At 40.1% G+C, this 144,179-nt stretch overlaps 3 protein-coding genes and 2 pseudogenes across 7 annotated transcripts in view; 3 read left to right on the forward strand and 2 right to left on the reverse strand.

The window, feature by feature from the left end:
- The first annotated feature begins 14,442 nt into the window (after positions 1 to 14,442).
- LOC110289078 (solute carrier family 22 member 19-like) lies at positions 14,443 to 38,110 on the forward strand. Of its 4 annotated transcripts, none has more exons than XM_085834139.1 (10): positions 14,443 to 15,085; positions 20,935 to 21,038; positions 25,931 to 26,085; positions 26,272 to 26,353; positions 26,908 to 27,031; positions 28,833 to 28,948; positions 30,546 to 30,760; positions 32,724 to 32,832; positions 34,985 to 35,188; positions 35,785 to 38,110. In XM_085834139.1, exons 1-10 carry the CDS (start codon positions 14,684 to 14,686, stop codon positions 35,843 to 35,845), a joined length of 1,572 nt encoding a protein of 523 aa, XP_085690265.1. In that variant the 5' UTR covers positions 14,443 to 14,683; the 3' UTR covers positions 35,846 to 38,110. The 4 variants fall into 4 exon arrangements, with proteins under 4 accessions (XP_085690265.1, XP_085690264.1, XP_085690267.1 ...); XM_085834138.1 differs by lacking the exon at positions 32,724 to 32,832 and adding an exon at positions 33,685 to 33,753 and having other exon boundaries at positions 14,444 to 15,085; positions 26,185 to 26,353; positions 34,993 to 35,188; XM_085834137.1 differs by having other exon boundaries at positions 14,445 to 15,085; positions 26,185 to 26,353.
- An 18,666-nt stretch (positions 38,111 to 56,776) lies between these two features.
- LOC147000185 (solute carrier family 22 member 19-like) lies at positions 56,777 to 94,522 on the forward strand. 2 transcript variants are annotated; one of them, XM_085833937.1, is made up of 7 exons: positions 56,777 to 57,181; positions 58,231 to 58,334; positions 86,085 to 86,219; positions 91,197 to 91,411; positions 92,202 to 92,310; positions 93,265 to 93,468; positions 94,366 to 94,522. In XM_085833937.1, exons 1-7 carry the CDS (start codon positions 56,780 to 56,782, stop codon positions 94,421 to 94,423), a joined length of 1,227 nt encoding a protein of 408 aa, XP_085690063.1. In that variant the 5' UTR covers positions 56,777 to 56,779; the 3' UTR covers positions 94,424 to 94,522. The 2 variants fall into 2 exon arrangements, with proteins under 2 accessions (XP_085690063.1, XP_085690064.1); XM_085833938.1 differs by lacking the exon at positions 86,085 to 86,219.
- LOC147000186 (zinc finger protein 280B-like) lies at positions 69,350 to 70,733 on the forward strand (annotated as a pseudogene).
- Positions 94,523 to 110,861: 16,339 nt separating the features above from the next.
- LOC147000187 (cytochrome c oxidase assembly factor 5 pseudogene) lies at positions 110,862 to 111,096 on the reverse strand (annotated as a pseudogene).
- A 28,798-nt stretch (positions 111,097 to 139,894) lies between these two features.
- LOC147000188 (phospholipase A and acyltransferase 5-like) overlaps positions 139,895 to 144,179 on the reverse strand; it is a 7,219-nt gene continuing 2,934 nt past the window's right edge. Inside the window, exons 2-3 of the mRNA XM_085833979.1 lie at positions 141,937 to 142,196; positions 139,895 to 140,208 (exon numbers count right to left, since the gene is read on the reverse strand). Coding sequence (XP_085690105.1) covers positions 139,930 to 140,208; positions 141,937 to 142,196 — 539 coding nt within the window. The 3' untranslated portion in view covers positions 139,895 to 139,929. The remainder of the gene's footprint in view (positions 140,209 to 141,936; positions 142,197 to 144,179) is intronic.

Consider the following 144,179-nt stretch of genomic DNA (forward strand, 5'->3'; position numbering starts at 1 on the left):
TAATAAGTTTATCATTAAGTAATGTCTCAAGAACGTTTCTTTGTTTCTCTGGATAATATAATTAGTGAACGAGTTTTATTCATGGATTATTAATTTAGGGAAAGATACAATATAAGTGAAATTTCCCTACAGTCTAATAAGTAACTTGGCAGTTATCTGTAGAAATGTCCAAGAAATTCTAGTTCTATAGCCACCATTAAAATACATATCGGTGTGAGGTGGAAAAACCAATATGGTTCCCAGTCTGCATTCCAGAGATTCATATACATTGTGTTGCTGAATCATTTTCATTTTTCATAGGCAGTGTATCTCATGATATATGATTACAAATTGTTGTTATAACTGAATTACTAATAGGGATTAGATTAAAAATAAAACTATGAAAGAATAAATTTAGTGTAGAAAATTACCCCTTGAGAATTTATGTCCACATCTTCTTGAGCAGGTGGCTGACAGAGTCAGTTCAGTGGTTGATTGTAACCAACAAACCCCAGAAGGCCTTACAGGAACCTAGAAAAGTTGCAATGCAAGAATGGGATAAAGAATTGTGAAGATGTCCTAAACATGGAGGTGAGCATAATGACAGCTCTTTGTGACACAAAAGAAAGATACACACTCTTGGCATGCTTATGGGTTAGTGCCCAAGATACAATATCCTATCATTAACTCACTGCATACAATTCTTTTATTCAAAGAGGACTTTGTAAAAACCCTTCTTTGATGATATTTTTCACATTAAAATATTTTATAATGACACATGTGGTATACATAATGGATTGATTCTAAAATTTGACACATGCATAAAATATGTTCCTTCACTTGTATGCCTTTATTACATTACTACTCCTATTGATTTTCATAGTCTTCCTATTTCTACCATCTACTCTGCCAATCTCTAATTTTGTATCTTCCTTTTCATGAGTTAATAGGTCTGATTAAAGTCACATACAGAAATACGGAAAGGACTTATTTAAAACAACAAGGACAGCTTACACATAGATATACTACTGAAGAAACTGTCCATCTCTCCCTCAGCACACATTATCTGCCTATATGTTGACAGGTGTGTGTATAGCTTTGTAGGACTTGACAATTCACAATTGCCACCTGAGTAGTTTGTCAAACACAAATTAAGGATGATGAATTCTTCTCTCAATATACCATATTCTTTCAAAATTGTATATTGAGTGTCATATCCTTAGGCAGGTCTTCAACAGATGCTGAGAGCTCAAGAGTACACTGTTCATGGCATATCTATAAGATACACTCATGCTATTTTGTCATGTCTTCATTAGGATCTTACACTCTGCATTTCTTTTTACCATCATGTTTTTCTGTTCCCTTGAAAAGGTTGATGAAGTTTTATTAGTTAGAGATGATCACTGGATAGTCACTGTTTTCATTACTATGACCAGCTGTGTCTTCAGTGACTGTTACCCACTAAATTCAAAATCTTTTTTTTAATTGAGGCTGGCATGAGCACTAACTTATGGCCATGAGCAAAAGTATTGGAAGGCTACTTAGTTCTTTTGGTGTTCAGATGATTCCGAATGAGACTTAGATGCCAAACATTGACCAACAGTATTTAATGTTTTCCTTGCTGTGTTTTACTATTACATAGATCCAGTAACTTATTGGATATCAAATGCTTCACTTTCAAAATGGGAACATTTTTCTATACCATTGAGTACTAGAAGTACAACATCTAGTTTATTATATAAAAGCTTGAGTTATGGGAAGAGAGGCATAGTGGGCATATGTTATTGATTTTCAAAGTAACAAAATATTTGACAGGGCACTGAAAACAAAGAGGCATTCTGTTGAATTTCTGATAAGACTTGGTCTTTGGATTTTCAAGTAATATTACATTTGTATTTCCCCATACACTCATTATCAATGAAACCATGGAGATAAGTGGTATAAGGTTATGTCTCAAAGGTCATGTATTTGGGTGTCAAGTTGACAAGAAGTAGATCTATGATGATTAACATTGTCAATTCAATGGGATCAACAATCACCTAGGAGACAACTTGACAGCACATCTGTGAGGAGTTGTTAGTTTATTTTAGCCTCTGGGCATCCCTCTCTGGGATTATGATTAAATTAACTGAGAATGAAACATCCACCCTAAGAGTAGACCTGTCAGACCTGGGCTTGGGTCTTACAATACAAAACAGAAACATAGCTCAGCATAGGCACTCATTACCCCATGTTCTTTACCATGTTCCTTGATGTCTCTGTTTTTCACTAGAGAGAACTAATAAATAGTGATCTGGTATTCTGTTCTCTTTCAGTATGCAACAAAATGCTCATCATTTTGTGAGAACTAAGTAATTTCTTGATGTTATTTATAAAGGTTGTAAGAACCATCATGAAGGAAGAGCTTGCAATACCACAAGCAAAACCTTCTCTACGTGACTTGTTCCACATGCCCAACTTGGGAAAGTGCCTTTTTCTCCTGTGCCTTTTGAGGTAGGCTTCACAGGGAATTCCCTACTTCTCTGTATGCACCTGAAAGGACATAAATTTCAAATAAAAATTTCACAAATATATACTTCTCAATGAACATATACACATGTAAAGTTATAATATACCCTTCACATGGTGAAAGTTCAGTTGTGGCCATAGAGGGAATCAGCTCAGTTGCAAAAGAAAAAAAATGTTTTCTCCAAAGGAGACTCACTACAAAAACAACCTATGTCTACATGTAGGCCCCATTGCTAACAACAGATGGACAATTCAAACCTAACTCAATGACATCTTTGGCTATTTTTTTTTTTTATATTGTGTCAGAGCAAATTTTTTTACTCATTTTTTATTTTCTTTATTTACATTTCAAATGTTATCCCCTTTCCTGATTTCCCCTCTGAAAACCACCTATCCCCTCCACTTTACCCCTGCTCACCAACACACCCACTCCTTCATCCTGACCCTGGCATTCCCCTACACTGGGACCCCTCACAGAACCAAGGGACTCTTCTCCTATTGATGACAGACTAGGCCATCCTCTGCTACATATGCAGCTGGAGCCATGAGTCTCACCATGTGTATTCTTTGGTTCGTGGTTTAGTCCCTGGGAGCTCTGGGGGTTTATAATGTTGTTCCTCCTATGGGGCTACAAACCCTTTCAGCTCCTTGGATCCTTCCTCTAGCTCCTTAATGGTGGACCCTGTGCTCAGTCCAATGGTAGGCTTTGAGCATCCATCTCAATACCTGAGGGGTTGGAAGATGGCTCAGTGATTAAGCACACTGGCTGCTCCCCCACAGCATCTAGGTTCAATTCCCAGCACCCTCAGAGCAGCTCACAGTCATCTGTAAGTCTAGTTCTAGGGGATCTGCAACTTTTTTTACTTTTACAAATAGGTTGTTCACATATACATTTTAGCTTCCAGTGGTGTGTTTCGAAGGAATGCACATGTCTATCGACATGTGAGTCTCTGCATGCATGTGTGGTTCTTGTACTTTCCTAATTGCTTTTTATTTCTTATGTTTGTTCATTTTGTCAAATACTGACTACCTTTTATTTCATCTTACCTCATTTTATTATTATTCCTTAGAATTCTGTTTGTTTTCTAATGAAAGAGAGAAATGTTGGGGATCCATACAAAAGGGAATGTGGGAAAGAACTGGGAGAGGTTCGAGAGGGTATATTTTAATCAGTATATATTAAATGAAAAAAAAAGCCTATTTTAAATTAAAATGAGCCTTTGGGTGGTCAGAATATAAAAGTAAACTTATTAGAAAGAATTTAGGAGGAAATGTCATCCAAACACATTGAATAGGAGTCTGAATAATTACTAAAATATTTTTTTAATTTAAAAAAATGTTAAAACATTCACTACAATCAAGTTACAGAAAAAACTCTAAAACTTGATTGAATCAATCATGCATCGCATAAATTCTCTACCTGTTCTTAAAAATCTATAAGAAATCATATATTCAGGATGCAATGATATTATTAATTTCACTCAAGTATATACTCCAAAATATGGAGAGGCTTTTATCGTTTCACAACTAAAATAGTCTTCTGGGAATAATCCTACTCTTGACTTTAAACATGAATTTAAGCAACATGTGTGACTCACCTCTATTTCTTACAGATTTGTACAAATGGTACCTATTATGGGCTTTCGCATGCACCTCCAACACCTGAAAAGCAATGTCTTCCTAATCCAAACTCTTACTTCTGCAGTCTCAATCGCAGCCATTGCTCTTGGAGGGTTTTTACTGAATTACATCGGCTGTAGAATAAGTCAACTATTGCCCTGTTTGCTGTGTGGAATCTTCATTCTGAGCATTTTGTCTGTGCCTCAAAGTAAGAAAAGAGCTTAACATAAAAGAAAAGTAATACCCAGTCCATTTCCTCAGTATTTGTCAGATTTTAATTTTGAGAAAAGAAATACATCCAGAGAATTATCTGTTACCAGACAATTAGGGAACATTCTTCAACTACATGTTGAAAGAAGAACCAAAAGCCAGTAAGTCTGGTTTAATTTTATGAAAGTCCAGTGTATGTATAAATGTATTTGTGACTCTCTGGTCACCACAAAAACAATCAAAGCCTGGAGAGTTTAAGAAAGACAATGAAGACCACTTGTATTGAAGTACAAACCAAGTCAAAGGAAGAAAAGGTGGACTAAGCAGTAGCATATTTCACATTGTGGAGTTAAGTGGATGTGTACAAGTTTTAAGGTTCCCAGGATTCCTCCAAGCTTTTTGAAACCCACGGGGATGTCAGCAAAAAACCTATTTTTCTGCCTTCTTGCTAATCATCTTCCAGTGCTTGAAGCATTCATCATCTGTTGGGGCCGGCCTGCAGCTCTCATGTCAGTGTTCGAGCCACTTTCATCAACAGAGAGATCTTGGAAAGAGAAACTAAACAGGGACTCAGTGAAACTAAGAGAAGTTATGAAACAAATAGATCTAACAGATATCTACTGAACATTTTATCCTAAAAAAAAATATACTTTCTTCTCAGGACTTCATGGTACCTTCTCCAAAAATGACCATATATTTGGTCACAAAACAGGCCTCAACAGATACAAAAGTATTGACATTGTCCCATGCATCCTATCAGATCACCATGGACTAAGGCTGATCTTCAATAACAACATAAATAATAGGAGGCCAACATTCACATGGAAACTGAACAACATGCTTCTCAATGATATCTTGGTCAAGGAAGGAATAAAGAAAGAAATTAAAGACTTTTTAGAGTTTAATGAAAATGAAGCCACAACATACCCAAACTTATGGGACACAATGAAAGCATTTCTAAGAGGGAAACTCATAGCTCTGAGTGCCTCCAAAAAGAAACTAGAGAGAGCACACACTAGCAGCTTGACAACACACCTAAAAGCTCTAGAACAAAAGGAAGCAAAATCACCCAAGAGGAGTAGATGGCAGGAAATAATCAAACTCAGGGTGGAAATCAACCAAGTGGAAACAAGAAGAACTACTCAAAGAAAAAACCAAACGAGGAGCTGGTTCTTTGAGAAAATCAACAAGATAGATAAACGCTTAGCCAGACTCACTAGAGGGCACAGGGACAGCATCCTAATTAACAAAATAAGAAATGAAAAGGGAGACATAACAAGGCATGCTGAAGAAATGCATAACACCATCAGAGCCTTCTACAAAAGGCTATACTCAACAAAACTGGAGAACCTGGATTAAATGGACAAGTTTCGAGACAGATACCAGGTACTAAAGTTGAATCAAGATCAGGTTAATGATCTAAACAGTCCCATATCCCCTAAAGAAATAGAAATAGATATTATTAGTCTCCCAACCAAAAAAAGCCCAGGACCAGATGGGTTTAGTGCAGAGTTCTATCAGACCTTCAAAGAAGCTCTGATCCCAGTACTTCACAAACTATTCAACAAAATAGAAACAGAAGGTACCCTACCCAACTCCTTCTATGAAGGCACAATTACTCTGATACCTAAACCACAAAAAGACCCAACAAAGATAGAGAACTTCAGACCAATTTCCCTTATGAATATCAATGCAAAAATCCTCAATCAAGTTCTTGCTAACTGAATCCAAGAACACATCAAAACAATTATCGATCCTGACCAAGATGGTTTCATTCCAGGGATGCAGGGATGGTTTAATGTACGGAAATCCATCATCATAATCCACTATATAAACAAACTCAAAGACAAAAGTCACGTGATCATCTCATTAGATGCAGAGAAAGTGTTTGACAAGATCCAACACCCATTCATGATAAAGTCTTGGAAAGATCAGGAATTCAAGGCCCATACCTAAACAGGATAAAAGCAATCTACACCAAACAAGTAGCCAACATCAAAGTAAATGGTGAGAAGATAGAAGCAATACAACTAAAATCAGGGACTAGTCAAGGCTGCTCACTTTCTCCCTACCTATTCAACGTTGTCTTGAAGTCCTATCCAGAGCAATTCAACAACAAAAGGAGATCAAGGGGATACAAATTAAAAAGGAAGAAGTCAAAATAACAGTTTTTGCAGATGATATGATAGTATATATAAGTGACCCTAGAAATTCCACCAGAAAACTCCTAAACCTGATAAACAGCTTCAATGAAGTAGCTGGATATAAAATTAACTCAAACAAGTCGATGGCCTTTCTCTACACAAAGGATAAACAGGCTGAGACAGAAATTACGGACACCTTTCTCAATAGTCACAAGTAATATAAAATACCTTGGCATGACTCTAACTAAGGAAGTAAAAGATCTGTATGATAAGAACTTCAAGTCTCTAAAGAAAGAAATTAAAGAAGATCTCAGAAGATGAAAAGATCTCCCAAGGTCATGGATTGGCGCTTCTCTGCCATTCAGTATTCTTCAGGTGAGAATTCTTTGTCAATTTTGAGCCCCATTTTTTAATGGGGTTATATGATTTTCTGGAGTCCACCTTCTTGAGTTCTTTATATATATTGGATATTAGTCCCTTATCTGATTTAGGATAGGTAAAGATCCTTTCCCAATCTGTTGGTGGTCTTTTTGTCTTATTGATGGTGTCTGTTGCCTTGCAGAAGCTTTGCAGTTTCATGAGGTCCCACTTGTCAATTCTCGATCTTACAAAACAAGCCATTGTTGTTCTATTCAAGAATTTTTCCCCTGTGCCCATATCTTCAAGGCTTTTCCCCACTTTCTCCTCTATAAGTTTCAGTGTCTCTGGTTTTATGTGAAGTTCCTTGATCCACTTAGATTTGACCTTAGTACAAGGAGATAGGAATGGATCAATTCGCATTCTTCTACATGATAACAACCAGTTGTGCCAGCACCATTTGTTGAAAATGCTGTCTTTTTCCACTGGATGGTTTTAGCTCCCTTGTTGAAGATCAAGTGACCATAGGTGTGTGGCTTCATTTCTGGGTCTTCAATTCTATTCCATTTGTCTACTTGTCTGTTGCTATACCAGTACTATGCAGTTTTTAATCACAATTGCTCTGTAGTACAGCTTTAGGTTAGGCATGGTGTTTCAACCAGAGGTCCTTTTATACTTGAGAAGAGTTTTTGCTATCCTAGGTTTTTTGTTATTCCAGATAAATCTGCCGATTGCCCATTCTAATTCGTTGCTGAATTGATTTGGAATTTTGATGGGGATTGCATTGAATCTGTAGATTGCTTTCGGCAAGGTAGCCATTTTTACAATGTTGATCCTGCCAATCCATGAGCATGGGAGATCTTTCCATCTTCTGAGATCTTCTATAATTTCTTTCTTCAGAGACTTGAAGTTTTTATTATACAGATCTTTCACTTCCTTAGTTAGAGTCACGCCAAGATATTTTATATTATTTGTGACTATTGAGAAGGGTGTTGTTTCCCTAATTTCTTTCTCAGCCTGTTTATTCTTTGTGTAGAGAAAGGCCATTGACTTGTTTGAGTTAATTTTATATTCAGCTACTTCACCGAAGCTTTTTATCAGGTTTAGGAGTTCTCTGGTGGAATTTTTAGGGTCACTTATATATACTATCATATCATCTGCAAAAAGTGATATTTTGACTTCATCTTTTCCGATTTGTTTCCCTTTGATCTCCTTTTGTTGTCGAATTGCTCTGGCTAGGACTTCAAGTACAATGTTGAATAGGTATGGAGAGAGTGGACAGCCTTGTCTAGTCCCTGATTTTAGTGGGATTGTTTCAAGCTTTTCACCATTTACTTTGATGTTTGCTACTGGTTTGCTGTAGATTGCTTTTATCATGTTTAGGTATGGGCCTTGAATTCCTGACCTTTCCAAGACTTTTATCATGAATGGGTGTTGGATCTTGTCAAATGCTTTTTCCGCATCTTACGAGATGATCATGTGGTTTTTGTCTTTGAGTTTGTTTATATACTGGATTATGTTGATGGATTTCCGTATATTGAACCATCCCTGCATCCCTGGGATGAAACCATCTTGGTCAGGATGGATGATTGTTTTGATGTGTTCTTGGACTCGGTTAGCAAGAACTTTATTGAGGATTTTTGCATCAATATTCATAAGGGAAATTGGTCTGAAGTTTTCTATCTTTGTTGGGTCTTTTTGTGGTTTAGGTATCAGAGTAATTTTGACTTCATAGAATGAGTAGGGTAGAGTACCTTCTGTTTCTATTTTGTTGAATAGTTTGTGAAGTACTGGGATCAGAGCTTCTTTGAAGGTCTGATAGAACTCTGCACTAAACCCATCTGCTCCTGTTCTTTTTTTGGTTGGGAAACTATTAATGACAGCTTCTATTTCTTTGGGGGATATAGGGCTGTTTAGATCATTAACCTGATCTTGATTCAACTTTAGTACCTGGTATCTGTCTCGAAACTTGTCCATTTCATCCAGGTTCTCCAGTTTTGTTGAGTATAGCCTTTTGTAGAAGGCTCTGATGGTGTTTTGGATTTCTTCAGGATCTGTTGTTATGTCTCCTTTTTCATTTCTGATTTTGTTAATTAGAATGCTGTCCCTGTGCCCTCTAGTGAGTCTGGCTAAGGGTTTATCTATCTTGTTGATTTTCTCAAAGAACCAGCTCCTTGATTGGTTGATTCTTTGAATAGTTCTTCTTGTTTCCACTTGGTTGATTTCGCCCCTGAGTTTGATTATTTCCTGCCATCTACTCTTCTTGGGTGAATTTGCTTCCTTTTGTTCTAGAGCTTTTAGGTGTGTTGTCAAGCTGCTAATGTGTGCTCTCTCTAGTTTCTTTTTGGAGGCACTCAGAGCTATGAGTTTCCTCTTAGAAATGCTTTCATTGCGTCCCATAAGTTTGGGTATGTTATGGCTTCATTTTCATTGAACTCTAAAAAGTCCTTAATTTCTTTCTTCATTCCTTCCTTGACCAAGGTATCATTGAGAAGCGTGTTGTTCAGTTTCCACGTGAATGTTGGCTTTCTATTATTATTTTATTATTGAAGATCAGCCTTAGTCCATGGTGATCTTATAGGATGCATGGGACAATTTCAATATTTTTGTATCTGTTGAGGCCTGTTTTGTGACCAATTATGTGGTCAATTTTGGAGAAGGTACCATGAGGTGCTGAGAAGAAGGTATATCCTTTTGTTTTAGGATAGAATGTTCTGTAGATATCTGCCAGATCCATTTGATTCATAACTTCTGTTAGTTTCACTGTGTCCCTGTTTAGTTTCTGTTTCCATGATCTTTCCATTGGTGAAAGTGTTGTGTTGAAGTATTCCACTATTATTGTGTGAGTTGCAATGTGTGATTTGAGCTTTACTAAAGTTTCTTTAATGAATGCGGCTGCCTTTGTATTTGGAGCATAGATATTCAGAATTGATAGTTCCTCTTGGAGGATTTTAACTTTGATGAGTATGAAGTGCCCTTCCCTGTCTTTTTTGATGACTTTGGGTTGGAAGTCAATCTTATCAGATATTAGAATGGCCACTCCAGTCTGTTTCTTCATACCATTTGCTTGGAAAACTGTCTTCCAGCCCTTCACTCTGAGGTAGTGTCTATCTTTTTCTCTGAGATGAGTTTCCTGCAAGCAGCAAAATGCTAGGTCTTCTTTGTGTAGCCAGTTTGTTAGTCTATGTCTTTTTATTGGGGAGTAGAGTCCATTGATATTAAGAGATATTAAGAAAAAATAATTGTTCCTTCCTGCTATTTTTGTTGTTAAAGTTGGCATTCTGTTCTTGTGGCTGTCTTCTTTTAGGTTTGTTGAGGGATTACCTTCTTGTTTTTTCTAGGGCGTGGTTCCCATCCTTGTATTGGTTTTTTTCTGTTATTATCCTTTGAAGAGTTGGATTCATGGAAAGATAATGTGTGAATTTGGTTTTTTCGTGAAATACTTTGGTTTCTCCATCTATGTTAATTGAGAGTTTGGCTGGGTATAGTAGCCTGGGCTGGAATTTGTGTTCTTTTCGTGTCTGTATAACATCTGTCCAGGATCTTCTGGCTTTCATAATCTTTGATGAAAAATCTGGTGTAATTCTGATAGGCTTGCCTTTATATGTTACTTGGCCTTTTTCTCTTACTGCTTTTAGTATTCTATCTTTATTTAGTGCATTTGTTGTTCTGATTATTATGTGTCGGGAGGTATTTCTTTTCTGGTCCAGTCTATTTAAAGTTCTGTAGGCTTCTTGTATGTTCATGGGCATCTCTTTCTTTAGATTTGGGAAGTTTTCTCCAATAATTTTGTTGAAGATGTTTGCTGGTCCTTTGAGTTGAAAATCTTCATTCTCATCCACTCCTATTATCCGTAGGTTTGGTCTTCTCATTGTGTCCTGTATTTCCTGGATGTTTTGAGTTAGGATCTTTTTGCATTTTCCATTTTCTTTGCTTGTTGTGCCGATTTTCTCTATGGAATCCTCTGCACCTGAGATTCTCTCTTCCATCTCTTGTATTCTGTTGCTGATACTCGCATCTATGGTTCCAGATTTCTTTCCTAGGGTTTTTATCTCCAGTGTGGCCTAATTTTTGGTTTTCTTTATTGTGTCTACTTCCCTTTTTAGGTCTAGTGTGGTTTTGTTCATTTCCATCACCTGTTTGGATGTGTTTTCCTGTTTTTCTTTAAGGACTTCTACCTGTTTGGTTGTCTTTTCCTGTTTTTCTTTAAGGACTTCTACCTGTTTGATTGTGTTATCCTGTTTTTCTTTAAGGACTTGTAACTCTTTAGCAATGTTCTCCTGTAATTCTTTAAGTGAGTTATTAAAGTCCTTCTTGATGTCCTCTACCATCATCGTGAGATATGCTATTAAATCCAGGTCTAGCTGTTCAGGTGTGTTGGGGTGCCCTGGACTGGGCGAAGTGGGAGTGCTGGGTTCTGATGATGGTGAGTGGTCTTGGTTTCTGTTAGTAAGATTCTTGGGTTTACCTTTCGCCATCTGGTAATCTCTGGAGTTGTTATAGTTGTCTCTGCTTAGAGATTGTTCTTCTGGTGATTCTGATTATCGTCTATCAGCAGACCTTGGAGACAGGCTCTCTCCTCTGTGTTTCAGTAGTTAGAGCACTCTCTGCTGGCAAGCTCTTCTCTTACAGGGAAGGTGCACAGATATCTGGTGTTTGGACCTCCTCCTGGCCGAAGAAGAAGGCCCAAAACAGGACCTTTCCCAGGTACTGTGTTGCTTTGGCAGGTCACAGAAGCTGTCAGGTTCTGTGGTGCACACTCTCACCTGTGCAGACTAAGTTCCTAAGTTCAGCGGAGTCCCAGAACCAAGATGGCGCACCCTGCTCCTGAGGCAGAGGGCTCCCATGCAGGGCGGACTCGTGTCCTCCCCGGCTTGGAGGGTAGCCGGATGTCTGGGGCCCAAAAAGGGCGCTGCCTCAGCAGCTCTGTGGCTCCCGCCTGTCCCAGAAGCTGTCCGCTTCTGTGGTGCACACTCTCACCTGTGCAGACTAAGTTCCTAAGTTCGGCGGAGTCCCAGTACCAAGATGGCACTCCCTGCTCCTCGAATTGATCCATTCCTATCTCCTTGTACTAAGGTCAAATCTAAGTCGATTAAGGAACCCCACATTCAACCAGACACACTGAAACTTATAGAGGAGAAAGTGGGGAAAAGCCTTGAAGATATGGGCACATGGGGGGAAATTCCTGAATAGAACATCAATGGCTTGTGCTGTAAGATGGAGAATCAACAAACTGGACCTCATAAATTTTCAAAAACTTCTGTAATGCAAAAGACACCGTCAATAAGACAAAAAGACCACCAACAGATTGGGAAAGGATCTTTACCTATCCTAAATCAGATAGAGGACTAATATCCAATATATATATATATATATATATATATATATATATATATATATATATATATAAAGAACTCAAGCAGGTGGACTCCAGAAAATCAATTAACTCCATTAGAAAGTGGGGCTCAGAGCTAAACAAAGAATTCTCAACTGAGGAATACTGAATGGCTGAGAAGCACCTGAAAAAATGTTCAGCATCCTTAAGCATCAGGAAATGCAAATCAAAACAACCTTGAGATTCCACCTCACACCAGTCAGAATGGCTAAGATCAAATATTGAGGTGACAATTGATGCTGCCGAGGATGTGGAGAAAGAGGAACACTCCTCCATTGTTGGTGGGATTGCAAGCTTGTACAACCACTCTGGAAATCAGTCTGGCGGTTCCTCAGAAAATTGGACATAGTACTACCGGAGGATCCCGCAATACCTCTTCTGGGCATATACCCAGAAAATGTTCCAACCAGTAAGAAGGACACATGCTCTACTATGTTCATAGCAGCCTTATTTATAATAGCCAGAAGCTGGAAAGAACCCAGATGCCCCTCAATAGAGGAATGGATACAGAAAATGTGGTACATTTACAGAATGGAGTACTACTCAGCTATTAAAAAGAATGAATTTATGAAATTCTTTGGCAAATGGATGGACCTGGAGGGCATCATCCTGAGTGAGGTAACCCAATCACAAAGGAACTCACTCAATATGTACTCACTGATATCTGGATATTAGCCCAGAAACTTAGAACACCCAAGATATAAGGTACAATTTGCGAAACACATGAAACTCAAGAAGAATGAAGAACAAAGTGTGGATACTTTGCCCCTTCTTAGAATTGGGAGCAGGACACCCATGGAAGGAGTTACAGAGACAAAGTTTGGAGCTGAGACAAAAGGATCGACCAACTAGAGACTGCCATACCCGGGGATCCATTCCATAATCAGCCTCCAAACGCTAGCAACATTGCATACACTAGCAAGTTTTTGGTGAAAGGACACTGATTATATTAATTCAGATTATAGAAAGAGATAAAGTATATCCAACAGATATCATTAAGACAAAATAATGTTACATCCTTATATACATGTGTTATAAGTCTCATAACTGTCTCAAAGCAAAAACATATCTCCCTTATGGAAGGTATTAGAGAGAGACACATTGGACCCAAATATGAGTCAAAAGAGGCCAGGAAGATAGATATGTCTTAAGCCAAATACAATGTTCCTACCTGGTAACAGTTTCCTGGAGTTTGAAAGTAATAGAAAAAAGAAATCATGAATCAGAACATTTTACATCAGATAGGCAGGTCACAGAAAAGTGGGGAAATGTCAGCTATGGGCCTCAGGTGCTAGCTGATGGCACTCTTGGGCTTTTAGTTGTTAAAAATAGGAGTCCGTTTATACATTCCAAAGGCTTTGCTAATAGTGGTAAAGCTGTTTGGTCACATATAGTGTGGGCAGTAAATGGTTATTGCAGGTGCTAGAGATGGCCCAGAGTGAATTAGCTCTGCATCTTCAACTTTTCATCCTCTCTACATCATTGAGATTCTAAATTTTATATTAACAGGTTCTCACCAGGAAATTTCATTCTCGTGTATGTATGTATGTATGTATGTATGTATGTATGTATGTATTATGTATATATGTATGTATGTATGTATCTTTGTATATAGATATATCTGTATGCCACACACATACAGATGAAATTAAAATAGCAGAATATAACTATTTACATGCCTCTGTATTACTCACTGAACTGTAAAATCTCAAACACTTACCTTCTCATAATGCATTTTTGCACTGAGACCATATTTTACACTAGACCACAAAAAAAACTTCTCACTTGGTATCTGAATCATCAAGCTTCTGTGTGAAATTAGCATTGGTATGCCTTTAAGGCCATGTCTTTATCTAGCCTCCTATAACTTTAAAAAGCTTGGTTACAGTAGATATGAATTGATCAAAAGCAGGTAGGTGAGGTGGAGAATTGTACCATAGTTCATTTGCATTAATTTCCAGATTTTTTTTCAGTAAATGCTAAAAAAATTAAAAATTAAGCAAAACACTTTTAAGAAATAGGAAGGGAAAAATAATTCATTGTAGTTCCTGGTCCGTTGTACCTTCAACAAAAGACTGCATGCCATGGAACAGTTTCACTCTGGCTAAATTTTAGTGAATTTACAAACCATTTTCCAGAACTGACCCTGGGGGATGGTTCACAAAGTTTCTCAGCAAATGTTTAACAGACTGGATCAATTAAAAAAATCTGAGTTGGGATTTTGTTCATTTTAGGATTTTTTGTTGCTGCTGTTCTTGCTATTATGTAAGATAGTGGTCCCTCCCTAGTGCTAACAACACTACAGATTGCAGTTCTATGACTTTGTTGTGAAGTAAGGAAGGGAACATTTTTAAAACCTCAGGATCAATTCTACTTGATTGTTAATGTGAAACAGAACTTTGTTTAAAAGTTTATGCTTCCCTACGTATAAACATTTTTGCTTCCTATTAGAGACAGTCATTCAGTCTCAATGGCCTTTCAGGATCTTCTGAATCTAGTTGGAAGCAATGGGAGATTCCAGATCCTTCAGATGGCTTTTCTTCTTATCTGCAATGTCATCATGATACCTCATATAATGTTGGAAAACTTCACTGCAGCTAATCTTGGTCATCGCTGCTGGGTTCATATTATTGACAATGACACCAACTCTAACAATAACAGTGGTATCCTGAGCCAAGATGACCTCCTGAGGATCTCCATCCCACTAGATTCCAACCTGAGGCCTGAGAAGTGCCGTCGCTTTGTTCAACCACAGTGGCATCTTCTACATTTTAATGGATCCTTTTCCAATATGACAGAACCAGATACAGAGCCCTGTATGGATGGCTGGGTGTATGACCGAAGGACTTTTCTCTCCACCACTGTTACTGAGGTAAGTGGCTTGAATCATAATAACCCCTCAGTGAATTCATTACAATAGTTAAGCAATAGCACAAATAGTGTATATGCTTTGAAATTACTCATTGCTTTATTAAATACAAGAGTCATATTCAATTATTCAAATAACTTCATATATTAATAAAGATTTACTTTTCCAATTATTTCATTCAAGAGATGAACTTAGATTAAATCACAGTTCAGAAATTTGACAACAGGACCATTCATCAAAATAGCAAAAGTATATCCCACCCAAAGGACCTACCTTCTTCTAAGCTAAGGCCATAGAAGTTGCTTTACAATATTAGGCATGACTTTCTTCTCTGAAACAGGTTTCAAATCCAATCAGAAATTATTGTATCCCTTTAACAGTTATATCATTAATGCATCAATGGCCAACTTGTCATGCAGGTTGATAATGTAGTAATAAGAGGTAAGTATTGAGTAAGAAAACTGATATCTTTTCTTGACCCACAATCTATAGAGTAATAACATCTGCCACTATTAAAAAAGAAGCCAATGAGGAGAACACTTCTAGGTTGGTTTAGCAGTGTTCTCTAAGTCCTGCAAAAAAAAAGTGTGTAGTATCTTTTGCAGTAGGGTCTTAAGATTAAGTTCCAGTAGGTAACTCAGCTCAATGGTAATAACCTGTGTTTTGAAGATCTATGGGCATTCCCTGAACAAATACTTCTTACCAAGAAAGTTATTGCATATGCCGGCCAATAGGATTTCTGCTTAACATCCCAGGTCCTTCCAGGTCATCCAGGTCCCCAAGGAGCAGCATTGGTCTCCTAGGTATTATACCTTCCTTCAAATTCCTTTATAAAATTATAGTTCCAAGTTAGCTTACTCAATGCTGAGTTTCCATATGGCTTTATGTAAATCTTTCAGAGAGGTGCTGGAGTAAGAGATTGAAAGGATAAAAGGTAAGAACTTATGTTTATTAGGGTTTTATTGCTTTGCAGAGACACCATGACCATGGTAAGTCTTATAAAGGAAAATATTTAGTTAGGGCTGGCTTACAATTCAAAGATTTAGTCCATTATCATTACTTTAGAAAACATGGAGGCATTCAGAAGAGAATGGAGGTAGAAAAGGAGCTGAGCATTCTACATATTCATCCACTGGCAGCAGAAGGGTACTGTGTAAAACAGTGGGCATAACTTAAACATAGAAAACCTCAAAGTTTGCCCCCAGAATGAAACCATTTCTCCAACAAGGCCACACCTTCTTCAACAATGTCACACTTTCTAATGATGACACTCGCTATGGGCATTGAAACACATGAAACTTTGGGACCATACTTATTAAAACAACCACATTCCACTCCTTGTCTTCATAGGCTTGGAGCTATAGCATAACAAAAAATGTATTTATTTCAACTTCAAAAATACCCACAGTCTTAACAACATTTAAAAATACAAAATTCAAAGTCTCTTCTGAGTCTCATCCAATCCCCTAGTTGTAATCCCCTATAAATTAAAATCAAAACTCAGATCACATATTTCCAACATATAATGGCACAGGATATAGATTACTTTTTCCAAAACAAAGGAGGGGATCATAGTGAAAAAATATTGGATCCAAGCAAGACCAAAAACCAGCTGGGCAAACTCCAAACCCTACATCTGATATAAAAAATGCTCTTCAGATCTCCAAGTTTTTTCATCTTTGCTGACTACAACACACCTCTTTCTCTTGGGCTGGTTCCACTCCCTATTAGCAGATTTCCTCAGCAAGTATCCCATGGCTCTGACTTCTCTAACCTCTTAGTGTTTTCAAGACCTTCCCGACTTTACCTACACAGTTTCACATAACATTCTTCCACAGCTCACACTGTGGCCTCTCTGGCCTCCATATTGAGACACCATGTCACATATTTGGCCTTAGCAGCTTTCTTTAGTTCAGGATGAAATTTTCCATAAACCCATTCTTCTACCCTTGACTCTAAAGCCAAAACTATGTAGCTGAACCTGTTAAGTTTTTCTGATTCCTGGGGCTATAATCTGGTTTGCTTATTCAATCACATCGTCACCAGCTTTTTATTTTCTATCATTTTCTTCACTGCTTAAATTTGGTTGTTTTGTAAATTGTTGACCAAATTTAAGAACTTTACATGCCTCTGACTCCTGAGTGCTGGGATTAAAGAGTGTACCACCATGTCTTGACCTAAACTGATGTTTAGTTCCATTTCGCAAGATGGAAGCTTAGCTGGGTGGAATCTTGCCCTGAGGTCATCATTCCCTTTATTTCACTTAATATCGTCAATTTGTTTATCTCCTTAAACATAGTATTTAGCTCCATTTCACTTCCTCCTTGAGCCATACATTTTGCACTTTTCCTATATCAGGTTGCTCCTTTGCAATGAAAAGCTCTTCAAATAATAATAATAATAAAGCTCTTCATAAAAGTCAACACTAGTAATTACACAACAAAGTCTATACTAGGCTGTTTGGAGCTTTTCTTTGCCAATGCAATTAATCAAAATCACTTCATATTATTCTTCAGCAGACTCTTTAGACAAGGGCAAAAACCAGCCACATTCTTCATCAAAATATCATGAACAGTCTCTAGACCACATAATAACGTTCTTCTCCTCTGAAGCCTCTTGAGGCACACCCCCACAGTTCAAATCACCCTCAGTACCATGTTCTTCCACCTTCCTACTAGTATGGCCAACTAAGCACTGTTTAAGTATTCCACTACTTTTCTAATCCTGCTGGGGACCAGCGCTGACAATGGCCAAGTACCATAAATGACATAAGTAGTTGACAAAGGAGTAGTGAGTGAGGATATGAGAAAATCTTGCATACAGACTGACTAACAGGTGGAATGCTTTCTTGTTTATAAAGAATTCGGTACACAGGAATAGACTCGTGTAGTTCCAAAATATAGATCATATCATTTTTGTCCCCAGACATTCATTTTAACATCCTCTTGCCCCTAAGCTTGATCATCATTGATCAACAGTGACAGAAAAAAAATATCTTTTAAAATCATTTATCTTCATTAATCCTATAACCCAATATTATAGAATCTTATGATTTCAAGGGCACTAGACAGAAAGAAAACCTCAGAGCCTGCCTAGGAAGATTGTTATGTCCTGATCATTATATTATTAATTCTTAATGGAGAGTATAAAAAGAAAAGGCTTTTAATCAGGTCAGCTGCCATCTTCTCTAGTTCAACAAATCTTGTTTATTTTGTTCTGATTACCTTGTTCCTGAGTAAGTATAGAGTATATATGTACCTATCTTGTTGTCAGAGCCTCATAAGATCTGTGGAATCTTTATTTAGAGTCAGAACTTCCAGGGTGTAAATAAGACTTTCAAGTAAGTAAGATACAGATTTCTCTCAAAATAGGGAAGGAAAATGTACTGGTTGGTTTTGTGTATCCACTTGACACAGTCTGGAATTATCACAAAGAAAGGAGCTTCAGTTGGGGAATTGCCTCCATGAGATCCAGCTGTGGGGAATTTTCTCAATTAGTGATCAAAGGGGAGAGGGACCCTTGTGGGTAGTACCATCTCTGAGCTGGTAGTCTTGGGTTCTATAAGAAAGCAAGCTGAGCAAGCCAGCGGAAGCAAGCCAGAAAGTAACATTCCTCCATGGCCTCTGTATCAGCTGCTGCTTCTTGATTTTCTTGAGTTTCAGTCCTGACTTCCTTTGGTGATGAACAGCAATATGGAAGTGTAAACTGAATAAACCCTTTCCTCCCAAACTTGATTCTTGGTCATGATGTTTGTGCAGGAATAGAAATCCTTACAAAGACAGGTAATATGCCCAGGACTTTTCTTGGGAAAGCTTAGAAGCACTTTTCCTGGGAGAAGGTTCAAGGGATTCATAAGAAATTTTCCATCAACTCAATATCCCAAATTGTACAACCCACCTTCTCAAAGGAAAAAGATAAGAAGGACACGGGAGATGATATGTGTGGGAGGTCCGGGAGGAGAGGGGGTGGTTATTGATGTGTAACATGAATGAATGAATGAATGAATGAATGAATGAATGAATGAATAAATAAATAAATAAATAAATAAATAAATAAGATATAAAACCTCTAAGCAACACGTGGAAATCATGACAAAAACTGGAAGACTGCACAATAGTGATTGCATCACTTGGTTCACCTTTGTTGGATCTTTCTCAAGCATCAGTGCTGGCTTTGGGCCTATAACTGTACTCCATAGATATGGTTGTGCCATAATCCAAAGTTCCAAAACACACATCCCTGCGAATAAAATCATAGTCAGGGCTCTCAAAAGTCACCCTAGTCTCTGGGACCAACTTCTGTCTTAGTTAGGCTTTTATTGTGGTGAAGACATCATGACCATAGCAATTCTAATAAAAGAAAGTTCTGTGTGGCTGACTTACAATTCAGAAGTTCAGTCCATTATCATCATGGTGGGAAACATGATGGCATGCAGGTGGGTATGGTGCTGGAGGAGGAACTGAGAGTTGTACATTTTGACCTGCATGCAGCAGATTACTGTGTTCCACATTGGGCATAGCTTGAGCTTAGAAGATGTCAAACCCTGGCCCCCACAGTGAAAGACCTCATCAACAAGGCCAAACCTACTCAAACACTGTCACACATCCCAATGGTGCTACTTCCTATGAGCAAGACTTTGGAACACATGAGTCAATAGAGACGTTACCTACTTAAATCACCACAGAGAGAAGTAGTATGACTATATTTTAGAGTATATTTTTTAATAATAATCAAAAGAATTTGAATGAGGGTGAATCATCCTTATAGGTTTCCTCACAGAAACAGGGATAATTTACCCCAAAGCAGCACAAGATCAAGCCAATCAAAATCCCAGCATGGATTGGAACAGAGCTTGGGAGGCCCCATCCCTAGCTGAGAATTTACTAGGGGTTGATGGTGGCTAGGGGAGGGACTATCATGTTACTTTAGAAGTATGACCAATACTAAGTTGCCTAGGCCCCAGTGCACACATAGGTAACATTCACCAAACAATAGAACATGAAAAAAAGAACAAGAGGTTTGGAGAGAGGTGTTCTCAAGCCTCTTAAGGGAAGTTGTGGAACACAAAAAGGATGGATATTATCATTGTGCAGTGTTGACATGCAAAAAATTTCAGAGAATAAATAGTAATAAGAAGAATATTTAAAAGAATGAGTTGTTGTGTGTCAAGTTAGTTTAGGTAAAGTGTTCATGTGTTGTGACAGGTCATCATTATTTTGATGGCAAACCGAAAATACCTAGATGGTTGTACATGCCATTGTGATAGCTAGAAATGTAGGTTCATGAGAGAATGTATCTGTAGCACTGTGAGGCACAAGATTCACAACTGAGCAACGCACAAAAATAAAAACAAACTCTCAGTAATTCATATACTTTTATAAACTGGAATGTGAGTAATTTCTAGTATTCTCCACCTGCATATAGGGTCTAAGTCCTAGTCTCAGGATTGCCAAAAGTATTTAAGTAAATAAATAAAATAAAAAAAGTAATCAGGCTGTATCTGAAATCTGCCCTAAGGAAAGACTTTGAGGAAACTGTGCAATGAGATATAAAATCCAATAATAGTAATAGTAATAATAACAACAACAATAATAATAATAACAATAATAATAATAAATCATGCAATGGTCAGAATATATGAGCATCTCTTGGCATAGGTTACAAATATAACCTACAATTTTATAGGAAGATTCCTCGAAAAAGGTTTGTTTAAGCTGTGACTGAATGGAAAAAGTTGGATAAGAATGAAAAGGAAGCTGGAGAGGAAGATGGGGCTGGCACAGTGAAACTGGAAGCTCATATTGAATAAATTGAACAGATTTCACTGCCACGCTGATTTTCTTTTCTTCCAGTGGAACCTGGTGTGTGGATCTCAGGAGCTGAATTCAGTGGCAAAATTTATATTCTTAATTGGCATGTTGGCAGGAACTTTTGTAGGTGGACATTTATCAGACAAGTGAGTATCTATTCTTTACAGTGTTCTCTACATATCAATGTTTTCAACAGCTACAAGTTATGTGTCATAGGTAGGGTATTTATTGCTGAGTAGAGACACCATAACCATGTCAACTCTTACAAAGGGAAGCATTTAATTGGGGCTGGCTTACAGCTCAGAGGTTTAGACCATTATCATCATAGCAGAAACTATGGTTCCATGAAGGCTGACATGGTGCTTATGAGGTAATTGAGATTTCTACATCTGACCCCAGAGGCAGGAAAAGAGACATCACCTATGGCTGTCTTTAGTTACTGAAACCTCAAAGCCAACCACACAGTGATAGACCCAGTTTACCCTGTGAACTTCCTCTAGTAACATGTATTCCAACAAAGACAAATATAAGAGTGCAACTTCCTATAGGTCAATGAGGGGCATTTCCATTCAAAAGAACATACTCCACTCACTGTCTCCCATAGCCTTGTAGTAATATCATAATACAAAAATGCATTTTGTCTAACTCAAAAGGTCCCCAAACTCAATCATAGTATCAGCAATATTTAAAGTTCCAAAGTTCAAAGTCTCTTCTGAGACTTACACAATACCTTATCTGCAATCTCCTATAAAATCAAAATGAAAAAGCAGATCACACAGTCTAAAATATAATATAATAATACATTATCATTCCAAACTTGACGCAAGGGAGCTTATGACGTTAAATAATACACTAAGATGACCACACTTCAAATTCTGCAACTCCTTGTATGATATCAACGATCTTCAGATCTCCAACACATTTGAGGTTTGTTGGCTGCAACACATTTCTTTTTTGTGGGTTATTTCACTCTACTAGCAGCCCTTTTGACAGGTAATCTACAATTCTGGCATCTCCAACATCTTGAGGTGTCTAAGGAAATCAAGGCTTCACCTTCACAACTTCACAAGATGGCTTCCCTAGGCCTCCATGCAGGGATTCCCCTAACATATGCCTGGAATCAGCAGCTTTACGTAGTTGTGGAGGGAGATTTCATAAACCCTTTGTTAAACTTTTTGACTCCAAAGCTAGAGCCACATGGCCAAAGGTACCAAGGTAGGCTGCTTCATAGGGCTGGAACATGCCCCTCTCATTTAAATATATTTTTACAAGGTTTACTTTTTCAGTTGCTTCCTTCAATGACTAAGCTTGGTTGTCTTGGAAACTGTTCTTTAGACCAGGCTGTTCTCAAACTCAAGATAGACCTGCCCCTCCCTCTCAGACATAAATGGAGTTTGCCAAATACCAGGCCCTAAGATTTAATTCTTTTTCACATGTTTGAAGCTTATCTGGGTAATATCTTTCCATAAAGTTGCCATACCCTTTACTCCATTTGAGACCAATCTTTCTTTAAACTATTTTCCTGGTGGTCCTTTCCTCCACACATTGCACATGTTTTTGATTTTCCTTACCAGATGGCCCCTTTTCATTGTAGATCTATATAAGACTGGCCTATAGAAACCAAGCAACACAGTCAATACTAGGCTGTTTGAAAATCCCCTCTGCCATAACTCTTCCATATTTCTTAATTTTAGTCTCAGGCCAATTGTTTAGACAAGGGCAGAAAGCAGCCACATTCTTCACCAAAATATCACTACGAAGGTCATTGGGTCACATACTAGTAGTCTTCTCCCCTGAAACCTCTTGAGATGGACTCCAGCCATTCAAATCACAATCAGCCCCTCTGTCTTCAATGCTGTAATTAATATGGGCCATTAAGCCTCCAAACCTAGAGCATTACAGTACTTTCCTAATCCAAAGTCCCAAAATGTACAATAAGAAACATAATTAATCCTGTCACAGCAAAGCCCAATTCCTGTTAACAATGTCTTAGGGGTTCTATTAATTGGAAAATATACAATGACCAAGACAACTCTTTTAAATAAAGCATTTAATTGGAGAAAGCTTACAGTTCAGAGGTTAAGTCCATTATCTTGGCAGGAAGCATGGAAGCATACAGACAGACATGCTGCAGGAGAAGTAGCTGAGAATTCTACATCTGGATCCACAGAGAGCCACAAGACAGAGCCATTGAGTCTGGCTTGAGCTTTTAAAATCTCAAAGCCCATCAAAGACACACTTCCCCAACAAAACGATGCCTACTCCAACCACAAAAGTAAAGGAAACATCACAAGATAAAAAGAGCTCTCATGATCATGGATAGGTGGAATTAACATAGTAAAAGCAGACATTTTCCCAAAATCCATCTACATATTCAATGCAATTCCCATCAACACCCCACCATAATTCTTTACAGACATTGAAAGAACAATATTCAACTCCATATACAAACAAAAATCCAGGATAGCTAAAAACAATCCTATATACTGAAGGAACTTCTGGAGGTATCACCATCCCCAATTTCAAACTGCACTAATAAAAACAGCATGGTATTGGAATAAAAAACAGAGAGTTTGATCCATAGAATCAAATTAAAAACACATACATAAATGCACACACCTATGGGTACCTGATTTGTTTTTACTATTGAAACCAGAAATATACAAAGGAAAAAGTAAAGCACCTTCAACATATGGTGCTGGTACAACTGGATATTAGCATGTAGAATTGTAAGAATAGATCGATATCTATCACACTGTACAAAACTCAAGCCTAAGTAGATCAAAGACCTTACCATAAACCAGATTCAATGAAAATGATGGAGGAGAAAGTGGGGAATAGTCAAGAAAGCACCTGAAGAGAACACTAATAATTCAGGCACTAAGATAAACAATTAACAAATGGGACAAAGGACGTCATCAAAAGCAAAACCACAGCTTACAGAATGGGAAAGGATTTTCAGCAATGCCACCTCTAACAGATAGCTGATATCCAAAATATATAAAGAACTCAAGAGTCTAGACATCAACAAAACAAATAACCCAACAAAAAAAAATGTAGTACAGACCTAAAAAGAAAATTCTCAACACAGGAATCTCTAATGGATGAGAAGCACTTAAAGGAATATTCAGCATCCTTAGTCATCATGGAAATGCAAGTCAAAATAACTCTGAGATTCCATCTTACACCCAGCAAAATGGCTAACATCAAAAAGTCAAGGGGAAGCACATGCAGGCACATGCAGGGGCACATTGCTGGTGAGTGCACATTTGGACTACCACTTTGAGAATCTATTTGGAAATTTCTCAGAAAGTTGGAAATATTTCTAGTACAAGAACCAGTTATAACACTCTTGGGCATATACTGAAAAGATGCTCCACTGTACCACGAGGACACTTGCTCAATTATATTCTCAGTACGTTTATTTATAACCCCCCAAAACTGGGAACAAACTAGATGCCCATCATCTAAAGAATGAATAAAGAAAAGGTGGTATATTTACACAATGGAATATTACTCAGTTATCAAAAAAAAAAGAAAAAAGAAATCCTGTAATTTACAGGAAAATGGATGGAATAATCCTGAGTGAGGTAATCCAGACACAAGAGACAAACATGATATATACTGACTTATAAGTGGATATTAACTGTAAAGTATAAGTAGCCATGCTGCAATCAACAGACCCAAAGAAGTCAAGTAACAAGGAAGCTCCAGGGTAGGAATGCTTGAATTTCACTGAGTCTGGGAAATAGAATAGTATCTTGGGTGGATTGAGGGAGGGAACTGGATAAGATGTGGGGGGAGTTGGAGGGAGCACGCAAGATCTAGTTGGGGGAGGATAGAGAAAATACTGGTACAGTGAACTGGAATTAGTGAGAGGGCATCTTTGGGATGAGCTAGAAACCTAGAGCAATGGGAACTCCCAACAACCTCTGAAGGTGACCTTAGCTAAATCTCCTAGCAATGATTGAAATGGAACCTGAATCGGCCATCTCCAGTAACCAGAAAAGTTTTCTGATGAAGAGATTGGGAACCAACCCAGACACAAAATCTTCTACCCACAATTGGTCATTCCTACAAGAGGTTCAGGGGTAAAGATGGGACAGAAATTGAGGAAAAGGATAACTAATGACTGAAAAAGCATGAGACCCATGAGAGAGAGCCCTTCACTTACACAATTAATGGTATTCTACTACACTTGTAAACAGGTAGGTGCCTAGCATAACTGTCATATGAGATGCTTACCCAGCAATTGATGGGAAGAGATGCAGGCACAGAACCAAACATTAGGTGGAGCTTGGGGAATCCTTAGGAAGAGACAAAGTATTGAAGGATCCAGAGAATTCAAGGACAACACAAGAAAATATACAGAATCAATGAACCTGTGCCCAGAGGGACCCACAGAAACTAAACCAACAAAGAGCACGTGGATAAGATGGATGGAGTCCCTCTGCACATGTTTACTAGTTGTGCAGTTTGGTCTTCATTTGGGACTCCTAACAGCAGGAGCAAGTCTGTCTCTGACACTGTTGCCTGCCTTTGGTCAATTATCCTAAACTGGGCTGCCATGCCTAGCCACAATGTGAAAAGATGCACCTAGACCTACAGCAACTTGGAGGACTCCTCTTTTCTAAGGAGAAAGGGAGGACAGAGGGTAAGGAGAGAGAATGGGAGAGTGAAGGATTGGGAGGAGAGGAGATAGGGGAATCTAAAAATCAGAATGTAAAATTAATTAATTAATAACTAATTTAAAATGTAGTCATTGAATATTGTGTTTCTCAAATCATGCATTTGATACTAGTAATCACTAACACAGACAGAACCTTTTATTAAGGTTCTAAAGTCTGTGTACAGTTTTTGACATAGAACTAACATCATACTAGATGTGGAGGAATCCAAAAAGGTGTTAAAGACAAGAGGGCAGAACATGGTTTAAAAATATGAGAAGAATTAAACATGGGGATGAGACAAAGTGCTGCCTGTTTGTTCTTTTTAAAAACTGCACTTTTTCACTGATGGAATCATTGTCTTTCCTCAGGTTTGGGAGGAAGTTAATTTTCAGATGTGCTTTGTTGCAAATGGCCATCACTGGGACCTGTACAGCCTTGGCTCCCACCTTCTTCTTCTACTGTTTACTTCGCTTCCTGACAGGGCTTTGTATCTCACCCATAGGCACAAATAGTGTTTTGCTCAGTAAGTCAAAGCTTTTGATAGACATTGCCCACAATTTCAATTGATGAAGATGCCCTTCCCTTCTTTGTTAGCACTCAAGAGTCTTTCTTTTTCTTTCAGTGTTAGAATGGACAAGCCCTAAAACCCAACCCTGGGTGACCACACTGTTAATGAATTCTCAATATTTTGGAGGCCTTGTCTTGGCAGGTCTGGCATTTGCATTTCGAAACTGGCACCACCTTCAGCTGGCAATGTCTGTGCCAATATTTGTCTTGCTTATACCCACAAGGTATGAACTTTTGTTCCTCCTCTGTGTTTTGAAATTGTGGGGTGACCATATCAATGGAATCATAGCAAAAGAATGCATTTGTCACAGTCTCTATAAGTTAATATGTTTATCATTTAGGTAATGTCTCAAGAACATTTCCATGGCATCTTTGTTTCTCTGGATAATATAATTAGTGAACAAAATTTATTCATGAATTATTAATTTAGGGAAGGATACATGATAAGTGAAATTTCCCTACAGTCTAATAAGGAACTTGGCAGTTGTCTACAGAAATGTCCAAGAAATTCTACTTCTATAGTCACCATTAAAATACATGTCTATGTGAGGGGGAAAGACCAATGTGGTTCCCAGTCTGCATTCCAGAGATTCATATACATTGTATTGCTGAAACATTTTCATTTTTCATAGGCAGTGTATCTCATGATACAAGATTGAAATTTTTTTCTTATAACTGAATTAATGATATGGATTAGATTAAAAATAAAACTATGAAAGAATGAATTTAGTGTAGAAAATTACCCCTTGAGAATTTATGTCCACATCTTCTTGAGCAGGTGGCTGGCAGAGTCAGCTCGGTGGCTGATTATAACCAACAAACCCCAGAAGGCCTTACAGGAACTTAGAAAAGTTGCATGCAAGAATGGAATAAAGAATTCTGAAGATGTCCTAACCATGGAGGTAAGCATGATGACAGCTGTTTGTGACACAAAAGAAAGATACACAGTCTTGACATGTTTATGGGTTAGTGCCCAAGATACAATATCCTATCATTAACTCACTGCATACAATTCTTTTATTCCAAGAGGAGTTTGTAAAAACCCTTCTTTGATGATATCTTTCACGTTAAAATATTTTATAATGACAGATGTGGTATACATAATGGATTGATTCTAAAATTTGATATATGTATAAAATATGTTCCTTCACTTGTATGCCTTTATTACATTACCTCTCCTATTGATTCTCATAGTCTACCTATTTCTACCGTCTAGTCCCCTAATCTCTCATTTTGTATCTTCCTTCTTGTACTTAATAGGTTTAATTAAAAGTCACTTACAGAAAAATGTAAAGGACTTATTTAAAACAACAAGGACAGCTTACACATAGGTATACTACTGAAGAAACTGTCCATCTCTCCCTCAGCACACATTATCTGCCTATATGTTGACAGGTGTGTGTATAGCTTTGTAGGCCTTGACAACTAACAATGGACACTGAAGTAGAGTGTCAAACACAGATTAAGGATGATGAATTCTTCTCTCAGTATACCATATACTTTCAAAATTGTGTGTTGACTTTCATATTCTTAGGCAGGTCTCCAACAGCTGCTGAAACCTCAAGAGTACACTGTCCATGGCACGTCTATAAGATAGACTCATGCTGTTTTGTCACCTTTTCATCAGGATCTTACACTCAGCAATTCTCCTTTACCATCATTTTTGTGTGTGTGTCTGTACCCTTGAAAAGGATGACGACGTTTTCTCAGTTAGAGATGATCACTGGATAGTCACTTGTTCTCATTACTATGACCAGTTGTTTCTTCAGTGACTGTTACCCACTAAATACAAAATATGTTGTTTATTGAGGATGACATGAGCACTAACTTATAGCCATCAGCAAAAATATTGGAAGCCTACTAACTTCTTTTGGTGTTCAGAAGATTCGGAATGAGAACTAGATGCCAAATATTAACCAACAGTATTTAAGTTTTCCTTGCTGTGTTTCACTATTTCATAGATCCAGTAACTTATTGGATATCAAATGCTTCCCTTTCAATATGGGAACATTTCTCTGTACCTTTGAGTACTAGAAGTACAACATCTAGTTTATTATATAAAAGCTTGAGTTATAGGAAGAGAGGCATAGTGGGCATATGTTATTGATTTTCAAAGTAACAAAATGTTTGACAGGGCTCTGAAAACAAAGAGGCACTCCATTGAATTTCTGATAAGTCTTGGTCTTTGGATTTTCAAGTGATATTACATTTGTATTTCTCCATACACTCATTATCAATGAGACCATGGAGATAAGTTGTATAAGGTTATGTCTCAAAGGTCATGTATTTGTGTGTCAAGTTGACAAGAAGTAGATCTATGATGATTAACATTGATTGTCAATTCAATGGGATCAACAATCACCTAGGAGACAACTTGACAGCACATCTGTGAGGAGTTGTTAGTTTATTTTAGTCTCTGGGCATCCCTCTCTGGGATTATTATGATTCTATTAACTGAGGATGGAACATCCACCCTAACAGTAGACCTGTCAGACCTGGGCTTGGGTCTTACAATACAAAACAGAAACATAGCTCAGCATAGGCACTCATTAGCCCATGTTCTTTACCATGTTCCTTGATGTCTCTGTTTTTCACTAGAGAGAACTAATAAATAGTGATCTGGTATTCTGTTCTCTTTCAGTATGCAACAAAATGCTCATCATTTTGTGAGAACTAAGTAATTTCTTGATGTTATTTATAAAGGTTTTAAGAACCATCATGAAGGAAGAGCTTGCAATACCACAAACAAAACCTTCTCTACGTGACTTGTTCCACATGCCCAACTTGCGAAAGCGCCTTTGTCTCCTGTGCCTTTTGAGGTAGGCTTCACAGGGAATTCCCTACTTGTCTGTATGCACTTGAAAGGACATAAATTTCAAATAAAAATTTCACAAATACATACTTCTCAATGAACATATACACATGTAAAGTTATAATATAACCCTCACATGGAGAAAGTCCAGTTATGGCCATGGTAGGAAACAGCTCAATTGCAAATGAAAAAATTTGTTTTCTCCAAGGGAGACTCACTACAGAAACAACCTATGTCTACCTATGTCTACGTGTAGGCACCATTGCTAACAACAGATGGCCAATTCAAAACTAATTCAATGGCATCTTTGGCTATATTTTTTCATATATTGTCAGAGCAACTTTTTTTTACTCATTTTTTATTTTCTTTATTTACATTTCAAATATTAGCCCCTCTCCTGATTTCCCCTCTAAAAACCACCTATCCTCTCCACTTTATCCCTGCTCACCAACACACCGACTCCCTCTTCCTGCTCCTGGCATTCCCCTACACTGGGACCCTTCACAGAACTAAGGGACTCTCCTCCTATTGATGACAGAATAGGCCATCCTCTACTACATATGCAGCTGGAGCCATGAGTCCCACCATGTGTACTCTTTGGTTGGTGGTGTAGTCCCTGGAAGCTCTGGGGTTCATATTGTTGTTCTTCCTATGGGGCTACAAACCCCTTCAGCTCCTTGGGTCCTTTCTCTAGCTCCTTCATTGTATGCTTTGAGCATCCACCTCAGTACCTGAGGGTTGGAAGATGGCTCAGTGGTTAAGCGCACTGGCTTCTTCCCCAGAGGACCTGGGTTCAATTCCCAGCACCCTCAGAGCAGCTCACAGTCATCTGTAATTTCTAGGGTGTCCGAAACTTTTTTTAATCTCATAAGTAGGTTGTTTACATATGCATTTTAACTTGCAGTAGTGTGTTTTGATGGAATGCCCATGTCTATGAACAAGTGAGTCTCGACAAGTATGTTTGTTTCTTGTTCTTTCGGAATTGGCTTTTTATTTCTCTGTTGTTTGTTTAGTCAAATTCTGACCAACTTTTATTTCATCTTACCTTAATTTATTATTGTTCTTTAGATGTCTGTTTTCTAATGAAAGAGAGAAATGTTGGAGATCCACGTAATAGAGAATGTGGGGAAGAACTGGGAGAGGTTCTAGGAGGGTACATTTTAATCAATATATATTAAATTAAAAATGTCTATTTTAAATGAAAATGAACCTTTGGTAGTAAGAATGTAAAAGTAACATTATGCAAAATAATTTAGGGGAAAATGTCATCCAAACACAATGTATGGAAGTCTGAATAATTACTAAAATATTTTTAATTAAAAAAATGTTAAAACGTTCACTACAATCAAGTTAGAGAAAAAACTCTAAAAAATGATTTAATCTATCATGAATTCCATAAATTTTCTACCTGTCCTTAAAAATCCATACGTAGTGATATGTTAAGGATGCAATGATGTTATTAATTTCACTGAAGTAAATACTCCAAAATATAGATAGGCTTTTATAGTTTCACAACTAATATTGTCTTCTGGGAATAATCATATTCTTGACTTTAAACATGAATTTTAAGCATATGATGTGAGTCACCTCTTTGCTTCTTACAGACTTCTACAAATATCACCTATTACAGGGATCACCATGAACCTCCAACACTTGAAAAGCAATGTCTTCCTAACCCAAAGTCTTATTGCTGCAGTCTCGGTCCCAACCACTGTTCTTGGAGGGTTTTTACTGAATTACATTGGCCGTAGAATAAGTCAACTATTGCCCTGTTTGCTGTTTGGAATCTTCCTTATGAGCATAGTGTCTGTGCCTGAAGGTAAGAAAAGACCTTAACACAAAAGAAAAGTAATACCGAGTCCCTTTCCTTGGTATTTGTCAGGTTCTAATATTTTTTATATTTTTTATTAGGTATTTTCCTCATTTACATTTCCAATGCCATCCCAAAAGTCCCCCATACCCTCCCCCCCCCAACTCCCCTACCCACCCACTCCCACTTTTTGACCCTGGTGTTCCCCTGTACTGGGGCATATAAAGTTTGTAAGTCCAATGGTCCTCTCTTTCCATTGATGGCCAACTAGGCCATCTTTTCATACATATGCAGCTAGAGTCAAGAGCTCAGAGGTACTGATTAGTTCATATTGTTGTTCCAATTAGAGGGTTGCACATCCCCCCCACCCCCCAGCTCCTTCATACTTTCTCTAGCGCCTCCATTGAGAGCCCTGTGATCCATCCAATAGCTGACTGTGAGCATCCACTTCAGTGTTTGCTAGGCCCCGGCATAGTCTCACAAGAGACAGCTATATCTGGGTCCTTCAGCAAAATCTTGTTAGTGTATGCAATGGTGTCAGCGTTTGGAAGCTGATTATGGGATGGATCCCCAGATATGGCAGACTCTAGATGGTCCATCCTTTCGTCACAGCTCCAAACTGTGTCTCTGTAACTCCTTCCATGGGTGTTTTGTTCCCAATTCTAAGAAGAGGCAAAGTGTCCACACTTTGGTCTTCATTCTTCTTGAGTTTCATGCATTTTGCAAATTGTTTCTTATATCTTGGATATCCTAAGTTTCTGGGCTAATATCCACTTATCAGTATCATGTGAGTTCTTTTGTGATTATGTTACCTCACTCAGGATGATGCCCTCCAAGTCCATCCATTTGCCTAGGAATTTCATAAATTCATTCTTTTTAATAGCTGAGTCGTACTCCATAGTGTAAATGTACCACATTTCTGTATCCATTCCTCTGTTTGGGGGCATCTGGGTTCTTTCCAGCTTCTGAATATAATAGTCGGGTTCTAATTTTGAGAAAAGAAATACATCCAGAGAATTTTCTATAACCAGATATTTAGAAAACAGTCTTCCACTCACATGTTGAGAGAAAAGCCAAAAGCTAGTAAGTTTGTGATTCTATAGTCATGACATAAACAATCATAGCCTAGAGAGTTGTATCGAGACAATGAGGACCATTTGTACTGAAGTACAAACCAAGTTCAAGGAAGGAAAGGAGGACTAGGCGGCAGCACTGTCATATTTAATGTTGTGGAGTTAAGTTGATGTGTACAAGTTATAAGGTCCCCAGGACATCCCCAAGGTTTGTTGAAACCCAGGAAGATGTCAGCAAAAAACTCTTTTTCTGTCTTTTCACTAAGCATTTTCCAGTGCTTGAATCATTCATTAGCCTTTTCTCACTGAGTAGAAAATACCTCTATAAAATGGCCAATGAGGTCCTCTAAGTCCTTTCTCTTAAGCCTTAAGACACTATTTCAAAACAAGCCACTCCGCCTACTTGCACACATCTGTCTTTTCAGGATACTATTGCATCAAATTGCACAAAGAACATGCATGACAATTTCATGCATGCAAACATAGAATATAATCTGGAGCTGATTACCCCTCTACATTCTTATCTATTTCACATTCCTGAAAAAATATTCCAATGAGTACACAGTCCTCAGTAATTTCTTCCATGATAGTCCTACATTCTGTGTAAAAGACAATGAGATGCTGTGTAGAAAAGGTGAAAGTCAGTGAGTGACTCTTAGACTCACGAAGCTCTCTACTTCTGAAGTGATGTCAGAGAATCTCAGTAAGTGAATGCAGTGGCTCACTAGTATTGATCCTCTATAAACCAGTACATGCAAATAGGTCACCTTTCTAAAATTATTAGCCACCAAGTAAGTTTACCTCTGTGCAGTTTTCATTTCTATATTCCCCACTTAGGAAATAGAAAATAATTTCCTTCACATCAGTGAAACCATTGTCTCTGATCTTCCTCTCCACAGAAATGCAGACTCTGCTTGTGGTTTTGATAACACTGGCAGGAGGAACTTCTGCTATGATGTATAACAGTAATATTCTATATTCGAGTGAGCTGATGCCCACGGTGATCAGGTACAAGACTTGATCAACAGCAATCAATTGTAATGATAACAAATATGGCCAAAGTTTATTAGAAGTCTGCATTTTGCAAGATGCATTAATTCGAGCTGAGCCAGTTGTACACAGCTAAAAAAAATTCATATGAATATTTGGAATCACCCAAAACTTAAGTACCACAAGAAACCTAAGAAGAAAGGATTTCTGTTCTTTTAATTTTTATTTGGATTTTTATACCTTTATTTTATTTTATCAATTTCATACTGTATTCACACTCAATCTTTCTTTTTCATGCCCCATTACTGTTGCTCTCCCAGCTCGCTCATCATCTACTGTTACATTTTTGTGTGCACATGTGTGTACATGTGTGTGTGTGTGTGTGTGCGCGCATGTCCCTGCAGAGGTCATAAAGTGCATACAAGAAATAGCTGTCATTCTTACATTTTCAAAAATATTTTGCTTTTGCTAACCCACCTTTTTGCCAATACTCCCTATTCTAATAGCCACTTTTTCCTGCCTGTAGTCTCACTTGACATTTCCAGGTAGAGTGTACTTCAGGTTTTTCAATTTTCAACATTAGAAATGTTATGACAACAACAATCTTTGCAATTAAAATAAACAATATGCATAAAAGTAGACAGACAAAGTAAATATATCTCAATGAACTTCTATAACGTTGAACTAACGATTCTGAAGCTATAAAACTTCATATTCAATTTACACATTCACTATGAAATACTCCATTTTTATTGTATTCTTTTATATATTATATCTCAAACACAGTTTCCCATCCCTCTACTCTTTCCAATCCTCTCTCACCATCTCTATTTTTCACCAGATTCACTCCTCCTCTGTTTCCCTTCCCAGAGATGTCAAACAAACATGAAATAAAAGGTTACAAGACTGGGCACAATCCTCATACCAAGGCTGGACAAGGCAAGTCAGTAGATGAGAAATAGTCCCCACTTCCATAGTTAAGGAGTCCCACAACAATACCATGCTACACAACATAATATATATGCAGAGGACCTAGCTCAAAAGCATACAGGAGCTGTGATTGCCATTTCATTCTCTATGATTCCCCTATTTATCCTGCTTACTTGACTCAGGGGGCTGTTCCTGTGTTATCATGATCGTTCTGTTTCCTGCATTCCTTCCCCAAATTCCTACTTCTATGGGGTTTCTGATGAATCCACCTAGATTTTGAGTGTGAGTGTGAGTCTATCTATTTGCTTCCATCAGTTTCTTTATTATAGAACTCTGACAAAAAGTTGGGCTAAGGAGAAATCTATGGGTATAATATAATATCATTAGTAATCATTCTATGAAATTTTTCCCACTTGTATTTGAATCTGTAATGGATTTTTTGGATGTCCAGACTCTGGTTCCTGGCCATCTAGACAGGGTGAGGCAAGAGTTCCCTCCTAAGACAAGGACTTCAAATTTGACCAGTCATTGGTGGCCAAGCCCACAAGTTCTGTACGACCAGGGCTCCAGTACATCTTGGAGGCAGAACAGATTGATTGTATATCAAAGATTTTGTGGCTGAGTTGGTGTCCCAGACCCACTGCTAGAAAACCTGCTTGGTTATAAGAAGTTGGCTGATTCAGGGTGATTTTTTTCTACTTCCATCTATTTGCCTGTAATTTTCATAATGTCATTTTTTTCTAAGAGTTGAGTAATACTCAATCATGTACATGTACTAGAGTTTTTTCATTATCCATCCTTCAATTGAAGGACATCTATCTTATTCAAAGTTTGTGACTATTTTGAATAAAGCCACTTTAAACATACTTGAACAAATATCTTTCTCTTAGGAGGGATCATCTTTTAGATTCATACCCAGGAATAGCAGGGTCTTGAGGTAGACCTATAACCAATTTTCTGACAAACTGCCATATTGGTTTTCATAATGGCTCTACAAATTTGCACTTCCACTAGCCATGAAGGAGTTCCCTTTGCTCCACATCCTCACCAGCATGAACTAGGACTTGTGATTTTTATCTAATCAATGCTGACAGATGTGAGATGAAATATAAAAGTAGTTTTGATATGCATTTCCCTGATGGCTAAGGATGTTGAATATGATTAATGCAAGATGCTGAGTAGCAATACCATGAGTTCATGTTTTCTAGATTCTTTTCTGAATTCTGGCTTATGTTCTAAGGGCAACAGCATTAGGAGTCATTGGAATTTCTAGTGGTGTGGGAGCAGCCCTGTCTCCCCTTATTATGATCCTCATGCGGTACTCTGACTCCCTGCCCTGGATCATCTATGGAGTCCTCTCCATCCTTGGTGGCCTTCTTCCCTTTATCCTTCCTGAAACCAAGAATCAGCCTCTGCCTGACTCCATCCAAGATGTAGAATGTGGGTGAGTAAAATCTCCACTGTCCCCTTAGAGGTATTCTGTACCAATGGTCTGTGATGTGGAAAGTGAAATAGCACTCCCATTATCTCTTTCCAAGCTGTCAGACAAGTAGGCTTTCGCCCATGTGGTCATTGTGTTTGGAACAGAAGTCTTCCCTGTATCCCCTCATAAATAAATTCAAATGACTTTGGACCTCTCTAGACATGAAAGACAATCTCTACTAGGATACACATAGAGATTTATTAATAAGTAGACAAAATCATGTCTACTGCCTATTTTTCCTTCATGTGAAACACATGAAGTGTAGGAATTAATTTGGTGCATGTGTAGCACATGTTGTAGGACAAGGCCAAGAAGGACATTCCTTCAAACCTCCTTGGAGAGGGCTATGACTACCAAGATTGTAAGAGCCAAACCTGATTTGTAGAGGTTTCTGGAAAGGTTATTTCCCCAGATTTATTAGAATACTTTGATAGGATTGTTGATGTTCAAAATTCTGGTGCGTGAAGGATGAGTTTGCTTTTACAAAAATGCCTTCATTCTCTCTGTACTTCTGGTTTTTTAAATAATGTTTATTGCATTTGTTTTATGCGTTGCAGGTGGAAAAGTTCAAAACAAGAAAAGGAGGAAGATGTCATCATTAAAGTGACTCAGTTTTAAGGAACTCTAGGAATTGGCCTCCAGTCAAACATCAAGATAAAAGAAAAATGTCATTCAGGAGTTATTCTAGGAATATTTGCCTCAACTCCAATCCACTGCATTTCCCATGAAATAAATAGAGTGAGAAAAAGTTACTGTCAATCATACCTGGTCCAGCCAAGGGTACAAAAGACAGACAAATTCGAAGAAGGACGTTGGGGCATTGTGTTTGTCAGAAAAGGGAATGTAGGGTGATGGGCCTTTTAGTAATATGTACAATCATGCATATATGTGGGTGGAGGTGTGTGGGTATGTGTGGATTGTGGTGGTGGGAGGATGGAATTCATAGTAAAAAATGCCTGCAAACTCTAATACTATGTTTGTCCCACTTCCAACAAGATGTGGTGGCTGAACAATGAATGAAAGTCCGTGGCAAGCCAGTGAACTTCCTGGAGATGTCCAATCATTTTGCCCAGATGTGATGGGTGTGCTCTGAAAAGGCAAAGACCACATGGATTTCCTACCAGGATAGCTTCCTGCTGATAGGCCTTTCCATGATATATTTCTCATCTATCAGGCATGGCATAGAGAAAACCTCTCTGCCTATAGTTTCTTGGGCACTCACCTACTCTAATGGGCAGATTATTTTCAGAATCAGTATGAAGATGTACTTTATGTAATGGTACTATTTAGACAAATATATTATTCTGTAATTCCAGGTAATGATTTTATAGAATTCCTGAATTGATTTAAGTAATCTTAGGCCCCCTGTATAATAAGAAATCTGCAAAAGAGTTCTGCAAACCTTAATGTATCAGAAGCACATGAATTGTACTAGGAAGAAAAATAGGCTTGGGACAATTTTCTAGTCTTGGAATAGATTCACTCAAAGGTAGGTCGAGAAAATAAATGATGTCACAAATGGGAAAAATAGGTGATTGAAATTTACAAAATGTTAAAAATGAGATATAATATATATGACCTGTTCCTTTGTGAAAACCTTGCTATGACATATATCTATTGCTTTCAACTTATAATGACAGTTGTGGAATGAAAAACAGATAATACATTTGCCTTGAACATATTGGTCTTTTATTTACTTTTACCTATTTACTTCACATCCAAGTCACTCCCACACAATCCTTCTCCCATTCCCCTTTGAATTTTTTTAGTGAATTTTTATCTCTCACTCTCCTTGTATTCCTCTCTGGATAAAGGAGTTAGCCTCTTCTGGTTCCATATCCCCAATGTATTGAGTCATAGCTAAGCTCACCCTCATTGATTCTTGAGTGCCTTCCTTTTGTCAGGTTTCTGTCTCCTCCTGGAGATTCCCCCACCTCCTCACCCACTGCAGGTGCAGATTTCCATTCATCTTTGTGACCATTTGACCATCTCTCCTGTCCTTCCCCACACCAAATCTTAAACCCACAATTCCCCTTCGTAATCTCATACTCCAAGCTCCCTTCCTACATCTGCCTCATATGACTATTTTATTCCCCCTTCTATGTGACATTCAAGTTTCCTAGCTTGGGTCTTCCCCCTTATTTAGCTTCTTTGGGTCTGCGGAGTGTAGCACGGTACTGGTATTTTATGGCTAATAATCACTTATAAGTAAGTACATACCATGCATGTCTTTTTCAGACAAGGGTAAATCACTCTGGATGATATTGTCAAGTTTCATCCATTTGCAAAACAAAAAAAAATTCATGACATCTTTGATTTTAATAGCTGAATAGTATTCCATTGTGTAGATGTAGCACAGTTTCTTAATCCATTCATCAGTAGAGGAACATCTAGATTGTTTCCAGTTTCTGGCTATTATGAATGAAGCTGATATAAATATAGTTGAGCAAGTGTCTTTGTTGGATGTTGGAGTATCCTTGGGGTATATACTCATCAGTGACTTAGCTGTGTCTTGAGGGAGAACTATTCCCAATTTTCTAAGAAAGCACCACATTGATCTCCATAGTGGTTGTACAAGTTTGCCCTCCTGCCATCAATAAAGAAGTGTTCTGCTTGCACCAAATCCTGACTAACACATGATATCTCTTGAGATTTTCACCTTAGCCATTTTGATGGGTGGAAGATGAAACCTCAGAGTTGTTTTAATTTGCATTTCCCTGATAACTTAGAACTTTGCACATTTTTAGGTACTTCTCAACCACTGGAGAGACCCCGGTAGAGTATTCTCTGTTTAATTCTGTATCCCAGTTTTAACTGGGTTATTTGGGATATTGGTGTCTACTTCTATAAGTTAATAATAAATTTTGAATATTAGTCCTCTTACATGTAGTGTTGGTGAAGACTCTTTCTCAATCTGTAGTCTGAAAATTTGTCCTATTGACAGAATCCTTTGCCTTACAGAAGTTTTTCAGTTTCATGAAGTCCCATTATTGGTGTTCTGTTCAGGAAAATGTCTCCTGTACCAATATAACACCAATTATAGCTGTCCAGAAGCCATGGATGAACTGTGTCTACCTGAAAAGGGGGCTGGAAAAGAAAAAGGAACGGGGTGCAAGAGAAGGATGAAGCCAAGACAAAGTTTCTCATCAAGGCTCAAAGTTTAATATTCAGCACTGTATTTATATAGGGAGAGCCCACAGACTCAATCCTTTGTTTCACCTGAATTATGTTGCAAAGCAAGCTCAGCGGGCACATTACTCCTATAGGAAATTGAAGGTGAGGCAAGGCAGAATCCTTGAGTCCTTAAGAATCCAAATAACTCCTTAAGGTACAACAGGGAGAAAATGTTTAAGGTCTATTTATCCTATTCAAGGCTGGGGGAAGGGTACAACCAATGCTGAAACAATGCATTCAAGGGTACTTCCTGCTCTCTCTTCTATGAGATTTACTATATCTGGTTTTATGTGGAAGTCGTTGATTCACTTGAATTTTGGGCAGGATGATAAATATGGTCCTATTTTCATTCCGCTACATGTAGACAACCAGTTAGTCCAGCCCAAGTTTTTGAAGATGCTTTCATTTTTTTCTTCATTTTTCATTTTTTTTATATTGTATGGTTTTGGCTTTTTTATCAAAACTGAAGTATTCATAGGTTTATGGGTTTATTAATGAGTCTTCAGTTATATTCCATTGATCATTGTGAATATTTCTGTACCAAAAATATACCATTCAGTATTTATAACTATTGCTCTGCAGTATACTGTGAGGGCAGGGATGGTGACTCCTCCCAAAATTCTTTAATAGTTCAAGAATTTTTTGTTTGTTTGTTTTGGTTATCCTGGGATTTTTTTTTCCATAGCAGTGGAGAATTGCTCTTTCAAGGTCTTTAAATTCTGTTAGTATTTGAGGGGTTCACTGGCTGGTTTTCTGGAGGAAAGTCCTGAATGAGATCCAGATGTACAGCATTTTCTCAATTAGTGATCAAGGGTAAAAGGGCCCATTGTGGATGGTGCCATCCCTGGGCTGATGTTCCTGGATTATATAAGAGATTTTCAATAACAACATAAATAATAGAAAGCCAACATTTACATGGAAACTGAACAACACTCTATTCAATGATACCTTGGTCAAGGAAGAAATAAAGAATGAAATTAAACACTTTTTAGAGTTTCATGAAAATGAAGCCACAACATACCCAAACTTATGGGACACAATGAAAGCAGTCCTAAGAGGAAAACTCATAGCCCTGAGTGCCTCCAAAAAGAAACTAGAGAGAGCATACATTAGGGGCCTGACAACACACCTAGAAGCTCTAGAACAAAAGGAAGCAAATTAACCAATGAGGAGTAGACAGTAGGACATAATCAAACTTAGGGCTGAAATCAACCAAGTGGAAACTAAAAGAGCTATACAAACAATCAACCAAACAAGGAGCTGGTTCTTTTAGAAAATCAACAAGATAGATGAACCCTTAGCCAGACTAACTAGAGGGCACAGGGACAGTATCCTAATTAACAAAATCAGAAATGAAAAGGGAAACATGACAACAGAACCTGAGGAAATCCAAAACATCATCAGATCCTCCTACAAAAAGCTATACTCAACAAAACTGGAAAACATGGATGAAATGGACAAATTTCCTAGACAAATACCAATTGCCAAAGTTAAAGCAGAATCAGATTAATGATCTAAACAGTCCCATTTCCCCTAAAGAAATATAAGCAGGCCGGGCGTGGTGGCGCACGCCTTTAATCCCAGCACTCGGGAGGCAGAGGCAGGCGGATATCTGAGTTCCAGGCCAGCCTGGTCTACAAAGTGAGTTCCAGGACAGCCAGGGCTACACAGAGAAACCCTGTCTCGAAAAACCAAAAAAAAAAAAAAAAAAAAAAAAAAAAAAAAAAAAAAAGAAAAGAAATATAAGCAGTCATTAATAGTCTCTCAACCAAAAAAAAAAAAAAAACCCAGGACCAGATGGGTTGGGGACAGAGGTCTATCAGACCTTCAAAGAAGACCTAATTCCAATTCTCCTCAAACTATTCCACAAAATAGAAACAGGAGGTACTCTACCCAATTCATTCTATGAAGTCACAGTTACTCTGATACCTAAACCACACAAAGATCCAACAAAGAAAGAGAACTTCAGACCAATTTCCCTTATGAATATCAATGCAAAAGTACTCAATAAAATTCTGGCAAACCGAATTGAAGAACACATCAAAACGATCATACATCATGACCAAGTAGACTTCATCCCAGGGATGCAGGGATGGTTTAATATAAGGAAATCCATCAACGTGATCCACTATATAAACAAACTCAAAGGAAAAAAAAAACACATGAACATCTCGTTAGATGCTGAGAAAGCATTTGACAAAATCCAATGCCCCTTCATAATAAAAGTCATGGAAAGAGCAGGAATTCAAGGCCCATACCTAAACAGAGTAAAAGCAATACACAGCAACCCAGTAGTCAACATCAAAGTAAAAGGAGAGAAACTTGAAGCAATCCCACTGAAATCAGGGACTACACATAGCTGCCCACTTTCTTCATACCTATTCAAAATAGTAGTTGAAGTCCTAGCCAGAGCAATTCGACAACAAAAGGAGGTCAAAGGGATACAAATTGGAAAGGAAGAAGTCAAATTATCACTATTTGCAGATGATATGATGGTATATGTTAGAGACCCTAAAAATTCCACCAGAGAACTCCTAAACCTGATAAACAGCTTCAGTGAAGTAGCTGGATATAAAATTAACTCAATTAAATCAGTGGCGTGTCTCTATACAAAGGATAAACAAGCTGAGAAATAAATTAGGGAGACAACACCCTTCACAATACTCACAAATAATATAAAACACCTTGTGTGACTCTAACTAAGGAAATGAAAGATCTGTATAATAAGAACTTCAAGTCTCTGAAGAAAGAAATCATAGAAGATCTCAGAAGGTGGAAAGATTTCCCATGCTCATGGATTGGCAGGATTAATATTGTAAAAATGCCTATCTTGCCTAAAGCAATCTACAGATGCAAAGCCATCCACATCAAAATTCCAACTCAATTCTTCACTGAGTTAGAGAGGGCAATTTGCAAATTCATCTGGAATAACAAAAAACCTAGGATAGCAAAAACTATTTTCAACAATAAAAGAACCTCTGGTGGAATCACCATGCCTGACCTCAAGATGTACTACAGAGCAATTGTGATTAAAAAAAAAAAATTGCATGGTACTGTTACAGCGACAGACATGTAGACCAATGGAATAGAACTGAAGACCCAGAAATGAACCCACACACCTATGATCACTTGATTTTTGACAAGAGAGCTAAAACCATCCAATAGAAAAAATACAGCATTTTCAACAAATAGTGCTGGCACAACTGGTGGTTATCATGCAGAAGAATTCAAATTGATCCATTCTTATCTCCTGGCACAAAGCTCAAGTCTAAGTGGATCAAAGACCTCCACATAAAACCAGAGACACTGAAATTTATAGAGGAGAAAGTGGGGAAAAGCCTCGAAGATGTGGGCACGGGGGGGGGGGGGAATTCCTAAACAGAACAGCAATGGCTTGTGCTTTAAGATCAAGAATGGACGCCCAGACATCCGGCCACTTTTCCGGCCAGAGGAAAGGGGTCCGCCCAGCCCCTGAGCATCAGCAGCAGACATCTTGGTTCTGGGACCCCGATGAGTGTATTCTGCACAGGTGAGAGTAAGGAATACAGAAGCTAAAAGCTTCTGGGACAGGCAGGAGCCACAGAGATTCTAAGGCAGCCCCGTTTTCGGGCCCCAGACAGATGGCCACTTACCTGACCAGAGGTTAGGAGCCCAACTGATTCGGGAGCACTTGGCCTGAGCATCTGCTGCAGACATCTTGGTTTCAGGACTCCTCCAAGAGTATTGTGCACAGGTGAGAATGTAGAATACAGAAGCTAACAGCTTCTGGGACAGACCAAACCAAATCACCTTCCGGACAGGTCCTGTTTTGGGCCTTTGTCTTCGGACAGGAGGGAGGTACTAAGGCCAGATATCTGTGCACCTTTCCTGTAAGAAGAGAGCTTGCCTGCAGAGAGTGCTCTAACCACTGAAACTCAGAGGAGAGAGCTAGTCTCCCAGGTCTGCTGATAGAGGCTAACATAATCACCTGAGGAACAAGCTCTAACCACAGACAACTATAACAACTAGCTCCAGAGATTACAAGATGGTGAAAGGCAAACCTAAGAATCCTACTAACAGAAATCAAGACCACTCACCATCATCAGAACGCAGCAGTCCCACCCCACCTAGTCCTGGGCACACCAACACAACCGAAAAGCTAGACCCAGATATAAAAGCATATCTCATGATGATGGTAGAGGACGTCAAGAAGGACTTTAATAACTCACCTAAAGAAATACAGAAGAACACTGCTAAAGACATACAAGTCCTTAAAGAAAAACAGGATAACACAACCAAACAGGTACAAATCCTTAAAGAAAAACAGGAAAACACAACCAAACAGGTGATGGAAATAAACAAAAGCATACTAGACCTAAAAGGGAAGTAGAAACAATAAAGAAAACCCAAAGTGAGGCAACGCTGGAGATAGAAACCCTAGGAAAGAAATCTGGAACCATAGATGCGAGCATCACCAACACAATACAAAAGACGGAGAGAGAATCTCAACTGCAGAAGATTCCATAGAGAACATCTGCACAACAATCAAAGAAAATAGAAAATGCAAAAGGATCCTAGCTCAAAACATCCAGGAAATACAGGACACAATGAGAAGACCAAACCTACCGATAATAGGAGTTGATGAGAATGAAGATTTTCAACTTAAAGGACCAGCAAATATCTTCAACAAAATTATTGAAGAAAACTTCCCAAACCTAAAGAAAGAGATGTCCACGAACATACAAGAAGCCTACAGAACTCCAAATAGACTGGAAGAGAAAAGAAATTCCTCCCGACACATAAAAATCAGAACAACAAATGCACTAAATAAAGATAGAATATTAAAAGCAGTAAGGGAGAAAGGTCAAGTAACATATGAAGACAGGCCTACCAGAATTACACTAGACTTTTCACCACAGAATATGAAAGCCAGAAGAACCTGGACAGATGTTATACAGACACTAAGAGAACAGAAATGCCAGCCCAGGCTACTATACCCGAACAAACTCTCAATTACCATGGATGGAGAAACCAAAGTATTCCATGAAAAAAACAAATTAACACATTATCTTTCCATGAATCCAGCCCTTCAAAGGATAATAACAAAAAAAAAAAAGATACAAGGACAGAAATCATGCCCTAGAAAAAGCAAGAAAGTAATCCCTCTACAAACCAAAAAGAAGACAGCCACAAGAACAGAATGCCAACTCTAACAACAAAAATAAAAGGAAGCAACAATTACTTTTCCTTAATATCTCTTGATATCAATGGACTCAATTCCCCAATAAAAAGACATAGACTAACAGACTGGCTACACAAACAGGACCCAACATTCTGCTGCTTACAGGAAACCCATCTTAGGGAAAAAGACAGACACTACCTCAGAGTGAAAGGCTGGAAAACAATTTTCCAAACAAATGGTCTGAAGAAACAAGCTGGAGTAGACATTCTAATATCAAATAAAATCGACTTCCAACCCAAAGTTGTCAAAAAAGATGAGGGGCACTTCATAATCATCAAAGGTAAAATCCTCCAAGAGGAACTCTCAATTCTGAATACCTATGCTCCAAATGCAAGGGCAGCCACATTCATTAAAGACACTTTAGTAAAGCTCAAAGCACACATTGCACCTCACACAATAATAGTGGGAGACTTCAACACACCACTTTCATCAATGGACAGATCATGGAAACAGAAACTAAACAGAAGTTATAAAACAAATGGACTTAACAGATATCTACAGAACATTGAACCCTAAAACAAAAGGATATACCTTCTTCTCAGCACCTCACGGGACCTTCTCCAAAATTGACCATATAATTGGTCACAAAACAGGCCTCAAAAGATACAAAAATACTGAAATTATCCCATGCACCCTATCAGACCACCATGGACTAAGGCTGATCTTAAATAACAACATAAATAATGGAAAGCCAACATTCACGTGGAAACTGAACAACACTCTTCTCAATGATACCTTGGTCAAGAAAGAAATAAAGAAAGAAATTAAAGACTTTTTAGATTTTAATGAAAAGGAAGCCACAACATACCCAAACCTATGGGACACAATGAAAACATTTTTAAGAGGGAAACTCATAGCTCTGAGTGCCTCCAAAAAGAAACTGGAGAGAGCACACACTAGCAGCTTGACAACACACCTAAAAGCTCTAGAAAAAAAGGAAGAAAATTCACCCAAGAGGAGTTGACTGCAGGAAATAATCAAACTCAGGGGTGAAATCAACCAAGTGGAAACAAGAAGAACTATTCAAAGAATTAACCAAATGAGGAGTTAGTTCTTTGAGAAAATCAAGAAGATAGATAAACCCTTAGCTAGACTCACTAGAGGGCACAAGGACATCATCCTAATTAACAAAATCAGAAATGAAAATGGAGACATAACAACAGATCCTGAAGAAATCCAAAACACAATCAGATCCTTCTACCAAAGGCTATACTCAACAAAACTGGAAAACCTGGACGAAATGGACAAATTTCTAGACAGATACCAGGTACCAAAATTAAATCAGGATCAAGTTAACGATCTAAACAGTCCCATATCCCCTAAAGAAATAGAAGCAGTCATTAATAGTCTCCCAGCCAAAAAAAGCCCAGGACCAGATGGGTTTAGTGCAGAGTTCTATCAGAACTTCAAAGAAGATCTAATTCCAGTTCTGCACAAACTATTCCACAAAATAGAAGTAGAAAGAACTCTACCCAACTCATTCAATGAAGCCACAATTACTCTGATACCTAAACCACAAAAAGACCCAAAAAAGAAAGAGAACTTCAGACCAATTTCCCTTATGAATATCAATGCAAAAATACTCAATAAAATTCCTGCTAACCGAATCCAAGAAGACATTAAACCAATCATCCATTCTTACCAAGTAGGTTTTATTCCAGGGATGCAGGAATGGCTTAATATAAGGAAATCCATCAATGTAATCCATTATATAAACAAAGTCAAAGACAAAAACCACATGATCATCTCGTTAGATGCGGAAAATCATGCGACAAAATCCAATGCCCCTTCATAATAAAAGTCATGGAAAGAGCAGGAATTCAAGGCCCATACCTAAACAGAGTAAAAGCAATACACAGCAACCCAGTAGCCAACATCAAAGTAAAAGGAGAGAAACTTGAAGCAATCCCACTGAAATCAGGGACTACACATAGCTGCCCACTTTCTTCATACCTATTCAAAATAGTAGTTGAAGTCCTAGCCAGAGCAATTCGACAACAAAAGGAGGTCAAAGGGATACAAATTGGAAAGGAAGAAGTCAAATTATCACTATTTGCAGATGATATGATGGTATATGTTAGAGACCCTAAAAATTCCACCAGAGAACTCCTAAACCTGATAAACAGCTTCAGTGAAGTAGCTGAATATAAAATTAACTCAAACAAGTCAATGGCCTTTCTCTACACTAAGAATAAACAGGCTGAGAAAGAAATTAGGGAATCAACACCCTTCTCAATAGTCACAAATAATATAAAATATCATGGCATGACTCTAACTAAAGAAGTGAAAGATCTATATCACAAAAACTTCAAGTCTCTGAAGAAAGAAATTAAAGAAGATTTCAGAAGATGGAAAGATCTCCCATGCTCATGGATTGGCGGGATCAACATTGTAAAAATAGCTATCTTGCCAAAAGCAATCTACAGATTCAATGCAATCCCCATCAAAATTCCAACTCAATTCATCAACGAATTAGAAAGAGCAATCTGCAAATTCATCTGAATAACAAAAAACCTAGGATAGCAAAAACTCTACTCAAAGATAAAAGAATCTCTGGGGGAATCACCATGCCTGACCTAAAGCTTTACTACAGAGCAATTGTGATAAAAACTGCATGGTACTGGTATAGTTACAGACAAGTAGAGGAATGGAATAAAATTGAAGACCCAGAAATGAACCCACACACCTATGGTCACTTGATCTTCGACAAGGGAGCTAAAACCAACCAGTGGAAGAAAGACAGCATTTTCAACAAATGGTGCTGGCACAACTGGTTGTTATAATGTAGAAGAATGCGAATTGATCCATTCCTATCTCCTTGACTAAGGCCAAATCTAAGTGGATCAAGAAACTTCAAATAAAACCAGAGACACTGAAACTTATAGAGGAGAAAGTGGGGAAAAGCCTTGAAGATATGGGCGCAGGGGAAGAATTCCTGAATAGAATAGCAATGGCTTGTGCAGTAAGATCGAGATTTGACAAATGGGACCTCATGAAACTGCAAAGCTTCTGCAAGGCAAAAGACACCGTCAATAAGACAAAAAGACCACCAATAGTTGGAAAAGGATCTTTACCTATCCTAAATCAGATAGGGGACTAATATCCAATATATATAAAGAACTCAAGAAGGTAGACTCCAGAAAATCATATAACCCCATTAAAAATGGGGCTCAAAATTGACAAAGAATTCTCACCTGAAGAATACTGAATGGCAGAGAAGCACCTGAAAAAATGTTCAACCTCCTTAATCATCAGGGAAATGCAAATCAAAACAACCCTGAGATTCCACCTCACACCAGTTAGAATGGCTAGGAACAAAAATTCAGGTGACAGCATATGCTGGCGAGGATGTGGAGAAAGAGGAACACTCCTCCATTGTTGGTGGGATTGCAAGCTTGTACAACCACTCTGGAAATCAGTCTGGAGGTTCCTTAGAAAATTGGACATAGTACTACCGGAGGATCCAGCAATACCTCTCCTGGGCATATATCCAGAAGATGTCCCAATAGGTAAGAAGGACACATGCTCCACTATATTCATAGCAGCCTTATTTATAATAGCTAGAAGCTGGAAAGAACCCAGATGCCCCTCAACAGAGGAATGGATACAGAAAATGTGGTACATTTACACAATGGAGTACTACTCAGCTATTAAAAAGAATGAATTTATGAAATTCCTAGGCAAATGGATGGACCTGGAGGGCATCATCCTCAGTGAGGTAACACAATCACAAAGGAACTCACACAATATGTACGCACTGATAAGTGGATATTAGCACAAAACTTAGGATACCCAAGATAGAAGATACAATTTGCTAAATGCATGAAACTCCAGAAGAATGAAGACCAAAGTGTGGACACTTTGCCCTTTCTTAGAATTGGGAACAAAACACCCATGGAAGGAGTTTCAGAGACAAAGTTTGGAATAGTGACAGAAGGATGGACCATCTAGAGACTGCCATATCCAGGGATCCACGCCATAATTAGCTTCCAAACGTTGACACCCTTGCATACACTATCAAGATTTTGCTGAAAGGACCCAGATATAGCTGTCTCTTGTGAGACTATGCTTGGGCCTAGCAAACACAGAAGTGGATGCTCACAGTCAGCTATTGGATGGATCACATGGCTCCCAATGGAGAAGCTAGAGAATATACCCAAGGAGCTAAAGGGATCTGCAACCCTATAGGTGGAACAACATTATGAACTAACCAGTACCACGGAGCTCTTGACTCTAGCTGCATATGTATCAAAAGATGGCCTAGTCAGCCATCACTGGAAAGAGAGGCCCATTCGATACCCAAACTTTGTATGCCCCAGTACAGGGGAACGCCAGGGCCAAAAAATTGGGAATGGGTGGTGTAGTGGCTATTCCTGGTTGTCAACTTGACTATATTTGGAATGAACTACAATCCAGAATTAGAAGGCTCACTAGTGACCCTTATCTGGAGGCTTGGAGATCCTTATCTGGATCTTGGTATGGAGATCTTGAGCCATAGTGGCTATGGATTCCAGAAGATTAAATCTCCGAGTTTAAGGAGATTTAATCTGGGCTACACCTTTCATCTGGGATTAAAGGTGTGGTGGAACACACCTTTAATCTGGGCTACACCTTCTGCTGGAGACAATATAAGGACATTGGAAGAAGGGAGTCTAGCTCTTGCTCCTTCGCCTGCTTGCCGTGTGAGACTGAGTAACTGCTAGATCCTTGAACTTCCATTCACAGCTGCGACTGAACCATTGTTGGGAATTGGGCTGCTGACTGTAAGTCATCAATAAATTCTTTTACTGTATAGAGACTATCCATAAATTCTGTGACTCTAGAGAACCCTGACTAATACAGGTGGATAGGGAAGTCGGGGGGGGGGGGGGGAGAGGGTATGGTGGACTTTTGGGATAGCATTGGAAATGTAATTGAGGAAAATACGTAATAAAAAAATATTAAAAATTTTAAAAAAAGATCAAGAATTGACAAATGGGACCTCATAAAATTGCAAAGATTCTGAAAGACAAAAGGCACTGTCAATAAGACAAAAAGGCCACCAACAGATTGGGAAAGGAATTTTACCAATCCTAAATCTGTTAGGGGACTAATATCCAACATATACAAAGAACTCAAGAAGCTGGGCAACAGACATTCAAATAAACCCTAGATGACCATCAATGGCAGGAGAGGCCCTTGGTATTTCAAAGATCATATGCCCCAGTACAGGGGAATGCCAAGGCCAGGAAGTGGGAGTGGGTGGGTTGGGGAGCAGGGGAGGGGGTTATAGGGGAATTTCTGAATAGCATTTTAAATGTAAATTTAAAAAATACCTAATAAAAAGAAGAAAAAGACAATGATAACCATACAACCAAGGCAATCTAGGCATAGCAGGAAAAAGAGAAATTAATTTTCTAATTTCTCCTTGGCCTTACAAAAGCCACTTGGTATTTCCAGTGCAATTTCAACAAAATCTAAATGCTCAATAGCTAATTGTGCACTTACCAATATGTATATAATTCTAGAAGACAGATAGCATTCGGCAGTCACCTAATTTCATCTTGAGAGTCTGAATAGAATGAGATACATTCTCTCTCACTAAGGCCAGACAAGGTAGTCCTCTGCTACACATATATAGATATAGATATAGATATAGATATAAATATGTTCCAGGGGTCACAGACCAGCCCATGTATGCTCTTTGGTTGGTGGCTTACTGTCTCAGAACTCCATGGCACTATTAATGATGCCAACTTGTTCTTGCAGACAAGTATCTAGCATGGCTGTACTCTGAGAGACCCTAACAGCTGCTGATTGAGACAAATACAGATAAGTACAGGCAACTATTGGATTTAGTCCCAGAGAATAATCATTGCTAAGCATTTTCCAGAACTGACTAGGGCAAGGTTCACAACGTTTCTCTGAAAACAAATGTTTAACAGACTGGATTACAGGGGGAAAAAATTCCACAGATTTTTTTACAGTTTCTTAGTAGAAAACAGGTCCCTCCCATTATTCCAACAATGCTACAGATTAGAGTCTATGACTATGATATGAAGTAAGAAAGGGCCCATTAAGAAGAGTCCAAAATCAACCCTACTTAGTGTGCCGCTATAAAACAGAATTTGTTTAAATGTTTATACTTGCATACGTATAAGCATTTCTGCTTCCCATTGGAGACAGTCACTGAGCCTCAATGTCCTGGATCTCCTGGATCTAGTTGGAAATATGAGAAGATTCCAGATCCTTTAGATGGTTTTCCTTCTGATCTTTTTTGGAGAACTTCACTGCAGCTATACCTGGTCATTGCTGTTGGAACCACACCCTTGACAATGATACTGTCAGGGCTGGAGAGATGGCTCAGTGGTTAAGAGCACCGACAATGATACTGTCTCTGATAATGACAGTGGAATCTTGAGCCAAGATGACCTCCTGAGGATTTCTAACCCACTGGACTCCAACCTAAGACCAGACAATTGCTTCTGTTTTGTCCAAGCACAGTAACCTCTCCTTTATTCTCATTACTATGACCACTTGTCCAACTTCAGTGTCTGTCACTAAATAAGTAAAAATAAAAATCATTTTTGCAGAACAAATGTGATGTATTTGGGTGTCAAGTTGATCAGGAATAGATCGATGGTATAGAGTTTTGATTGTCCATTCAATAGGAACAAGAGTCACAGTTGAGACAACCTCCCAGAACATCTGTGAGGTTAGTTTACCTTCTGTGCATTCCTCTGTGGGATTATGTTGATTACATTAACTGGAGGGGAAGTATCCACCTTAACAACAACAGTATCAGTCCAGAGATTGGGTCTTCAAGTACAGAAACAGCCACGCATAGGCATTCATCACCCCCTGTTCATCAGCATGTCACAGCCTAAATGCTGTACAGTCTTGAAATTTCCTCTGACAAATAAATTACTCCACTGCTTTGACTTTGGGCCCACCCAAACTTTCAGAATATGGTCAGAATCTTGCCAGAATTCTTTATTGTTCCTCCAAAGGGAAACATGAATTCCTCTCCCCAATTCCAAAGAAGAGCCATTTTCATCTGAACATTTCAGATGAAATCTTATAGAGGCTTCACAGTTCAGATTTGAATCAGCATTGCAGTATACTGAACTTCCACAAGGACCATCCTTTGTATCTTATATCTGTACACTCTCCCAAAATGCACCACAAATCACAACACATGGTCTATAACAGGATCAGACTTGTAAGAAAAACTCCACTTATGGCTCCAAATCTATTGTCTAATTTAGCATTGCTGTGACCAAGATTTCTGTGACAACTATTAATGACAGAAACAAATTTTTTTAAATTATTTTTGCTCACAGAATCACAACATTCATTTAACCATAGGAAATAGGCATAACAATACTGAGACAAGAGTTTGTGGCCAAGGTTTGTCATTTCATGGTGGACCAAGAAGCAGCATCATTACCAGTGGCCAACTACCATTTTCACGGGCCCACTCCTCCATGAGCTAAAGAAGAAAAGGAAGCTTTCCCTCTTAAGAGAGATTGAGCCTCTGAAACACACAAGCCAGAGAAACAACATTTCAACAGCATGCTATGTGTCTTTTCTAATAGCAGCCAAGACTCTATGATGGATATAAAGAACTTGAAAAAAATCATTTTTCTGACTGAATTATCTACCAATGGATCCTTTATTGTAGGGATCTGACAAAGGAAATATGAGATTAAATAAATAAACAAACAAACCAACTAAAGCAAGCATGCACTTAGGCAGGCATGAACACACATATCACAGAACCATATTAAGTTTCTGTATCATTTCAATTCATTCTAATATGACTGGAGATATGGGAAAGGATCTCAGTAACTGCATGGACCTCAACAGTAGGCTGGGGTGGGGGGCCTGGAATGAGTGTCCTTGAAGATAGGTGCATAAGGATTAGGTGGTGACAAACAGAAACAAGCAGAGACAGTTTAAATCTGAATGTATTTTGCAGCTCTCAAGCAGGAGATTTTATACATTAAAAAAACAAACATTGCATCTCTTAGAAACTGTATCTAGTGAAACAGTCACAAATACCAACAAAAATGATTTGGCACAGTAAAACACAAAAATCATCCAAGCATTATAACTCTTAAACTATGTATTCAGTGACTCACAAACAGAACAGGTAACATCATTACTAATATAAATCATCAAAATATAACAATTCTAAAAGATATATTCAGTGTGGGCAATTGTCCAAGGATAGTGGCATATTTCCGACATCCGGTTAATAAATTTTTATTGTCAGTGCTCTTAACCGCTGAGCTAACTCCCCAGCCCCATATGCTTAATCACTATTTAACATCTAAGACCTGATTTTTTTTATAAATCTTCAATAAATGCATAAATTTAAACTACTTTAATTCTTTCTAATTAAGGCTTTCTTTACCATATACCAAAATCCACCTCTGTTGACACACATATAGCCACATAAAATCTTATTGTTAGGAATGTTTTTATCTATCATAATAATTCTGTAAATCATTTAAAATGTAAAGCATTGGTTTCCAGGGGGATAAGGTCATATTAGTGATGTCATCTCAAGAGATGGTTTCTTACCCATTATTCTTCCTTAAAAACTTTGCCTAGGCTGCCAGGAACATGTAAAATAAGAAAAGGAATAATACAAAACAAAACAGATAGATTGGCATGAGAACTACAACTCAATATTTTTTCTCTGGCAAAGAGTTCCTCAACCAGTTCCAGGAGGCCTCCTCCTTTTGAGGTCAACTGCCTCAGTCTGTGGACCTTGTCACACAGATACTACTGGAGGTAGTGTCGCAAGTAACCTTTTATTGGCTGCCAATGTTCTATAGCCACCTACTATTTAAAAGTTCTTCTCTAGAAATAACATGAGTTTCTTTTACTCTTTAGCTCACACTTCAAACTTTTATTATGCCTGTCACAGGTTCCTTCATGGCATGTTTTCACTAGCCAGAACTAATAATTAGTGATCTAGTATTCCATGAGTACCCAGTATGCACCAGAATGCTCATCACTTTGTGAGAGCAAAATCAGTTTCTAGATGCTATTTACAAAAGTTTTTGAACCACCATGAAAAAAGACCTGGGGGTAGCACAAACAAAACATCAGTGTGACTCGTTTCTCAGACCCAATTGGGGATCCAACATGTTTCCCCTTGTCTTTTGAGATAGCGTTTTCACAGTTGCTAGTAAAACAATATAGAGATGGAACTTCCCAACCCAGGGTTAAAGATAATAAAAAAGAGATTTCTAAATCTGTAGGTAATCAAGGAGTTTTGAATATAGAAACACAACTGACTATACAGAAAAAAATAATGTTATAACCTTCACTAAACTCAAGAGAAAAAAAGACTTCTAAAAAGCTGATTGAGTCAATAATATATTTCAAATTTCCTTAAATTCTCCTTCAAAATCCAACAATAATGAGATCTTCTGCCAGGATACAATGATGATTATTAAATTCACTCAAGTAAATACCCCAAAATAACGGAGCCATTCCCAGCCACCTTAGGTATGAACTTGGCAGACTGTCCCATGGCCCCCAGAGTACTCTCCACGCCACAGACACCCTAGCATGCCCAGGATCTTAAGATTGCTGGTTAGTGGAACACAACATCTGTTCCAAAACAACCTTGAGAGGGCTGTGCCAGCAGGAGCAGGGACACAGGAAACCTGCCCAACCAGCTGCTCCGGTTCCTTCTGGTCAGTGCTGGTCTAACTTGGTTTTGAACACAGCCCCTCGGTCCACAGAGGAGGTACCACTTCCAGGCGGTGTAACATGCACAAGATTTTGGGATTACAGTATACCAGCATCCCAGGAACTTGGTCAAACCAGAATCTCAGGGTCTCAGAGGAAGCTTGACTGCCAAGAACTCTGACACACCCAGAATCTCAGGTTACAGGATCACAGAGAAAGCTGGACTCAGAGGAGTTCTGAGTAAACCAGGATTACAGGAAGGACAGGCTCCAATTAGATATACTGAGGGCAGCAAGCACTTGAGATAATCAGATGGCAGGAGGCAAGCATAAGAACAGAAGCAACAGAAACCAAAATTGTTTGGCATCATCAGAACCAAACTCTCTCACTACAGTAAGTCCTGGATTCATCATCACACCAGAAAAACAATATATGGATCTAAAATCACTTCTCATGATGATGATGGAGGACTATGAGAAGGAAATAAATAACTCCCTTAAAGAAATACAGGAGAACACATCCAATCAGGTGAAAGAATTGAACAAAATCATCCAGGATCCAAAAAAAAGAAGTAGAAACTATAAAGAAATCAAAAAGGGAGACCAATCTGGAGATATAAAGGCTAGGAAAGAAGTCAGGAGCCATTGATGCAAGCATAACCAACAGAATACAACAGATAGAACAGAGAATCTCAGGTGCAGAAGATACCATAGAAAACATTAACAGAACAATCAGAGAAACTGCAAAATGCAAAAACATCCTAACCCAAAACATCCAGGAAATCCAGAACACATTGAGAAGACCAAAGCTAAGGAAAATAGGTATACACGAGACGGAAGATTTCCAACTTAAAGGGCCAGTAAATATCTTCAACAAAATTATAGAAGAAAACTTGCCTAAACTAAAAAAGAGATGCCCATGAACATGCAAGAAGCCTACAGAACTCCAAATAGATTGGAACAGAAAAGAAATTCCTCCCATCACATAATAATCAAAACACCAAATGCACAAAACAAAGAAAATATATTAAAAGCAGTAAGAGGAAAATATCAAGTAACATATAAAGGCAGACCTATCAGAATTATACCTGACTTCTCCCCAGAGACTATGAAACCAAAAGATCCTGGGCAGATGTCATACAGACCCTGAGAGAACACAAATGCCAGCCCAGGCTACTGTACCCAGCAAAACTCTCAATTACCATAGATGGAGAAACAAAGGTATTCTGTGACAAAACCAAATTTACACAATATCTGTCCACAAATCCAGCCTTTCAAAGGATAATAAAGAGAAAACTTCAACACAAAGAGGGAAACTAAGTTCGAGAAAATCAAGAAAGTAATCTAAAATCTAAAGAAGATAGGCACACGAACAGAATTCAAACTCTAGCAACAAATACAACAAGAAGCAATAACGACTTTTCCTTAATATCTCTTAATATCAATGGGCTCAATTCCACAGTAAAAAGACATAGACTAACAGACTGGCTACATAAACAGGAAACAACTTTTTGCTGCATACAAGAAACCCACTTCAAAGGACAAGACACCACCTTAGAGTAAAAGACTGGAAAACAATTTTCCAAGCAAATGGTCCCAAGTAACACCTAGAGTAGCCATTCTAATATCGAATAAAATCTTCTTTCAACCTAAAATGCTCAAAAAAAAGAATAGGAGGGACACTACTTTCTCATTAAAAATAAAATTTAACAAAATGAACTCTCAATTCTGAATATCTATGCTCCAAATGCAAGGGCATCAACATTCATTAAGAAACGTTGCTAAAACTCAAAGCACACATTACACCTCACACAATAATAGTGGAAGGCTTCAACACACCACTCTCATCAATGGACAGATCCTGGAAACAGAAACTAAACAGAGACACATTGAAACTAAAAGAAGTTGTGAAACAAATGGATTTAACAGATATCTATAGAACATTTCATCCTAAAACAAAAGAATATAACTTCTTCTCAGCACCTCATGGTACCTTCTCCAAAATTGACCATATAGTCAGTCACCAAACAGGCCTCAGCAGATGCAAAAGTAATGAAATAATGACATTCACCCTATCATATCATCACAGACTAAGGCTGATGTTCAATAACAACATAAATAATAGAAAACCCACATACACATGGAAGATGAACAACAATCTCTTTAATGATAACTTGTTCAAGGAGGAAATAAAGAAAGAAATTGGTTCTGGGACCCCGCCGAGTGTATTCTGCACAGGCCCCAGACATCCGGCCACCTTCCAGGCCAGAGGAAAGGGGTCCGAGCAGAGAGGGAGCTCTTTACCTGAGCATCAGCAGCAGACATCTTGGTTCCGGGACCCCGCCAAGTGTATTCTGAACAGCCCCAGAGATTACCAGATGGCGAAAGGCAAAAGCAAGAATCCTACTAACAGAAATCAAGACCACTCACCATCATCAAAACTCAGCACTCCCACCCCACCTAGTCCTGGGCACACCAACACAACCGAAAAGCTAGACCCAGATTTAAAAGCATATCTCATGATGATGGTAGAGGACATCAAGAAGAAATTTAATAACTCACTTAAAGATATACAGGAGAACACTGCTAAAGAGTTACAAGTCCTTAAAGAAAAACAGGAAAACACAAGCAAACAGGTAGAAGTCCTTAAAGAAAAACAGGAAAACACATCCAAACAGGTGATGGAAATGAACAAAACCATACTAGACCTAAAAGGGAAGTAGAAACAATAAAGAAAACCCAAAGTAAGGCAACGCTGGAGATAGAAACACTAGGAAAGAAATCTGGAATGATAGGTGCGAGCATCACCAACAGAATACAAGACATGGAAGAGAGAATCTCAGGTGCAGAAGATTCCATAGAGAACATCGACACAACAATCAAAGAAAATACAAAATGCAAAAGGATCCTAACTCAAAACATCCAGGAAATACAGGACACAATGAGAAGACCAAACCTACCAATAATAGGAGTTGATGAGAATGAAGATTTTCAACTTAAAGGGCCAGCAAATATCTTCAACAAAATTATAGAAGAAAACTTCACAAACCTAAAGAAAGAGATGCCCATGAACATACAAGAAGCCTACAGAACTGCAAATAGACTGGACCAGAAAAGAAATTCCTCCCGACACATAAAAATCAGAACAACAAATGCACTAAATAAAGATAGAATATTAAAAGCAGTAAGGGAGAAAAGTCAAGTAACAAATGAAGACAGGCGTATCAGAATTACACTAGACTTTTAACCAGAGACTATGAAAGCCAGAAGAACTTGGACAGACTACTCCTCTTGGTAACTCTAAGGCAGTCAGCTCCTTACCTAACACCTACTTAGAAGAGGGACCCATTAAGAACAGCTCTGTATCTATTTAGTGTGTCTTGGTAAAAAAGAGAGACAGAGAGAGAGAGAGAGAGAGAGAGAGAGAGAGAGAGAGAGAGAGAGAGAGAGAGAGAGAGATTGCCCTAGATGGCCTTTCAGGACCTTATAATTCAGATTGGCAGCCTGGGGAGGTTCCAGATTCTTCACATGATATTTGTATTAATCTGCCATGCCCTGACGGCTCCTCACACTCTTTTGGAGAATTTCACTGCAGCCATTCCTACTCATCGCTGCTGGGTCCCCATCCTCGATAATAACACTGTGTCTGATAATGGCAGTAGTATCCTGAGCCAAGATGACCTCCTGAGGATCTCCATCCCACTGGACTCCAACCTGAGGCCAGATAAATGCCGTCGCTATATTCAACCACAGTGGCATCTCCTTCATCTGAATGGCACCTTCCCCACTGTAACAGAGCCAGACACAGAGCCCTGTGTGGATGGCTGGGTGTATGACCAAAGCACCTTCCTCTCCACCACAGTGACCCAGGTCAGTCAATTCCTTTCCCCATCAAGACTTTATGATGGGATCTTCCCAATAGCCTAAACAGAGCACATATTGTAAGAATAGCCTTTATATTTTTTAGTAAGTATAGTTATTTCTCCATTTACTAGGATGCATCTAGTAAATTTTTAATTTGATTAAGATAAATTAAGATATGAATTTATTCCCCTTGTCTTTTTCATTATAGGAATGGCCATTATTTCGGAAGGAACTTTTGTGCCAAGTCAGTTTAAACAGATAATTCATATGTAGTCTCATAAACATTATGACAAGTCAGTATCATTAAGTTTTAATTTCAATTTTTAAATATTTGGAAGACCATACTAAACTACAGTGTCTGGGTAGGAATGTGGTTCAGTGCTATACTGTATCATGTGTTAGGTTGAAGATTCAAATCTTACCACTACCCCCCCCAAAAAAACCAACACTCTGCCTTCTTTTATGGCTAGAATGTGGCTGACGGTTAGCATACGTCCCCAAGCACTAAAAGCCCTGGGTTCCATCACCAATATTGTCACAAAACATAAACCTAAAGGAGCCATGGCAGATTTCCTCTGACACAAAAGGTCCTTCAGTGCTCTCAAATTGCTGCATGATATAGCCATATTTGAGAACTTATTTTTTGGTTTGGGGGGTTTGGCTTGGTTTGGGTTTTTTGGAGACATGGTTTCTATGTGTAGCTCTGGCTGTTCTAGAACTCACTCTGTAGACCAGGCTGGCCTCAAACTCAGAAATCTGCCTGCCTCTGACCCCCAACTGCTAGAATTAAAGGCATGTGCTGCCTTTATTTTACTTCTAAAGTTTAACTCCCAGCCATTCGAGAATTTTTCAGTACAGGTTTAAAATCACTAATATGACTTACAGAATTACAGGAAGATTCCTGGAAACAGGTTTGTTTAAGCTGAGACTGGATGATAGAAATCAAATGATGATGAAGCTAGAGAGGAAGATGGGGGCTGGTACAGTGGAAATGGGAGCTAGTGTTGAATAAAAGGAACAAATTTCACTGCCATGTTGATTTTCTTCTCTTCCAGTGGGACCTGGTGTGTGGATCTCAGGCACTGAATTCAGTGGCTAAATTTATATTCATGACTGGTATCTTTATAGGACATATCATGGGTGGCCACTTATCAGACAAGTAAGTATCTGTGCTTTACAGCTCTCTCTATATATGAGGATTTTCATCATCTAAATTGTTTATTCATTAAGGAGGATTCATTGCAGATTATATTCTTGTATCTGTACCTTTGAGAGTAGAGATCACTGAACACAAATGGAAAAGTCCATGTACTGTGTTTTACATATTTAAACTATACTGTAGGCACAGACATAGCTATTCAAGATGTGGTTTAGAGAAGTGAAACAACATGACATAGAAAGATAAGAAGAGTTCACTATGGGAATGAAGCAAATGTGTTTTACCATATAGAATTCACCCTATTTGAATATTTTAGTGAAATACTTATATTTCACTAGTTATGTGAAATATTACCACTCTTGATCTGGGTCACTAGGCTTCTGAGACTTAACAAGTCATAGTGACAAGAGAATAGAAGAAGTAACAGTTTTAACTGCTCAAGCATGACATTGAGATGTCCTTTGATACCTGTGACATGTGGGGCAAGGTGCAATGAGTGTGGCTGGGAAGATATGCCTGTTGTTTTTATTTTTTCTTCTGCCAAAGTAGATTTTTTTCCTTTAATTGAAAAGAATTTTTCATACACTATATTTTGATCATTTCACACTTCCCTAACTTCTCCCAGATATTCCTTGCCTATCCACCTTTATGTTGTTTTTCTTTTTTATGTATATAGTTTTTATTACATCTTTTCCTCAATTACATTTCCAGTGCTATCACAAAAGTCCCCCATACCCTCCCCCCCACTTCCCTACCAACCCATTCCCAGTTTTTTTTTTTTTTTTTTTTTTTTTTTGGCCCTGGGTTTCCCCTGTACTGGGGCATATAAAGTTTGCTTGTCCAATGGGCCTCTCTTTCCAGTGATGGTCGACTAGGCCATCTTTTGATACATATGCAGCTAGAGTCAAGAGCTCCGGGGTACTGGTTAGTTAATAATGTTGTTCCACCCGTAAGGTTGTGGATCCCTTCAGCTCCTTGGGTACATTCTCCAGCTCCTCCATTGGGGGCCCTGTGATCTATCCAATAGCTGACAGTGAGCATCCACTTCTGTGTTTGCCAGGCGCAGGCATAGTCTCACAATAGACAGCCATATCAGGGTCCTTTCAGCAAAATCTTGCTAGTGTATGCAATGGTGTCAGCAATTGGAAGCTGATCATGGGGTGGATCCCTGGATACGGCAATCTCTAGATGGTCCATTCTTTTGTCACAGCTCCAAACATTGTCACTGTAACTCCTTCCATGGGTGTTCTGTTCCCAATTCTAAGGAGGGGCATAGTGTCCACACTTCAGTCTTCATTCTTCTTGAGTTTCATGTGTTTAGCAAACTGTATCTTATATCTTGGGTATCTTAAGTTTTGGGCTAATGTCCACTTATCAGTGAATACATATTGTGTGAGTTCCTTTCTGATTTTGTTATCTCACTCAGGATGATGCCCTCCAGGTCCATCCATTTGGCTAGGAATTTCATAAATTCATTCTTTTTAATAGCTCAGTAGTATTCCACATTGTGGAAATATACCACATTTTCTGTATCCATTCCTCTGTTGAGGGGCATCTGGGTTCTTTCCAGCTTCTGGATATTATAAATAAGGCTGCTATGAACATAGTGGAGCATGTGTCCTTCTTACCGGTTGGGACATCTTCTGGATATATGCCCAGGAGAGGTATTGCTGGATCCTCCGGTAGTACTATGTCCAATTTTCTAAGGAACCACCAGACTGATTTCCAGAGTGGTTGTACAAGCTTGCAAACCCACCAACAATGGAGGAGTGTTCCTCTTTCTCCACATCCTCGCCAGCATCTGCTGTCACCTGAATTTTTGATCCTAGACATTCTGACTGGTGTGAGGTAGAATCTCAGGGTTGTTGTGATTTGCCTTTCCCTGATGATTAAAGATGTTGAACATTTTTTCAGGTGCTTCTCTGCCATTCAGTATTCCTCAGGTGAGAATTCTTGGTTCAGTTCTGAGCCCCATTTTTTAATGGGGTTATATGATTTTCTGGAGTCCACCTTCTTGAGTTCTTTATATATATTGGATATTAGTCCCCTATCTGATTTAGGATAGGTAAAGATCCTTTCCCAATCTGTTGGTGGCCTTTTTGTCTTATTGACAGTGTCTTTTGCCTTGCAGAAGCTTTGCAGTTTCATGAGGTCCCATTTGTCAATTCTCTATCTTACAGCACAAGCCATTGCTGTTCTATTCAGGAATGTTTCCCCTGTGCCCATGTCTTCAAGGCTATTCCCCACTTTCTCCTCTATAAATTTCAGTGTCTCTGGTTTTATGTGAAGTTCCTTGATTCACTTAGATTTGACCTTAGTACAAGGAGATAGGAATGGAATGATTCTCATTCTTCTACATGATAACAACCAGTTGTGCCAGCACCATTTGTTGAAAATGCTGTCTTTCTTCCTCTGGATGGTTTTAGCTCCCTTGTCAAAGATCAAGTGACCATAGGTGTGTGGCTTCATTTCTGGGTCTTCAATTCTATTCCATTGGTCTACTTGTCTGTCACTATACCAGTACCATGCAGTTTTTAGCACAATTGCTCTGTAGTAAAGCTTTAGCTCAGGCATGGTGATTCCACCAGAGGTTCTTTCATCCTTGAGAAGAGTTTTTGCTATCCTAGGTTTTTTGTTATTCCAGATGAATTTGCAGATTGCTCTTTCTAATTCGTTGAAGAATTGAGATGGAATTTTGATGGGGATTGCATTGAATCTGTAGATTGCTTTTGGCAAGATAGTCATTTTGACTATATTGATCCTGCCAATCCATGAGCATGGGAGATCTTTCCATCTTCTGAGATCTTCTATAATTTCTTTCTTCAGAGACTTGAAGTTCTTATCATACAGATTTTTCACTTCCTTAGTAAGAGTCACACCAAGATATTTTATATTATTTGTGACTATTGAGAAGGGTGTTGTTTCCCTAATTTCTTTCTCAGCCTGTTTATTCTTTGTGTAGAGAAAGGCCATTGACTTGTTTGAGTTAATTTTATATCCAGCTACTTCACCGAAGCTGTTTATCAGGTTTAGGAGTTCTCTGGTGGAATTTTTAGGGTCACTTATATATACTATCATAACATCTGCAAAAAGTGATATTTTGACTTCATCTTTTCCAATTTGTATCCCCTTGATCTCCTTTTGTTGTCGAATTGCTCTGCCTAGGACTTCAAGTACAATGTTGAATAGGTATGGGGAGAGTGGACAGCCTTATCTAGTCCCTGATTTTAGTGGGATTGCTTCAAGCTTCTCACCATTTATTTTGACGTCAGATACTGGTTTGCTGTAGATTGCTTTTATCATGTTTAGGTATGGGCCTTGAATTCCTGATCTTACCAAGACTTTTATCATGAATGGGTGTTGGATCTTGTCGAATACTTTTTCTACATCTAACGAGATGATCATGTGGTTTTTGTCTTTGTGTTTGTTTATATACTGGATTACGTTGATGGATTTCCGTATATTAAACCATCCCTGCATCCCTGGAATAAAACCTACTTGGTCATGATGGATGATTGCTTTAATGTGTTCTTGGATTCGGTTAGCGAGAATTTTATGGAGTATTTTTGCATCAATATTCATAAGGGAAATTGGTCTGAAGTTCTCTATCTTTGTTGAGTCTTTCTGTGGTTTAGGTATCAGAGTAATTGTGGCTTCATAGAATGAGTTGGGTAGAGTTCCTTCTACTTCTATTTTGGGGAATAGTTTCTGTAAAACCAGAATTAGATCTTCTTTGTAGGTCTGGTAGAACTCTGCACTAAACCCATCTGGTCCTGAGCTTTTTTTGACTGGGAGACTATTAATGACTGCTTCTATTTCTTTACGGGATATGGGACTGTTTAACTCCTTAACTTGATCTGATTTAACTTTGGTACCTGGTATCTGTCCAGAAATATGTCCATTTTGTCCAGGTTTTCCAGTTTTGTTGAGTATAGCCTTTTGTAGAAGGATCTGATGGTGTTTTGGATTTCATCAGGATCTGTTGTTATATCTCCCTTTTCATTTCTGATTTTGTTAATTAGGATGATGTCCCTGTGCCCTCTAGTGAGTATAGCTAAGGGTTTATCTATCTTGTTGATTTTCTCAAAGAACCAACTCCTCATTTGGTTAATTCTTTGAATAGTTCTTCTTGTTTCCACTTGGTTGATTTCACCCCTGAGTTTGATTATTTCCTGCCGTCTATTCCTCTTCGGTGAATATTCTTCCTTTTTTTCTAGAGCTTTTAGATGTGTTGTCAAGCTGCTAGTGTGTGCTCTATCTAGTTTCTTTATGGAGGCACTCAGAGCTATGAGTTTCCCTCTTAGAAATGCTTTCATTGTGTCCCATAGGTTTGGTTATGTTGTAGCTTCATTTTCATTAAACTCTAAAAAGCCTTTAATTTCTTTCTTTATTCCATCCTTGACCAAGGTGTCATTGAGAAGAGTGTTGTTCAGTTTCCACGTGAATGTTGGCTTTCCATTATTTATGTTGTTTTTGAAGATCAGCCTTAGTCCATGGTGGTCTGATAGGATGCATGGGACAATTTCAATATTTTTCTATCTGTTGAGGCCTGTTTTGTGACCGATTATATGGTCAATTTTGGAGAAGGTCCCGTGAGGTGCTGAGAAGAAGGTATATGCTTTTGTTTTAGGATAAAATGTTCTGTAGATATCTGTTAAGTCCATTTGATTCATAACTTCTGTTAGTTTCACTGTGTCCCTGTTTAGTTTCAGTTTCCACAATCTGTCCATTGATGAATGTGGTGTGTTGAAGTCTCCCACTATTATTGTGTGAGGTGCAATGTGTGCTTTGAGATTTACTAAAGTGTCTTTAATGAATGTGGCTGCCCTTGCATTTGGGGCATAGATATTCAGAATTGAGAGTTCCTCTTGGAGGATTTTATCTTTGATGAGTATGAAGTGTCTCTCCTTGTCTTTTTTGATAACTTTGGGTTGGAAGTCCATTTTATTCGATATCAGAATGGCTACTCCAGCTTGTTTCTTCAGACCATTTGCTTGGAAAATTGTTTTCCAGCCTTTCACTCTGAGGTAGTGTCTGTCTTTTTCCCTGAGATGGGTTTCCTGTAAGCAGCAGAATGTTGGGTCCTGTTTGTGTAGCCAGTCTGTTAGTCTATGTCTTTTTATTGGGGAATTGAGTCCATTGATATTAAGAGATATTAGGGAAAAGTAATTGTTGCTTCCTTTTAATTTTGTTGTTAGAATTGGCATTCTGTTCTTCTGGCAGTCTTCTTTTAGGTTCGTAGAGGGATTACTTTCTTGCTTTTTCTAGGGTGTGATTTCTGTCCTTGTATTTTTTTTCTATTATTATCCTTTGAAGGGCTAGATTCGTGGAAAGATAATGTGTGAATTTGGTTTTGTCATGGAATACTTTGGTTTCTCCATCTATGGTAATTGAGAGTTTGGCTGGTTATAGTAGCCTGGGCTGGAATTTGTGTTCTCTTAGTGTCTGTATAACATCTGTCCAGGCTCTTCTGGCTTTCATAGTCTCTTGTGAAAAGTCTGTTGTAATTCTGATAGGCCTGCCTTTATATGTTACTTGACCTTTCTCCCTTACTGCTTTTAACATTCTATCTTTATTTAGTGCATTTGTTGTTCTGATTATTATATGTCAGGAGGAATTTCTTTTTCTGGTCCAGTCTATTTGGAGTTCTGTAGGCTTCTTGTATGTTCATGGGCATCTCTTTCTTTAGTTTTGGGAAGTTTTCTTCTATTATTTTGTTGAAGATATTTGCTGGCCCTTTAAGTAGAAAATCTTCATTCTCATCAACTCCTATTATCCGTAGGTTTGGTCTTCTCATTGTGTCCTGGATTTCCTGGATGTTTTGAGTTAGGATCCTTTTGCATTTTGTATTTTCTTTGATTGTTGTGCCGATGTTCTCTATGGAATCTTCTGCACCTGAGATTCTCTCTTCCATCTCTTGTATTCTGTTGCTGATCCTCGCATCTATGGTTCCAGATTTCTTTCCTAGGGTTTCTATCTCCAGCATTGCCTCACTTTGGGTTTTCTTTATTGTGTCTACTTCCCTTTTTAAGTCTAGTATGGTTTTGTTTATTTCCATCACCTGTTTGGATGTGTTTTCCTGTTTTTCTTTAAGGACTTCTACCTGTTTGGTTGTGTTTTCCTGTTTTTCTTTAAGGGCCTGTAACTCTTTAGCAGTGCTCTCCTGTATTTCTTTAAGTGAGTTATGAAAGTCCTTCTTGATGTCCTCTACCATCATCATGAGATATGCTTTTAAATCTGGGTCTAGATTTTCGGTTGTGTTGGGGTGCCCAAGACTAGGTGGGGTGGGAGTGCTGCGTTCTGGTGATGGTGAGTGGTCTTGATTTCTATTAGTAAGATTCTTACGATTGCCTTTCGCCATCTGGTCATCTCTGAAGCTAGCTGTTATAGTGGTCTCTGGTTAGAGCTTGTTCCTTAGGTGACTCTGTTAGCCTCTATCAGCAGACCTGGGAGGCTGGCTCTCTCCTTAGTTTCAGTGGTCAGAGTATTCTCTGCAGGCAAGCTCTATTCTTGCAGGGAAGGTGCCCAGATATCTGGTGTTCAAACCTTCCTCCTGGCAGAAGTTGTGTTCCACTCACCAGAAGTCTTAGGATCCCGTGGGGAATCCTGTGTGGGTCCTTGCGGGTGTCTGGAGACTCCTCTGGCAAGGCACCCCTGGTGCTCGAGTGGACCGGAAGGGACTTGTGCCTGTTATTTTTCTTAAAACAAACAAGAATATGAAATAAAAAATAAACACAAACAAAACTTACAAAACACAAAAAATGGAAATAAAATAAACAAGCAAAAGACCAATTAGACCAAAAAAATGCCCAAGCAAAGCACAATGAAGTGAAAAGTTGGTTTTTTTTTTCTTTTTTAAATACCATTGATTTCATTTTGTGTTAGCCAACTATTCATAGACATGGAACCAACCCTGTAGTTCAGTTAATATATTTGATGAGTCTCCTTTGGAGAAAACCTATTTTTCCCTTGCCAGTGGGTATAAATTGCAGTAAGCATCTTGATTAGGGGTAAGAGCCTGTGTCCACTTGCCTCTCTTAGTACTTGAACATTATCTGGCTTGAATTTATGCAGGTGTTGTGCATTCTGCCAGTCTCTGTGAGTTTATATGTACATCAATCCTGTTGTGTCTGGAAGACAGTTTCCTTAAAGTCATCCCTACCCTCTGTATCTTACAATCTTTCCATCCCCTTCCATGTAGCTGTGGTGAGATGTGCATGAGACACCACCTTTGAGCACTGTGACAACACAATAGAGCACTGTGTCATCACAGTTGAGCACTATGACACCACAGTGGAGCACTGTGACTCCACAGTGCAGCACTTCTTGATCCATGAGGGTAGAAGTCTGATGAAAACATCCTATATAGAAATGAGGGTTCCAAAGCCTCTCACTCTGCTTATTGTCCAGTTGTGGGTCCCTGTATTAAATCCTTTCTATTGGCTAAGCAAGGTACTGATCTATGGGTTTGACAATATGTCCGTAGGCATCATTTCATTGCTATGTACCTTTTGTAGAATAGTAGTAGGCATTCCCCTTTGACCTACCTACTGCCGGGTACTGGTCCACTTTACTAGTCTTAGATATGAGTTCCACATCATGGAGCGGGCCTTACATCCAATCAGAAAGTAGCTGGTTACTCCCTTAATATTTGTGCCACTGTTGCACCAGCACATCCTGCAGGCATGTCCCTGTCAGAGATGATAGGGTTTGGAGCTAGGAGCTAGTGACGATTACTTCTCTCCTTGGGTAGCATACGGAAAACCTTCTAATGCCCTGAACGCTAATCCTTAGGAATGAACCTTCTAGTTAGACACCAGTTTGACTTCTCCATGTTCGCTGATATATGCAAGTGTAGTCTTCAGAAATGGGGTCTTACCATCATTGTGAAGAGTAACCAATATCCTTGACAACATAGGAAACCTCTCCTAGCCTAGACATGGACAAGATTGAAAGACTGATAGCTCTTTCTCGATTCTTTCTCAATTCTGTGTTGTTTGGGGGCTTCCATGAGGCCCCTTTGCTAACAACTCAACAAAATGTAACCCATTCTTGGCAGTGGAGGTTTCCTTGGTGGCATGAGCTCTCTAGTTTGAACATTGTCTCCCTATTATTTGATAACTCCATCTAGATTCCTTTCACACATGAATGTGTTTTAGGGAGCTTTTACAGTAGTAGGGTTACATATATTTTTACTGTCCTTTAGTGTTGCTTGTCTTTCCCCTATTCCCTCTTTACCTTTCTCTGTTATAACCTTGTCTATTTAATCCTCTTATTATAGTTTTCCCTTTGTCTCTCCATAACAGTATATTCTATTTCCCTTCTTTGGACATGTTGTCTTCCTCCCCAATCCTTACTATGTGCTCTGTGCTATTGAAAGCATTTGGGAAGCTTGAAAACTAACATCCACATTGTGGGGATTTGAATAAGAATGCCCCCAATAGGCTCATAGATATGAATGCTTAGTCACCTTGTTGGAGCAGGTGTGGCACTGTTGGAGGAAGTGTGTCACTGAAGCTGGACTTTGAGGTTTCAAATTCTCAGTCCAGGCCCCACTCTTTCGGCTACCTGCCAAACCAGGTGTAGAACACTCAGCTACCTCTCCAGTGCTATGTCTGCCTGTGTGCTGCCAGAGTTCTGTGGACTGTATCTTGAGTATTCTGGGGTTGTTTTTTGTTTGTTTGTTTGTTTGTTTGTTTGTTTGTTTGTTTGTTTTTGCTAATATCCACTTACTAGTGAGTACATAGCATGCATGTCCTTTTGGGTCTGAGTTACCTCACTCAAGATGCTATTTTCTAGTTCCCAAATCCCTTATTCCACTAAGCTGAGAATTTTGAGTAATGTTTTAGAAGAGTGGCACTGGTATTTATATCAGAGAAAGTAGCACTCATTATGTTGGACACATTAAAAAGTCACGTGTATGGTACATATTATGTATAATATACACATAATTTTACATATATCTCAGTGTTCTCCTTTAAATTCCCACATTCATACATATAAATTCATACATATAAACACATCTTTTATGAGAATTTTAGTGTAGTTGATGAACAAGTTTCTTGTATTTAAAAAAGTCAAGATAACTGATTTGTCCATGTATTTTTCTATGGGCCTCTCCTGAGCTACATCTACAATTCTAACAAGAAGACCACATAGATAAATCTGCAATTTAGGAATGATATCCATAGTTCCTTCTCGGGACATCAGTTGTAAACTGGGTTTTCCATTTGTCTGTAGACCAAATTTTCTAAATATCCGCAAGACTATTTCAAAATGTTTTCCAATCCTTAGAACCTACTGGTTCCTTTGCTCTTTGTGTGCAAATAACATCTTGGTAACTAGTCCCTTCATTCTATGTCATTAGATTAAAATATAGAGACAAAGGAAGAAGTAGAAACTGGTTCTAGGTTTAGCTCTTTCTCCCACTCCCACTGTACTCCTTCCCTCTCTTCTCTTCTCTCTCTTTTCATTGCTTCCTCTTCTATGTGGTATAGAAAATTGATTAGCATGAATGCATGCATTAAGCAACTATGATAGGAAAGTTTTGATGAGTTATGAAGCCAGTGACATAGAACACTAAGAAGTGGTACTACAGCTCACTTGCAGAGTGACAAGGAAGACAATTGAAATAGGTTGATTCATGTGTTACAAAATGGTAGATATTCAGACTTTTTTAAAATATTAAAACTGTCACACTAGGGAAGACCTGCATTTGTGTCTTGTTGTTTCCTTAAGGTCTATAGTAGATTCTAGTATTTCTCAGTGAGAGAAGACATGCTTAACCCTCTAGAGACTTGAGGCCCTGGGGAGTGGGGAGGCCTGGCATGGGTTTGGGGGGATGGGAACATTCTCTTGGAGACAGGGGGAGGAGGGATAGGATGAGGAACTGTTGTAGGGCAGACTGGGAGAGGGATAATGACTGGACTGTAAAAAAAAAAAAAAACTAAAAAGAATCAAACCTGAAAAAAAAAAATAACTCTCTGCTTAGTTCTGCACCTTAATTTAAATGGGTTGTGTTGTTGTTGTTGTTGTTGTTGTTAAGGGTATTTTTTAGTTATTTATATATTTTGATATTAACAGATGTGTATTTTTTAGTTATTTATATATTTTGATATTATCAGATGTGTAATTGGTCGGGATCTTTCCCCATTATGTAGGTTCCTACTTTCCCTGAAAGATGGTGTCCTTTGCTGTACAGAAACTTTTTAGTTTCATGAGGTCCCGTTTATTAATTGTTGATCTTAGTGCCTGTGCTATCATTGTCCTTGTTGACGTCTGTCTTGACCCACTTTTTCATTCAGTGGTGACTCATTTAGGGTCTATGAGTATGGAGAGTTCCTGTTACTGCTGTTGTTGACATCTAGCTTTAATCCAGGGTGGTCAGATAGGATGCAATTCTTTCAGACAGGAACAATTTTCAATTTTCTTGCATCTAATGAAACTTGGTTTGTGTCTGCGTATATGGGCCATCTTGTAGAGGTTCCATAAGAAACTGAAAAGAAAAGGTCATGGTGTGGGGGCTTCCAGGTCAGTGCCTCATGAGCCGGGGTGTCCAGAGAGGCTCTGGTACGCTGGCCCTGGCTGGGAGGTAAGGACAGGGGTGTGGTGCTGGTGACCTCTTTGGGAGTGACCAGGAGGAGACGCCGGGTGAGGGCCTTCTTCGTGTCTCCAGAAAGTAAGCATGAGTAGGCCGAGAGCCCAGGGACCCTCTCCTGGCAGCTCCAGGCATACACATGCGCCCCCCTCTCCCACAAGCCCCCCATCCCGGGACTGGGCCTGCTCCCCTTAAATTCCTTTCCCACCACCGAGGGCCCCTGTGGCGCTCAGCTCACCTAAAGTCCTGGAGGCTGCATACCCCACTACAGGGCTCAGCAAGGCCTGCCTGCAATCTCTACCACTAGGGAGGAGGAGGGAGGACCACTTTGTGAGACCCATTCAGCACTTGGACTCTCTGAAGTTATTAAAAGTTTTAGTGTATATCTGCGGTGGCAGTGTGTATGGAGGAAGTGGTGGGTCTTGTGACCACACTTGTCAGGAACCACATTAGAAATGGAGCAGCCATCCATGTTAGATGATGAAGAACACGATTCAGAACCACAGCAGAGTTCATAAGAACCCATTCAGGTCCTCCATGAAGATGCTGATGAAGATGCCGGGCTGATCTTTGTAGGGCTGGAGAATGTAAAAGAAGATGCTGAGCTGATCTTTATTGGAGAAACTTCAACTTTCCAACCAGTCAACTCGAACATTTTGAACAGTCACCCCAAGTTCACGGTTTAAAACAAAAACAAACAAACAAAAAAAAAAGCATGACCAACTTAGAGAGACCATGACTCAAAGACTGCAGCCTTGGAGTCCTTCCTTCCGCCCCCACATCAGAGGCAGTGGTTGTCTTGCTGGCGTCTCCAGCTGAATCAAAATCAACAGATAAGCCTATTGCTATTGAGCCTTTGCTCGAGTCTGATTATAAAAGTAATTCACCACAGCTTGTGCCTAGTAGCTCGTCAACGTGTTGTTCGCCTCTGGTCGCACTCTCAAGTTCAGAGAATAGTCCCAGTAAAGGCAGAGCTTTCAGGAGATTTGAATGGAAGGGAGTTTGTATGTGCCATTTTTCCATAAATCCACAGAGGCCTGAACATAGTATTGAGATTGTAGAACCACTTTCTTCAGCTTTGCCCCCTTTCCAGTACCTTCCACACCTCGAATGTGCAACAGAGGACGCCTTCCTTTGATGCTCCCAACTCTCTGAGCCGTCTTGTGAATGGGGCACCTCCTTCAGAGGACTCGGTCCACCCTCATCAGGAAAGTGGGTTGGTGGAAGCCGACTTTTCTTTTTTTTTTTTTTTTTTTTTTTGGTTTTTCGAGACAGGGTTTCTCTGTGTAGCCCCGGCTGTCCTGGAACTCACTTTGTAGACCAGGCTGGCCTCGAACTCAGAAATCCACCTGCCTCTGCCTAGCAAGTCAAGAGACTTTTGATCCCAAGAGAGGAAGTTTGACCCTGTTACTTAGTGACTTTTATTATGGAAAGTATAAAGGAGATGGGAAGCCAGAACAAAAAACTCACACAACCTTTAAATGCCCCAGCTGCTCAAAAGCTCTAAAAAAAAAAATGTTAAATTTATGAATCACACCAAACATCATTTGGAGCTCGAGAGGCAGAGGAGTGGGGACACTTGGGAGAGCCACACCACCTGTCTGCGCTGCCACCGGCAGTTCGATTCCCTGTTCCAGCTGGAGTGCCACACTGAGAACCTCCTTTGTCCATTTTGTCTTAAGATCTCCAGAACTGGGATGCCTTACATGTGCCATTACAGTGGCCACTGGGAAAAGAGCAGCCAACAGTACTCCCAGTGCTGGCTACAGTTTTTAACCTTCAAGGAAAAAAATGGAGCATAAGACCTAGTACCACCAAATGTTTGGGAAAATGGCATCTGTCCAGTTTATGGCTTGGGCTGAACTTAGTTCCCTCTCAAGCTGTAATAGGAACTCACCCAATAATATTGGACATAGCACAAAAAAACAGACCAGGGTGACTGGAATTTAAACCCTTTCCGGGGTCTTCGTTTTTCAGTCCATGTGTGTGGTTGAATATGTAAAGCTTGCAATTTGATGCCCTGGTGCGTTCCCTTGGTGCTAGAGATTAAACCCAAGGGCTTTGCCACTGAACCAGATCCCTAGTCACACGTTGTGCCTTATCTCCTATTTAAGTGGTTCTACTGTCTATATAATTTCCCTTTGCTGGATGTGTAATTTCCAAGTTGATCACACTAATATTGCTTGAGTCTTACTTGAAGCACTTTTGTGTGCAAGATATGTCCTAAATGAAGACTTGCCTTCTCCTGCCTATCATACTACTTGGCTGGTCACTAGCCTATGGAGGAACAACTTTTCATAGAACTGTAGAGCATCCTCTGACGATTAATCTTCAACAACTTCAGTAGCATTAGCTCTTTCTGTAAATCTCCAGGGCTGTGTCCTTGAGCCTGGCCGGTGCCACCAGTTGTCCTCCAGCCCAGGTGACCAGCTGCTGCTGCCCACCCCTCAAGGAGTCTGGGTGTGGCTGGTTAGAGACACTGGTCTCAAAAACTCTCGTGTATCCTGCTCCTTTCTCTAAAAGTACCTTATCTTTTTGGGTGTGGTAGCACAGATTTTTAATAAGAGCTCTTGGGAGATTGGGGCAGGAAGATCTGGAGTTCAGAGTCAGCCTGGGCTCTTCCGTGAGTTCCAAATTACACAGCAAGACCCTATTCCTTAACAACAAAAGAGGCAGTGGGGACAAGTTCTTTAGATGTCCCTGTTCCCATTTTTACTTCCTCAGTTTAGTGACGTTTCCCTAGATTCCATGGAAAAAAATGGGAAGAGGTTATCCCCAGGCCTTGGCCTCTCTCTTAAGACTAAGGGACAAGAGGTTGTGAGTATCTTTTGTTTGCTCTGTGCTTGACCATTGATTGACTGGGATCTGCCTCTTTACTATTTTGATGGGTCTTTTCGGTGAATTTTTTTATTTACTTTTTCTTTCCACATCCCACTCTTTTTACCCCATACCTTTTCTTTAGGTGTGGAAAGTTTATTTGTCCCACTTGTTCTGGTGGAAAATCCTGTTTATAAAATGAGTCTGCAGACTTCTATACTGTCTATGGTAAAAGTAAGAACCCTCTTAGACCTGTATTGAGTGTCTCCAGCCCTGCCTGTGGCAGTAGTTTTCTGTTTCACTAAAGCATGCTCCTGAGGAGAACAAACTGTTGTTTACTGCTAAGGGAGGTCCCAGGGCTCTGGCTCCTGCCTACCTGCTTCTCCTGACCCCTGTGCTGCCCAACCGGACTCACCTGCTGCTGCACTGTTGTGACCCACTGACCTTGCCATTACCCAGTAAATTCCTGTTTCCTCCTGATGCAGAGACTGCACTGGCTGCTGTCACAGTGCTTTTCCTAAGCCTGCATGGATGCTACCTCACTTGTGGTTATTAAGCTTATCAAGATTTTTAGAGTGACTAGAAATGTCCCCTGCTTCTGAAGTCCCATTTACTCTTCTCTTGGAAAGTGACTTACCTCTCCTTTGTCCCCTCTGCAATCTAGCTAAGTTTCCTAGTCACAGAACTAGAGGAAGAAATCATTAGCAAGAGTTTTGTTTCTTTCTTAGAAGTGAGCTAGCTTAAGTCCATTTTTGTGCCTCTAACACAAAGAAGTAGAGTGAGCTGAGTCTCTGGAAGCTTTCTGTTTTATATTGACAGCTCCATCTATTTTTAAAGCAATGTCACTTTGTTTTGTTTACACGTGTATTAAATATTTATCAAGATTACTGTTTTGTTACTCTGTGAAGTTGGTTGCTTGATTTACCAAATAAAAGTTATTATTTTGATGTTGCCAAAGTTGTTTATAAGAACTAGCAATTAGAGGAATAAAGCATATTGTGAAAGAAACTGAAAAGGAAGTATATTATTTTGTGATTGAGTAAAATGTCCTGTAGATGTCCACTTGGTTGATTACAATTTTTAACTACGTTTTTCTGTTTAGTCTTTTTCCTGACTATTGGTGACACTGGGTTATTATGGTCACAAACTATCAGTTTGTGAGGGTCAATATGTGATTTTAACTACAGTAGTATTTCTTTTATAAACTAGGCTGTTTCTGTGTTTGCTACACAAGTATTTATAACTGCAATATCCTCATGGTGGATTTTTTTTTCCTTTAGTGACTATGTAGTATTCTTCCCTATCTCTCCTGAATATTTCTCGTTTGAAATCTATTTGGTCAGATATTGCTATACCTGTCTGTCTCTAGGTCCATTTGCTTGTGATAGCATTTTCTGTCCCTTTCCCATGAGGTGATGTCTACTCTTCATGGTAAGATGTGTTTCTTGGACACATCAGAAAGATGCGTTCTGTTTTCTTTTTTCATTAATTTATTTATTTAATCATCACAATCACAGCCCCCCTCACATAGCACTCCCCCAACCCCTCCCCGTTTTTCTCTGTTAAGGGGGCCCCCTGGGTACCAACCCACTCTGGCACATCAAGTTGCTCCAGGACTAGGCACATCCTCTCCCACTGAAGCTAAACAAGGCAGCCCAGTTAGGGAAACAGGATCCAAAGTCAGGCATCTATTTTCTAATCTACTATGTTAATCTGTGTCTTGTTATTGGGAACTTGAGACCACTAATATTAAGGGTTATCAATGAGCAGTGTTCATTGGTTTCTATTATTTTGTTACAATGTGGGGGGTTTCCCATATTTTGGTTTACAATTCTGGGATGATTTATCCTTGTGTCTTCTTCGGGGTAGATAACCTCTTCAGAGTTAAGTTTCCTTCTAGAACCTTGTGTGGAGTAGGACTGGTAGATAGAAATTGTTTGAATTTGGTTTTATTACAGAATGTTTTTCTTCCTCAATTTGTAATTGATAGTTTTGTCAATTGATAGTGGTTATCAATTGTGATTAATAGTTTTGCTGGGTAGAGTAGTCTAGACTGGGCATAGTAATCTGAGGTTGCTTAAAGTTTGTAGAAATGCATTCAGGCCCTTCTGGCTTTTAGATTCTCCATTGAGAAGTCAGGTGTGTTCTAATGGGCCCATCTTCCTATGTTACTTAGTCTTTTTCTTTAGCCACTTTTAATAACCTTTGTTTATTTTGTACATTTAGTGTTTTGACTATTAAGTATCATGGGAAATTTTTTTTGGTACTGTGTATTTAGTGTACTGTATACTTCTTGAATCTTACTAGGCAACTCTCTTTAAGTTGGGGACATTTCTCTGATTTTGTTGGAAATATTTTCTGTGCCTTCAACTTGAGATTCCTCTCTTTCCTTTATACATATTACTCATAGATTTAGTCCCTTTATAATGTCCCAGATTTCCTAGATGTTTTATCCCAGATTTCCTGGCTATTTTTACATTTAACACTTCCTTTAAGCTATCCATTTCTTATTCCTTGTCTTCAACCTGAGTCTCTCTCTTCCATGTCTTGTAATCTGAATACTTACCTTTGTGGGGGGGTTTTGTTTTTGTTTTGGGGGTTTTTTTGTTTGTTTGTTTGTTTGTTTGTTTGTTTGTTTGTTTGTTTGTTTGAGACAGGGATTCTCTGTATATAGCCCTGACTGTCCTGGAACTCACTTTTTAGACCAGGCTGGCCTCGAACTCAGAAATCCACCTGCCTCTGCCTCCCAAGTGCTGGGATTAAAGGGGTGTGCCACCAAGCTTGGCTACCTTTGTGGTTTTTATTTCACATCCTAAATTTAATTTCCAGTTTTATTCCAATTTTGATTTTCTTTAGTGATTTTATTCATTTGTTAAATTCTACTGTCATGTCTTATTCTGTTTTCATTATTTTATTTAACTGTTCAATTTTTATAGACTTAATTTTGATATTTATTCATATGTTCTTTAATGTCCTTAGATATCTTTGTAATTGCTATTTTGAAGTCCTTTTTTGGGGCTTCAGCTGTATTGCTTTTTTCAGAACCTAACTGCAATAGGGTTCTTTTGGAGGCATACTGTCTTGGTAGCTCATGGTTGTGTTTTTCTTTGTGGGGTGGGTGTTTTGTTCTTTGGTTGCTGTTGCCCTCTATTGATGCTAGGCAAGTGTGAGACTGTGGGGACTCTGGTAGAGAGTGCTTCTGAGGACTGATGGGTACTAGAAAGAAACGGATATGGGCCGGGAGGAAAGGCTAAGAATGTGGGTAGAAAAGAACTACGTTGCCTCAAAGCAGATTTCTAAAAATCATACTTTCATCCATGTATAGTAATTCATCTAATGACAATGGTCAACACAATTTATGGTATACAAATTTGGAATATATGCCTGAAAACATTAAATAGACACCCATTTCTATCATGCAAGTAACTACATTTTCACACACCAGAAGATGCCAACACAGTGCCTTCACATGGCATGCCATTCATAGAGCTCCATCAATTCTCCTTTGGTTTTTATGCCTAAGATTTTTTTTATTTATTTTTATTTTTTACACTCCATATTTTATTCCCCCTGCCCTGATCCACCCTTCGACTGTTCCACATCCCATACCTCCTCCCCAGCCCCCTGTCTCCACGTGGATGTCCCCACCCTCCACCCCACCAGACCTCTAAACTCCCTGGGGCCTCCAGTCTCCTGAGGGTTAGGTCCAACATCTCTGAATGAACACAGACCCGGCAGTCCTCTACTGTATGTGTGTCGGGGTCGGGGGGAGCTTCATATCAGCTGGTGTATGCTGTCTGTTTGGGGGTCGAGTGTTTGAGAGATCTTGGGAGTCCAGATTAATTGAGACTGCCTGAGTGAAATAACTCAGACCTAAAAGGATATGCATGCTATGTACTCACTAATAAGTGGATATTAGAAAAAAAAAAGTACAGAATACTCAAGATACAGTCACAGAACTCAAAAAGGTCAACAAGCTGAAGGGCCCAAGTGAGGATGCCTCAGTCCCACTTGGGAGAGAGAAGAAAGCAATCACAAGTGGGGAGGGAAGGAGGGACCTGGGAGGGAAAGTGGATGGGGGGTGGGGAAGGGGGAGAGAGGGGAACCTGGTCTGGTATTAGGTGAGAGAAAAGGACTGAAGCCCTGAGGGCCAGCAGAAAGAATGGAAACAGGCAACCTCGGGAGCCAGGAGGTGTGAAGCCCTCTAGAATGTTCCAGAGACCTGGGAGGTGAGAGACGCTCAGAAAGTCAAAGCTTGTGATGAGCATTGTATAAGCTTTGGGTCGAACCTGGGTATCCTTCCCAACGTTCTTAGAAGTCAAACTTCATTTTCTTTTCTTTCAGTATCAGAATGGACAAGTCCTAAGTTTCAAGCTCTGGTAATGGCACTGATATTTATTGCCACAGGAGTTGGACAAATACTGTTGGGAGGCCTGGCTTTTGCTTTTCGAAACTGGCAGCATCTCCAGCTGGCTCTTTCTGTTCCAATGCTCTTTCTCCTTATTCCCACAAGGTATGAGCCTTCTTTCCTGCTCTGGGTTATGGAATCCAGGAATGACAATTAACATGGAGGCAGGACATAAGAAATGCATTTGTCCTTGGTCCACGCAAGACAGTGTTCACTCCTCTTTGTATTTATATGACAAGATGACAAGTATCTCTGTCATATAAAAGTGAGAAAGTTGGATTCAACTTGAATTTAAGATAAGCAATAAGTAGTTTTACAAAAATCATAATCATATGTATGTTGAGTAAAAGACCTGCATTCTCTGACAAGCATTCATTCTTATTTGAAAATCCTACTTATCTGTGAGTTCCATATTTTCTTCACTTGAATTTGGCATATTTACAGCAAAAAGAATGTATACTAATTGATGTTCAAATTTTACCATGCACAGTTTATTTATATTTACTAGAGAAAACACACACACACACACACATACACACACAAAGACAGAAATTAGTAATTAATCTTTACCAGAATGTTCTCCATCTTCCTGCAATGTCCTTGCTACTAAGTCTAAATTATCCAGGCAGTAATAAACACTTCAAGATCAGACTGCCTCTGTTGTAGCTTGTATTTCTATGAGTGACTTTGCAAACAAAAAGAAATGTGTTGAAAATTATGGTGACTTTGATATTAAATAAAAGGCAAGTTAAGTTTATATTTACAACTGTTTAATGAAAGAAAATCATGACTTCTCTAGTTTAAAGTGGTAGGCAGAATGGCCCAGTTCTCCCACTGGCTCTTTGGATTCCCTTGCTTTCCACTTTAAAAAAAAAAAAAAAAGACAAGATGTGCTATATCAACAGAGGAGGCATATATTTATTAGGAAGGACTAGAAAATGCTTACATATGCTTAATATAGTGAGATGAGTTCATACAGAGAAGAGGGAGAACCCTCCATCAGGTTCTTCCATACACTTTATTCTTACAACATAGCCATCAAAATTATGAAGCTGCCATTCCCGTTTTATAGATTAGAAGTGAAGATTGTGTTAGCTTGCTTTTGTGGCCAGAAAGCATTGATTGCTAGGAGCAACAATGACTGCACTTTATTCAGTGGTTCTGAAAGACCCCCAAAGGGAGACCCTCACTCAAGTCTCGGGACAGCCGCGAACCCAAGAAGACACTGAGACCGAACTCAGAGTATAGGAAGGAAGATTTAATAAAGCAGCAACAAGCAAGCACATGAACCAGAGCTCTGGGGCCGAAACTCATACACCAAGCTTGGTGCAGAGGAGATTCAAAGACGACCCAAATTTTTCTCAGGCTTATATAGGAAAAAGGCAAGGGGGGAAGCAGGGCAGGGAAAGTACAAGTTTGCGTCATTAAGGGGTTTTGCCAAGGGTTTTTCCAAGGGGCTTGTTTTTGCCAAGGGTTTTTCCAAGGGGTCGTGTCCTATATTTTGGCAATGTACCCGATCTATTGGAACATTCTGAGGTTTGTTCAAACCCTTATCTCAAAAATGTTCCTGGCACAGTCCTCAGTTGGGAGAGGTTGGACTAGGTTTGTTCCAGGAGACCCTTATCTAAAAAATGTTCTTGGAACAGTTTTCATTTGGGAGGGGGTCGGACCCTGGGGTGAAGAGTTCAGGAATGTACTCTGGGGTGAGAAGTTCAGGAGTGTTCCGGGAACAATCTCCAGATGGGAGGGGTAGGAGGACTCTGAGTTGAAGAGTTCAGGAAGAGTTCAGTATTTTTCCTCCTTCAGTTCATTTTTAGTATAAGAACAAATAAAGTATAAATGTTTACCTTACCAAGGGATTTGGAAAATGTGTATTCAAGTGTCCCTCATGTTGCAGTTCTGTGAACCCTATGTAAATATATATTCAAGTAAGAGCGCCCAGACCAACATGACTTCGAGTCTGCACTTTGGGAGTGCAAGCATAAGGCATGCATGAGTTCTTTCCCATTTTCCTAGTGAAGGTCCAGACAGTGCTAGATTATATTTATTAATATAATTGAATGAATAGTAGGTATTAAAGGATATAATTGTTCAAGGATGCATGCCACTTGTAAAATGATAAATGTGGTTTTTAAAAGTATAAGGGAATTGAGAATTATCTTATACCCAATGTCTTGAGCAGGTGGTTGTCAGAGTCAGCTCGATGGCTGATTATGGTCAACAAACCCCAGAAGAGCTTAAAGGAACTTAAAAAAGCTGCATGCGTAAACAGAATAAAGAATTCTGGAGATGCCATAAACTTGGAGGTGAGCTATGAGAACTGACTATGACACAAAGGAAACACAAACTTGATAAGTTTGTAGAAGTTAGTGCCCAAGATGCCAGGTGACAGAAAACACTGTAAAAGAATGTTTCATTCAAAAAATTAAACTCACTTCTGTTTTACTTCATTTTGTTCCTTGAATTCTATGCCGATTATTTTTTGTTATTGAAGTTTTTAAGTTGACAAAAAGCTAAGGTTATCTGAGAAGAGGGACTCTAAAGTTAGAATATGCCTCTATTAGATTCACCCATAGGTAAGTATATAGGGCCTTTTCTTGATCAGGGATTGATGTAAAAGGGCCTGATCCTCTGTGGGTGGTGCCACATTCCTACTTTAATAATTAATCTCTCTCTCATCAAGAAACTTTAATTAAACTTTCTTACAGAATCATTATGAATTGTGAAGATTTAATTACAATAGCTTGGGCAACTTAACACATGGCTATCTCATGTCTCCCAGCAACTATTAATACATCCTCAGGAGAAATGTGTGAGCCTTTCCTCGTTAGCAATAGCAACTACCTGTAAATCCTCAAGGAGAGGCAGGGTTTCATGAACTTCTCTACTCTCCATTATGGAAGTTGATGGTCTACTCTCATGCAGGTCTTATATATAGATGCTGAGAATTTAAAATGCATTAGCCATTCGAGGTCAAGAAGACAACACTACACATCATCTTAGCCCTTCCACTGCCCTTGATCTTTTCTCTGCTCTCACTTTCACAGTGTTCCCTGACAGGGTGATATAGACATCCCATTTATGACTGAATATTGAACAGTAGCTTATTCTCAGCACGTTGACCAGTTATGACCCTGCAGTAACTGTCACCAACTACAGAAAAAGAAGCTCCTCTGTCCAAATACTTCATCTATAAACGTGAACAAAAACATTTGGAAGGCAATTCTATCAGACATCATTTCTATTAGCAAAATAGTTATAATAAGCTCCCCCACTAAGGTCTGTGACATTCACAGTTGTGGGCTTTTGACAGAGTTTAAAGCACCAATATAAATTCCCTCCTGTTAAGACCACTATGGAAGAGTAGGGGATGAATTGAAGGAACTGAAGGGGATGGCAACCCCATAGGAAGACCAACAGTGTCAACTAACCTAAACCCCTAAGAGCTTCCAGAGAGTGAGCCACCAACCAAATAGTATAGACGGCTGCTCCAAGGCCCCTGGCATATATCAGCAGAGGAATAGAATCCTCCTAATCCTGTAGAGACTTGATGCATGGTACTGGTATAGTGACAGACAAATAGACCAATGGAATAGAATTGAAGACCCCGAAATGAACCCACACACCTATGGTCACTTGATCTTCGACAAGGGAGCTAAAAACATCCAGTTGAAGAAAGACAGCATTTTCAACAAATGGTGCTGGCACAACTGGTTGTTAACATGTAGAAGAATGCAAATCGATCCATTCCTATCTCCTTGTACTAAGGTCAAGTCTAAGTGGATAAAGGAACTTCACATAAAACCAGAGACACTGAAACTTATAGAGGAGAAAGTGGGGGAAAGCTTTGAAGATATGGGCACAGGGGAAAAATTCTTGAATAGAACAGTAATGGCTTGTGCTGTAAGAACGGGAATTGACAAGTGGGACCTCATGAAACTGCAAAGCTTCTGCAAGGCTAAAGACACCATCAATAAGACAAAAAAACCACCAACAGATTGGGAAAGGATCTTCACCAATCCTAAATCAGATAAGGGACTAATATCCAATATATATAAAGAACTCAAGAAGGTGGACTCCAGAAAGTCAAATAACCCCATTAAAAAATGGGGCTCAGAACTGAACAAAGAACACCTGAGGAATACCGAATGCCAGAGAAGCACCTGAAAAAAATGTTCAACATCATTAATCATCAGGGAAATGCAAATCAAAACAACCCTGAGATTCCACTTCACACCATTCAGAATGGCTAAGATCAAAAATTGAGGTGACAATTGATGCTGCCGAGGATGTGGAGAAAGAGGAACACTCCTCCATTGTTGGTGGGATTGCAAGCTTGTACAACCACTCTGGAAATCAGTCTGGCGGTTCCTTAGAAAATTGGACAAAGTACTACCTGAGGATCCAGCAATACCTCTTCTAGGCATATATCCAGAAGATGACCCAACCGGTAAGAAGGACACATGCTCCACTATGTTCATAGCAGCCCTATTTATAATAGCCAGAAGCTGGAAAGAACCCAGATGTCCCTCAACAGAGGAATGGATACAGAAATTATGGTACATTTACACAATGGAGTACTACTCAGCTATTAAAAAGAATGAATTTATGAAATTCCTAGCCAAATGGATGGACCTGGAGGGCATCATCTTGAGTGAAGTAACACAATCACAAAAGAACTCACACAATATGTATTCACTGATAAGGGGATATTAGCCCAAAACTTAGGATATCCAAGATATAAGATACAATTTGTTAAATGCAATAAACTCAAGAAGAATGAAGACCAAAGTGTGGACACTGTGCCCCTTCTTAGAATTGGGAACAAAACACCCATGGAAGGAGCTACAGAGACAAAGTTCGTAGCTGTGATGAAAGGATGGACCATTTACAGACTGCCGTATCCAGGGATCCATCCCATATGCAGCTTCTAAACGCTGACACCATTGCATACACTAGCAAGATTTTGCTGAAAGGACCCAAATATAGCTGTCTCTTGTGAGACGATGCCGGGGCCTAGCAAACACAGGAGTGGATGTTCACAGTCAGCTATTGGATGTATCACAGGGCTCCCAATGGAGAAGCTAGAGAAAGTACCCAAGGAGCTAAAGGGATCTGCAACCCTATTGTTGGAACAACATGATGTACTAACCAGAACCCTGGAGCTCTTGTCTCTAGCTGCATATGTATCCAAAGATGGCCTAGTCGGCCATCACTGCAAAGAGAGGCCCATTGGACTTGCAAACTTTATATGCCCCAATATAGGGGAATGCCAGGGCCAAAAGAATGGGAATGGGTGGGTAGGGAAGTGGGGGGCGCTATGGGGAACTTTTGGGATAGCATTGGAAATGTAACTGAGGAAAATATGTAATAAAAATATTAAAAATTAAAAAAAAAATAAGTGTAGTCCAACAAGACGAGGCTTCACCCTTAGCAGGTAACTACTTGGCAGCATGACAGTGGTGTTGGCTTTGCAGATGCTAAGAATCTAAGATAGAGTCGTTCTTTAAATTGTGTTTCACAGTTATAGATATCAGAGGAAGCCAGACAGTGTGGGGCAGAGTTGGAGTCACTGCAGTGTAACCTTGATAGGCCATTGCATGAACCTGAACTATGGAATGTTTGCCTATAAAAGCCCCATGCACTGAGTGGAACTAACTCAAGATAGAAGTTGTGTATGATAAACGATATATAGCTGGAAGTGTGCCACCATCTAATTCCCTTAAAACTGAAGTCTCAGACATTGTACACGGAGCTATAGGATGTGATATTTTCTGACTGGGTTTTTGGTCTTGGCTTTGGCCTATTATTTCCTCACTCTGCCACTCTTCTTCTCTTTTGAAATAGGAATGTGTACTATATGCTGCTGTGCTGGTATAGACTCTGATTCTGATTCTGCAGGGGGTCAGAGTTAAGAGATTACCTTGAGTCCCAGAAGAAGCTTTAAACTTTTGAACAATGTTGGGACTGTTAAATTACAAGGATTTTTGAAGTTGTGGTAAATGTGTTTTGCATCATGAGCTGGCCATGACCTTATGGAAGTCAGGGGCATCTTGTGGTTTCTGTATAAAATGTACCCTACAGGTTCATGTGTCTCACTACTTGATCATCAGCTGGTTACAATCTTCCTGAAGGTTATGAAACATTTAGGTGGAGCTCTACTAAATAAACTAAGCCACTGTTGGTGGGCGCTGAGACTTTATAGATTGGTCCTCCTTGTTTATCCTTCTCTGCTTCCTATACAGGTACAATGTTCTCAACCTATTCCTGCCTCTATGTCTTCCATGCCTTATACCATGTCTTCCTTATCGTGATGTTCTCTGATCCTATGGAGCTGTAATCCAAAACAAACCTTTATCCCTTGAGTTGTTTTAGTCAAGATACTTACCAAATAATAGAAAAGAAATGAACAAGGTCATTTACAGGTTAGTGATATACTAACCTTCACGTATTATTATTGTATTATATATTATTTTTGTATACTAGCCTTTTCTATATTGAGATATGGTCCATTCCTAGCCTCTCCATGACTTCAGTACTGAAGAGATATTAGATTTTGTTGAACACTTTTTCTCTATTAAAGTAAATTATGTGATTTCTGTCGAGTCCTTTTATGTAATTATATTTACTAATTTACCTACGTTGTAGCATCCCTGAATCTCTGAAGCCAGGTTGATCATGATGCTTTTTAATTCTGTTGGCCACTATTTTATTGAGAAGCTTTTGGTGTCATCTGGCTTCATAAAATCTTCATAAGCCTTCCATTCCCTTTATTTTATGGAATAATTTGAATGGTGTTGATACTAGTTTTTCTTTGAATATTGGAAATTCTACAGTGAATCCATGTAAAACTTGGCAGTTTGTATATCTTTTTAAATTATTCATTTTAATCTTGTTTTAATTTTGGTAGGCAATATGCATCTATAATTTCACCTACATTTTATGCTATATAATTTGGTGCTATATTTGTTTTTTAGTATGTCTTTATGATTTTCTAAATTTTATTAATATCCGTTTAGTGTCACCCTTTTCACCTCTAACTTTATTCAGACATTAACTCTTTCTTTTCATTACTATGACTGGGATCTCATTAGTCTTGTTTATCTTTTTAAAGGACCAGCTCTTAGTTTAATTTGTTCTTTGTATTCTTGTTTTAACACTATTCACTAATTTCTATTCTGATCTTAATCACTTCTCACACCTACTTCCTTAGAGTTTGTGTTGTTCTTGTTTTTCCAAAGCTTTAAGTCTATAAGCTCTTTGGCTGGGATTTTTCAAAAAATGTTATGGGTATTATAGGCTATAAACTTTCCTCTCAGGACTGTCTTTGTGGAGCCCTGTAGATTCCTGTAAACTGTGTATTGATTTCTGTTCAGTTCGAGAGACTTTTTTTTTTCTTACTATCTTTAGTAACTCATTTGTCATTCAGCGGTGTGTGATTTAATCCCCATGAATTTGTGCATCTTGTGTGCTGTTTCTTGCTGTGGTCAGATAAAATAAAGGGTGTTAGTTCAATACTACTATATTTGTTGTGGCTTGCTTTGAACACTCACATATGGCCTATTTTGGACACATTTCTAAGAGTTGTTGTGAAGAATATGTATCCACTGGTGTTTAGGTGAAAAGTTCTGTAGATGTCTGTTAGGTCCTTTTGGTTTAGTTTAAATCTCAAAATGGGCTTATGACTTGAAGGTGGCCCAGGGAAGCAGGACCAAGAGTGTAGCTCATGCAGAGACGGAATTTCTTACTAAATATGAGCCAGCTTATGGGGGTCCAGGGAATTCATGGGGAGCAAAGGAACAATATGGCAATATAACTGTAGTAGAGACTAGACAGGGCAAGGTCTTGGCAGGGGTTGAAGAATTCACAAAATCCAAGGACCATGCAGGGTGATTTTCCAGACAATTGCAGGTGGGGTAAGCCAGGCCCAGATCTCAACAGGAACAGAAGAACTCACTCAATATTCAGTGGAATCTCATGACACAGATCTCCACTATTCACATTTCTATCAGAATTCTAATCTTCTGACCTCCCACCAGAATCATCCATTAGATCTGTTCACAGCATTCTAACATTCTGCTACCCTATACCAGCAAACTCTTCCAGATCTCTCTAACAAACAACTTAATCTAATATCATCCTCTGACTTCAGTCTAGACATGCTATTCACAGAGACATAGCATGCCATGATGTGCTTCAAAATAGGATAACCACAAAGTGAAAATAAACACTCTGCAGAGAATTGATCCTCTTAACACTATTTGTTTTCCTTTTGGAAAAGGTTGGACGTTGAGGCATTTTGCCTTCCTGCCTCTGCCTTCTGAGTGCTAGGATTAAAGGAGTCCACCACAATGCTCGGGCTAACAGTATTTTTTTTTTCAATCATTAAAATTCAGTGGGTTTTTCCCTTCTGTGTTAGCATGTATATTGCTGTGGTCAGATAAAATAAAGGGTGTTAGTTCAATACTACTATATTTGTTGTGGCTTGCTTTGCACACTCACATATGGCCTTGTTCAAGTTTCATTTAAACAACCATGTTGAGAGTTTATGAATGTAGGTTCTCTGACATATTTTGGAAAGAAAGATCTCACAGAAAATTTTCTGTTCCTCTTGCTCTTACAGTCTCTTCACCAGTGTAAGAAGGGAATTCCATGGAGCCTCAACTGTAGACAAAGATCTGCAGCAAACTAAGAAATGCTTAGAGCAAGAGACTCCCTAGGGGAAAGCCCCAAATTGGTTATCCATGAGCAGATTAAATTCATATATTTAAGAGATTCTGTGTGTGTGTGTGTGTGTGTGTGTGTGTGTGTGTGTGTGTGTGTATAACAATAATTAAAGAAATAGAAGCCATGGGGTAGAAAGAGGAGAGGAAAGGATACAAATTATGTAATTATATTTTTATTTTAAAATACTTTCTTGTTTCTGTTTCTTTTTATGTGTATTTATTTTATTTTATTTTAAATTATCTTTAATCTATTTTTACAGTCCAATTGTTATCCCCTCCTGGTTCTCCCTCCAACAGTTCATCATTCCTCCACCTCCCCGCTGTCTCCAAGAGGATGTCCTCCCCCCACTCCCCACTCCACCAGACCTTCCCACCTTCTGGGGCCTCAAGTCCTTCAAGAGTTAAATTCATCTTCTCTCACTGTGACTATACCAGGCAATCCTCTGCTGTATATGTGTAGGGGTTCTCATACAAGCTAGTGTATACTGCCTGGTTGGTGGTTCAGTATCTGAGAGATCTCGGGGACTCAGGTTAGTTGAGACTGCTGGTCTTCCTATGGGGTTGCCCTCCTCCTCCTCAACTTCTTACAGCCTTTCACTAATTCAACCACAGGAGTCCCAGACTTCAGTCCATTGATTGGGTGTAAGCTTCTGTGTCAGGTGCTTGTTGGGCCTCTTGGGGAGCAGCCATGCTAGGCTCCTGTCTGTAAGCACACCACAGCATCAGTAACAGTGCCAGACTTTGGAGCCCCAACATGCCCCCCGCTTGAGATGGATCCCAAGTTGGGCCAGTCACTGGACCTCTTTTCCCTCAGTCTCTTCTCCATTTTTGTCCCTGCAGTTCTTTTAGACAGGGACAATTCTGGGTCAGAGTCTTTTTCTGTGGGATGGCAACACCCTCCCTCCAATTGATGCCCTGTCTACTGGAGGTGTGCTCTACAAGTTCCCTCTCCCCACTGTAGGGCATTTCATCTAAGGTCCCTCCCTTCTAGTCCTGAAAGTCTCTCACCTCCCAGATCTCTGATACATTCTAGAGGGCCCCTGACCTCCACCCACCCCCCGACGTTGCATATTTCTATGGTTATCTATAAGCAGATTAGATTCCTATATTTAGGAGACTCTGTGTTTGTGTGTGTGTGAGAGAGAGAGAGAGAGAAAGAGAGAGAGAGAGAGAGAGAGAGAGTCCTCTATATATGACAACAGTTTGTCAATGTTGTTGAAGGTTGTGAAAACTATCATGAAGGAGGAGTTGGAGGCAGCACAGACAAAACCCTCCCCACTGGACTTGTTCCGTACACCTAACCTTCGCAAGCGGATCTGTCTCCTAGCCTTTCTGAGGTAGGCTTCACACTGAGCTTATTATTATTAGTTCATGCTTTTAATCAAACACTCAGGAGACAGAAACAAGAAGATGTATTGCGGCCTGCCCGCAGTCCACAACACAAACAGTTCAACTGAGAATGGCAGTTCGAACTGAAAAGAGAGGAATCTAGACGGGGCGGAAGAAAAATTGGAGCCAAGACAACAAACATTCTGATCAAGGCTCAATTTTACTATTTTCAGACACTCAGTTATAAAGGAAGGGGGAGGGAACCCAACTTCCCGCCAAGTAACTCAGGGTCCAGTAGCAGGACAAACACATGTGTGCCTCCAGGCAGCAAAGGCAGGTTCCAGCAGTAGGCGTGGCAGGACGAATGAGCAGGTAGCTCCATCCTTGAGCAAGCAGGTTCCAGGCTGGGGGAAGGGAGGCCACATCTCCTCCCATTAGTTAACAAAGCAAACAAACAAAAAAAAGGGGGCTGGCCTGAGGCAGAAAAATTATTTATGTTCAATAGTTCTGCCTGAGTTCTTAGGGCTAAAGAAAAAACCTGTTTCCGTGGGATTCCCTAACTTTTCTAATGGTAAACTGTATCTGACTAAGACTGTCTTTATTATCCTAGTAAACCACTAACAGAATAGGCTCTGACTTTATAATGCTAATTAGTGCTGAATAGGTAGCTACCTGTTTGCATTTTAAGTAGGGCGTTGGAACCCTGGCTGAGTTTAACTAAACAAATTTAGAATAACACTGAGCTGGTAATCCTCCGCAATTTTGGGTGACAAGCAGGGGAAACAGGGAGAAGGGGGTAAGACCAGCTCTTTAGTACAAGGCCAGTTGGCTTTTTTATTTGGGTGGGAGGCAGTGAAGGGCTTGCCCTTACGACAGTAAGGTCTCCAACCTCTCTCCCCCCTATTAATTAAGTTTAAATAGGCAATGCTTAACAGAGGTGATCAAATGATTCTTTTCATCCTTAGATGAGTGGGCCTTTAACCTTGACTTGGCTGGACATTGACCTGATTCCTCCCGTGAGCATTATAACAACTCACATCTGTGGCTCTTGGTATCTTTTGGGGAGGGGAGGCAGAGCCTTAAGTATTTTTGGTTTTTAGCTGGAGTCAGATACCAACCTCTTTCAAATCAGGTGTGTCGCACAGGGAACTCAGAAACGGTCAAGCTGGACCTTCCCTCCGCAGTAATCTCCTGCGCCAAGCGGTACCCATACTGTATTTATATGATTATGAATCAGTAGCGCAGTTCTGAGTTATGCGCGGTCTCTATATATGAGACTTGTCAACCTCAGATTTAGCAAGGCCTAGACAAAAATTATGTCAGTATTAACATCACTAATTTTGGTTAAAATAGGAGCTGAAAGTCTTTCCTCTTCATCTCTGTTATTCCCAATAGCCTGAGGAACTAAGGACACCTTGCAGTAACAGCAAGGGTGGAAAGCCAGAGGCCAGCTAAGGGACTAAGCCCATCTCTATCAAAATAAGAACTAATCTCTGTAAATATATATGAAATTTCTACTTCCCTAGCTCTCTTGGTAAATCTAAATCTTATCTTAGCCTGAAAACCACATGCTGGGATGTCCTTGGAAGGGAGATTAGCAGTACCACCTGTTTGCTCTTTAGGGGCAGAGAATCAGAGAATGTAGATTGACCTGCTTGAGAAAAGGAAGAAATCTAAACAATGAGAGTGTAGCAATGTAAATTTTCTGTTTGGAGAAGTCAAGGTACTTTATTTAGATGCAAATTGTAAAACTAAAGCTAATCTCCGGCCTCTTGTAGGGGAATTGGCTCAGAGGAAAACAGTTTTTTGGGAGCTTCCACTCCCAGCTGAATTCTAAGCACAAGAGGAATTTTAGTCTTTAGAATGATACTTACGAGAAGAGACAGAATCTGTGTTTACCTGACGAATTAATCTCTCTGGTAGCCACCGTGCTTCATCTTCATCTTGTGAAAAAACACAAACCGAGCCTCTTCCCCAGATTAGAACTGGATCCGGACCCTTCCATTTATTAGTCAGGGCGTCCTTCCATTTTACCAATGCATAAGAATTAGAAGTAACTGGGTGCCAGTGGCGTTCCGCTGCAGACTGACCTTTAATGTCAGTTTGCAAAAAGTTTAGGACAAATAAGGTGAAGGCAAGATGAGCCTTTGGTGACCTTGGGGGAAATGCTCTGAATTAACTTTGCTAGGTAATTTAGAATATAGGAATCTCTAATAATTGAACTGAATATTAGACCAGTCTAAGATTGAGTTAGAATGGCTGGTCACACTGAAGAAGAGTGAAAAATCATTATGACTCTATTAAATGACTAATTTTACTAAGTCTGAATATACAGTCTCTGATGTACTATTGCCATAAAGTTAAAAGGCTAGAAGCTAGTCTAAACTGGAAAAATGACAAGCAAGGATTTAAGGTAAACTTCCCTTGAGAAGCATTAGTTAATAAAATACTTTCCACTTAGGAAACAATATATACTGAAAGATTAAAACTTTTGGCTTCTTGTAAAGAAGCAGAAACAATAAACATTTTTCTTACATAATGTAAAGCTATATTAGCCATACGTAGAGGCAAAATTTTCTAGTGATTACCAGTTTACTAGAAGCAAAAATCTTTGAATTTAAGCATTATTTTAAACATCTGAATAGATCTGTAACACTGTTAAAAAGAAATTTTCTTGAACACAGGGAAAAACTTTTTTAGGCATTGTTTGCAAAACAAAAGAAAGGGCCACAAGCCGCTCTGGGGCTGCCCAGAGCCCTGTATTGACTCAAAGGTAAAATACTTTTTAATCTGAGCATTAATCTTAAATTTGCAATCAAACTGCAAGCTGCAGTCAATGGAACAATGGCAGTTTTAACCATAATTTTTGAGTTTTTGTGCAAGGTTAGGATAATATCTACAACTTTGGGAAAGCAAAACCTATGTTTAAAACAATTTATCACTGTTAAAATCAATATTAGAAGCATTACTATCATATTACGAAGTTTGGATATCAATTAATACCTATGAATACCTATTAAAGCAAGCTTTAACGCTTTAATAAAGAGGCATTGCTTTATATCTTATCTTAAATTTTACTATTTAGGATAGGAACCACATTAATCATTATCTAAACTAGAAATATCTTAAGAGACTCAGCCTCTGAAGCTTAATCTCAAACTCTAACTCGCTTAGCCGTGTGTCCCTATGAGTAGCACCTCCCGAAGTGGTGACTATAGGTGAAGCGGGAGATTCGTAAGAGGACCAATTCTCATTAAGGTAATGGGCAATTCCTCTATCTGAGTGATTTTTGTTAAAATTCAGTCCATCATCAGAGTTTCCACATTTATCAATTTTTGAGTTAAGAAGATCTTTTTCTGAGGAGGCCTTCTCTGATAGGCACTCCTCCTGAGATACCACAAGCTCCGCCTGAGGGCGATTTAGCCCTGGAAAAGTTGCATCTTTTATAGCATCATTTACAAGCGCCCAGAGACCTAGGGTAAAATTATCTGTCTGAGCGATATTCAAGGCCTCACCAACTTTCTCCCAGGTTCCACAATCTATCATTTCTTCTTCTTTGAACCATGGACAACAGCTATCTATCTTATCTAAAAAATTTCTTACTAAGAGTACTTCAAGCCTTACTCCTCTGGCCTGAAGCAACTCCTGAAAACTAAAAACAACCGCCTGATCCATGACTTTAAACCCTTCCTTCTTCCACCTAAGCAGCTTTCTAAAAAGCTGCGGCACACCGCCTGTCTCCGTATCTAGTTCTGATTAACGAACTACTGACCCCAAGCAGAAACAGTGTTGGGTCAGCACTGATTCAAACTTGATTCGTATCCTACCGCATCCTCAGCAACACTTTACAAAACTGAAATTTTAGGCTAGCGCTAGCATGTGTACCTGTCCGTTGCTCCGATACTCCTCCGATACGAAGATCCTTTCCTTTCTTGTGGAGCTCCACACAGCAGTCGTTTCTCTTAGCATCCCTCTGCCATTCTTCAGGTCCCTGTTCGGGCGCCAACTGTTGCGGCCTGCCCGCAGTCCACAACACGAACGGTTCAACTGAGAATGGCAGTTCGAACTGAAAAGAGAGGAATCTAGACGGGGCGGAAGAAAGAATGGAGCCAAGACAACAAACATTCTGATCAAGGCTCAATTTTACTATTTTCAGACACTCAGTTATAAAGGAAGGGGGAGGGAACCCAACTTCCCGCCAAGTAACTCAGGGTCCAGTAGCAGGAAAAACACGTGTGTGCCTCCAGGCAGCAAAGGCAGGTTCCAGCAGTAGGCGTGGCAGGACGAATGAGCAGGTAGCTCCACCCTTGAGCAAGCAGGTTCCAGGCTGGGGGAAGGGAGGCCACAAAGATGTATGTGAATTTGAGGCCAGTTTGATCTACATATGGAGTTGGAGACCAGCCCAAGCCTTATATATTCAGTCCCTGCCTCAAAAGACAGTATAGCCATTAATTTTCCCATTAACAATTTTGAGATAAGTGATGAAGACTTTCTACAGACTGAGGGACCCAAAGGGTTTGGGCTATAACAGCAGAGCAAAGTGTGCTGTGGTGAGTTTATCCAATCACTCTGAAGGTTCATTATCAGAAACTATTGCTTAGAACTTCAGCCAGAGGAAAACTTGGAATCTAAGCTTCCTCATTCGTCTGTTTCCACTACATAAGTATATGCATTTCAATGGATATATACTGATATAAAGTTATAACTTTCATTAAGGTCAAGATAAAAAAAAAAAAAACTCCAAAATCCTGAATGGACCCAGCTTGTATCACAAGAATTCCCTAACCCCTTAAAAAAATAACAGTGATGATACATTCGTTATCATAGAATATCTTTGTGATTACGAAATTATCTCCCACATGTTCTCCATAAAACAGATGCCTCAATACTTTAACTAAAATGAGCTGCCAAAGCTAACTATATTATCATGTATGGGACAACCATTCCAAGCCTTATGATATAACATTTTTCTTTGTTCCCTACAGATTTGTGTCAGTGATGTCTTCATTAGGCCTGCTTATCAGCTTCCAATACCTAAGCAATAATGTGTTCCTACTGCAGTGTCTCTATGGTGTGGTGTGCATCCCAGCCAATGTTCTTGGAAATTTTTCAATGAACTACATGGGCCGCAGAATGACGCAACTGATTTTCATGTCTGTGTTGGGAATCTCCATTCTGGCTATTGTATTTTTGCCTCAAGGTGAGAAAAGGACACAGGATAAGCAAAGAAAATTAATCCATCCTTTTTCTCAGAATTTTTTAGGTCCTATCTGTAAAGTATTGGGGGAAAGATAGCATATGGATTTTCTGTAAGCAGTCTAGACATTGAGGACACATTTTCCCATTAGGATAGGGCAATAATTGTCAATTTTTCAATAAATTTTTGTTGTGACATAGCATGTGGGTGCTGGGACTTATAAGACTTTCTTAATTGAGTAGAAATTGACACAATGAATAGTTTTCCAACAGACAGTTTTCCAAACAGCAGTCCTATCCTTGAGTCTTTAGACATTATTCCAAGTCAGTTCCCAGCTTTCACCACTGTAGACCTTCTGTCCTTCCACTCTATAATATTGCACATAGATTTAGATGCTGTGTGCATCTGAATGAGTTGACAGTCCTCTATAATCTTCCCCATGGCAGTCCTACATTCTACATGAAGGATTTCTGAAATCCTAGAGAGAAAAAGGTAGATATGATCTTCCACATTCACCGTGCTCTCCACCTCATGAGCAAATATCAGAGACACAATGTCCAAGCTGTTTTCAGAAGCTTTACTTCATCATAAACCAATCTATACAGATAGGTCCCTTTCTCATCTTGTAGTCATGGGTAATTCCTATCTCTCTGCAGTCTCCCTTCACTATATGTTAGATCTACACAGACTCCCAATAAAATTATATTCCATTCAGGGTTGGAGAAATGCACATTTCTACACTCAGATTTATCTGTCTGTCTCACTAGACTCTCACCGGTCTTCCTCTCTCCAGAAATGCAGACACTGCGTGTATTTTTATCAACATTTGGAGGAGCAATTTCTTCTGCCTGTATTACGAGTTCTCTTGTACATGCAAATGAGCTAGTCCCCACCATAATCAGGTATGACTCAAGGTCAGAGCAGACTTTTTTCAGTTCATTCACTTTTACTGAAAGGACAAGAGCAAAACTGCTGGGTAGTTAATCAATCAGTTGTGGTGCTAACAAGAATGGCCTCAATCTCCTGAAAAGTTACCTTTTGCCAGATAAGTTTAAGACCAATGTACCAGTAGTCACACCTCTCCTATACAAGCTGGAGTCACCTAGAAAAAGGTAGGTGCCTAAAGAAGTGTAGCTTTTTAAATGTTTTATTTTGTATTGGTCTTTTGTTGTGTACATTTTTAATGTTTTATAACTTCATGCAGACATGATGGCATTCACTCTTCATTGTCTTCTCTTATCTCTGTCTACTCTTGCTAACTCCCTTCTTCCACACTGATAAACCACCTATCCTCATGTCTTTGCTGTTGTTGCTGCTGCTGCTGTGGCTACAGGGCTTTAAACTACCATAGATAATTTGGGTTTCAATATAACATTTTAAGGTACTATCTTTTTATTCATCTAACTTCCCCTTATCCCTCCATCCCTACTTATATTCCCTCAATATCCCCTTTTCCTTTCATGTCACATATATACTACAGATCCCTCCCACTACTTAAGACCGTATCTTCCCCTCTCATGATTACTTTTTCTAGTTCATAATCTATACCTATGGCCCTACACACATATATGCATACATGAATGCTAAAGTGTAGCATACAAACATAACAGAAAACATGTAGAACTCATCCCTCATAACATATTTTATTATAAGTAATAAACAAGTGCCTTAATACTCTGTCCTTGACAAAAATAACACCAAATAAAACAGAAGTTTGAATGGTAAAAATAAGTCACCAGCATCCTTAAGTTCAATTACACAGCTCATTGACTTGTAATTAATGTGAGATATAAAGTCACAAATTCTATGTGTGTGAACTTGCTAGATTACTTCTGATAAATGCTTTATGCTCCAAGGGCAACTGCTTTGGGAGTCGTTGGAATTGCTGGAAGTGCTGGAGGAGCGCTGTCTCCTCTACTTATGATCCTCACGACATACTCTGCTTCCTTGCCCTGGATCATCTATGGGATTCTTCCCATCCTTGGTGGCCTCGTTGCCCTTCTTCTTCCTGAGACCAAGAATCAGCCTCTGCCTGACTCAATCCAAGATATAGAAAATAAGTGAGTAAAACCTCTACCTTCCCCTTAGAGGACTTTGTTGAGGAAGATAAATGAGAATTCAGGGCCACATTCTCACTAGCAGGCTGACAATTAGGCTTTTTCACATATGGCCACTGGTGCTGGCATAGGGACCTTTTCTACATCCCTTTCTATATGGATTTCATAGGTGTCTGGAAACTCTACATCATAAGGGCCAGCCCTGAACGCATGGTGCTAGAAGAATTAATGATAAATACAAGTTTGTATGTCCTCTGTTTTACTCTGACCCATTGTGAAACATATGTTGACAAGGTTGTGTGCCTTCTATTTTGCCATAATATAGAGCACATATCCTTGAAGATATTTCAATCACACATAAATATAAGTATCATTTCATCCCTCAGGCCAAGTCCCCCTCAGCCAAGTGAATGTTGGTAAGTTTTCAGAAACAGTCTCTATTGACATGGGATGTGACAGTCAGTATCTAACTTACAGATTATATACAAGACTGAAGAGTCTGACACTCATGAAGTCATATCTCAGGGAAGTACTCTTATGTTTGCTGTGTGATTCAGACTATATTGTTTCCACTAGAAATGAAATGTTCATGTCAGTGAAGAATTTAATAGTCTATAAAATGACCATGAAAGGAAAAAGAGAAAATTTTAAAACTTTGGTGTCCTTCCCAGGCTTTCTCCCAAAACTCATTTGAGAATGTCATTATAACCAAGTAGAAAGTTTCTGGAGACTTCAGTCTTTTATTCACATGATTTATTCCAACCTTTTGTGAAGAATCATGGAGTTCCTAAAGCTGATGGGTAAAGAATGAGCTTGCTCTAAAGAATGCAGGAAGATCCCTCTTTTCTTTGTCCTTTCTCATTTTGTTTTTCTTTACCATGTTTGCTGTATTTGTTCCAGGAGGAAAAGCTCAAAAGAGGCAAAGAAAGATGTGGTTGCCAAAGTGACACCATTATAAAGAATTCCAACCGGCCTCTGATCAAGGAGAAAGATGAAAAACATATCATTCAGCATATCATGGTCCAGAATTATACCTAGATGTTAGCAAGATTTTTCCATATAAATCGTTGTATAAATAATGAGTTAAATTAAAATTATACTAGTTTGTCATGTATAAAATAACTATAATAAAGAAATTTGAATAAAATCACAATATATTGAAGAAACATTAACTCGAAATTTTTATAGTCAGTGATACTGGTCAAGTTTCAGTATACAGTACATGTTTGTGATGTATGGCAGTTCAATGGAATTGAAATCTTCCAGTCTTCGAGCAGGAAGCAGGGCGCAGGGAGGCTTCATGAGACTCAGAAGGTAAAGAAGACTTGGAAGGTTCTGGAAGGCCTTCATCTAGCTTTTTTAAAGAAGTAAATAGTATTGTGGGAGAAAACCCAGCAGCCAAGCTTGAAAGCAGATATTTAACTACTGAACTGCCCAGAAACTGTTCAGAAAGCCACCACTGTGACAACTTGCATAAAGTATTGAGGGGACTTTCAGTGACGTAGCTGCTCTTTTCGAGTCATCCCTGTCCCTGTAAAAAACCTTTTACTCAAATTCCTGTTGGTAACCCCAAGAAATCACCAAGGCAATCTTTGTTGCAACTACTGTGTTCTTCATGGGTTATCTTTCTGGGCTGAGTACCCTGTGTACTCCCCAGAGAAAGTCTGTCAGCCATCGGCCCATTGTTACTGTGATACCTGAGAAAATTAACTTAAGGGAGAAAAGTTTGTGGTGGCTCCAGCTGGAGACAAGCTCCAGAGTGTTGGTTCTCGATTGAAGGCAGTCTAGAGGAAAGAGGGGTGGGGCAGGACTTGGTCTCACTGGAAATTAAGGTTGCTTTCTATAAAAACATGTACCTATCTTCACTTTAAGTTTCTCTTAAGGCCAGAAGTTGCAAGCCTCTTGGCAAATTGACACCTGCTGCTTAACTCTGTGTGTGTGTGTGTGTGTGTGTGTGTATGTGTGTGTGTGTTGGGGGTGGAATTAAGTAAAGAGGTTTTTTGTTCTTTTCTCTACAGGTCCTCTGCCCACCACACCCTAAAGCTGAGAATTTAACTCCTTGTCAGCTAGGGAAAGTCAGTCAGGAAGAGAGGGAAAAAAGGAGACACTTTTTAAAAGGTTTCTAATCTTTATTTCTAAGGAAAAGTAAAAGGAAAGGGACTTACCACACTATGTGTTCTCTTAATTTCTAATTTGTTGTCTCTCTCTCTTTTTTTTGTTTCATTTTCCCATTTATTGGATATTTTCTTCATTTACATTTCAAATGTTATCCCCTTTCCAGGTCTCCCCTCCGGAAACCCTCTATCCCATTCCCCGACCCCCTGACTCTATGAGGGTGTTCCCCCACCCACCCACTGCTGCCTTACGCCCTGGCATATCCCTACTCTGGGGCATCGAACCCCCTCTGGCCCAAAGGCTACTCCTCCCACTGATGTTCAACAAAGCCATCCTCTGCCACTTCTGCGGCTGGAGCCATGGTTCCTTCCATGTGTACTCTTTGGTTGGTGGTCCAGTCCCCAGGAGCTCCAAGGGTTCTGGCCTGTTGACACTGTTGCTCGCCTCATGGGGCTGCAAATCCCCTCAGCTCCTTCAGTCCCTTTTCCAACTCCTCCATTGGGGACCCCGCACTCAGTACTATGGTTGACTTCGAGCATCCTCCTCTATATTTGTCAGGCTCTGGCAGAGCCTCTCAGAAGACAGCCAGATCAGGCTCCTGTCAGCAAGCACTTCCCCAGCATCCACAATAGGTTGCATATTTGGCAACTGTATATGGGATGGATCCCCAGGTGGGACAGTCTTTTGATGGTCTTTCCTTTAGTCTCTGCTCCACACTTTGTCTCTATATTTCCTCCTGTGAGTATTTTGTTCCCCCTTCTAAGAAGCACTGAAGCATCCACACTTTGGTCTTCCTTTTTTCTTGAGCTTCATATGGTCTTTGAATTGTAATTTGGGTATTCCCAACTTTGGGGCTAATCAGTGAGTGCATACCTTGTGTGTTCTTTTCTGATTCAGTTACCTCACTCAGGATGATATGTTCTAGTTCCATCCATTTGTCTAAGAATTTAATGAAATCATTGTTTTTAATAGTTAAGCAGTATTCCATTGTGTAAATGTACCACATTTTCTGTATCCATTCCTCTGTTGAGGGACATCTGGGTTCTTTCCAGGTTCTGGCTATTATAAATAAGGCTACTATGAACATAGTGAAACATGTGTCCTTATTACATGTTGGAGCATCTTCTGGGTATACACCCAGGAGTGGTATAGCTGGGTCCTAAGATAGTGCTGTGTCCAATTTTCTAAGGAATCACCACACTGATTTCCAGAGTGGTTGTACCAGCTTGCAATCCCACCAGCAATAGCGGGATGTTCTTACATCCTAGCCAGCATCTGTTGTCACCTGAGGTTTTTATCTTCTGATTGGTGTGAGGTGGAATCTCAGGATTGTTTGGATTTGCATTTCCCTGATGACTAAGGATGTTGAACATTTCTTTAAGTGCTTTTCAGCCATTTAATATTCCTCAGTTACAAATTCTCTCTTTAGCTCAGTTCCCCATTTTTAAATAGGTTTATTTGGTTCTCTGGAGTCTAACTTCTTGAGTTCTTTGTATATATTGAATATTAGGCCTTTAATGGCTGTAGGATTGGTAAAGATCTTTTCCCAATCTGTTGATTGCTGTTTTGTCCTACTGACAGTGTCTTTTGTCTTACAGAAGCTTTGCAATTTTATGAAGTCCCATTTGACGATTCTTGATCTTACAGCACAAGCCATTGATGTTCTGTTCAGGAAAATTTCCCCTGTGCCCATATCTTTGAGGCTTTTCCCCACTTTCTCTTCTATTAAATTCAGTGTATTTGGTTTTATGTGGAGGTCCTTGATTCACTTGAACTTGAGCTTTGTACAAGGAGATAAGAATGGATCAATTTGCATTCTCCTACATGTTGACCACCACTTGAACCAGCACCATTTGTTGAAAATGCTGTCTTTTATCCACTGGATGGTTTTAGCTCTCTTGTCAAAGATCAAGTGACCATAGGTGTATGGGTTCATTTCTGGGTCTTCAATTCTATTCCATTGATCTACCTGTCTGTCACTGTACCTTTACCATACATTTTTTATCACTATTGCTCTGTAATACAACTTGAGGTCAGGGATGGTGATTCCCCCAGAAGTTCTTTTATAGTTGAGAATATTTTTTTCTCTCCTGGGTTTTGTTATTCCAAATGAATTTGAGAATTTCTCTTTCTAACTCATAAGGAATTGAGTTGGAATTTTGATGGGGATTGCACTGAATCTTCAGATTGCTTTCAGCAAGATGGCCATTTTTACTGTATTAATCCTGTCAATCCATGAGTATGGGAGATCTTTCCATCTTCTGAGATCTTCTTCAATTTCTTTCTTCAGAGACTTGAAGTTTTTGTCATATAGATCTTTCACTTGTTTGGTTAGAGTCACACCAAGATATTTTATATTGTTTGTGACTACTGTGAAGGGTGTCATTGCCCTAATTTCTTTCTCATCCTTTTTATCCTTTGAGTGTAGGAAGGCTACTGATTTGTTTGAATTAATTTTATATCCAGCCACTTTGCTGGATATCAGGTTTAGGAGTTCTTTGGTGGAATTTGGGAGGGGGGGTCATTTAAGTATACTACCAGTCATCTGCAAAGAATGATATTTTGACTTCTTCCTTTCCAAATTGTATCCCTTTGACCTTTGTTGTCTAATTGCTCTAGCTAGAACTTCTGAGTATTCTATTGAATAGGTAGGGTGACAGTGGGCAGCCTTATCTAGTCCCTGATTTTAGTGGAATTGCATCAAGTTTCTCTCCATTTAGAGAAAGGGAGTGAGAAGGGGGCAATGTTGGCTACTGGTTTGCTGTATATTGTTTTTACTATGTTTAGGTATGGGTCTTGAATTCCTGATTTGTCCAAGACTTTTAATTTCAAGTTACTCTACTGTTGTCTTCTCTTTCTTCCTCTAATTTTGCTCCCTCCTTCTGCTACATAATGTCATTATTCCTAGGTTTTTGTACCTTTCCTAGAAAAAAGGTCACATGTTCCAACCATCCTTTTTTTTTTTTTTTACAAAAGTTCATTAAAAGTTCAAACATAAATTCAAGTTATAAAGTGATTAAAAAGTTTACAACAGAGATATTTACATGTGTTTCCATTAAGACTAGTTATTTAGCTAGACATTATGTGTCACTAGCTCCATAGGTTCGTTGAGAAGTCTAAAAGTACAATTTTTTTGTGTGTAAGTTAACATTGAAATTTGTATAGATAAACCTAGTCAATATTTTATCTTCTGTCCTAGAACCTACAATATATTGTTTGTTCCTTTTTATGACCTTTGGTTAATAGTTTTGCAGCTCTAAGGAATGTATTTTAAATTATAAATGCCAGCTTTCTATCTCAGAAGCACTTAACTCCTGACACAGAAGACTGGCAGAGTTCTAATTTCATTTTTCATATCAGAGAAGGCTTCAATAGCAGTTCTATTATAAAGGGCTTAATAATTACTAGTATAATTTTAGGAATTCTTATAGAATCATCATTGAGAATTTAAAAGTCAAGCTTCTGGGGCAGACCCTGTTTAGGGCTCCAGACATCCGGGCATCTTCCCTGCCAGAGGAGAGGTTCTGCCCAGCCCGGGAGGGCTTTGCCAGAGCACCTGGGAGAGCCATCTTTGGTCCTGGATCTCTCAGAGACTAGTCTGCACAGGTGAAAGTGAAAACTACAGAAGCTACACAGCTTCTGGGACAGACGGAATTGACACAGCTTCTGGGACAGGCCCTGTTTCAGGCCTTCATCTTCTGCCAGGAGGCAGGTCTGAATGCCAGATATCTGTGTACCTTCCCTGCAAGAGGAGAGCAGGCCTACAGAGAGTACTCTGACCACTGAAACTCAAGAGAGAGCTAGGGTATTAGTCAGGGTTCTCTAGACTCACAGAAGTTATGGATAGTCTCTATATAGTAAAGGAATTTATTGATGACTTACAGTCTGCAGCCCAATTCCCAACGATGGTTCAGTAGTAGCTGTGAATGGAAGGCCAAGGATCTAGCAGTTACTCAGTCCCACACGGTAAGAAGTCAAAGGAGAGCCAGACTCCCTTCTTCCAATGCCCTTATATTGTCTCCAGCAGAAGGTGTAGCCCAGATTAAAGGTGTGTTCCACCACACGTTTAATCCCAGATGACCTTGAACTCGTAGATTTAATCTTCTGGAATCCATAGCCACTATGCCTCAAGATCTCCATACCAAGATCCAGATCAGAAACTTCTATCTCCAAGCCTCCAGATAAGGGTCACTGGTGAGCCTTCCAATTCTGAATTGTAGTTCATTCCAAATATAGTCAAGTTGACAACCAAGAATAGCCACTACAGCTAGTCTCCCTGGTCTGCTGATAGAGGCTAGCAGAATCATGGGAGGAACAAGCTCCAATCAGAGACAACTAAAACAACTAACTCCAGAGATTACCAGATGGCGAAAGACAAATGTAAGAATCTTTCTAACAGAAACCAAGAACACTTACCATCATCTGAACTCAGCACTCCCACCTCAGCCAGTCCTGGATACCACAACACACCCAAAAAGCTAGACCCGGATTTAAAAGAATAACTCATGATGATGGTAGAGGACATCAAGAAGGACTTTCATAACTCACTTAAACAAATACAGGAGAACACTGTTAAAGAGGTAGAAGTCCTTTAAGAAAAACAGGAAAACACAACCAAACAGGTAAAAGTCCTTAAAGAAAAACAGAAAAACAAACCAAACAGATGATGGAATTGAACAAAAACATACAAGACCTAAAAAGGGAAATAGACACAATAAAGAAAACCAAAAGTGAGACAAAGCTGGAGATAGAAACCCTACGAAAGAAATCTGGAACCATAGATGTGAGCATCAGCAACAGAATACTAGAGATGGAAGAGAGAATCTCAGGTGCAGAAGATTCCATAGAGAATATGGGCACAACAATCAAAGAAAATGGAAAATGCAAAAAGATCCTATCTCAAAACATCCAGGAAATACAGGACACAATGAGAAGACCAAACTTACAGATAATAGGAGTAGGTGAGAATGAATATTTTTAACTTAAGGGGCCAGCAAATATCTTCAACAAAATTATAGAAGAAAACTTCCCAAAACTAAAGAAAGAGATGCCCATGAACCTGCAAGAAGCCTACAGAACTCCAAATAGACTAGACCAGAAAAAAATTCCTACCAACACATAATAATCAGAACAACAAATGTACTAAATAAAGATAGAATATTAAAAGTAGTAAGGGAAAAAGGTCAAGTAACATATAAAGGCAGGCCTATTAAAATTACATCAGACGTTTCATCAGAGACTATGAAAGCCAGAAGATCCTGGATAGATGTTATACAGACACTAAGAGAACACAAATGCCAGCCCAGGCTACTATATCCAGCCAAAATTTCAATTACCATATGTGATGGTTTGTATATCCCTGGACCAGGGAGTGGCAACATCTGAAGGTGTGGCCTTGTTGGAATAGGTGTGACCTGGTTGGAATGGGTGTGTCACTGTGGGTGTGGGTATAAAATCCTCACCCTAGTTGCCTGGAAGTCAGTCTTCCACTAGCAGCCTTTGGATGAAGACATAGAACTCTCAGCTCCTCCTGTGCCATGCCTGCCTGGATACTGCCATGCTCCCACCTTGATGATAATGGACTAAACCTCTGAACCTGTAAGCCAGCCCCAATTAAATGTTGTTTTTTATAAGACTTGCCTTGGTCATAGTGTCTGTTCACAGCAGTAAAACCCTAACTAAGACAGAAGTTGGTACCAGGAGTGGGGTATTGCTGTGATAGGCCTGACCATGCTTTTATTTGAAAGAATGTGGATTTTGGGACTTTGGATTTGGAAAGCAGTGGAATGTTTTAAATGGGGCTTAATGGGTCATCCTAGTAGGAATATGGAAGACTTTGTTGCTGGGAGTAATTTGAACTGTGTTGACCTGGCCCAAGAGATTTCAAAGGAGAAGAATTTCAGAATGTGGCATAAAGACTGGTTTTGTGGTATTTTGGTGAAGAATGTGGCTACTTTTTGCCCTTGTCTGAAAAGTTTGCCTGAGGCTAAGGTGAAGAGACTTGGATTAATTGCATTGACAAAAGAAGTTTCAAAAAAGCCCAGCAGAGACTTTGTTCTCTGGTTAAGTCTTATGAAGGAAAGTTTGAACAAGCATAGCAAGCTTAGAAAGGAAAACTATAAAATATATGGTTTGAGTATTAAAGGAGTACCAGGAAGTGAAATGGAGCAAAATCTTGTGTTCTAGGAGATAAAGATTAAGGGAGTGGGACCTTGGGGCAAGATCCTACCCAGCTAAATTAGATCCAGGCATGGTGGTACACACCTTTAATCCCATGAGACAAGCATGCTGATCTCTACATTCAAGGTCAATCTACAGATCAAGAACCAGGATAGCCAAGCTTAGGCAGTGAAGGATTTAGAAAACATAAAGCTAGTGATAATGTAATAATACAAGGGGATCATGTTCTAGTTCCTGTAAGCAGCAGAACTCGGCAGCTTCAGCCATGTGCCTCTGACTCTAGAGTTAAGAATGGAAGGAACTACTGGGAAAATTGATGCTGGTTAGCTGGAGCTAAGGGATTAGCAGTGATTAAGAAGAGACCAGCATCGTTGAGGTGAAATCTTCTGGAAATTGTTTTCTGGGAGCACAAAGAAGCTGTGTTCCAGAGATACCCAAGGTTGTACCTCATGCTGTGGCTGGACTTGGTAATGTGTAAGAGTCACTCAGGTGGTACTGCTTGTGAAGGAATGAAGGGATCATGGAGAGAAGCTGAGGCTTAGCACTGTGAGAGGCCAGGGAAGCCCATTGGAGAAGGTGAAGCCTCAGCTGTAGTTGATGGCCCAGGATTGAAGGGGTCATGCAAAGGATTTGAGGCTTGGCACCCTGAAGAGAGCCTATGAGAGGCTATTGGTGAAGCCTAGCTGGAGTGGAACACCCCAGTGTATTGGAGATGTCAGTACGAATCCAGCCCTTCAAAGGATAATAACAGAAAAAAACCAATACAAGGACAGGAACCACGCCCTAGAAACAACAAGAAGGTAATCCCTCAACAAACCTAAAAGAAGACAGCCACAAGAACAAAATGCCAAAATTAACAACAAAAATAATAGGAAACAACAATTACTTTTCCTTAATATCTCTTAATATCATTGGACTCAACTCCCCGATAAAAAGACATAGACTAACAAACTGGCTACACAAACAAGACCCAACATTTTGCTGCTTACAGGAAACTCATCTCAGAGAAAAGGATAGACACTACCTCAGAATGAAAGGCTGGAAAACAATTTTCCAAGCAAATGGCATGAAGAAACAAGCTGGAGTAGCCATTCTAATATCTGATAAGATTGACTTCCAACCCAAAGTCTTTAAAAAAGACAGGGAGGGACACTTCATACTCATCAAAGGTAAAATCCTCCAAGAGGAACTATCAATCCTGAATATCTATGCTCCAAATACAAAGGCAGCCACATTCATTAAAGAAACTTTAGTAAATCTCAAAGCAGACATTGCACCTCATACAATAATAGTGGGAGACTTCAACACACCACTTTCACCAATGGACAGATCATGGAAACAGAAACTAAACAGGGACACATAGAAACTAAGAGAAATTATGAATCAAATGGATCTGGCAGATATCTACAGAACATTCTATCCTAAAACAAAAGGATATACCTTCTTCTCAGCACCTCATGGCACCTTCTCCAAAATTGATCACATAATCGGTCACAAAACAGGCCTCAACAGATACAAAAATATTGAAATTGTCCCATGCATCCTATCAGATCACCATGGACTAAGGCTGATCTTCAATAACAAAATAAATAATAGAAAGCCAACCTTCACGTGGAAACTGAACAACAATCTTCTCAATGATACCTTGGTCAAGGAAGGAATAAAGAAAGAAATTAAGGACGTTTTAGAGTTCAATGAAAATGAAGCCACAACATACCCAAACTTATGGGACGCAATGAAAGCATTTCTAAGAGGAAAACTCATAGCTCTGAGTGCCTCCAAAAGGAAACTAGAGAGAGCACACATTAGCAGCTTGACAACACACCTAAAAGCACTAGAACAAAAGGAAGCAAATTCACCCAAGAGGAGTAGACGGCAGGAAATAATCAAACTCAGGGGTGAAATCAACCAAGTGGAAACAAGAAAAACTATTCAAAGAATCAACCAATCAAGGAGCTGGTTCTTTGAGAAAATCAACAAGATAGATAAACCCTTAGCCAGACTCACTAGAGGGCACAAGGAAAGCATCCTAATTAACAAAATCAGAAATGAAAAAGAAGACATAACAACAGATCCTGAAGACATCCAAAACACCATCAGATCCTTCTACCAAAGGCTATACTCAACAAAACTGGAGAACCTGGATGAAATGGAGAAGTTCCTAGACAGATACCAGGTACCAAAGTTGAATCAAGATCAGGTCAATGATCTAAACAGCCCTATATCCCCCAAAGAAATAGAAGCAGTCATTAATAGTCTCCCAACTAAAAAAAGCCCAGGACCAGATGGGTTTAGTGCAGAGTTCTATCAGACCTTCAAAGAAGATCTAATCCCAGTTCTTCACAAACTATTCCACAAAATAGAAACAGAAGGTACTCTACCCAACTCATTCTATGAAGCCACAATTACTCTGATACCTAAACCACAAAAAGACCCAACAAAGATAGAAAATTTCAGACCAATATCCCTTATGAATATTGATGCAAAAATCCTCAATAAAGTTCTTGCTAACCAAATCCAAGAACACATCAAAACAATCATCCATCCTGACCAAGTAGGTTTCATCCCAGGGATGCAGGGATGGTTCAATATACGGAAATCCATCAACGTAATCCAGTATATAAACAAACTCAAAGACAAAAACCACATGGTCATCTCGTTAGATGCGGAAAAAGCATTTGACAAGATCCAACACCCATTCATGATAAAAGTCTTGGAAAGATCAGGAATTCAAGGCCCATACCTAAACATGATAAAAGCAATCTACAGCAAACCAGTAGCCAACATCAAAGTAAATGGTGAGAAGCTTGAAGCAATCCCTCTAAAATCAAGGACTAGACAAGGCTGTCCACTTTCTCCATACCTATTCAACATTGTACTTGAAGTCCTAGCCAGAGCAATTCGACAACAAAAGGAGATCAAAGGGATACAAATTGGAAAAGATGAAGTCAAAATATCACTTTTTGCAGATGATATGATAGTATATATAAGTGACCCTAAAAATTCCACCAGAGAACTCCTAAGCCTGATAAACAGCTTCGGTGAAGTAGCTGGATATAAAATTAACTCAAACAAATCAATGGCCTTTCTCTACACAAAGAATAAACAGGCTAAGAAAGAAATTAGGGAAACAACACCCTTCTCAATAGTCACAAATAATATAAAATATCTTGGCGTGACTCTAACTAAGGAAGTGAAAGATCTGTATAATAAAAACTTCAAGTCTCTGAAGAAAGAAATTATAGAAGATCTCAGAAGATGGAAAGATCTCCCATGCTCATGGATTGGCAGGATCAACATTGTAAAAATGGCTATCTTGCCAAAAGCAATCTACAGATTCAATGCAATCCCCATCAAAATTCCAAATCAATTCTTCAACGAATTAGAAAGTGCAATCTGCAAATTCATCTGGAATAACAAAAAACCTAGGATAGCAAAAACTCTTCTCAAGGATAAAAGAACCTCTGGTGGAATCACCATGCTGGACCTAAAGCTTTACTACAGAGCAATTGTGATAAAAACTGCATGGTACTGGTATAGTGACAGACAAATAGACCAATGGAATAGAATTGAAGACCCAGAAATGAACCCACACACCTATGGTCACTTGATCTTCGACAAGGGAGCTAAAAACATCCAGTGGAAGAAAGACAGCATTTTCAACAAATGGTGCTGGCACAACTGGTTGTTAACATGTAGAAGAATGCGAATCGATCCATTCCTATCTCCTTGTACTAAGGTCAAGTCTAAGTGGATCAAGGAACTTCACATAAAACCAGAGACACTGAAACTTATAGAGGAGAAAGTGGGGAAAAGCCTTGAAGATATGGGCACAGGGGAAAAATTCCTGTATAGAACAGTAATGGCTTGTGCTGTAAGATCGAGAATTGACAAGTGGGACCTCATGAAACTACAAAGCTTCTGCAAGGCTAAAGACACCATCAATAAGACAAAAAAACCACCAACAGATTGGGAAAGGATCTTCACCTATCCTAAATCAGATAAGGGACTAATATCCAATATATATAAATAACTCAAGAAGGTGGACTCCAGAAAGTCAAATAACCCCATTAAAAAATGGGGCTCAGAACTGAACAAAGAATTCTCACCTGAGGAATACCGAATGGCAGAGAAACACCTGAAAAAATGTTCAACATCCTTAATCATCAGGGAAATGCAAATCAAAACAACCCTGAGATTCCACCTCACACCAGTCAGAATGGCTAAGATCAAAAATTCAAGTGACAGCAGATGCTGGCGAGGATGTGGAGAAAGAGGAACACTCCTCCATTGTTGGTGGGATTGAAAGCTTGTACAACCACTCTGGAAATCAGTCTGGCGGTTCCTCAGAAAATTGGACATAGTACTACCGGAGGATCCAGCAATACCTCTCCTGGGCATATATCCAGAAGATGTCCCAACCGGTAAAAAGGACACATGCTCCACTATGTTCATAGCAGCCCTATTTATAATAGCCAGAAGCTGGAAAGAACCCAGATGTCCCTCAACAGAGGAATGGATACAGAAATTATGGTACATTTACACAATGGAGTACTACTCAGCTATTAAAAAGAATGAATTTATGAAATTCCTAGCCAAATGGATGGACCTGGAGGGCATCATCTTGAGTGAAATAACACAATCACAAAAGAACTCACACAATATGTATTCACTGATAAGTGGATATTAGCCCAAAACTTAGGATACCCAAGATATAAGATACAATTTGCTAAACGCATCAAACTCAAGAAGAATGAAGACCAAAGTGTGGACACTGTGCCCCTTCTTAGAATTGGGAACAAAACACCCAGGGAAGGAGCTACAGAGACAAAGTTCGTAGCTGTGATGAAAGGATGGACCATTTACAGACTGCCGTATCCAGGGATCCATACCATAAGCAGCTTCTAAACGCTGACACCATTGCATACACTATCAAGATTTTGCTGAAAGGACCCAAATATAGCTGTCTCTTGTGAGACGATGCCGGGGCCTAGCAAACACAGGAGTGGATGTTCACAGTCAGCTATTGGATGTATCACAGGGCTCCCAATGGAGAAGCTAGAGAAAGTACCCAAGGAGCTAAAGGGATCTGCAACCCTATTGTTGGAACAACATGATGTACTAACCAGAACCCCGGAGCTCTTGTCTCTAGCTGCATATGTATCGAAAGATGGCCTAGTCGGCCATCACTGGAAAGAGAGGCCCATTGGACTTGCAAACTTTATATGCCCCAATATAGGGAAATGCCAGGGCCAAAAGAATGGGAATGGGTGGGTAGGGAAGTGGGGGGCGCTATGGGGGACTTTTGGAAATGTAATTGAGGAAAATATGTAATAAAAATATTAAAAATCAAAAAAAAAGAAAATTTCTTTTTAACAGTGTTACAGATCTATTCAGATGTTTAAAATAATGCTTAAATTCAAAGAATTTTGCTTCTAGTAAACTGGTAATCACTAGAAAATTTTGCCTCTAGGTATAGCTAATATAGCTTTACATTATGTAAGAAAAATTTTTATTGTTTCTGCTTCTATACAAGAAGCCAAAAATTTTAATCTTTCAGTATATATTGTTTCTTAAGTGAAAAGTATTTTATTAACTAATGCTTCTCAAGGGAAGTTTACCTTAAATCCTTGCTCTCACCCAAAAGATTCAGAGACAATATCCTTTTATTACTTAGGGTTTTAGTTTACTACAAAAGGTTTTACAAAAAATAAAGAAAGCTTTTATAATTGTTGTTAATTGGTAATTAAAAATTAGTTGTGCCCAAGACAATTCTTTGGCCAGAAAAAACATTATTGTAAAGTCATTTTTCTCATCCTCCCAGCCAATCGTTGGCCCACTTGGGCCCAACTAGCTGCTGTGGGGCGGAGTCTTAAGACACACAGTTGCCCCTATTCCAGCACAAATAATCTAGTTGTGTGCTGTAGATGGTGTTTTAAAATTCTGAACAATCAAACCTTAATTTGTATATTAATAGTCAATGTTATATCTCTGAGCTCATAATTACTTAAAATTGTTTGTCCCTCAGATACTATTAATTCTCAAATTTACAATTCCTTATACATATTCCTAGTTAATAAATAAATAAATTATGCACGTGTGATTCTTAATAACTTTTCAAGCTTTCTAGTTACAACCGCTCCTTAAGAAAAATGATTGAAAGTGCAGTTAGTCACTGCCCCTTTACAGCCAAGTATTTAAAATGTTTTGTCCAACAAGTTATTAATTCAAAAGGTTAGATATTGTGAAATTTTAAACTTTAACCTCTTAAAAGACAAAAAAGAGAGAAATTGTATCCCCATATATACTATTTAGTGCATTCCCATGCACACTATTTAAAACATACCTTTATTTTCAAAATTTGAGATTAAAATGTCAAATTTAATAAATGCTTTTTAGTATCTTAAAAGGGTCTACTTATTGGCTTATAGATTGATCCTAAAACAGCTACCTTATTAGGAAAGAGAAAAACAGGTTCTCTCCACAGAACGCTACAGAAGCATATTAGTAATTCGTGTGCCGAGCTGACAGGTAAGTTAACTCAGTGTCCTGATTAAAAGGACTAAAAGATTAAATTCATGTTTTAGATCCATCCTTGCTTGTCATTTTTCCAGTTTAGACTAGCTTCTAGCCTTTTAACTTTATGGCAATAGTTCATCAAAGACTGTATATTCAGACTTAGTAAAATTAGTCATTTAATAGAGTCATAATAATTTTTCACTTTTCTTCAGTGTGACCAGCCATTCTAACTCAATCTTAGACTGGTCTAATATTCAGTCCAATTATTAGAGATTCCTATATTCTAAATTACCTAGCAAAGTTAATTCAGAGCATATCCCCCAAGGTCACCCAAGGCTCATCTTGCCTTATTTGTCCTAAACTTTTTGCAAACTGATATTAAAGGTCAGTCTGCAGCGGATCGTCACTGGCATCCAGTTACTTCTAATTCTTATCCATTGATAAAATGAAAGGACCCCCTGACTAACGAATAGAAGGGTCCGGATCCGGTTCTAATCTGGAGAAGGGGCTCGGTTTGTGTTTTTTCAAGAGATAAAGATAGAGCACGGTGGCTGCCACAGAGATTAATTAGTCAGATGAACACACATTCCAAATCTTCTTATAAGTATCACCATGAGGACTAAAATTCCTCTTTTGCTTAAAATTCAGCTGGAAACTGAAGCTCCCAGAAAAGCTGTTTTCCTGCTACTCTCTGAGCCAGCTCCCCCACAGGAGGCCGGAGACTAGCTTTAGCTTTACAATGTGCATCTGAATAAGTACCTGGACTTCTCCAAAAAGAAAATTTGCATTGCTACTTTCTCATTGTCTAGATCTCTTTCTTTGTTCAAGCAGGTCAATCTACATTCTCGGCTGGACCTGCAGGCATACCTTCCCCTCCCCCAAGAGCACACAGGTGGCTTTCAGTCTGAGGTAGAATTTAGATTTACCAAGAGAGCTAGGGAAGTAGAAATTTCTAATATTTACAGAGATTAGTTCTTATTTTGATAGAGATGGACTTAGTCCCATAGCTGGCCTCTGGCTTTTCACCCATGCTGTTACTGCAAGGTGTCCTTAGTTCCTCAGGCTATGGGAATAACAGGGATGAGGAGGAAAGACTTCTGCCGAGTTCTGCTGCTTACAGGAACTAGAACATGATCCCCTTGTATTATTACATTATCACTAGCTTTATGTTTTTTAAATCCTTCACTGCCTAAGCTTGGCTATCCTGGTTCTTGCTCTATAGATTGACCTTGAATGCAGAGATCAGCATGCCTGTCTCATGGGATCAAAGGTGTGTACCGCCATGCCTCCTATTTTAGCCACAATTCGTGGTGTTACTAATGACATAATTCTTGTCTAGGCCTTGCTAAATCTGAGGTTGACAAGTCTCCTTTAGAGACTGCGCAGGACTCAGAACTGTGCGTACTGATTCGTGATCATACGAATACAGTATGGCTACCGCTTGGTGCAGGAGATTACTGCAGGGGAAGGTCCAGCTTGACCGTTTCTGAGTTCCCTGTGCGACACACCTGGTTTGAAGGAGGTTGATATCTGATTCCAGCTAAAAACCAAAAATACCTAAGGCTCTGCCTCCCCTCCCCAAAAGATACCAAGAACCACAGATGTGGGTCGTGATAGCACCCACGGGAGGAATCGGGTCAATGTCCACCCAAGCCAAGGTTAAAGGCCCACTCATCTACGGATGAGAAAATCATTTGATCACCTCAGTTAAGCGTTGCCTTATTAAACTTAATTAATAGGGGGGAGAGAGGTTGGAGACCATACTGTCGAAAGGGCAAGCCCTTCACTGCCTCCCACCCAAATAAAAAAGCCATTTGGCCTTGTATTAAGGAGCCGGTCTTACCCCTTCTCCCTGTTTCCCTGCCTGTCATCCAAAATTGCGGAGGAATATCAACTCAGTGTTATTCTTAATAAAGCGTATTTCAAATTTGTTCAGTCAAACTTAGCCAAGGTTCCAATGCCCTACTTAAATTGCAACCAGGAAGTTACCTATTCAGCACTAATTAGCATTATAAAGTCAGAGCCTACAGCTCAGCACTATTCTGTTAGTGGTTTACTAGGATAATAAGGACAGTCTTAGCCAGATACACTTTACCATTAGAAAAGTTAGGAAATCCCACGGAAACAGGGTTTTTTTCTTTAGCCCTAAGAACTCAGGCAGAACTAGTGAGCATAGATAATTTTTCTGCCTCAGGCCAGCCCTTTCTTTTTTTTCTTTTTTTGTTAACGGGAGGAGATGTGGTCTCCCTTTCCCCAGCATGGAACCTGCTTGCTCAAGGGTGGAGCTTCCTGCTCATTCGTCCTGCCATGCCCACTGCTGGACCGTGTCGCTTTGCTGCTTGGAGGCACACACGTGTTCGTCCTGCTACTGGACCCCGAGTTACATGGCAGGAAATCGGGTTCCCTCCCCCTTCCTTTATAACTGAGTGTCTGAAAAAAGTAAAATTGAGCTTTGATCAGAATGCTGTCTTAGCTACATTTCTTTCTCTCGCCGCCTAGCCCCTCTTCTCTTCCAGGTTTCCAAAATGCCTTTCCAGGCTAGAACCCAGGCTGTGATCTGCTGGCCGGACACAACAGCGTTCAGCATGTTATCAATATCCTTTTCTCCCTCTGAATCTTGATCTGGCATCCAGCATTGATCTTTTACATTCAAAAAAGGAATACTGCAAATTGCCTACAATTGCCTTCCTTCAAACACTGCTGTGGGGATTTTCCTTCCTGGAGCACACAGGCAGACTGCAGCAGACATGCACCCAGATCCTCCTTCACGCCCACATACACTCCGCCCTCCGGCTTGTCCTCATAATACCGGGGCATGGCAAGGACCCACCGCCCTCACCACACTGGATCACTGTCCTCGGTCACCCCGCACCGCCCGGAAGGGTGTGGGACATACCCACTCGCAAATAAACTTTTTTAGCCATCTTTATTATCCAACATAAAACATAGAACATTCATTCATACAGACTGGACACGAACATACATGAATTGAACATGAGAACAGATTGGTGCACCAGACATTAGACAAGATACAAAACGGAGCTGGGCGTGGTGGCGCATGCCTTTAATCCCAGCACTCGGGAGGCAGAGGCAGGCAGATTTCTGAGTTCGAGGCCAGCCTGGTCTACGAAGTGAGTGCCAGGACAGCAAGGGATACATAGAGAAACCCTGTCTCGAAAAAACCAAAAAAAAAAAAAAAAAAAAAAAAAGATACAAAACGGGCAGAGTACTTCTGTTGTAAAGCCCAGAGAGAACAAAGCATGGCACTCATGAAATTTCTCTCTGCTTTTTGGGACATTAGCTCAGTCAGTAGAGCATGAGACTCTTAATCTCTGGGTTGTGGGTTCGAGCCCCACGTTGTGCGCCAGTGTTGTGTCCGGCCAGCAGCTCACATGTCTGGGTTCTGTTCTGGGAAGGCATCCTAGAATAGAAGAGGGAGCTAGGGGAACAAGAGAAAGATGTAGCTAAGACAAAAATTCTGATCAAAGCTCAATTTTACTAATTCGTGCACCGAGTTATGAAGGAGGAGAAGGGGCCCAATTCCTGCCAAATCATCTTGGAGTAAGGTTGCAGGTGAACATGTGATGGCTCCAGAACAGCTAGGAGGCAGGCAGTGGGAGTGGCAGGACGACAGGGCGGCAAGCTCCGCCCTGATGCTCTCTAACACTGAAACCTGAGCAAACAGGTTTCAGGCTGGGGAGGGGAGGTTACATGTATTTATATACACTTCAGGTGTGTTTGGTCTCTTTGGGGGTCAAAAGAGGGCACCAGATACTCTGTAACTGAAGTTATGGATGGTTGTAAACCATCATGTGGGTACTGGGAACCAAGCCTAGATCCTTGGAGAATCAGCAAGTGCTCAAACACTGAGCCACCTCTTCAGTCCCACATGTATTCTATACATTCAGCTGTCAACTACTACCTAGGTTGGTTGTATTTGGGGATTGTGCATATGGTCTCCATAACTAGGGATATATAAGTTTTTCTCTGGGATGCTGACATAGATTCCTTCATGTGTATACCCAAGAGTAATATAGTTAGATCATAGAGTAGCTAAGGGTTTGTGTTAGTTAGGGTTTTACTGCTGTGAACAGACACCATGACCAAGGCAAGTCTTATAAAAAACAACATTTAATTGGGGCTGGCTTACAGGTTCAGAAGTTCAGTCCATTATTATCAAGGTGGGAGCATGGCAGTATCCAGGCAGGCATGTAACAGGAGGAGCTAAGAGTTCTATGTCTTCATCCAAAGGCTGCTAGTTGAAGACTGACTTCCAGGCAACTAGGGTGAGGATCTTATACTCACACCCACAGAGACACACCCATTCCAACCAGGTCACACCTATTCCAATAAGGCCACACCTTCAAATGGTGCCACTCCCTGGTCCAAGGATATACAAACCATCACATTCCACTCCCTGGTCCCCATAGACTTGTTCAAAAACATGAGTCTATGGAGGCCATACTGAAACATAGCATAATGCAAAATGCATTTAGTCCAACTTTCAAAGTCCTCATAGTCTAAAGCAGTAGCAACAATGTTAAAAGTCCAAAGTTCAAGGTCTCTTCTGAGATTCATTCAACTTAATTAACTGTAATCCCCAAAGCAAGGCAGGAAACCAGCTGGGTAAACTCCAAACTCTGCATCTCCATGGCTGATGTCAAAGCGCTCTTCAGAGATCCACTCTTTTTTCATCTTTGTTGACTGCAAAAAAATGCTTTCTCCTGGGCTGGTTCTACTCCCCGTTAGCAGCTTTCCTCAACATGTATTCCATGGCTTTGGCATCTTTAACATCTTTGAGTCTCCAAGGAAATTTCAATGTTACAGCTTCTTCTTTCAGTGTCTGGGATTCCACTTGATCTTTTGGACTCCTCCTAAGGGATGGCATCACTTTTCCAGCTCTGCCCTCTGTAGCACTCAAAGCTCAGGTTGATCCACTTCACTACAGCCGCTGTTCTTGGTGATCATCTCATGGTACTTACATCTTCAATACACTGGGGTGTTCCACTCCAACTAGTCTTCACCAATAGCCTCTCATAGGCTCTCTTCAGGGTGCCAAGCCTCAAATCCTTTGCATTACCCTTTCAGTCCTGGGCCATCAACTACAGCTGAGGCTTCACCTTCTCCAATGGCCTTCCCTGGTCTCTCACAGTGCTAAGCCTCAGCTTCTCTCCATGATCCCTTCATTCCTTCACAAGCAGTATCACCTGAGTGACTCTTACACATTACCAAGTCCAGCTGCAGCATGAGGTACAACCTTGGGTATCTCTGGAACACAGCTTCTTTGTGCTCCCAGAAAACAATTTCCAGAAGATTTCACCTCAGTGATGCTGGTCTCTTCTTAATCACTGCTAATCCCTTAGCTCCAGCTAACCAGCATCAATTTTCCCAGTAGTTCCTTCCATTCTTAACTCTAGAGCCAGAGCCACATGGCTGAAGCTGCCGAGTTCTGCTGCTTACAGGAACTAGAACATGATCCCCTTGTATTATTACATTATCACTAGCTTTATGTTTTCTAAATCCTTCACTGCCTAAGCTTGGCTATCCTGGTTCTTGCTCTATAGATTGACCTTGAATGCAGAGATCAGCATGCCTGTCTCATGGGATCAAAGGTGTGTACCACAATGCCTGGTTCTAAATTTAGCTGGGTAGGTCTTGCCCCAAGGTCCCACTCCCTTAATCTGTTATTTCCTAGAGCACAGAATTTTGCTCCATTTCACTTCCTGGTATGCCTTTCATACTCCAACCATATATTTTATATTTTGCCTTTCTAAGCTTGCTATGCTTGTTCAAACTTCTCTTTGTGAGACTTAACCAGAGAACAAAGTCTCTGCTGGGCTTTTTTGAAACTTCCTTTGTCAATGCAAGAAATGCAATTAATCCAAGTCTCTTCATCTTAGCCTCAGGCAGACTTTTCAGACAAGGGTAAAAAGTAGCCACATTCTTCACCAAAATACCACAAAAACAGTCTTTATGCCACATACTGAAATTCTTCTCCTTTGAAATCTCTTGGGCCAGGTCAACACAGTTCAAATTACTCCCAGCAACTAAGTCTTCCATATTCCTACTAGGATGACCCATTAAGTCCCATTTAAAGCATTCCACCGAGTTTCAAATCCAAAGTCCAAAAATCCACATTCTTTCAAATAAAAGCATGGTCAGGCCTATCACAGCAATACCCCACTCCTGGTACCAACTTCTGTGTTAGTTAGGGTTTTACTGCTGTGAACAGACACCATGACCAAGGCAAGTCTTATAAAAAAAAACAACAACATTTAATTGGGGCTGGCTTACAGGTTCAGAGGTTCAGTCCATTATCATCAAGGTGGGAGCATGGCAGTATCCAGGCAGGCATGTCACAGGAGGAGCTAAGGGTTCTATGTCTTCATCCAAAGGCTGCTAGTGGAAGACTGACTTCCAGACAACTAGGGTGAGGATCTTATACCCACACCCACAGTGACACACCCATTCCAACCAGGTCACACCTATTTAACAAGGCCACACCTTCAAATGGTGCCACTCCCTGGTCCAAGGATATACAAACCATCACAGGGTTCTTTTTTTGGTTTGTATTTGGAAGAATCTCTATGCTAATATCCATACTGGCTGGACTAGCTTACAATCAAACCACCAGATTATAAGAGCTCCACATCACTGCCAGCGGTACCATTTGTTTTCTTAATGATAGACTGCAGAACTATAAGACAGTGAAGAGAGTCTAAATAATTTGAGAGAGTTGGATTAACAAGAGAGTAAGCTATTCAACAAACACTTAAACTTTGCTAAACTCTGTTTTAAATCAGACATTATAGCACATACCTTTAATCTCAGCACTTGAGAGGGAGGTGGATCTTTGTCAGTTCCAGGCCAGCCTAGCCTACATAGAGTTCCTGGATGACTACATAGTGAAACTTTGTCTCAAGAACAACCAAAGAAAAAGAAAAAAATATTGTCTGAAGAAGTTTTAATCTCCATAAACAATGGTTTGCCTAGCACAGTTTCTGAAGGCAAGAAATTGCTTCTGTAAGAAGATATGTTAATTACAGAACTATTCACCACTTACCTATGTGGTGATATTTTATTTTAGACAAGGTGATTATTGCATTATTAAACAAACAGGCTTTTCATATATATGTGGAACACTAAAAATTGATACTGCTTGCTTTAACTAAGATTCCAAATCCATTTAAAATTTGAAAGGAGGTGTCTTAGTTAGGGTTTTACTGCTGTGAACAGACACCATGACCAAGGCAAGTCTTATAAAAACAACATTTAATTGGGGCTGGCTTACAGGTTCCCAGGTTAAGTCCATTATCATCAAGGTGGGAGCATGGCAGTATCCATTCAGGCATGGCGCAGACAGAGATGACAGTTCTACATCTTCATCCAAAGGCTGCTAGTGGAAGACTGACTTCCAGGCACCTAGGGTGAGGATCTTAAGCCCACGCCCACAGTGACACACCTATTCCAAGAAGGCCATACCTCCAAATGGTGCCACTCCCTGGCCCAAGAATATACAAACCATCACATTCCACTCCCCGTTCCCCCATAGACTTGTTCAAACACATGAGTCGGCGCTGGGGGGGGGGGGGGTGGCATACTTAAACATAGCATAGTGCAAAATGTATTTACTCCAACTTTTAAAGTCCTCATAGTCTATAGCAGTCTCAACAATGTTAAAAATCCAAAATTCAAGAACTCTTCTGAGATTTATCCAATCACTTTACTGTAATCCCCAAAGCAAACCAGCTGGGCAAACTCCAAACTCTGTATCTCCATGGCTGATGTCAAAGGAGTCTTCAGATCGCCACTCCTTTTTCATCTTTGTTAACTGCAACAAACTGCTTTCTTCTGGACTGGTTCCACTCCCTGTTAGCAGCTTTCCTCAGCATGTATCCCATGACTCTGCCATATTTAACATCTTTGAGTCTCCAAAGCAATTTCAATGGTGTCTGGGATTCCACTTCATCTTTTGGACTTCTCCTAAGGGCTGACATCACTTTTCCAGCTCTGCCCTCTGCACCACTACGGCTGCTGTTCTTGGTGATCATTCCATGGTATTGACATCTCCAAAACACGGGGGTGTTCCACTCCAACTAGGCTTCACCAATAACCTCTCATAGGCTCTCTTCACAGTGCCAAGTCTCAAATTCTTTGCATGACCCCCTCAGACCTGGGCCATCAAATACAACTGAGGCTGCACCTTCAGGAGGATTATTTTAGGGCACAGAAGAAAGATACAAGTATGAATGGGACTTAAAATTGGACAGTGATGTCTATCATTCCACCAGCTTAGGCTGCCTTTGGGAAAAGCATTGTTTTTTATTCAATACTAAATATGTCCCCAACCTCATCATGTTCTTTAGCTTTTGCAGAAAGTGGTAGTAACCCAATCCTGATACTATGCTGAAGGTCATCAAGTCTGGATATCCATACAGACATACAGTTACACAGGATGCAGAATAGGCAGGACCAGGAGAAACCCCACAGTGGTCACATTAGCAGTGCAGAGAATGGTATGGACCCCGCAAAAGGATGATGGGCAGATCTGTGAAGTGTTCCATATTAAAAATTAAAAGTCCTCACAGCATTTTACAGAAAGAATGAGTATTGAAACATCTCAGAGAGAAGAGCCAAGTCACATATGAAAGCAAGCCACTCAGAATGAGCTAATTTATCAATGGAAATTTGAAAAGCCAGAAGAGCTTGTAACAATGTATTTCAAGTTCTGAAAGACCACAACAGCCTACCCAGACTACTATATCCAGAAAAACTATCATTTTAAAGTTTAAGGAGAAAGAAAAGCTTATCATGATAAAAGCAGGCTAAAGAAATATATGACCACCAAGGCAGATCTATAGGGGATATTAAAACAAAACTTTGTTCCGAAAAGTATGAACAGCATACTATCTTGTCTAGTTTTATGAACTTGATATAAATTTGAAGCATTTGGAAAGACGTAACCTCAATGGAAAAAATGTCCCTACCAGACTGGTCTATAAACAAGATAGTAAGCAGCACTCCTCCATGACCACTGCTTCAGGTTCCTGCCTCCAGGTTTCTGCATTGAGTTTCTGCCTACTCTATTTGATAATGGACTGTGAGGTGGAAGTCTAAGCAAAATGAATCGCTTACTCACTGTGGTGGTTTGAATAGGTTTCACCCTTCCCCCATAGACTCATATGTTTGAATGCTTGGCACTCAAGAGGGTGGCACTATTAGGAGGCAGGGCCTTGATGGAATAGGTGTGGCCTTGGAGAAAGTGTGTCACTGTGTGGGTGGGCTTTGAGGTCTCCTATGGTCAACTTCCATCCAATGTATAATTATAGTCTTCTTTTTGCTGGCTGCCTACAGAAGAAAATCTCCTCCTGGATGCCTTTAGATTAAGATGTAGAACTCTCAGGTCCTGATCCAGCACCATGTCCACCTACATGCTGCCATGTTTCACCCACCCACCCCCATGACAATAATAGACTAACCTCTGAAACTGTAACCCAGCCTCAATTAAATGTCCTTTATAAGAATTGCCTTTATCATGGTATCTCTTTAAAGCAATGGATCCATCATATAAACAAACTAGAAAAAAAAAACTGCATGGTCATCTCATTAGATGCAAAAGAAAAAAAAAGTCTTTGACAAAATCCAATACCCCTTCATAATAAAAGTCTTGAAGAGATCAGGAATACAAGAGACAAGGGGCATACCTAAACATAACAAGGGCAATTTACAGCAAGCGAATGGCCAACATCAAATTAAATGGAGAGAAACTTAAAGCAATTCCACTAAAATCCAAAACAATACATATCTATTCAATATAGAACTTGAAGTTTGAGGCAGAGCAAAAGACAACTCAAGGAGATCAAGGGGATACAAATAGAAAAGGTAGAAAGCAAAGTATTATTATTTGCAGATAGTATGATATTATACATAAGCAACCCCAAAAATTCTACCAGGGAATTTCCACAGCTCATAAACACTTTCAGTGAAATGGCTGGATGTAAGATTAACTCAAAAAAAAAAATCAAAGGATAAAGAAGCTGAGAAAGAAATCAGGGAACCAATACTCTTCCCAATAGCCACAAATAATAAAAATATCTTTGTGTAACTCAAATCAAGCAAGTGAAAGACTTGTGTGACAAGAATTTCAAGTGTTTAAACAACAAGAATTGAAGAAGATATCAGAAAATAGATCACCCATGTTCATAGATCAGTAGGATTAACATAGTAAAAGTGGCCATCTTACCAGAAGCAATCTACAGATTCAACACAATCCTCACAAAAATTCCAATACTATTCTTTATAGACCTTGAAAGAACAATACTTAACTTCATATAGAAAAACAATAAACCGGGTTGGGGAGGCAGAAATCCGGCCTACGTAGGGCCACAAGCCTCTTCTGGTCAGAAAAGCACCGGGGTAGCTAGGGCGCAGAGTCGGCTGACACTCGCCAGCTACCCACAACACCCGCCACAGGATCTTAAGACTTCTGGTGAGTGGAACACAGCTTCTGCTCCAATCCAATTGCACGCGGGACCTGAGACTGCATTAGTTAGGGAAGCAGAAACCGGCCTGAGTAGGGCCACAGGCCTCATCCGGCCGGAACAGCACCGGTGTAGCTAGAGCGCAGGGTCGGCTGACACCTGCCAGCTACCCACGACCCCCGCCACAGGATTTTGAGAATGCTGGTGAGTGGAACACAGCTTCTGCTCCAATCTTTAAACAGTGACAACGACAACAACTAACCCCAGAGATTACCAGATGGAGAAAGGTAAACGTAATAATCTTACTAACAGAAACCAAGACCACTCACCATCATCAGAACCCAGCACTCCCACTTCGCCCAGTCCAGAGCACCCCAACACACCGGAAAAGCTAGACACGGATCTAAAAGCATATCTCCTGATGATGGTAGAGGACTTCAAGAAGGACTTTAATAACACACTTAAAGAAATACAAAGGAACACTGGTAAACAGGTAGAAGACAGTAAAGAGGAAGCACAAAAATCCCTTAAAGAATTGCAGGAGAACACTGCTAAAGAGTTACAAATCCTTAAAGAAAAACAGGATAACATAATCAAACAGGTAGAAGTCCTTACAAAAAAAAACAGGAAAACACATCCAAACAGATGATGGAAATGAACAAAACCATACTAGACCTAAAAAGGGAAGTAGACACAATAAAGAAAACCCAAAATGAGGCAACACTGGAGATAGAAACCCTAGGAAAGAAATCTGGAACCATAGATACCAGCATCAGCAACAGAACACAAGAGATGGAAGAGAGAATCTCGGGTGCAGAAGATTCCATAGAGAACATCGGCACAACAATCAAGGAAAATGTAAAATGCAAAAAGATCCTAACTCAAAACATCCAAGAAATACAGGACACAATGAGAAGACCAAACCTACGGATAATAGGAGTGGATGAGAATGAAGATTTTCAACTCAAAGGACCAGCAAACATCTTCAACAAAATTATAGAAGAAAACTTCCCAAATCTAAAGAAAGACATGCCCATGAACATACAAGAAGCCTACAGAACACCAAATAGACTGGACCAGAAAAGAAATACCTCCCGACACATAATAATCAGAACAACAAATGCTCTAAATAAAGATAGAATACTAAAAGCAGTAAGAGAAAAAGGCGAAGTAACATATAAAGGCAAGCCTATCAGAATTACACCAGATTTTTCACCAGAGACTATGAAAGCCAGAAGATCCTGGACGGATGTTATACAGACACTAAAAGAACACAAATTCCAGCCCAGGCTACTATACCCAGCCAAACTCTCAATTAACATAGATGGAGAAACCAAAGTATTCCACGACAAAACCAAATTCACACATTATCTCTCCACGAATCCAGCCCTTCAAAGGATAATAACAGAAAAAAACCAATACAAGGACAGGAACCACGCCCTAGAAACTACAAGAAGGTAATCCCTCAACAAACCTAAAAGAAGACAGCCACAAGAACAGAATGCCAACTTTAACAACAAAAATAACAGGAAACAACAATTACTTTTCCTTAATATCTCTTAATATCAATGGACTCAACTCCCCGATAAAAAGACATAGACTAACAAACTGGCTACACAAACAAGACCCAACATTTTGCTGCTTACAGGAAACTCATCTCAGAGAAAAAGATAGACACTACCTCAGAATGAAAGGCTGGAAAACAATTTTCCAAGCAAATGGTATGAAGAAACAAGCTGGAGTAGCCATTCTAATATCTGATAAGATTGACTTCCAACCCAAAGTCATTAAAAAAGACAGGGAGGGACACTTCATACTCATCAAAGGTAAAATCCTCCAAGAGGAACTATCAATCCTGAATATCTATGCTCCACATACAAAGGCAGCCACATTCATTAAAGAAACTTTAGTAAATCTCAAAGCACACATTGCACCTCATACAATAATAGTGGGAGACTTCAACACACCACTTTCACCAATGGACAGATCGTGGAAACAGAAACTAAACAGGGACACAGTGAAACTAACAGAAGTTATGAATCAAATGGATCTGGCAGATATCTACAGAACATTCTATCCTAAAACAAAAGGATATACCTTCTTCTCAGCACCTCATGGTACTTTCTCCAAAATTGACCACATAATTGGTAACAAAACAGGCCTCAACAGATACAAAAATATTGAAATTGTCCCATGCATCCTATCAGATCACCATGGACTAAGGCTGATCTTCAATAACAAAATAAATAATAGAAAGCCAACCTTCACGTGGAAACTGAACAACACTCTTCTCAATGATACCTTGGTCAAGGAAGGAATAAAGAAAGAAATTAAGGACTTTTTAGAGTTCAATGAAAATGAAGCCACAACATACCCAAACTTATGGGACGCAATGAAAGCATTTCTAAGAGGAAAACTCATAGCTCTGAGTGCCTCCAAAAGGAAACTAGAGAGAGCACACATTAGCAGCTTGACAACACACCTAAAAGCACTAGAACAAAAGGAAGCAAATTCACCCAAGAGGAGTAGACGGCAGGAAATAATCAAACTCAGGGGCGAAATCAACCAAGTGGAAACAAGAAAAACTATTCAAAGAATCAACCAATCAAGGAGCTGGTTCTTTGAGAAAATCAACAAGATAGATAAACCCTTAGCCAGACTCACTAGAGGGCACAGGGAAAGCATCCTAATTAACAAAATCAGAAATGAAAAAGGAGACATAACAACAGATCCTGAAGACATCCAAAACACCATCAGATCCTTCTACCAAAGGCTATACTCAACAAAACTGGAGAACCTGGATGAAATGGAGAAGTTCCTAGACAGATACCAGGTACCAAAGTTGAATCAAGATCAGGTTAATGATCTAAACAGCCCTATATCCCCCAAAGAAATAGAAGCAGTCATTAATAGTCTCCCAACTAAAAAAAGCCCAGGACCAGATGGGTTTAGTGCAGAGTTCTATCAGACCTTCAAAGAAGATCTAATCCCAGTTCTTCACAAACTATTCCACAAAATAGAAACAGAAGGTACTCTACCCAACTCATTCTATGAAGCCACAATTAATCTGATACCGAAACCACAAAAAGACCCAACAAAGATAGAAAACTTCAGACCAATATCCCTTATGAATATTGATGCAAAAATCCTCAATAAAGTTCTTGCTAACCGAATCCAAGAACACATCAAAACAATTATCCATCCTGACCAAGTAGGTTTCATCCCAGGGATGCAGGGATGGTTCAATATACGGAAATCCATCAACGTAATCCAGTATATAAACAAACTCAAAGACAAAAACCACATGGTCATCTCCTTAGATGCGGAAAAAGCATTTGACAAATTCCAACACCCATTCATGATAAAAGTCTTGGTAAGATCAGGAATTCAAGGCCCATACCTAAACATGATAAAAGCAATCTACAGCAAACCAGTAGCCAACATCAAAGTAAATGGTGAGAAGCTTGAAGCAATCCCTCTAAAATCAGGGACTAGACAAGGCTGTCCACTTTCTCCATACCTATTCAACATTGTACTTGAAGTCCTAGCCAGAGCAATTCGACAACAAAAGGAGATCAAAGGGATACAAATTGGAAAAGATGAAGTCAAAATATCACTTTTAGCAGATGATATGATAGTATATATAAGTGACCCTAAAAATTCCACCAGAGAACTCCTAAGCCTGATAAACAGCTTCGGTGAAGTAGATGGATATAAAATTAACTCAAACAAATCAATGGCCTTTCTCTACACAAAGAATAAACAGGCTGAGAAAGAAATTAGGGAAACAACACCCTTCTCTTTTTTATTTATTTATTTATTTATTTATTATATGTAAGTACACTGTAGCTGTCTTCAGACACACCAGAAGAGAGCGTCAGACCTCATTTCGGGTGGTTGTGAGCCACCATGTGGTTGCTGGGATTTGAACTCTGGACCTTCGGAAGAGCAGTCGGGTGCTCTTACCCACTGAGCCATCTCACCAGCCCCAACACCCTTCTCAATAGTCACAAATAATATAAAATATCTTGGCGTGACTCTAACTAAGGAAGTGAAAGATCTGTATAATAAAAACTTCAAGTCTCTGAAGAAAGAAATTATAGAAGATCTCAGAAGATGGAAAGATCTCCCATGCTCATGGATTGGCAGGATCAACATTGTAAAAATGGCTATCTTGCCAAAAGCAATCTACAGATTCAATGCAATCCCCATCAAAATTCCAAATCAATTCTTCAACGAATTAGAAAGTGCAATCTGCAAATTCATCTGGAATAACAAAAAACCTAGGATAGCAAAAACTCTTCTCAAGGATAAAAGAACCTCTGGTGGAATCACCATGCTGGACCTAAAGCTTTACTACAGAGCAATTGTGATAAAAACTGCATGGTACTGGTATAGTGACAGACAAATAGACCAATGGAATAGAATTGAAGACCCAGAAATGAACCCACACACCTATGGTCACTTGATCTTCGACAAGGGAGCTAAAAACATCCAGTGGAAGAAAGACAGCATTTTCAACAAATGGTGCTGGCACAACTGGTTGTTAACATGTAGAAGAATGCGAATCGATCCATTCCTATCTCCTTGTACTAAGGTCAAGTCTAAGTGGATCAAGGAACTTCACATAAAACCAGAGACACTGAAACTTATAGAGGAGAAAGTGGGGAAAAGCCTTGAAGATATGGGCACAGGGGAAAAATTCCTGAATATAACAGTAATGGCTTGTGCTGTAAGATCGAGAATTGACAAGTGGGACCTCATGAAACTGCAAAGCTTCTGCAAGGCTAGAGACACCATCAATAAGACAAAAAAACCACCAACAGATTGGGAAAGGATCTTCACCTATCCTAAATCAGATAAGGGACTAATATCCAATATATATAAAGAACTCAAGAAGGTGGACTCCAGAAAGTCAAATAACCCCATTAAAAAATGGGGCTCAGAACTGAACAAAGAATTCTCACCTGAGGAATACCGAATGGCAGAGAAGCACCTGAAAAAATGTTCAACATCCTTAATCATCAGGGAAATGCAAATCAAAACAACCCTGAGATTCCACCTCACACCAGTCAGAATGGCTAAGATCAAAAATTCAGGTGACAGCAGATGCTGGCGAGGATGTGGAGAAAGAGGAACACTCCTCCATTGTTGGTGGGATTGCAAGCTTGTCCAACCACACTGGAAATCAGTTTGGCGGTTCCTCAGAAAATTGGACATAGTACTACCGGAGGATCCAGCAATACCTCTCCTGGGCATATATCCAGAAGATGTCCCAACCGGTAAAAAGGACACATGCTCCACTATGTTCATAGCAGCCCTATTTATAATAGCCAGAAGCTGGAAAGAACCCAGATGTCCCTCAACAGAGGAATGGATACAGAAATTATGGTACATTTACACAATGGAGTACTACTCAGCTATTAAAAAGAATGAATTTATGAAATTCCTAGCCAAATGTATGGACCTGGATGGCATCATTTGAGTGAAGTAACACAATCACAAAAGAACTCACACAATATGTATTCAATGATAAGTGGATATTAGCCCAAAACTTAGGATACCCAAGATATGACATACAATTTGCTAAACGCATGAAACTCAAGAAGAATGAAGACCAAAGTGCGGACACTGTGCCCCTTCTTAGAACTGGGAACAAAACACCCAGGGAAGGAGTTACAGAGACAAAGTTCGTAGCTGTGATGAAAGGATGGACCATTTAGAGACTGCCGTATCCAGGGATCCATCCCATAAGCAGCTTCTAAACGCTGACACCATTGCATACACTAGCAAGATTTTGCTGAAAGGACCCAAATATAGCTGTCTCTTGTGAGACAATGCCGGGGCCTAGCAAACACAGGAGTGGATGTTCACAGTCAGCTATTGGATGTATCACAGGGCTCCCAATGGAGAAGCTAGAGAAAGTACCCAAGGAGCTAAAGGGATCTGCAACCCTATTGTTGGAACAACATGATGTAATAACCAAAACCCCGGAGCTCTTGTCTCTAGCTGCATATGTATCGAAAGATCGTCTAGTCGGCCATCAATGGAAAGAGAGGCCCATTGGACTTGCAAACTTTATATGCCCCAATATAGGGGAATGCCAGGGCCAAAAGAATGGGAATGGGTGGGTAGGGAAGTGGGGGGGCGCTATGGGGGACTTTTGGGATAACATTGGAAATGTAATTGAGGAAAATATGTAATAAAAATATTAAAAATTAAAAAAAAAAAGAAAAACAAGAAACCAAAGATAGCTAAAACAATCCTGTCCTTTAACAAAAGAAATTCCTGATTTCAAGTTCTAGTACAGAGGTATATAGTAATAAAAACTGCATGGAGTTGGCATTAAAAACAGACAAGTTGATCAATGGAATTGAATCAAATGCCTAGACATAAATCCACATATCTATGGACACTTAATTTTTTATAAAGAAGCCAGAAATATAGGATGGGAAAGAGAAAGCATCTTCAACCAATGGTGCTGAACTAGCTGGTTGTAGGCATGTAGAAGAATACAAATAGATTCATATCTATCACCCTGCACAAAACTCAAATCCAAGTAGATCAAAGATTTCAACATAAAATCTGGTATACTGAACCTGAAAGAAGAGAAGATGGGACACAGCCTTGAATGCACTGGCGCATAAGACAACTCCCTGAACAAAATACTAATAGCACAGGCACTAAGATCAACAGTGATAAATGGAACCGCCTCAAACTGAATAGCTTCTATAAGGCAAAAAACACCATCAATGTGGAAAAATGGCAGCCTTCAGAATGGGAAAAGATTTTCACCAACTCTACATCTGGCAGAGGGCTAATTTCCAAAATATATAAAGCACTCAAGAAACTAGACATCAACCAAATAATCCAATTTAAAAACGGGGTACAGATCTAAACAGAGTCTCAACAGAGGAATCTTTCATGACCAAGAAGCACTTAAAGAAATGTTCAACATCTCTAGCCATCAGGGAAATGCAAATCAAAATGACTCTGAGATTCCATCTTAAGCCTGTCATAATGTCTAAGATCAATACACTAGTGACCCTTCATGCTGGCAATGAAGGGGAACACTCCTTCATTGCTGGTGGGAGTGAAAGCTGGCTCAACCACTATGAAGATCAATATGACAGTTTCTCAGAAATTTGAGATTTTTCTCTACCTCAAGACCCAGCTACTCCACTCCTGGGCATATACCCAAAAGAAGCTTCATCCTACCACAAAGAAACTTGCTCAACTATGTTCACAGTGGCTTTGTTCCTAATAACCATGAACTAGAAACAACCTAGAGGCCCCTCAGCTGAACAATGGATAAAGAAAACTTGGCACATTAACACACTGGAAATTACTCAGCTGTTAAAAACAATTATATTATGAAATTTGCAAGCAAATCAATGGAACTAGAAAAAAATCATCCTGAGCAAATTAACACAGACCCAGAAAGACATAGTTTGTAAAGTAAAGAATAATCATGATATAATTTCACACACCCAGAGAGGCTAAGTCACAAATAAGACTCAAGGGGGGGTGGACTTTATGGATCTCTCTGAGAAAAGGAGATAGAACAGTTATTGCAGGTGAACTGGGGGTGTACTCATGTACAGGAACAGATGTGATTAGGTGGGGAGAGAATACTGGGACAGACTTGGACTAAGGCGAAAATTTCAGGGGTAAGATAGAAGAAACCTGGTACAGATGGAAAACTCCCAGAAATCTATTACGATAGCCCCAGTAAGACTATGACTCCTAGTGATGGGGGATAGAGAGCCAGAACTGGCCATCTCCTATAATCAGACAAGTCTTCCAGTGGAGAGTTTAAGATACCTACCCAGGCACAAAGCCTTCAACCTACAATCTGTCTTTCCTCCAGCTGGGGAAAAGGTGCCATAGCAATTGTGGGAGTGGCCAACCAGGTCCAACTTGAGACCATGCTATAAGAAAGAATCTACCCTTGGCACTGCCTAGAGGACCAGAAACCAGAAGTGGGATGGCTCAAAAACCTAGGATACCAATTATGACTGGCAAAAAAAAGTCAATAAAATTATGCCTAATGATATTCTGCTATACTCATAGATTGGTGCCTAGCCCAGTTGTCATCAGAGAGGCTTCACCCAGCAACTGATGGAAACAGCAGAGACCCACAGCCAACATTGGGCAGAATTCAGGGAATCCTGCTGAAGGCAGGGACAAAGAATTATAGGAGTCAAAGGAGTTAAGGACACCAAAACACACACACACACTCAACAAACCCCAACTCATATGGGCTCACTGAGACTGGACTGACAACCAGGAAGCCTGCATAGGTCTAACCTAGGCCCTCTGTATATATGTTATAGTTGTGTAGCTTGGCGCTTTTGTGGCACTCCTAATAGAGGGAACAGGGCTGTTTCTAAGATTTTTGCCTGCTTTGGGAATCCTTGTCCTCCTACTGGGTTGCCTCATCTAGCCTTAATTCTAGCTTGATATGCTGTATTTGGTTGATATCCATGGGAGGGTTTAAAGAGAAACCACAGAATAATGGATGGGAGGTGGGGAGGGGCAGCATGGAATTGGGAGGGGTCTTGGAGGAGAGCTGGAAAGAGATGCTGTCGGATGTTTTAAAATTTTTTAAGAGAAAAGATGCAGCTCTGGTGGGAGAGACACCCACAGACCTGACCTCTAGTACATAGCAACGGTAGGCCATCAGCACACGGAGCCTCTCCAGATGTTACCCAACATGGCACAGGAGAAGCAAGACATACACAGACCCCCCACCTCCATAACACACACAGGCAGACTATAGACACTTAGCGGCCTGGAACTTGCCACTTGCTGACACTCCATGCCGTGCAGCACTGAGAGAAGAGATTGCTGGGAGGGCCACCAGCCTCATGACCCTTCTGCAGCAGAAGCCACTACAATGTACAAGTTATGTGGTGGACAGATGGGAGAGAAAAGAAGTGGTCTGGTTTAGCCATTAAGAAGAGAGATGGAAGCCGGGCGTGGTGGCGCACGCCTTTAATCCCAGCACTTGGGAGGCAGAGGCAGGCGGATTTCTGAGTTCGAGGCCAGCCTGGTCTACAAGGTGAGTGCCAGCACAGCCAAGGCTACACAGAGAAACCCTGTCTCGAAAAACCAAAAAAAAAAAAAAAAAAAGAAGAGAGATGGAACTGGAGACTCAAAGGTGGAAAAGAACCAGTTGTGAGTAACCAGTCCAGCTAGCTGAGGCCATGGTGAAGTCACAGCCTGTGCTGTCACTGAGAGCCATGTTGGGGTCCATGGCTATGAAGTGACGGGGGTCAGTGTTGGTGTCTATGGCTCATATTACCACTAGAGGTCATGAAGACATCCCTGGTCTGGGCAGCAGCCGAGGTAGCCCCACCTCTTCCCTGTGGCACCATTCAGGAGAGCAGGTCCTGTCCCTCAACCAGGCAGTATTGTGTAGCTGATCTTGATGGTAGGAACTCAGGTGGGCCAGCGCCGAGGACATGAGCATTGGAGAGCTTGACTCCACTTGTCTGCCATAAATTTGGCCTGGGCAAAGGGGTGATGGCCTCTACCCCCTCACCCCTTGCCACCTGAGGCAGTAAGGTGAACAGGCCATGGGGTCAAAAGAGTGGGAGAGTTATCCCTATCCTTCACTGGCTATAGCCCTCGAGAGAGCAAACCCTGAACCTCTCTTGAGCAACACAGTGGAGCTGACCCTGATGGTGAACCAGCCCCAAGAGTGTGAGAGCTGGCCTAGCCCCTGGCCAGCTGCAGCACTTGAGCCCCATGCCTCACCTGAGCAACACAGTGGAGCTGACTCTGGAAGTGTGGGTGCAGGTGAGCCAGCACTGAGAGCATGAGAGCAGGAGGGCTGACCCTGTTCCCTGATGATGGTGGCATTGGGTAGACCAGCTGCACCAGTGCTGGAGAGCTTGCCCTCGTGGTTCAGATAAGGGAGAGCCAGCAGGATGAACAGCTCAGCTACCACCCAGGCCCAGATCCATGCTTTTGAGTTGGCCCACACCTAAATCTGCATCATCTGTGGACTTCTGGGATGCATGAAAGAGCTAGTCCTATAGATACAAAGCTGCAGGATCTCCATGACACAGGGCAACAACAGGATTACCAGGAAGTGTCCCAGTGAGAACCCAATAATTATGGTGCTACAGAAGCTAGAGACCTTGAACCAGACCAGTGACTCATTGCAATGAACATTTGCAAGTGAAGATGTGTGGACAGAGGGGTATACTGTGGGACACGCTGTGACACACTACAGTTTCCGTGATGAGATGTTGTCCAAGCATTATTTTGGTTCTGTGTTTTTTATTTGGGGACAGAGGAGGTTGTAAGGGCAGAGGGCAGATACAAGGCAATGGGGCAGGGAGATGAGTGGGACTGGGATGCATGATGTGAAACTCAGAGAATCAACAAAAAGCTTTTTTAAATCATTGGATAGTCTACCAATGTCCAAAGGGATCACTCTATGATGCTGCTGGAAATAAATTTCCAGGTCCTGTTTGGCCATCTTCAGTCTTCAGAACGGTGTTTGTTTGGTTCCTTCACATTCGTTGGCCTTACTTCTCTCCCATCCGTCCATACTTCATATCCTGTTAGCCAAACCTGCGGTCCTAGTCCTGTTTCCCCTTGTTTGCTCCCTTCCTCATACATACCTTTCTTTCTTCCCTTTTTCCCCTCAGTGGGGGTTAAATCAGTTTCTCTATGCATCCCAGGCAGGACTGGAATTTTCCTTCCTCAGACTACCAAGTGCTGGGATTTCAGTTGGGTATCTCTATGCATAATCTATTCTTTCTCTATTCTTCCTTTTTCACCTTCCTTTTAAATCTTCCTTTTCTCTTTTTCTTTGTATTTTTTTTAAAGTCTAGAGACTTTAAATTCACCAATGGGTTTTAAGGTAGAAGTTTAAAAAAAATCAGTCTACTAATATGGTGATCAATACATTGTGAATTTTCTCTGTTGTGGGTTGCATGGAAATATCCCCTATAGATTCATCCCTTTGATTGTGCCAGCTCGTGGCAGACTTCCTGCCATGTTTAACTGTGAGCCAGAATAAATCCTTCTGGTATGTTCTTATCTGGTTTCTGCCACACAATGACAAAAATAAAGCTAATATACTCAGAGAAAGAGAGAGAGAGAGAGAGAGAGAGAATTTTTTAAATAAAGAGCATAACTTAAAATGATACCCAGATTGTTAAAACAATATTTTTAAACTACATTTTAAAAATGCCATTAACAAGTAAAAGATCTGGGGTATTAAGTAGTGTTATTTGTTAATTTATACATAAAGTAAGATAATTTTTTAATATTTACTGACACATGTGGTGTTGTTTCCATTTCCAAATACACACACACACATATGCATGTATACACACATGCACACATTCATGAACACACAGACCCTTGATGTCTGCCCTGCTGTCATCCTGGATTGCCTCAAGTAGACCTGATTTGTGCCTGTGACCCGAACTTAATTACACCAATTTCCTCTCTCACTTTCGAAAATGCTTGCCTTCAGATTGTAAGTATTATCCTGACAAAGCTTTTCTTTCCAGGCAACACATTTAGGAGTGAATGGTTACACTCCTTACCCAGAGTAAACAGGCCATGAGAAGGAAATTAATCAAGTGAAACAAGACAATGTTTGACTCTGGGCTCAAAAAAAAAAAAAAAGTTCAGGTATTACAAAGATTTACTAAAATGTCTCATTTACCTAGTCATCCATGCTAAGGAAGGAAGGTTGGGGTAATAAAGAACTTTGGTCATGGGAGTACCTGGCCATCCAGAACAGACCCACCACTCATGACACTAAGGACATGAAGATGAGGATTTATACAACGAATTTGAAACCAAAGTGTGTACATGTACACGCACACAAATACACAAACACGTGCAAGCACATGCATACCTGCCCAAGTGGGCAAGAAGAGGGCATTGATTGGATCCCCTTGGAGTTAAAGGCAATATTGGTGAGTCACCCAACAGTGTTGTGTGATCCTCTGAAAGGCATCAAGCACTCTTAACCACTGAGCTACCTCTGGGCCCTTGAAGCCACTTTTAAAGACTTACTAGAACTCATACTTTACTTTATTATCATAAAATGTATTTGCAGTCCTATTCAAGGAATAAATCAAAACCTAAGTAGTATTAAATCACTGTGCTTTACAAATTATGTTATACTATTGTTTTGCTGTTAGTGTCTAAAAGACTCGATTAAAATAACTTCACTGTCTGCTGCTGATTCAAGTTCATGTCACGAGTATTACTGAAAATAATGGTGTCATGTACAGAATTAAAGTGTGACCCATACATGACAGATATACTTAGGTATTACTTCTGTAAAGTGATTAACTGGGAAACTAGACACTATTCCCAACAGGAATTCTGCCCGTTTGAAGCAATTGGCTTACACAGCCCATGCACACGGTCACATGCCTGAGCAAACTTCAACCACCTGGAGAACCACTAAAGGTGACAGCTGATTACATGGCTTTCAAAGTCTCCAGATCCAAGAGAGATGTCGTAGCAAATACATCTGTACGAGGTGGCAGACCATACAGTTACAGACACGAGGAGGTGAGCCGGCTATCCTGGGGTAGACAGGGACAAGGACCAAGGGAAGTAGTAGGCCAAAGTCAGCTTTTCTTATCATCACTCGGCGCCAATGTTAAGGAAAAGAAAGTTCTCTGAAATAGTTACATTTGCTTGAAGTCTGAAATGCCTAAATTTGCCTGCCTTATATCAGGCAGAATTGGGACTTTCAGTGAAAGTGAAATTATGGGTTTTCTTTTTTCTAAGTTATCTTTTCCACATCCCAATTGCTTGGTTTTAAACATAATTCTATCCGTTATATTTACATATAACATTTGAAATGGGAAATTGTTTTCAGATTTGCCTATAGGGTAGCATTGGTGACATCAATGGAAGACAGGCAATACTGTGTCCTTCCTTCAACTGAAAGTCTTTTTAATAAATTAATTCCTCAAAACCAACACCATCTAGAGAATGGTAGGCATAGTGGGCTCTGTTGTGTGCTGCCTCCCGCCACCCCTTACACCTACCACACTGAAAGGTTAATTCTTCCGTCTGCTAAAGTCAGATGATTGAGAGTTCTCAACTGAGTCTTCTCTGGGAGAGTGGCTTCATCTTCCTTACCATTCTACACCAGCAAACTAAACATGGAGGGTGTGAGGGACTGGTCCTCTTACCACTTCCTGGCAACACTCAGCTCCAGAGCTCCCGATAGGATGGCTCATGTCTTTCCTGTGACTGCTTCACCATTCAGCTTCTCCCACGACCAATCCTGCTTCATCCCCCAACCCCCAGTAAACTTTCTGCCACAAACTTTAGTTTCAGTGTCTGTTTCTCAAGGAGCCTGGCCTGCAGTGGTAGGTGCTCCATAATGTTGGAATGGAGCAGAACTACAGAACTCATAAACCCCAGCACACATACTTCTTACGGAGTCACCAGAGAGAGGGCATCTGTTCCTGGGTCTACCCATGGGTCTCATGGACTCTGAAGCTTCCCTGGTGCTAATCTGGGCAGAATAACAGCTTGACGCCAAAGCCTACTTTCAGCCCACCAGATGAGAAGGCTAAGATCTCAACTCAAGGTGCTGAGGCCATGCTCTTGCTACACACCTAGGCCCCTCTTTATCTACAGTAACTACTAACATGGCATGACACTTTAAAGTTGATGCCCTAATCCCAGATACAGAGTCACACGGGATTTGACAGTCTTGTAAGCCAGTAAATTCCTCATATTAATCTGTTTTGTTGAGTTTTCTAAGCAACTCAGAGTCCTAACACAAATATACTTGTGATTTCTTCCCATAATTAAAGATTGACAGGTCAACAATGCCATGTATGTTTTTTTTAACCACATATTCCTCATTTTTATCTCATGAGTATCCACATGTGTTAACTCATGTGTTCCATGTATGGGAGGGTTGTGCACACATGTGTGTGCATGTGAGGGCCAGAGGACAACCTCAGATGTTATCCTCAGGGATCATCCATCTCCCTTGAAGCAGGATTTTTCACTGACCAAGAGCTTACTAATCTATCTAGATGAGCTGGCCAGTGAGATTCAGGGGTCCCCCCATTGGCACTCCCCTAGCACTGGAATCACACACATACTAACAACACACTCATAATTTTTTACCTAGGTTCCTGGGGTTAAACTCGAGTCCTCATACTCACAAGGCAAGTACTTTGTAGGCTGAGCAATCCTCCAGCCCATCTTTCTATACACTTCTTAATAGCATGCATCTGCTGGGCTCCCGTTATGTGGAGTCTGGGTGTACAGTCTTCATGCACAAGCCTTAGTGAGCTTTCTCAGTCCACACCTCCTAAACCCAGCCCTGCAAATAGTAGTTCTGTGTGCCTCAGATGGCTGCTCCATCAATTACCTATAAGCACTTGCTAACTTACTTTTTTCTTATCCCTGTGAAGTACCAGGGCTCTGGGGGTAGGAGGAGGGCTGTTTCTCAGCTGCCCTGGACACTCACCCATAGATAGAAGTGTAGAGTAGAATCTGAGTGTTGACATTTGAGAGAGGCATAGAAACACTTCTCCTTGTATTCCCCTGAACTGAAATTATACCAGTTCCTAGGCATGCTACAGTGAGGCCAAACTGGATTCCCTGAAATCCCAAAGCTGTCTTCCTGGTGTGTTGACTCTGACATAGCTAAGGGGTTGATGTTCTCTCTGCTACATCACTCCTGAGGCTGACCATCCCTCCCGGGGACCCCTGACTCCTCACTGCACTGAGATCTCATTTTCATAAAGATGATGCACCTTGTTGCTCTGGCTCAGCATCACTTCACCTCAGTGTCTGAGGTGAAATACCTGGCAGAATCCACTTAAAAGGAAATTTAGGGGGTTGGGGGGTGTCATTCTTTCAGAAGATTCAGTTGTTGACGTTGCTTAAACTCTGTTCTTTTAGGGCCTGTGGGAAGGCAGAACATCAAAATGGGAACACCTAGCAGGGGTTCCTGCTCACCTCACAGCAGCCAGAAAACAAAAGGACAGGAAGGTACCAGGTCTCAGCATCTCATTCATTTCTCGACTTCCTTAATGAGGTACCATCATTTCCAGCCAGAGACTGGCAACCATGGACCTTTAGAGGAGGCATTTCCCTGAACCACAGCAACATCTACACCCTACAGAGACCCTAAAGACCATCCCAGAGTGGGCATGAATCTGTTTTGAATGTATATCCTACTCACTGTTTCCTACTACTCACTGAACAGTCGATCTCAGATATTAAGATCATGCAAAGTTGATTCTGCCCCTGAAACTGAGTGTCACAGATGGCACAGCCATTTGCTGGTATCCTCTTAAACTCAGTGTCACAGATGGCACAGCCATTTGCTGGTATCCAGTGGTACCCACATCCCCCCCCCAACTGATGCATCTTTGATCTTTAATACCTTTGCCTATTTATCTCTGGGATTATTATAAATCAGATCTTTGCTTCAATTTCCTTATTTCATCAAATGGAGACATAACCACAATCATTGTTTTCCCAGGGAAAGCACTGGATAATGATGGCGGAAAGGGCCAGGATGTCTAAGGAGGCCACTGTGTCTATGGTAGAAGTAATTGAGTTGAACACACAGCCACGGGACAAGGGGAGCACATGCTGCAGTGCCTGGAGCAGCAGGAACACTTGGCTAATGGTACTGTCACTGTTGGTTTATTCCCATCGACTGTTGGAAGGTAGTGTTATCAAAGGCTTCTTCTGCCCTAGCAGATGCCTCTAGCTACCTTCATGAATCAGTGGTTAGCTCCTCTTTTCCATTGAGCAACTCAATGATACTGTACCTGCTATTAAAGCATAGAAGCCATTGCTCTGAAAAAAAAAATCAGTCAAGGCCAGGCTCTCTCATCTTTGTGACAGAGTTTCTTTGACCTTTTGCTGGTAGATTTAGAAAAAGACAGGGTAGCTGACGTTAATCAAGACAAAAGACAAGAAACCTCTGACTTTTCTTTCAAAGGTTCCTCTTATGAAACAGAGCTGTAAATAGCACAAATTAACCACCAATAACACACCTCCCCCATCACTGTAAACTCAGAGATGCTTTAACTTTGAAGTTGAACTTTAAGCCATCGTTCCAAAAGTAAAGGAGAAAATTAATGATTTGTCAAGCGTGGTGACACACATCTGGAACCCCAGCAATATGAAGGTTGAGAAAGGAAGATGACCTGTTGGAGGCCAGCCTGGCTGTAGAGCAAGCTCCTGCTTCAAAAACATGAATTAGGGGCTGAAGGGTTTAGCTCAGCTGGTAAAGTGCCTGCTGGACAGGCACGAAACCCTGAGTTTGAATCTCCCAACACCTCTGTAAAAATGCTAAGCAGGGTCACACACGCCTGTGACCTTAGTGCATACAGACAGAGACAGGTGGATCCCAGGAGCTAGGTGACCAGCAAGTCTAGCCAGTCAGTCAAGGACCGGGTTCAATGATAGACCTTGCCTTAAAGATAACATGGAGAATGACTGAGGGAGACACTCAGCGTTGACTCCTGGCCTCCATGTGTGTCTTCACATAATGAGGGTGTATCCACACTCACACATAGACATCACACACACAAACGTTAACAGGAATTCATCTATTCATGTTTCTCCTAAAATGCTGAACCATTTGAGAAAATAAAACTATTTTTGAAACACAAATCTACCATAAGCAAGCAAAAACATCTAGGCAGTTTGTTCACGTTAAAGATCTTTCCCAGCTGGAAGCCTTTGAAGAGACCCCCCTCCCCTCAGGACAGAACCTTCAGTGGCTTTGATTCCCCTAGAGTCCAAATGACTGAAGCTCGCTCTGCCAACATAGCAAAGTGTTTTCGTGGGGATGGTGTGAGGGCTGAGAGTTCAGTCCTTACTCCCCTAACTCTTGTTCATTCCAAAATCATTCTTCTTTTAAAAAGAACAAAAGTTTCTTTTTGGCCAGTTCACTCTCAAAAAAAAAAGAATTCCAGCAAGATGTCTCCAAGCCTAGTACCCCATGTTTAATACTTAGAAGCCACATGGCAGAAAGAGAGTTGACTCCCGCAAGGTATCCTCTGACTTCTACGTGTACTCTGGCACATATACGTCCATACACATACGCTCATATAGAGAGGACACCAAGAGTTAGACTAACATGGAACCGCTGTGCTCTTCCTGTTTCCTATGGGCTGTTAGTTCTAGAACTGTCTCCTGTGAGCATAGCAGCCATTATCAGCTTAATCAAAATAGCCATGACTACACCTGCAGACAACCTCCAGATCCAGCTTGTTGATGTAAGGGAAGGAAAGCCATCAGACCTCAGCAGAGATCTCAACTGCTCCCTTCTGCAAGCACAGCCAAAGCCCACACACACTGCTGGCTATATATAATTTGGTCCCAGCTACATGTGGTATGGTATGGCCTCTCAGGAGGCACTGCAAATATAGAGTGTGAAACGTGGGGCTCAATCTATGCAGTTGTGGGGAAGACGTCATCTCTGCTGAGGTGAGGTGCTTGGGTGATACAGCTCCTGTAAGTGGCTTCTCGTCTATGCTCTGTAAGGAAGTCCTATAAGGAAATCCCAGTTGGACCATGGTAGAACTTTACTTTGCTCTCTCACTGTATCCCTCTCTAGGTGATTTCTACATCTCCCTAGGAACATATTATGGAAACAGCATTGCTCGTCTCCCTGCCCCCGTGCCTACTACTTCCTTGGTGTCTATAAACTATGGCTCCTGACTCCTCCCTTTATTCTCCAAGCGCAACTGATAACAAACCTTTACGATATCAAAGAGTGGTTATGAGAGAAATAAACTGACAAGAGGAAACAGCTTGTCTCTGTACTTCATTTCACAAAGGGTCCGCTCAGGCCTTTTCTTCAGCAGTCTTCTTCTCTGGCAATTGACATACCTGAGACTAAGTAAAGGGATGAGTGGGTGACAGTGTTCGCAGTGCCAGCATGAGGTCCTGAGTTCAAATCCCCAGCACCCATGTAAAAAATTGGATGTGGCCCTACACACCTGCAATCCCATCCTTGGATGTCAGGGGTAGAGAAAGGAGACTTGCTGAGGCTAGCTGACTGCCAACCTAGCTCTGAATCCAGCAAAAGATTCCCAAGACAAAGTGATAAAGTAGGGCACTCAAAGTCCTCCTCTGGCCTCAGTGTTCACATGCGCGCATGCGCACATACACACACACACACACACACACACACACACACACTCATATGCACACACAGCATACCTGACTGACATTCTCCACTACCTTTCTCTTACTTCTAGCAAAACCACATCTCCCCATGGCTGTAACAACCTCTGCAACATTGCCTCCTGAAGTCTGCCTTTCTACATTTAGGTAAAACTTCTATGTTGACCCGTGTGTCGCTAACACTGCCCCTCCCTAACCTTGAGGGCAAATCCCAGGTCTGTGATTTGCCACAGGATGTGCCAAGTGAACCACTACCACTATCCCCTCCTAACCCTCCAGAGCTGAATCTCAGAAACATTCGCACTCAGGTCACTTTCCCTTAGGCTCTCCCACTTCCTTACCCTCCTGCTGTCAACAGAGAACACATGTCCACTCAGAGTGGTGACATGACAGGACTCACTCAAAGCACACATTTCAGCTTCTAGTCTATGATGCAGAAACTGCTACAAGTTTTTTGTTTCTTAAGGGAGGCCTTAACAAAAGGCTTACCTCCTCGTCTTGAAGGTGTGAGATATGAATTCCAGAGCTCATGGCCTTATAGACAGCTTGGCAATAGAAGGGAACACTGTCCAGAAAGTGGTCTATGGCACGTGTGTCTTCATCTTCCTAACTGACTCAGAATGTCACCTGGGCCTCCTAAACCACTGCTTATAGGCTGACAAATATGCAAGTAGCCAGCACATGGACACACTCTCAAAAATGTGTTTTTTAATGGATGAGGGAACATAATTGCTGATATACTTTGCCCATGGAGTCAGAGAAGTGAGCAAGAGGTGGATAAGTTCCCTGTTAGAGTCACTAAACTACTGTGGGGGAGCTGTTTGCTAACCAAAGAAATCCTTGCTTGTTTGTTTGTTTGTTTGTTTGTTTGATAGACATCAAATGGCCCAAGAGGTCAGTATCAATAAAGAGTCCACTAAAACATGACAGTGTTCATTTAAAGCTAAAGGAAATGTGCTCATAAAGACCTGGTATTTAGGCTCTGCCTCAAAGGAAGTCTAGACACAGATAATATTTTGAGTTAAGAGACTAATAGAAGAATTATTGGGAGCCCAGCTGATCTTCTAGGTGTCAGGGAGACAGGGAAAGGAACCGGGTGTATTAGCTTCATGGCAGTTGTGATGAGCAGAAATGCAGGTTTGCCTGACTGGACCAAGATGGCTACATATAGAACGCATAGGATGTTGGGGAAGGGCATAAGAATTCTAACAAAGAAATACACCAGGCTTGAGCATCCAAAAAGTTAAATGAGACATCAAGTTTGGGTTGCTGAGAAAGGGTAAGAGGACAAAAACCAAGGTGGCTCATTGTGTCTGTTTACACACACACACACACTCACAGGAAAAAAAGCCCCTTAGCAAGCAGCTTAAAAGAGCTCCTAAACACCCTGAGGGCTCCATCTTGCTCGTGCATGCATGTTTCCTTCCTCCATATTTCCCAGCATTTTCAGAGCTACGGGAAAAAACCATCTCTGTTTTGGGTAACTTCAGTGCTCCACGGAGTAAAATCCATGGGAACAGTTTCAGATCTTCCATCAAAATCATTCCTTTCATTCACACCATTGACTTATATGCTTTAAATATCCATTGGAAATCAGTCAGAATGGAAATTTCAAAGGTTTCTGGCAATTGTAAAGTATAAGTTATTTTTAATAGTCTCATTAATTATGCTTCAAATAAAAAAGGTTTTGTTTTGTTGTATGTTATGTTGTTTTGTTTTGTTTTGTTTTGTTTTGTTTTGTTTTGATTTAGACAGGGCTTCTCTGTGTATGTAGCCTTGGCTATCCTGGAACTCACCAAGTTCAGGCTAGCCCCAAGCTCAGAGTTCTACCTGCCTCTGCCTCCCAAGTGCTGGGATTAGGGGCCACCACCACCCAACCTAAATCCAAAAATTTTAAACAGTAAAGAATGAAGTTGATGCATGTGATGAGCCTCTGAGCATGGCTGGATGTTCTTAGCTGGGTTCACTGAGGTGGGAAGACCAACCTGGATGGCTTCATTCTGGCGTCATTCTAACAGCACCATTTCATGGTCTGGCCCTGGACTGCATGAAGAAAGAGGAACTTTCCAGCAGCAAGCATGCACTCATTCACTGCTCCTTATTTTGGCTACAGACATAATGTGCCCACTTCCCTCCAGTTCTTGCCACATGGCTTCCTCACCCTGATGGACCATAACCTTGAACTGTAAATTAAATAAATAAACCCTTTCTCCTTTGAGTTGCCTTATCTGAGAACTTATCATAGCAACAAGAGCAGACCCTAAGTCGGAAATTGCTTCCAAGAAGTGAGGTCACTGCTATAATGAACCTCACCATGTGGCTCTTCTTCCTTTGAGACTGTTCTGTGGATGGAACGTGAAAGAGTTTGGAACCTGGGGTTAGAAAATGGAGCTTAGTGGGCAATTCTGGTGGGATCATAGCGAAGAATGCTGAGAGAAATGCCCAGTTCCTGGGGCTTCAAAGGGAAACAAGGACTTGAACAGGAACTGAGCTGGGGACTATTTATGTGTTATTTGGAAAAAGGATCTTGCTTCATTCTGACCATGTGCTGAGAATCTGAGTGAAACTAAATTGAGAGATTATGAAGTGGTTTATCTGGCAGAGGACATTTTAGGAATGTGTCCAGGAGGGGTGCCAGGATGATGCTGAGTCCAGCTGTGGTTGTTAAAGAGATAATGTATACTATAAAAGTGTTCAATTTCTTTAATATTTTTTTGTTTTTGTCTAGGCATGGTTTTTCTGTGTTGCCCTGATTGTCCTGGAACTCACTCTGTAGACAAAGCTGGCCTCAGACACAGAGATCTGCCTGCCTCTGCCTAAAGATGTGCGACGCTGCTGCCACCACCACCTGGCAAATCTTTTTCATCTTTAAGCATGTATATGTATGTGTGTCTGTATGTGAGTGTGTGTACATGAGTGCTATGCCCATGAGGTCAGAGGATAACATTAGAGTTACCAACGTGGGTCCTGGGAACCAAACTCAGGTCCTCTAAAGAGTAGCAAGTGCACGTAACCACTGAGCCACCTCTCCAGCCAGGTTTAAGTCCAGCTTAAGTCCCTGAAGCCGCAGCTTTCCTTGATGTCCTCTCACCCCTCCTCCCCCTAGCGACACAGTGGGTCTGAAAAGATAGGGCCGAGATACATGCAAGAAGGCAATGATAGCTGAGAACAATAGGAAGAGTTTCTGGGGAGAGTTCTTCATTACTGGAAAACTTCTAAGGAGGTTCCCAGAATGTTTCCAATGGTTTCCCAGTTCCACAAAATAGACCTAAGGAACAAGTAAAGGGTTAAGATTAAATAAATACATGAAATGGCTCTAACAGTGCTGGACACATGCAAGATTCATAGCAGATATCAGATCCTCCCATGCTGATGGTCTAAGGGTCCACGTCAGCTTTAGCAGACAAATGCCAGAGGAAGTAACAAAACACATTCCAGTTTTCCAGGAACTCACAATCTTTTTTAACAGGGCTACTGAGTGAGAAAGGCGAGGAAGAAGAAAGGCGGTCTTTGCTCCGCAGCTGCTAGTAGCTCTTCCTCCGCTCAGAATTGCAGCACCTTCAAGCAGTTATGGGTTTGGGTCTTATGCTATCTACTACTGCTGAGAGGACAGCTCCTGCAGCCTTCGCTCCCTCCACCAGGGCGTGCTCCACCTGCAAAGCACAGTGGTTCATGATATAGAGGGTACCAATTGCAGCTGGCACTCTTCCTTCCTCCTATTCCTCTCTTCCCTTCCAGGATCCAACCTGACTGGAGTATGTTCCTACAGAAGGAGACCACCTGTAATACCCTACATCTCCCAAATCTCTAAAGTTTCCAGAGACTCAGCAAAGACCTCTGAAGGCAGGTACCCAAAGCAGTAAAGTCTCCCTTCCCCCAGGCCATGGAGCCTCTGGCCTTTTGCTTTCCTGGAAGCCATTCAGCATAGGGTCTTCCTCCCAAGTAGTATATATGAAGCAAAGGATTTCTCCGTGGGATAGGCTGCAGCCATTAAACAAAAAGGAATTCTGAGAGCCAAGGAGTGGCTAGCCTGTCTGGGGCAGAAGGTAGGTTACAGAGCCAGGCAGGCCATGTGACAAGAGTTGGCAAATGGCACATCTATGCTCAACACATAGCACACAGCCACCAGTTGGCCCAACAGAGGACAGGAATGCCAGTGACCTGGTTAATGGCTTAAAGAAAAACTGAAAACCTAGATACTTCTATGTAAACTTTCTACAGTCTCCAAATTTAGCAGATTCAGGTACTAATCCAAATTTTAAAATAATAATATGTAGCACCAATTATATACAATAATCTCTTGTATACTGTATGGCTACAGCACCTGCCAATAAAGTGCTGATTAGCCTATAAGCTTAGGCAGGAAATAGAAGGTGGGACCATTGGTAGGAAGAGTGAATTCTGGGACAGAGCCAAGATGGGAGGATTCACCTGGGAATTTGGAGGAGCATGGGGGCTGAGCAGAGGCAACCAGTCACATGGCAGAAGATAGATTATAATAAATGGGATATTATGTTGTGATCTAACCAGGGAACAGCCAAAGCTTATGGCCTAAGTATCTGTAAATACATTTGAGCCTCAGAGTCCTTATACTGGGAGCCTGGGAGAAAAACTCAGTTTTTACACCCATGGTGGCCCACAGGTTACAGCTTCTCAGCTCCAACAGCCAAGTATCTACCATGATCTATACCCATTTTATAAAGGAAGGAGGAGCTTCAAAAGGAAGCAACTTAGGGAGCTGAGATACCAGTGGGAGATGATGGAGCCCACCCCTGGTCTCCCTAAGCTGAGACACCAGTGGGTGATGATGGAGCCCACCCCTGGTCTTCAGCTGAGACACCAGTGGGTGGTGTTCCTGATGGCATAATGTTTCTTCACATCGTTAGCACAGCACAACAAGCAGTATCAGGAACCTGGTGTCTGCCAAGCTTTGTCTGGCCATCTTTGATAAGCTTGGCAGACAGTGAGGAGCCACTGAAGGCGCTCGGGGATATACCTGCTGGCTCCTGGGCACACCATATCTGAGGTCATTGACAAAGTGCTCACAGTTCCCCTCAATTAGGCTGTACTGAACTATCTTGTTTATCATGTTTTTTGTGCGCTGCATGATCTTGTCCACCGGCAGCGGCAGGTATGTGCCATCCAGCTTGTTGTTAATCTTCCAGGAGCAACCGTGCAGCACATCCTCCAGCCGGCTATACTTCACCACAGCTCGGTTACTGAAGATAGAGGTGATGCTCCCTGCCTCAAACTCACCTGAGAACAAGAACAAAAGTTGGAAATGCACAAGGAGTAAAGGAAGGGACAGGATGCGCTGGCTCTGCCTAAGACCTTGGCAAAGCCACTTTCTTTGAGATTCAGGATCACACATCAATCTAGAGTATGTTAGCGGAGAGGGTGTTGTATTAAATGTACCGTGGAGGACCAACTTCCCAGAAAGATACTTTACTTGTGGGTGCACATGCATGCGTGGAGGCCAGAAGTCAGTGTCAAAATAATATTCCTTAATCACGTTCTCCATTGTATTTTTTAAGACCTGGCATCTCACTGAATCAACAGGTCACCTGGTTATTGGCTAGACAGGTGGGCCAGTGGGCTCTGGGGATCACCTATCTCCAGCATACACAGACTTTCTTACATGAGTGCTGGGGATCTGAACTCAGAACCTCATTTTTGTGCCGAAAGCACATCAGCAACTATAGCAACTGCAATGCTACTCCACCCCAGGCCAAGATACCGTTTGCCCTGAGTCACGTGCCCGTTCACCTCCAGAAGAATCTCTTGTTAGTAACTGTAGAAATACGTTATCACTGGCCCTGGACTAGACCACATTGGCCTGATCCTGTCTTAGAAGCTGAGTCTTGTTTCCTAAGCAGATCTAATCTCTAATATCTGTGAGTCATTCAAGGATCTGTCTTGTGCATAAAAATGTTTTCATAACAAGCCTCCCTCTCAGCCACTGCCAGGGAATGGTGGAGCTAGTATTTGCAACTCTGTGCTCACTTCTACCACCATCCACGCAGAGACTCTTGCTGTTTGTGACTAGTCACATATGCGGCATGGGAAGGGTTCATTAAGGCTTACCACCAAGGAGGGACTCTGCAGCTTCAGGAAAAAGAAACATTTGAAAGCTGCCATATTGTCTCACACTCGCTGTTTAGAAGACATAGAAGCTCCAAGATGGTGGGGAAACCTGTCTGAGGCCACATGGGTGGTTACTAAAAATGATTTCCAATATTCTCATCAAAAAAAAATGATAGGGCTGGGGGAATCTCAGTGAATAAAGCATTTGCCTGACAAGCATTAAGATAAAAGTTCCCAGTGCTCAGAAAGCAAAGGCAGGTGGATCTCCCAGTTCAAGACCAGATTGATCTATAGAGTGAGTTCTAGAGTCCCAGGACAGCCTGAGCTACACAGAGAAAACCTGTTGAAAAACAACAACAACAAAAGTCAGGCAAGAAAGGTAGCCACCCATAATTCCAATACTTGGGAAAGAGAGATGGAGAGCCCCAGGACTAGATTTCAGCCAGATAAATTAGACAGAATTGGTGAGCTGTAAGTTTCAGAGAGACCATGAACAAGAAAGTGACATGATGTCAACTTCAAGCCTCCACACCTGTGAGTGCATGAAAACATGCATACACACCAAGACTTTGCATGTCTTGCAAAGATAAAATTAAAGGACATGGATATGCTAATAATTTGTATGTGGTCATTATATATTGCAAAGCTTTTGCACTGTATCCCACAAATATCTACCATTATATCAAAGGACAGAATGTTTTATTATTTCTTTTTCATCAGGAGCCAACTAGATGGTTGCACACAGTACATGTGTTTCTAAGCTGCTCAAGAGGGGGGAAAAAATCTCTTATTCTATTCCTATGCATTCCAAGAAAATCTACTGGTTTCACAAAATCTAATACCTGCACTAGCAACCCTACTCCATCCCTGCAGTGGTCACACAAAGAGTGTGATTATCAAGCCACTGTTATCATGAATGGGCACAGAGATGACATACTTGAAATTTAGAGGCAAGATGATAGGGAGGGGATCACTGCTAACCCTCTCTTTAGTTACACAAGTGGGGTTTGTAGAGTCAACTTTGAAGTTTTGGTTACTTTAAAAAAAAACAGAAATATTATATGTTTTCATTTTAACCCCAGGTGTGATATATGGAGCTACTTTAGATTACCCCAGGTGTGAGATAGGGGACTTCTTTAGATTGTCCACAGCAGC

Source organism: Mus caroli, unplaced genomic scaffold, assembly GCF_978045245.1.
Source record: "Mus caroli unplaced genomic scaffold, Mus_caroli_1 scaffold_20, whole genome shotgun sequence".
Lineage (NCBI taxonomy): Eukaryota > Metazoa > Chordata > Mammalia > Rodentia > Muridae > Mus > Mus caroli.

Bases quoted from the DNA above. Each gene is read 5' to 3' on its own strand.
- LOC147000185 (XM_085833937.1), top strand. From the start codon at position 56,780: ATGGCCTTTCAGGACCTTATAATTCAGATTGGCAGCCTGGGGAGGTTC. The intron at 58,335-86,084 runs GTAAGTATCTGT...ATATGACAACAG, and splicing joins GGTGGCCACTTATCAGACAA to TTTGTCAATGTTGTTGAAGG. The intron at 91,412-92,201 runs GTGAGAAAAGGA...TCCTCTCTCCAG, and splicing joins TATTGTATTTTTGCCTCAAG to AAATGCAGACACTGCGTGTA.
- LOC110289078 (XM_085834137.1), top strand. From the start codon at position 14,684: ATGGCCTTTCAGGATCTTCTGAATCTAGTTGGAAGCAATGGGAGATTC. The intron at 30,761-32,723 runs GTAAGAAAAGAC...TCCTCTCCACAG, and splicing joins CATAGTGTCTGTGCCTGAAG to AAATGCAGACTCTGCTTGTG. The intron at 35,189-35,784 runs GTGAGTAAAATC...TATGCGTTGCAG, and splicing joins ATCCAAGATGTAGAATGTGG to GTGGAAAAGTTCAAAACAAG.